We start from the raw sequence: 123,316 nt of genomic DNA, 5'->3' as shown, positions 1-123,316 counted from the left end.
ATGGATTTGAGACATGGTATGGGTAAGGAATTGGCTGGATGGACACAGACAGAGAATTGTAATGGCTCAATATCCAAGTGGAGGGTGGTGACAAGAGGTGTCCCTCAGGGCTCTGTTTTGGGATTGATGCCCTTCAATACCTTTATCAGGGACACAGACAATGAGATCCATGCAACTTTAGCAAGTTTACCAATGACACAAAGCTTAGCAGTTCAGGTGACACAACAGAGGTAAGGGATGCCATTCAGGGGACCTGGACACACTTGGGAAATGGGCCCATGAGTTTCAGCAAGTCTAGGTGCAATGTGATGCTCCTGGGTTGGGACAGTCCCAGACATGAGCCCAGACTGAGGGAAGATGCCATTGACAGCAGCCCTGCAGAGAAGGGCTTGGGGGTTCTCATGGGTGAAAATATGGCCATGACCCGTCAGTGTGCTCTCACAGCCCAGAAGGCCAATGGCATCCTGGGCTGCATCAAAAGCAGCTTGAGGGAGGTGATTCTCCCCCTGTGCTCTGCCCTGGTGAGACCCCACCTGAAGTACTGTGCCCAGGTCAGGGGTCCTCAGCACAGAAAAGACACAGACGTATTAGAGCAGGTCCAGAGGAGGTCAGAAAGATGCTCAGAGGGCTGGGACACCTCCTGTGAAGACAGGCTGAGAGAGTTGGGTTGTTCAGCCTGGAGAAGGGAAGGCTATGGGGAGATCTCATAGTGGCCTTTCAGTACTTAAAGCGGGCTTATAAAAAGAGGAGGGACTTGTTACATGGGCAGATAGGGATAGGAGAAGGGGCAATGGTTTTAAACTAAAAGACGAGATTTAAATTAGATACTAGAAAGAATTTTTTTTACTCTGAGCGGGGTGAGGAACTGGCACAAGTTGCCCAAAGAAGTTGTGTATGCCCCACCCCTGGAAGCCTTCAAAGCCAGGTTGGATGGGACTTTGAGTAACCTGATCTAGTGGAAGGTGTCCTTCCTTGCCTATGGCAATTTATGGTGTGCTGAGGGATTAACAGCAATGCAAAAAATAATCTAAAATGTAGTGTATTTTTTTCAGGAAACTCTTAATCCAAAACTCAGACTGTAACGAATAAGGGTTTAGTTTCAACAATGTGTTTTATGTATGGATGAGAAGCAAACAGGGACCTAAGTAATATTTGCCGAGTAGACAAATCATATGGGAGAAAAGAACCATTTAAGTAGATCCAGCATGGAAAACATTTTGAACATTTTGTCCTGTGCATTTGTGGTGGGTAGGAGTCAGACTAAAAGTGAAAGATGAATATTCATAACATTTTAAATATTGAAAAGCAACTCTGCTTTCAAGTTCTTTGCAGATCTTTTGAGACCCTGGTAAATCTTATTAAAGGAGAAGGAATGTGATGTCTCTTCAACTTTCCCAAGATTAGCAGCACTTTTTGCTAATGTTGGACATGAGTGACAAATGCAAAGAATGTGACAGTTTTATGAAGATTATTGTTTTTTTTAGACCAACATATTTAACTGCTGCACTCCCTCCCCACCACCTGACTTCCCAAATCAATTGTTAGTATTGGAGGTAGTAAGAACCAGCAGCAAAAATTGCCCTCAATTTGTGGCTTCACAGAGTGCTCTTAAACCTTTCTGGTGGAACACATTTTCCTTCCTTCTTTCCGTTATTCCTTTCTACCACAGCCACCTGACACTAAACAGGTTAGTGTTCTCAGAAGTGACAGTGGTGGGAGTTTAGAGTCAACCATGCCTTCGCCCTCTCTGTGTGTGTATATATATATGTATATATGTGTGTATATATATATATATATATATATATATATATATATATATATATAAAATGTCATTATAGGTAGATTTCAGCTAATTCCATTCACAGGCCCTGGCAGCTGAGGGGTAGGCTTGAAAGAGTCCCTTGGTAGATGATTCTGGAGAGAAAAGAGGTCCAGAGCATTGATTTTCAAATACATCCTTCTCTAACCTCAAGCAAAGTCCAACTTGGCCAACAAGTCAAGCCAAGGTGGCAGGAGGCCTGTATAGATAAGTTGGCCTTGACTAACCTCAGATATAAAAAGGTGGAAGCAGGGCTGGATGACCTAGGCGGAATATAGAGATACTCTGAGTTTTTAGAGAGAGTCACAGGAAAATAAAAATCTGAGGATGGGAAGAAAGCAAATATTACTCCCACCTTCAAAGAGGGGTAGAAGGAGGATCAGGTGACCTACAGGTCATCTTTACCTTAATTCTTGATTGGTGTCTTTGTAATGAAACAAATACTCTTGGAAAACATTTTCAAATGTCAAATCTTACAGACAGCAGACCCATTGAACTCCATGTGTGTGACATTACAGGTGAAAGTCTGGTATCAAGGAGTGTATGTTTTCCAGCAGGACTGGTAGTATAACATTACTGTTAGGGTGCTAGGATTTTTTCTGATTCTGCAGATGCCTTTTTCCTACATTAAGGAGATTAAGGAAAAATTAGCTGTATCTCTTGCATTCCCACAAAAGACAACACAGTAGGCAACCCTTTGCCATTGCCCCCTTTCTTACCTTTTATGCTGATGTCTCATTTTGCCTCAGAACAACAGTTTCTGTTCCTTGCAGCTACAAAGAAAGCCTCTGAAGTGTAAGCTCAACATCAAAAGATACAGCACTCCCTGAATATGCAGACAATCTTACTCAATAGATCACTTCTGAGAAGTGCCATTTTAGTGTGTTGTGGAAAAATCAGTTAATCATTTAATTGGTACTCCAATTAAGACAATTTAAGTAATTTGAGCATGGAAGAGGGTTTGTTTCCTCTGCTAGGCTACAAATACATATTTTTAACTTTAGTGCTTAGGAGATGGGAAAGAGGAAATCATAAGATAAGAGTCAACTGAGATTTATGCAGTGCTACACTATAATGAATCCAAAAGAACTGAATTTTGAAGGTTGTAAGGCAAGGAAGGACTTATTTAAAAGTACCTTTTAAAGTTATAAAGCTATAACTCATATTAACAGTAAAAGCACCTGCCCTTTAATAAGGACTTTTTCCCATGGTAGAACACATACTAGAATTGTAGGCCCATTTTGGTGTGGGTAAGGACAACTCTTTTGCCCATCACAGAAAACCAGTGTATGAGAAGACTTTTCACGTGTTTCATCACTTTAGTAATTTCTTCTGCATTGAATGACTAGGTCTCTTATAAAAGTTTGGTATCTTTCGTTTATGACTCTAAAAGTGCATGAAACAGTCCTTTTTATGCTAAGATGCTGCAACTGAATCAACATTTTTCCTGCTCTGCATTCTCCATTTTCACAATGAAAAATGTCGAAATTGTCCTTTCACTTCTGTGGACAATTAATGGCAACAAGACAATTTCTATTTATTGTGAGCTAATCACAATGTCATAAAGAGATGACTAGTTAAAATTATTGCTTTTCTCACTACTCACACATCACACTTGCTGTTAAAGCCTAAGTATTTGTGTCTGAAGTGTAATTGCTTTGTTGACAAATTATAATAATGGCAAAACTTTCAAGACCTTTGAGCATGATACACATATCAATATTGTTGTAATTATTTCAGTGTTGATGAAATCGTGATAATCAATGATAAATGAATAACCACAATGAAATGAGAATCTGTTATGAGTATATAATATTTTGTTAATTTTAGCAGTAGATTTGTGTTATGACAAGAAATATGTCTCAGCTTGATTTCCCTCACTAACTCCCATTGCAGATCTTCTTTTTTTCCACTCAGAGTTTCTACCTGGTTTTATTGACAGGATTTTTGTTTTTAATAGAGATGATTAAACTATTCCCTTTCCACATAGAATTATTACTTCTGACATTTATTTTTTCTATATGTGTCAGCATTTAATTTCTCACTGCAGTAAATATTCCTGAATCCCTTACACCTGCTCAAGCACCAATTACTATATACTTGCATTGAATTCCATTTTTCAGTTACAGTTAACTTTTTTTCATCGTGCTAAGTGTTGTAATCACAGACTAATACTACTGTTCAGAACATTTGTAAGTGTCCTTCATCAGAATTAATTTTGATCCATGGTGAAGGAATCTTATAAGTTCCGAATCTCTGATCAGTAGATGATACATATATTATTCACAATGATTAATGGTTTAATTTGCAAGTTCATTTATTGATTAGAATTTCTAAAATGTAGACCATATGTAGAATCTGAAACAAAAGCCTATCTGCCTAAAGATTTCTTCAGTAGGGCAGTGGGTCATGGCATATCATAATTATGTATCTGCATTAGAAAGAATTACCACTGAGATGATGAAGTCTGCTTCCTGTCTGTTCCTTGAAGAAAACCATAGCATTTGAGTAGGAAATTAAGTGCAGCATTCTATTGCAAACAAACAAGAGGGCTGGAGTGGCACAAGGAAGTAAGCATTTTTGACCTGCTGATATATACGATGATTTAACCTTATGATATATGCGATGCTCCCATTTTTAATAGTCTACACGTTAAATTTCATTTAGAGAAAAGATCCAATCAAACATTATTAAGTACTAATCCTTCACCTTGTGTCTTTTTAGCTCAGACCTTTGCTCGTATTGCAGAGCAAGCCCTCCCAGGTTGAAGGAGCCTGGTGTGGGTGGTATTCCCACCTTTCTGAACTTCAGAGGCTCCCTGTCATGGAGCAGCAGTGACCAGAATAACATCCTGTTCCCTAGGGAAGGCCCTAGGTAACCCACATTTGTTAATGGTGCAGTGACCCAAATGCAGAATGGGATTCTGTTGAAGCAAAACTCCTTGGTACTTGTGTCACCTCTGATTTGCCCTCTTGCCCATATGGTGGTGTCTTTCCTCAGGTAATCCTGTTTAAATTAATGGACCTCTTCAAAAGCATTTTCCTGCCTGGTGGGCTGTGAGGGCAGGTCTGCTCTGCATGAGTTGAATGAGAGTCTCATGCTCTGTATATCCCTGATGCTCACCCTCTCCTGGTACAGCTGCACCAGTGGAAGGTCCATAGTTGTCTGCTATCTGACCAGCTCATTCATAAGCTTAATTGCAGTCCTAAAAGAAGCACAATGGCATGCAGACAGGATGAGGCCAGTGCTCCGTCCTCCCATTGGACTGGTCCATAGCAGGGTCTTGTGGCAGCAAAGAGAATGACTTTCCATAGATGTTGTAACAAGAATTGTTTTCAAACTACCTAATCCGGGATCAATGCCAGCAGTTAAGCCTGAAGGCATTATCTAACCTTCAAGGACCATTATTTTTTATAGTTTGCCATTTTGCATAAAAGCTTTTAAAATATAAAGAAATGTTGGGGCCATAAAATAACCTGGGTATCTGTTGAACAGCCCTTTGACATGGTATCTCAGTGAATTCTCTTACCCCATGCCCCATTCTCTCCCCACCCCCACCAAATGGTTTATTTTAAAGAGTAAGAAGCTATAACACATCTGTTGTGTGGAACAGTACCACAGGGATTAAAAGAAAATGAGATATGCAAAGCATCTAAAAAAATAATTACTTTAATTGAGAAATAATTGGAAGGAGAGAAATTGTTCAAGTAGAATACTTCAGGATAATGACTCACACTATTTTTGTAGCAAATTACAGAAAAAAATCTTGGCAATTTGGCATATTATTTGTATGTATGAATATTTTGAAGGGATTTTAAAATTAAAATCTTAGAAAACATTTGTGTTTCTAATCGAAACTGCCTCCCAGTCTGACTTACCTTTAAAGAATTGATGTTTATAATTTTCTTTTGCACTTCAGAAAATCTGACACCATAAAGGAACATGATTTATTGATACATCTGTTTTAAAAAGCAGTTCAGCAAAAAGCACAACAGACATATTTCTTGCCAAGCTAGAAATATGGTCATTTCAGTAAAGTCTTAGATTAGGGTTAAAAACGTAGATTGCACAAAGCACATCGTATACACAAGCATGAAAACTAAGTTTCTCATTCACAGGGAGCACCTATAATAAAAATAAGTGAGATAAGTCTTCCATAAGAGAGATCACTGGTTCTTTAAAGACAACTTTTGAAGTAATCATCCTTGATATTTAGAAAAATACTGAGAAAACCTGTATAAGTTTTCCATCTCACCTGCTCATGCAACTGTGTAATACTCTTTAAAGAATAAAAATATTTAACAGGCACCTGGATTTCAATAAATGTTTTGTGGGATAGGAGTATGTATTTTCATTTCATGGACTATTTCCCTCATTGTGAGTCAGAAACACAGTCTAGGTAATTGTCATTAGTTAGATAATTGGGGAGTAACTCAAAGTTATCTGACACAGAAAGCATCAGAATGTGAATATCAGTACCTGTACTATTTGTGAATAATTTAAAATTAGTACATAAGTGTTTAGGAAAAGTTACTGCTATTTTCAACAGGCAATATTTTGAGGTGACTCACATCCTAATGCAATCTCTGAATAAAAAGACCCTTGACTTAATATCTTGCCTCAAGCATATGAAGGTGCAGATGTGCAGCTCCAACCTGGGCATGTTTCCCTCTGATAGAGGCCTGCATAAGAAAGAAGTGCAGATTTCTTTAGAATTAATGAAAAAACACTTTTTGTGAGTTTCTCTTCTTCTATACTGTTTTCTTCCCCAAAACATTAATACTTAGATGTGTTTTTTATTTGGAAGCTATCCCATTGAGATTTTGGAAGAGGGGGCTGTAGCAGATTTGACTTCATACGTAATAGGGAGCTCGTGTTGCAGATGGGTTTTAGAAAATCTTCCTCTACTTAAAGTGTCTCCCTTACCTCTCAAGGTGACATGTTCAAGATAAAGGCAGTTGTTATTGTGTTTCAACTCTTTGTAATTCATGCACAAGGCAAGGAGGGTTTTATCAAAAGAAAAATATTTTAGTTGTGTGCTTTTTTTCTCATAGAGAAAGTCAGACAAACAGAGAGGTATTCAACTTGTATTTTTTCAAAGCAAACTCGCTGAACATTTGAGGAAGATTACCTTTTTACAAAACCATTTTGTTCAGATTCCATTTGGTTTAGGGGTTTCTGTTTGCTTTTGTTTTTTTGTAACACAGTTCATCCCACTGAATTTTTCTTTAGTTTAGTTGAAAAGAATTTTTCTTTAGGATCAAACTTTCCCAATTTTTTATACCTTCAAACTTTTCTGAAAATAATTTGCTTAAATTCCATTCATTTTGTGTTTGGGGGGTTGCTTTCTATTAGATTTTGGTGGTGTTTTCCTGGCATGTTTCATTCTAGTGAATTCCTTCTTAGTGAGATTAATTTTTCCTTGTATTCAATACAGCACCTCATGTTTCTTTCTGTAAAAGTATGAGAGCTTACAAGAGCATTTCTGAGTCCCCTATCTCCCCTCAAGCCCAAGGAAGATTAGATTGAATGCACCTCTTATTCCTGAGGCACAGGACTCTGGGGAAGTAACATTTTTGTTTACAGAGACTTCTGCATGCGTCAGAGAGAAGTCAGGCAAAACAACAGGCAAACCTCAACTACATAATACCCTCTGCAGATGGTTTGAAGGTATGAAGGCGTAAGCATTTATAATATATGTAAAGCCATAATCCTTTCCTTAGCTTTCCTGAATCATCTGAGAAATTCTGCCTGGTTCCTGTAGGCTGGCTCAGCCACTGGCTCAGGGAGAGGATATTCAGAGGTTTTTGGAGCTGCAGATGGGTGCAAACAGCAGGTGAGCCTCCTGTTCCTGAAGGGCAGCAAGGGCAGGGGGGGAACTGCCAGCTGCCAGCGTGTTTGCTGTCTCCTCTCTTTCCCTTGCAAACTGACTTAACCTGTGCAGGACAGGATGCAGGGTGGTGTGACCCCTCCTTTTGCAGCAGAAGAGAGGGCTTGAGTAAGATGAAATAGCAACAACTATCCAAAAATCCATGGATTACAGTGAGTTTGTTGGAGACAGTGGGAGAACTTACCAAGACATGAAAGAAAACATGCAGTTGGGTCAAGAAGATCCATATCATTAGATGTTTTTTCCTACAGAAACCAAAATTTGCTCAGAAAGGGCCTAGAGACAATTCAAAACTTTATTAATTCCCAGAAAATCCCACATTAGCACTCTATAATAAAAATGATGGAACACATTTGTTGTGTTAATAGTATAGCCAGGTGCCTTAGAAGCACTTTTGGGAATAAAATTCCCTCTAGATGCATCAGATGGAAGCAATCACTTTACTTGGTATATTTTGGCAAAGTAGCTTGCTGTATTTTTTCCATTGAGAGGCAAGTGAGGTTATTTAAGTATTGGAATAATGTGGGAGAAAATTAGAATTGTAACAAGTATTAAATATCCCTAAAGGAACTTCATGGCTCAATAAACTCACAATATTCTTATAAGGGGTATTTAACTTAAATTTATTTAAGTTATTTTCTACCTCTTCCAACTTGCATGGTGTCTCAAATTATTACTGAAACATTGTGTGGGAGTGTAAAATAATTCTTGCATATTGGACTGATCTCCAGGGAATTCTCTTAAAGCACATCACATTGTAGCTCTTGATAAAGTACAGCTCAGAGCTTTACAATTTTCTTTCCTTCGGTATTTCCATTCCCAGTTCAGTTAGTATGAATTGCATGAAAAATAATTTTATCTTGTTTGCCCTTTACCTTGCCTCACAAGAATTCTTCGCACTTATTTTGCATGCACAACGACCACTTCTGTACTTTCTTGTCTGAGCAGGAAGAGTGAAATGGTCCTATCACTTCCTTCTCTAGAAATAATAGCAAAGAAAGGTCAACCTCAAAGTCTCATTTCCTCAGACACCTCTTCTTAAGTTTGATTTTGAGATTTATGAAGCTTTTGCTAACCCAAGAGGCTCTTTCCTCCAGCATTATAAACCTCTTAGGAGCCCGCAGTGCCCTGCTGCTTGTACTGCAGCCATGGAAGAATAATTGCAGGGGTACTGTGTCACAAACATAATTCCTCAGTTCTGTTACATGTTTGTATTGTTAGTAAATGTACTAATGTGCTGATGTTAGTAAATTTACCTACACTACTTGCTTGAATTTTAGTTGTGTTTTCATTGGCACAATCATTTTATATTTATTGGCAAAATAACATTTCTAGCTCATTGTCTGTAAACAGTTGTTTTGTTGGAATGTTGGGGCTGCTGCACAATATCCAGTCATCACAGCATCTTCAAGATACTATGTTTAAAGCCCAGCTGGTAACTTTGCAATTAATTTTAAGTGAGAATGGTTTGTTTTCCATTAGAGAGGCCTTTACACAGCAACAGGTGGAGTTGGGAGATGACTAAGCATTAGCTAAACCCAGTGCTGGGTACTGTAAACAATAAGGGAGCACAAGCAGATTTTCTTATCCCAGGTGCTTTCATTCAGTGTAGAAAAATGGCTTGAGACATAGATTCATACCCAGGTAGTGACTTTGCTCTTCAAGAGCTGTCTTTTAAAATACTTATTTGTCTACTACAGAATCCAGAAATTTTTTTCCTAAAAGGACTTTTCACACTTAGATGTCATTTTAGTCTTGAAGAACTGCTACTTTAATCTGCTGAATGCTGGATCATCCCTAAGGGATTTCAGGATACCACTTAAAGTCAGCTTTTATAGGTCTTTGATTCTTTATGACTAAGAGAATATTTTGAAGTAGAAAAAATGTCTACAAAGTAGATATACGGAAAAAAATTAAACATTATGCTTAGGCAATTCAGGATGGGGAAAGTAACAAACACATTAATAATTTGCAATATTTAATCACAAGCTACTGTGTTACTCCTTTTGAAAGAATTTTCCTGAAGATATTCTCATTAAAAATTATTGGTTTATGTTAGGATGCAGATTATTTAAGAACTGTGCAAAGGAGTCAGACACATCAGACAGGTAAAATGACGTGAATTCTCTGGAAAGGGCTTTTGAAAGGGTTTTGTATTCAAGGGAGGCTGCTATGTGTTATTAAAAGAAGTGTTGTGGTAGACAAAGTTGTTTGTTTTTTAGTAGGTCTGTATTGGTCTGACTTGCTATGATTTTTATATGGGATTCCAAAAGTTCATTTCATTAACATTTATCACTAATTTATAAATACTTGTTTTATGTAGTATGCCTCTGTTAGTGAAAAATTATAATTATACTCAAACAAATATCAAAGACATAAGGAACATTCTTTCAGTGCGATTTCCTCACAGAAAAGTCTCAGAAATGTTGTAATTTTAGATAGAAGTCTTCTGCAGACAGGAGAAAGTAGGACTTTCTGTGCAAATGGAAGAGTTTGATCTCAGGTGTTTTACAGGAGCCTTTGAAGAGGAACAGTGAGTGGAAAAGACAAAACATCCAGCCAGGCTTGCACCAAGATGGGATTACATATTCTTCAGCAGTTGCAGCAGCTGGAGCTTGCAGGCATTCCAGAGATGGACAGGAAGTCAAACGGTGTCTGTATGAGTGAACTGAGGATATGGGTAACTTCTTTGTGTGTGACACAGGGCTTTAGGGTTTAGCATGTAATTTGGAAAATAGTGTGATTTGGGACCTACCCTCAGTGCTGGCAGCTAGCTAGTGCTGTGAAGGCTTGTGTCCCTCCCTTGCTGTAGCTTGTGGCCTTACCCTATCCCTGCTTGTTTCCAGAGAGTCAGGAGTCCTAGGACAGCCTGTGGCAGAATTCCCACTCTTCCCATTCTGACTGCCGTGGCATCAAAAGTGATGAAACATACCTACTCACAGTATGTGCCTTCATATATACACAGCCTTTTGTTAAAAGAAAAGCTGTCCTATTAATTTGTCTATCATTACATTGGATGAATACGTAAGGAAGAATAAATAATACATGAAATAAGATACATAGCTTTAAAGATCAGTGCATTCAAATTACAATTAAGGGTAAGGTAGAAGACCAAATGCTTTGTGTAGTGTGTCTGGGCTATTGAAACACATACCTCATGCAAACTCAGGAATTTATAGTTAGTCCAATTAAAGTATTAGAAATCTAATTACAATATTATTTTAATCTAACTACAATGATGCTAGCACATACAGTTGAAATTAGCCAATTACAACAATTTCCCATTTAAAATAAAATTGTTGAACACAGATTTCCTAGTCTCTTTTACACACCCCTCTATTTTCCTGGGTCAGTAGATAGATGGAGTTACAATTAAGCAGAATATAATAGGGAAGAATAGCTGTACTGTAGATCCAGCATCTGAGGTGCTTCACTGACATGAAAATGGTGGTTATAGTAGGACTTCCTCCTCATCATTTCTGGTTTCACTTGGTGTGATATTTATGTGTTTGGTAACAAACTTATTTGCTCTTTCTTCAGTGGTCTGAAATTTCCATGTTATCATTGTGTTTTAGTATATATAGTGTTTTCCATGTCTTAGATACTTAACTTTTGCTGCCTTTGTTACCTCTACATCCAGTGCTACCCTGGTCTGCAGTCCTAAGAGTTCTGTTGCCATCCTGCTCTTACATTTTTAAGGCCCATTCTGCATCTTGTCCTTGAATTTTTGGAGACCAATTTCTTCAAAAGTCTTCTTTTTCTTCAAAAGCTGTTCCTTCCCAGTAGTGTAACATTATATTAGCAAATCCAGTCAAGTGCACAGCCTCATTTAAGGGTAACTCAAGGGTTCATGTCACAAAGAGGAATGCTCTCTGTAAGGGCACACCTATTTGCGTACTGATATGTTTTGGTAATTACTTGTTATTAATGCCTATTAGTTATGGCAGTATCACTGCTATGGAAATTGCTTTACCAGAGGAGGAATTTAGTCACTAGAAATGGAGTAGCAATTTAAAAAAGTTTACAGTGTGTTACTTTGCTGTTTATGACTTGTCAGTATGAGTTAGTAGCTTCTAGAGCTAAGGGCAGATTTGAACAGTTGAACTCAAATCCTTAGTGCACTTTGCACGTTGTCAAAACTGTGTAGGATTAACTGTGGAGTAATTCCTTTGGAGTGCATTGCATGTAAAAAATTCATTGGTAGGTAGGACTGGGGTGCTAATTCTAACTCACTGATTCCAGCTTGTTGTTATTATAACCATGATTTAATTCTGGTCAAAAACTTTTGTTGATTCAATCCATTTATGTTTTGCATACTGTGGTAAATACAAAGCAACTGCACTTAATCTCTGCTTTGCTTGGAATTTTTTACAGCTTTTTCAGACTTGGTGAAGACATGGTGTACTTGCAAGTTTGTATGCTTTCTCCAGCTATTTCAGCTGCTCTAATAGAGTATCTTACATTTGTTTCCCTCCAAAAAGACATAAATTGATACAACAGATGTGTTTCTGCTATCCTGCGTGGTAGAGCTGTATGGGGGTAAGGATGAAGAATCTGCATGCAACATAAGGTTCCAGGCCTGCAAGCCCAAGCAATAGTTTGGGAACCCACATAAAAGCAGAAATCTGAAATTTAAAGCAAGACAAAAGTTACTGAAAAGTCACCATTATTTAGAGATATGAGGGCCATAAATGTTTCTGTAGCCAAGGATAAAGGACTAAAATGGAAATTGCTCATGAGTGGAGTGCTGCAATGGATAGCTACATGCTCTTCAGAAGGGACAGGCAAGGAAGGAGAGCTGGTGGGGTACCTTGTATGTTAGGAAATGTTTTAATTTTGTACTATTTCAGTGATGGTAATCACAGAATTGAGTGTTTATGGGAAAGAATAGGGGGAAGGTTAACAATGCAGATGTCCTGGTGGGAATCTGTTATAAACTACCAGGGTGAAGAGGCAGGTGAAGTATTCTGTGAGTGGCTGGTTGATGTTTTATGACTGCTAGCCCTTGTTCTTGTAAGGGACTTTTAACATGCTGGAAGTCTTCTGGAAACTCAACACAGAGGAGAGGAGGCAGCTAGGAGGTTCCTGGAGTGTGTAGAAGGTAATTTCCTGACACAGCTGGTGAACGACCCAACTGGGGCAGGACCCCATTAGACCTGCTGTCTACAGGCAGAGAAGGGCTGGTGGGAGGTGTGGTGGTTGGAGGCTGTATTGGACACAGGGACCATGAAATAAGAGAGTTCTCAATTCTTGGTGAAGTAAGAAAAGTGGTCAGCAAAACCTCTATACTTCCACAGGGTGGTCATTGGCCTGTTCAGGGCTCTGGTTCAGAGTCCCTTGGGAAACAGACATTAACAGCAAAGAGATCCAGGAAGGTGGGACATACTTTGAAAAGGAAATCTTAAAGGTGCAGGAGCAGGCTGTCCCTATGTGCTGAAACACAAACCATTGTGGAAGACTGGCCTGGCTGAACAGAGGGCTTTTGCTGGAACTCAAGGGAAAAAAAGAGGGTTTATGACCTTTGGAAGAAGGGGCAGGCAACCCAGGAAGAGTACAAGGATGTTGCTAGGTCATGTAGAGAGAAAATTAGAAAGATGAAAGCTCAGCTAGAACTCAATCTGGCCACTGCTGTGAAAGATAATAAAAAATGGTTTTATAAATACATTAACAACAAAAGAAGGGAAAATGAATATCTACATTTTTTATTGGATGTGGAGGGCAACACTGTCACAAGGATGAGGAAAAGACATGAGGTACTTAGGTATGCCATCAGCAAGGATGACGTACTTAATGCCTTCTTTACCTCAGTCTTTAACAGAAAGGCCAGTTATCCTCAGGACAACCATCTTTCTCAGTTGGTAGAAAGGGGACAAGGATCTCCTACAACCCAGAAGGAAGTAGTTAGTGACCTGGGCTTCTACTCAGACACAAATCTATGGGGCTGCATGGAATTCACCTGAGGGTACTGAGGGTGCTGGCAATATGATTTTCTCTTACTCTATAGGAAAATTACTGTTAAAAGATACCACCACAATTTACAATGTGGGAGTAGTGCTTGTGTGCATTGAAGTGACTACTTTTTCTGACCCATTCATTCCAGAAGCACTCCAGCAGTGCCTTCATGACTCTGTACTTAGAGCTGAGAGAACAGGACCACTGCAACAGAGTGCTAAGGTATATGTGTTAATAAAGAAATGTGGTAGCTTGAATAGTTTAGGATAATACATACAATTCAATTTTAGATTAGCACTTGGTTACTGAAACAAATTTTCCTGATCTCAGAAGCATCTTTCAATTTGTAGACATTGATATTACTGAGGTAAAGTTGTGCCAGCCTGAAGATAATCTATAACTTTGACTTAAGCACTTTGCTTTCCAAACACACATACCAGTAAACTATACAGATGACTTTTAAAAACTTTACTTTTTTTTTCCTAGATATAGATTACAAAAGTGAAACTGTTTCAGAATAGTGATTTTTTTTTTACCAGACTGCTTCTCAAAGGAAAATTTGACATTATTTCAGGGAGCATTGCACTCTTAAGGGATAAAGCTTATTGTGCTATCTTGAAACACCTCTAAACAACAACAATAATAATAATAATAATAATAATAAAAATAACCAACCATTAACAGATGTAAGGTAAGATGACATTAGGTACATCTAATAACACATCCTGCCATTTTACATTATACAAACTCTATTTAGATGAAATTTAGTATTTGGATTTATTTTCAATAAATTCTTAATCATCAGTGGCTTGAACAGGATTATTAACTCATCTGTCCTCAACAGCTGCAGTGTGTTGGGTCACAAGATGTCACAAGTCTTGAAGAGCTGTACACTTGGGAATAGGCAGTTTATTCTGAGTCCAAACAAGAAATAGGTGCTCCTGGTTAACAAATTCACATGAGGTTCCATCCAGAATACTTACTGCTAGAAAAAGTCTCCATCATCCTGAAAGTGCAAGTTGCTTTCATTCTTAAAGACAATTAGTGTTTAATCACCATAACAAAACTGTTCTGTGGTACCAAATTTGACAGGGGACTACACCACTGCTGCTCAATAGTATCTTGCATTTTCAGTAGGCTCTGGCAATCCCTGTTTTTTGTACAGGTATGAATCACTTTATCTGGGCTTGCTGCTTGGCTGTGACTGTGACCCAAAGCCAAGAGGCAGCAGGAATATGTGTTTTCCATTGGTGCAACATTCGTGACTTGGGTCTGGCCAGGATGGGGTTAAATTTTTGCAGCAGCTGGGAAGGGGCATGGCCAGGGCCAGAAGTGTTTTGATACCACATCACCTTGTTGCCCCAGGGGAAAGGGACTCTCTCTTCCCAGGAGAAGGGGATCCTCCTGCTTGAGTAAACTATGTGGTGGATGGAGTGGTCTGGTATTTGTTTATTGGTGGGAGCTTTCCATGGAAATTGTTTATTTTTCTTATGCCTTTTGTTGTTTTTCTTGTTGCTGTTACTGTTTGCTTTCTCATCTCCTTACTGTTTCCAGTAAATTGTTCTTAGCTCATGATGGGGGTGGGAAGGGAAGCAGTATGTGGATTTAGTGAGAATGCTGAATTGGAGAATACGATTCCTAATAAGCATTCATTTATTACAAGGGGCATATCCTATTTACTTATTAACCCAGTATGTGGGGCTACAACAAAGATGAGAAAAAGAAAAGCCTCCCATTCTTGCCATGATTTCCCAAGTGAGCACAGCTGGACTTCAGGTAATGCTCACAATCAGGCTATAAATGTCAAAACCTGGAGGCAGGACTTTATCAGATGAAAATGTAACAATCTACTGGAAGAAATTTATGGAATAAGCAAAGCCAAGCAAGGTTCATGATGGACACAGGCTCTGCAGAATGACAACACCGAAAAGAACGGCTGCCTTTATATCTTCCTTTCTTTTTTTGTCTTTTCATATGATTTTCCATTCAAACCCTACAATTTTGACTAAGTGGACTTGGTGCAACTAGCTCAGAAATTTAATGAGGTAGTATAAGAAATTATACAAAGTCTCTGATACTACAGTGGCTACTTTGAAAAATGTCTGGGGTGAAAAAGGTTCAAGTTGGAAAAATGGAAGTATGGGTATAGTCCTATAATGAAAATAATCTTTTTGTAGCAGAAACATTGTGATGCAGGAAGAACTGCAAATTCTGCTGTAAATAGGCATCCAGATCCTGGTATTGATCTGGAAGGAAGTAGGAACTGTCATAGAATATTGAGTTGGAAGGGACCCACAAGGATCATCGAGTCCAGCTCCTGGCCATGCAGAGGGCATCCCCAAAAGTGCCATGTGCCTGAGAGAATTGGTCAAACACGTCTTGAACTCTGTCAGGCTGGTGCCTGGACCACTTGCCTGGGGAGCCTGTTGCAGTGCCCAACATCCTCTGGGTGAAGAAGCTTTTCCTGTTAGCTGAGCTAATTTTCCCCTGACTCAGCTTCAGGTCATTCCCTCAGGTCCTGTCACTGTCACCACAGAGAAGAGATCAGTGCCTGCCCCTCCTCTTCTCCTGTGAGGAAGCTGTAGGCCACAATGAGATCTTCCCTCAGTCTCCTCCAGACTGAACAGACCAAGTGACCTCATATGGTTTCCTCTCCAGACCCTTCATCATCCTCATGGCTGTGCTTTGATGTTCTCTAATAGCTTTATATCTTTTTTATATTGTGGTGCCCAAAACTGCATGTTATGATAAAGATATATGGAAGATAGATCATGGAAATTCCTCAGCTCTAGGACAAACTCTGCACAAATGGCAGCTTCTGCTCTACACTTGTCATAAATCTGTGGCACACTGAGACTGGCAACTATTAACTTACTGCAGCCTTTGCAATACTTTCTAAAAAGTAAAAGTGTGTGTCTGGGTGGACAACGTTTTTCCAGGAGCTAATGATAATTCAATGAGAAAAAAAATATTAGCAGTTTAAAATAAATATTTTAAAGTAAAGGAGATATGAAACAAAACAGATGAGAAAATTAAATTACATTTTATTTCATTAATCAGACTAAATTAGAATGATTTTTATAAGACTTAAAATAAATTCATGTGCTTATATAAAGCTGTTTTACATGGTTAATACAGTGTGATCACTGAGGTGAAGCTTCACAAAAACATGCAATGCTTTTAACAGCTATTAGGGAAATCAAAGACTCTGATATACAGAGTGTCATTTGCAACACAGCTGAAGCAGAAGATAATATAAGTATCACCAGTCTTGTCAGTGGTATTATTTTAGGAGATGCTTTCAAGAGAACGGTTGATTTACTCCAGAGAAGGATCATTCTTAAGAATAGTCATCAATAATGCAAACCAAAGCCGCTATTTCATCAGTCTCCAATCAAAAGGGTGAATTGGTATTGATAGTCATAACTGATAACGGCCTTCCTCAGAGCATATGGTAAACCATAGGAAAATTTGTCCACTTTCAAAAATAGTTGATTTCACTGTTATTCACTAAAATTATCTCTGCACAGCAACGTATTTTTGTCATGCTAGAATAATGAATTTTCATCATATGCAAATGCTAGAATATGCAAGTTGGTGATTAAAGACAACCACTGAAAAAAGAGTTTGTCTAGGAGCAGCAGACCTAAGACTAAGGGTCTTCTAGTCCTATTTTCTGGTATTGTTTGAGAGAGAAAATTATTCTTTTTTGGGACAAATTTTAAAAAAATATAAAAATCAAAGCACTTTCATACTGAGGATGCAATGAAATAGTTTTGAAAACATACCATGAAATATGTATTTAAGATATTGGCAGACTTCTACATTATGACACAGTGGGATATGCATATATTCTTTAACCTCCATGATATCCCAGTGCTGTTGAATGTTTATATTTATATATAACATAAATATATATAAATTTATATATAATAATGCTCATGTTGATATTATCCACAAATTTTTTTTGATAATCAACAGTATTTACCTTATACAGTCCAGTGAGGACCTGTCATAATAGACTAGTTTTCCTTCAGTAATTAAACTTGGGAGAAATGCTGATTTTACATGATGTATTCTGACCCACACCTACAAATGTAAATAAATCTATTGACCTGACAACTGAGTTTACACCAAGGTATATTATAGGACAGTTCTATCTGATTCTGTAGTGAATATTCAATAACAAATATAATAATCTGAAGCTCAGCCAGATCTCTGTTTATTTCTCTAGTAAGCACAGGAGATACTTACGGCTGTGATGTGTTGAATTGGTTTATTAAACCAATTTTGTTTCACAAAGTGTAGCATAGTAACCAATAACTGGAAGATGGAAAAAGGATCTTAAGAAAAATGGAGATGCAAAAGGACAAATTAAGTTCAACTTTATAGACTGGAAAAGGAAGCAAAATACAATCTAATATACCAAAAAGAAATCTCTAAATATCTGAGACTTTTGTTAGAATTGAGAGACTAGAGGTCAATTAATAGCAATTGCAGAAGTTCAGCAAGCGACATAATATATTGCAGAGTGCTAATGTTCTGGACAGAATGATTTCACCCTTCCTTTAGATTTTCTATGGGATACTGTTACCAAGAGTTTAAATTGTCATTCTGGAGAAAATGTTTTCCAATTATCAGACAGACCAGCCTTTTTATCTCTTGTGCTTTGCAGATTAAAAAACTTATACTCTAAGGAGGATTGCTCAGGATAGGGTATACTGAAAAGCCACTTTCAACTTTCAACAAAGGCTGAGCCAAGTATCAGCCGAATCTTTTTGAAACTGGAAAAAGTACAGACCACAGTCTTTGCCTGCCCCATTATTTTTCATTTTCACATGTTTTTGTCCTCCTGATCTGGCTGGAACAGTAAGTGCTCACAGAAGTCAGGTAGAACAGCTGCCCTGTTAGCCTCTAACAAAATAAGACCAGACAGATAATCAAATAGTATTCTCCTGAGAGCATCCTATACGATGTGAAATTATTTTTATTCTTAACCATTTGAAGTGAATTTTCATCGTAGCTGGAGACAAGAGGAAGCAGCAAAAAGAAAAGATTTCTTTGCTATGGGATTTCAAAGTTTGGGTGAAGATACATCAAACATACATTGGCACGCTGTTTTGCCATGATTCATGCCAGGGTCCTAGTCCTCTAACAATTCACTGTGGCTTTGGCAAATACTGGAGTGAAATAGAAGCAGATCTTCAGAGACAATCCATTGGTACTGAGAACACAGCAGCCACAGCAAGTGTGGTTTGGAAGGTATTTACTTTAGACTAGCACCAATCTAGTTCCATAGACAGAAGACTCAGTAGTGCTGGAGCACAGTATATTCCAGCAGTCCTGGTAAGCACATCCAGAAAGATGCTGCAATCATCCTCATGTGCCTCATGGCCCACTTTTGAATTGAACTCTTCTCATTTGCATTGAAGTGCCAATGTAAACCATGCAATCCCTATACATTTGTGCCACTGGGATCTACTGGATTGAACTGTGTCACTCCCTTGACAGGGAAAATGGAGCACAGACTAGAGAAGAGTTTGAATAGTGCTCATCTCCTGCACATGACTTTGGGTCTATCCAAGCTGGATTCAACTTCCTAAAGTAACTAGAGTGCACCTTGGTGTGCTAGTCCCCTATAAGACTCCTTGCCTTGTCTGCACATACATGTGCCTCACACTTGGAGTACCCCTCCTCTCACCAGTCACCATGTTCCCTACCAAAGTCAGCTGCCCTCGAGGATGTGTCTTGACAGATGGTAAATCTAGGCTCCTGAGAAATACAGGGTCCTAGTCTCTGTTTACTCGGAAAATGTCTGATAGGTAAGGGAGAAGCAAAGTTAAAATTGTGCTCTTAGGGTGAAGAAGAGTTAGGGACTGTGGACTTCTGCCTTGTGAAACAGGAAAGATCAAAATGTATTTATTTGCTTTTTGCTGGCTCATGTTGAAAATAATTGAAAGTCGAGTGAAAAGCAATAGTGGCAGACCCAGGGGATGTTTGTGGCTTGAAGTTATCTTTCTGTACCTAAGCACTCCAGCCTGGTTACCATAGACCTGTCTACACTTCAATTTGTTTTTCATTTCATCCTCACTTAAATGGAGAGGAAGTGTAACATTCTAAATGTAAAGGAATATCATCTTATATGCTGTAACACTTCCCCTGGATGAAAAGATAGGTGCAGTCTTCTTTCTTCATCAGTTTTTCTCTACTTGAGATTACTTCCCTTGCCTAATTTTTAAGTGCAGCTGAAGATGTGTGTGTGTTAGTAGTCATTTTAATGAGTAATGTGAGTGAGCAGTTAAATCAATATATTGGAGATGAAATCCTAATTAAAATAGTATTTAGTTATGAAAAGTGAGAATTTTATAATTTATTTTCTATTAAGATGTTGATTGTTTCACTGAAAGCAATTATTTTGTGATTCAAATCACAGGATAAAAGCTGCACTGAAGCTACATTTCTGCGTCTTTCTGTTCTCCTCCTGTGGATATCCACCACCCTCAAGCTTAAAGCCCCTTTTAAATAGACCAGTACCAAAATGTTTGCATTAGTTTTCTTTATTTTTGAGATGTTTTTTACATTTATTGTAGCACTGTGCTACTATGCTCTTTAAGATAGCTTTTTTAATTTATATTAAACATTCAGGTAGGATTAACCATGATGATGTATATTTAAAACCACATTTTCTGAACTTCTGTAAGAAGAATAGAACTGTTTTCATTTGGGTTACGGGCTTTAAATACCATGCATGTGACTCTGTTATTATGTTTGTGTTTACTCAAATGCAAGCACACAAATGACATGTGTGTACTTTTTGAAATTGTCCCTGCCCATGACAGGGAGATTGGACTAGATTACCCTTAAAGGTCTTTTCCAACCTAAAGTGTTCTTTGATTCTATAAATCAAAAGTTGTGAGGTGCACACAGGAAATTGTTTTGTGAATACACTATTAAGGTCTACATATGCAATTTTGTGAAAATATTGCTATGTAAACTTATCCTTTTGAAGACATGACTGCAGTGATCCTTGAGCTCTTGCTGTTCTATATGCTTTTTTTTGGAGGACAGAAAACCATAATAATTTGTTCTTCCATCTCCACATGCTGGATAACTTTGCCCTCAGCAGGGTAAGTGCTCCTTGCAGAACCACATGAGAGCCATTGACTTCCCTCAAGCACAGTGAATGAAGATGGGCCATCCACTAAGTCTAGGTTTTCAAAGCTCTTATGAGCTCAAAATGGTATGCAGGCAAACAAATCTGGCATCAATTCTCATATGTTCCTGTCAGGGAAGTAGCTGTATCCAAGAGAAATACAGCAGATGTAGGATGTCAGCTATGCAAAATTAAATATGAGTGTTTTAAAGTTTCTCTGTGGTCCTGAGCAATTGAATTGTGAAGAATCAAAATGTTCTTCAGTACTAAGTGTGAAGCCTCCCAGGTGAAAAATACAGTGATATTTGCTCTTTTTATATTAACGTGGCAGATTTTTTCATCCTCCCTCTATTTGGATTTCAGTTTTAAGCGTGAAAAATCTTTTCTATGTCCTTTTAGATGAATCACAGATTGTAGGTACCTTGTGATTGAATAGGTGGCTTCCAGACTACAAATCAAGAGCTTGTGCTAAGTGCCTTTGCTCCTTTTATAGTGCATGAGATGAGGCATATTACTGTGGAATCCAAATTAATAATTACACTTTTAAGAAATTAAAGAACTGGTGATCTAGCCTGTGTTTTAGAGGCCTTTTACTTTGGATTATCCTATCTTGCACTCCTTAAATATGAAGAGTAGAGAAAATTTTCCAGTGAGCTTGGGCAGCAGCATTTAGGTGCTGAGCTGCTCAAATTAGTGTTCCTCCAGTTTGTGTTGGTACTCCTCTACAGTCCTGGAGAAATTTCAGTTAAGTCTGACTACATGTCTTCTCTGGATTTTCCACTGCTAGGCAGTAGCAGAGCTGACAACTGAGATGTGATTTTACATTTAGGTACTTACAATCTTTACCAAATTCAACCCATGAATTATTTTTCTTTTTTTCATTTGTCAGCATGTTATCACTTCCCATTTTATAATTTATATTCTACACTGTGATGATTTAACTATATATTCACTTTTTTTCTATAGACTTCACCAATCTGAAACTTTCATCTACAAATTTTTGTATTTCTTCTCTCTGAAACTATTAGTGCAGTAAGTAATCAGTTAAATGCAATAATCTCAAGAATAGATCTGTAAGAACTCAACTTTTCAACATGGAAATTTAATTGCTGACAGTAGTCTCAAGCAGTTTCTGAAAGATGGCCTTACTTTCCTACTGGCTCCAGAACTATTCAACTACTTTAACAAATTCCTGATAGACTTAAAATGCTTTTGAAAGACAGTGAATTATGAAGCTCTGTTCTTCTATTGATAGACTCATTAAATATGACTGAAGAAGATAGAGACATGGTTTTTTGCAGAAGCCATTCTGGCTTGTTCCTCCTTAATAATAGCAGTGATTTGAATCCTACAGTTTTGCTTAACTTTGGTCAATTTGATGTTTCTGAAATGATGTCTAGCAGGTCTGAAGTGTTATGATCGACTCCTTTCTTCACCTTGGTGGGTTTTTTTAAAAGATGATCTTCTTACTTCCAGCATCAGAAGGTGTTTTTAACTGGGAATTTAAATACTGTTTTTAGGTTAGCTCTGCCAGTACCAAGCAGAAGAGAAATATCTACAGGCCTTAGAAACTAACTCACTATCTTTTAGTGTATTGTAGTATATTGTAGTATTAGTATATCTAATAGTGTGTTGTCCTGTATCATTATCTCCTTCTTTTGACACCCAGCTAGGCAATTTCCCCAGGTTTTCCTTGATATTCCCTTTTTTATTTTGCAATTTCCATCTATTGCTTCTTTTATTTTTGTTAGGAATACAGACCATCTGAGTTAATTTCTTTTCCTTCATGTTTTCTTCTGAGAAAAAGTAAAAGATGTTTTTGTTATTTTCTGTTCCCTGTTTGCTTTTCAAAACTTTTATACCTGTTTCCCATCTAGTATTTTACTTAATCATGGAATAATTTCTTCTCTAGTTTTTAGAGGGATGGATTTCTATTGTTTACATGAAAGTACAAGAAAAATTCAGATGTGGGACTATCTGAAAGCAGCTTGTCCTGATGTCATCCTTAGTTTCATGTCATTTGAGAAACATCATTGGTGCTGCTTTTTATTTTAAATTTAAAAATAATTTAAATTTTAATTTAATTTTATTTTTTTTAAATAGTACTTCTATGTGCCTTAGTGATCTCAACCCTGAAATCAAATGAAAATTTCTATTTCTCACTATTCATGCTACATGTTATTTTAGCTGTGATCTTCACTCTTTCACTGCTAGCAAGCTGCTGGATCTACACAGGGGTGAAATTAAGATTTTTGAATAGATGCTCCAAACTGCTCATGTAGAAAGAAGATGTCTTGGAATCCTGTAAGTATATTTAAACTTCTTATGTCAAATTTTCACAGTAGTCACTTTAATTGCATATCTTTTAGTGTCAAGGTGGAATTTTATAGACTGGTAAAGAGCTTTAATGATTCCATAAACATCAGAATGCAAAGACATAGGCATGCATTGCATATTTTGCAAAACGCAGTCAGTTTGACAGATCAATTTATAATAAACATAAGTACCATGGCCATTTTCAGGGCAGAGGGACTTCCCAGAGAGAAAGGGACTTGGGGGTGGGCTGTGCTCATTGCCTTGCTGAGGGGGACAGCAATCCTGCTTCTTGGAGCTAGTGCCACCAGCTGCAGCAGAGGAGCTGCTTCTGCACTTTGTAATGAATGCGTGTGCTCTCCTCTGAGCTCATGCCTTTGCCACCACGCTAGGATGCTACCTGCTGTGTTAATCCACCAGTGAAGAGACCTCAGGTCACACAGTAATATGTGCCTTTACTGTCTGCTAGTACCCCCAGGTCTGGCTATTAATTTTCAAGTTGCTGAATTTTCATTTAATGTACTGCAGCTCTCTGAAGCATGGTGAGCTTCTTTAACCATTAAAGCAGTAAACTGTATATATAAAATAATAACCAGATGATGATGATGTGTAAAGAAGACAAAACATTGCCTTTCATAGGAATAACCACTGGATGGGAGATTATTTACATTTCTGTACAGTGACAACTTGACTCGAATGAGGATGATGATGATGGCTGTAAAACGGTTTGCTACTTCCACCGAGAGCTCTGTGCACAGGTTACTCCGTAACTGCCCTATAGAGAGCTGCAAACAAGGGCATCTCCGGGGCCAGGGATTTGGGTTGGTGACAGCCTGAAGCCGAGAGAAGAAATACGCGTTATCTTAGCGCTGGTCCCTCCAGGACGTGCCCAGCGTTGCCCAGGGCCGGTCAAAGGCTGCGAGGGCGGAACTCTGGTCCCCGCCGCTGCCGCGGTGCTTTTGCTGCCTCGGGTTGTGTGTGTGTGTGCGAGTGTGTGTATGGGTGTGTGGGTGTGGGTGTGTGTGTGTGCGGGGTTGCTGGGGGGCATGTCTGGCTACTTTCCCGCCTACGTCTCCCGAGAGAGACCAGGAGGAGGGAGCAGCAGAGAGGAGCCAAGAAGGAAAAAATAAGATAAAACGCCGTACCCTGGCGTTTCGCACGCCCTGGCGCATTTCCCGGCGCAGCACCGCGCATCGGCCGCCTCCCCCCGCCGCCCCCGGGGCGCTCCGCGGCCGCGCAGAGCCGCCTGCAGCCGCCGAGCGTGCGCCGCGCAATTCCCGCGGCTGCCCTTGCGCGTCCGCCTGCCTGCCTCCAGCACGGCTCTGGGGACTGCGGCTGGAGGGGTGTGCTCCCTCTCCGGGGGACGAACGAGGCGATGGCGGATGCCCCCTTCCCCGCGGCTAGGGCCGCCCCCCTCAAAATCTCCATCCTGCCAGACGTAGAGACGCGCAGCGCCCGCGGGTGTCCGCGCACATCCCCCGGCGCTCCTGCTCCCGGCTGCGGGTCTCCGCTCGGCAGGGCGGACCGGCTGCCTCTCGGAGAGTCGCCCTCTGAGTAGCTTCAAAAATAGAAATATTTAAATGCATATGTGCAGCTTTAAACATATATTAAACATTTTATACGTTTCGCCTATTTATATTTATATATGTATATATTTATATTTATATATGTATATATATATAAGGTCTATTTCATTTCCCTCTTTGGAGAAAAACACCAAATCAATGCCACCCTTTCTCCCAGGCATGTTTCCCTTCTAGTAAAGGAGGCTCCACCTCTGCTAGGGATTGATTCGTCCAGCAGTTTTTAGGATAATTTATGAAGCAACCTGATGAGCCTATTGGGCGACTTGCTCCGTCCTTGCAGAGTGGGTTTCTACCTGTTTGGGTGTTTTATTTTATTTTTTTCCCCCCTTCCCCTCCCCTCCCTTTCCCTGCCGTGTGCCGGGGGGTGGTGGGATTGGTAGGGTCGCTATTTCCCAGCCTCTCCAGAGAAAACTCGGGCAAGGGAGAGCGCCTTCAGGCTCATGGATGCATGGGGGGGCCCCGCGCCCCGCTGGATCCGCCGCCGCGGGGCCCGGCTGCTGCTGCTGCTGCTGACCGTGCGGCTGGGGAGCGGGTGAGTACGGCGGGCACCCCGCACTGCCCCCGCCGCCACTCGCTACCTGCGCATCGCTCCCCAGCCTGGGCTGGGCGCTCCGGCCGGGGGCAGGGGCAGGGGCAGGGGCAGGGGCAGGGGGCAGGGGCAGGGGGCAGGGGGCAGGGGCAGGGGGCAGGGGGCAGGGGGCAGGGGAGGCGGCGTGTTGCGCCGCCAAACTTCAACCAAAATAGGTGTCGGTGCTGCCGCTGTGGTCCCCGGGAGCCGGCGCCGGCAAAGTAAAACTTCAGCCGCATCCCACTTGTTCGCTGGGCGGGTTGTTGAGTCCAGGCTCGGCTCGGTGCTGGGAAAGGTCCCCCCCGTGCCGAGGGCGGCCCGGCGCACGGAGCCCCCCGCGCCGTGCCGCCCGTCCCCGGCGGCGGCTGCGGGGAGAGAGAGGGGCAGGAGCACGGCTGGCGCTGCCGCTGTGCCGCTGGTGCTGCGGGGCCCCTCCGCCACAGCGGGACCTGTGCCCGGCCTCCCGCACCGCCCCGGCTCCCGCTCCGGCCCCTGCGGCGCTCGGGCGGGGATCGGGCTCACGAGTGGGATGGAGCAGGGCAGCTGCTCAAATACCAGAAGTTGGAAACGCGCGTTTTAAGGGAGAGCTGGAAAACTGAGCTGCAGACCTCTGAAGAAACAACAGTTTGGTACAGCTGTGTACGTATGTTGTTAGTACCCATAACAACGAAAAGCAATGTGATAATTCAACTCCATTAATAACGCAGAGCTAATGTGCACCATTCCACAGGTTACACTCAGGAAATTCACAAAGCAGCACTTTAGGTATAAATAAAGGGTATTTGACTGTTGCTCAGTGTGTGTTTCTTTTAAATGAAAGATGAAGTTATCATTCTAGAGGATATGAAAATGTAAACTGTAAAGGCTGGCAAAAAAAAAAAAAAGGAAAAATGCTATTAAACAATTTTTAAAGTCTGTCATACTCTTGTCCCCTTCCCCATACTAAATGATGATTTATCTGTCTCTGTGAGGTATGTTCTCGTCACATCTCTCATCTTCAGAAGGCTGCTGTGTTATCCTAGTAGAAACACCACTGATTATACTTTTCTTAACCTGCATCTTTTAAAACCTTGATAAATTATGGAAATATTTTTCAAAGGCATTGATGAAAATGATACCAGTGCAGCTGTGCATCTTCAGAATGTTTCTTAATGATCATAGTGTACCTCAGGTGTGAAAGAAATTATCAAGTGGTTTGAGAGAAAAGAATATACATGCTAATTTATCAGTTCAAAGACTTAGTTACAAAGGAGGAGGACTAGCTAAAAAAACCAATTTATTTTGCTTGCTTTTCAGACTGTGGTTAGGATTATAAAACTAGATGTAGATTATTATGTATGCATCTCATTAACATTACTATTTATAAATAAGTTGATAAGAAGTGAGAAAAAGAGGTAACTTACATTCATTTTTTTGTTCTGTGTTCCAGGACATCTCAGATAAAAGAGAACCTTTGGTATGAATATCCATGTATCTGAATCAACTATTTTCAGCCTTGACTTTTTTTCAGAGGCTACATGGAAAAATGGTTTGAAAGATTTCCATTCCCCCCCCCCCCCCCACCCCTTTTTCTCTCTTTCTTAAAGTGACCTGAAATGGGCATGTGTTGCAGATCATGATTCTCTGGTATGTAGTGCATTGCAATTCATGGGTGTTTGTGGGGAGCTCAGTCTGGTGCTCTTTAACAGACTGCCACAAAGTATGATGGAAATACTATTTTTCTGCTTCTTTGGATGCCTCTATATTTTCAGCCCAAGATTTCCCTTGAAGCTCAAACTAAAACACAGGAGTAATGTTTTTTCTCAAGAATAGACCAGGCTGCACCAACTCTGCCAGTTTTTCTAAAACTGTCTTGCAGGAGCCAGTCTGCCTTTTCAACACATACTTTTAAAAGGATGCAAATTGCATCATTTTTAGTATGCATGTATACACAAAGTACTTTGTGCTGAGTATGAATAAAGTTGCTTCAGCTGTAATGAATGGAGCTAAAGCTTATGCAAGGGCACTGGAGGTTGAGCCCAACCAAGAGTTTATTCTTTTAAGATACTGCCCCAAAAGCTGTTCCATGACATTACACCAAACTTTCCACACCAAAGTGTGGGAACTCTCTCCCATAAAGCAGTTGTTTAGTCCCAGTTCATCATCTTCAGCACTAACAGATCAGAATGGCCAATGCACTTGATTTAATTTCATGGGTTGGTATTTTGAAGGACTACTTTTGTCAATAGCAGATATCTCTTTTGTAGCAGAAATTGGGCTGTGAACCTTTCTACAAGATGTGTGCAGGGAAAGAGTACTTACCCAGCAGTCACTGCAGCCCTAAATGTTTGGCAAACCCATTATTCTTGTTGAATTCAAATAAATAGAAAATTGATAGGCAGAGCATAAGAACTGACAATATAATTAATGTTATTTTCTTAGTTCCAGCTATGGAGGTGCACCATAACAGTAACATTTCTTCTAATTTATACTTCTTTAAATGGTATGTGCTGGTCAGCATGCCTTAAAGCATATTGTAAGCTTAACTTAATTTTGGCCATATCTTCCCTTTTGTTTTGTAATCTGATGTTTTAAAAGCAATTATAAATGCTCTATTGAAATGCAACTGTCAGCAGGTACAAATGCCAACTAGTATTTTCTTTTCAAAGTATCTGTTAGGAAGATATATAATACAGCCTACTTCTCATATAAACTCCCGGATCAGAGTTAAGCCTGTCATAACAATGTTGGTTTCTTAGTGCTTGATAATAGTGATTTACTGTTTCATTTGAATATCTGTGATGTTTATTCATTATTATCCTAACTCTTGTGTGCTTTGCTCATGATGTGACAACAAAGAACTTGTTTTCAGCAGTCCCAGTGGTTTAAGATACAGTTTATTTTATTGAAAGTTTGTTAATATTTTCTTTTGTTGGTATAAAGTTTAAAGAGATATAAATATTAAGAAATACTTATATTCTTTGCACATAATCTTCTTACAGTGATTTCAAGGAAACCTTCAAACTATGTCAGTCTGTTAAATAAAAAAAGCCTCCCAGGAAATTGGAACAAATTTTCATTTACTTTTAACTTTCTGTTTGTTAAATATGTCTGATATTAAAAAATGCACCTTTGGCACAAATTCAAGCCTTTTTGAGCTGGACAGAAAAGGTTACAGGTGAGCACTTGTTGTACTTCTTCAACTTCTTTTTCTAAATACGTTAAGTCTGTCTACAGAGTAGATTACTAGGGGATCAGGGGAATAGGTGATTTTTTTTTGAAGCTCTTGAAGAATTGTGCTAATCAGGGTTGAACAGAAAACCTAGTATGTAGGACCACTTGAATGGACTAGGTAGAAACACTGTTTGAAAGCTTGGTTTGGGCTATCATATATGTAAACTAAGAGTCACGTATGTTGAATTCACAGAAAACCAAAAGTGATCATCTCAAATCCCATTTTTGTAGTACCATTCATGATAGAAGAGAGCAGCACTTCTTGAACTACCTGTATAACTCTTTCTTGCACTGCATCTTAGATTAATCATGTATATGAGTAAAATAATGATATCATAACATACTAGGTAAAGAGCAGCAGAGACAAGTACTAATTATAAATGACTGTAACACACTGACAGGAGCTTTTCAAAGGCTGGTTGATGACAGTGACACTAACTTTTATTTCTTAACAATTTCTCTGAACAGTAATAATTTGTACAGAGTAATTCAGATGCAATTGAATTAATCTGAAGATGACACAGAAGTCCTGATTTTACATTTTTACACGTGCAAACATATTTTAAGACTGAAAATAGTGTGATGAATTCAGTGGCCTACAGGCCTATGTAAAAAATTGATTCTATATGTATATATATATGTATATATATATATATATATATATATATAAACCCAAAATGGTAAGTCATGGAGCAACATTGAACTAATAGAGATAATTACAGAGACTAGGAAGGTCATCAGGAGTTCATCAGAACAGAACTTATTTCAAAGGAGAGGGCAATTTCAGTGATATGGATATGATGGAAATAAATAGTTTCTAAAATATGCTTTAATTGGAGATTTTCCAGTCAGTAGGATCTGTTGAGATAATCTGCTCTTATATAAGGATATATAAGAGGCTAAACAAAACTGGAGAATTTACCCTGGCTTCCCTATCAGGTTTGCTCCTTCAGTTTAACTAATTCCCTGCATACAGACTTGGTGAGTAGGAATCTGATGAAATATTATACAGTATCTCTAGTCTGAGGTTTCTCTGGTTTCCAGTCAGTGGATCTCCTGTTCCCAGTGTAACCTGCTACACCTGGCTCAACCACTGGTTTCCCATGTCCATCTCTTTGAAGGGGAAATGCAGGTCTTCTTTGATACTCTGGTTCTGCAGGGTAGCCTCAAGGTATAGACCAATGGCTGCAGCTGCTCTACAGGAACAGAGTGTGGTCTGCATTCGTCTGCTCTTCAACAGGAAAACCAGTCATCAAAGCTCTTCCTTGCTCTCATTGCCTCTGCCAAGTTTTGCCCCGACAAGAACACAGAGCATCTCAAGTGAATCTTGAAAATTCTTAAAGGAATCATCATTTTGGTCAGAAGACATCCTGGTGCCTTTCCCTTTCCAGCCTAGTCTTTCATGGTATGTTGTAGAAACCTCCTCACTTCTGGGTGACAGGAAGCTCCAGTGCGGTTAAATTCCAAGTAGTTGTAGCAAGATGAATGATCTAGTCCAAAAAATGAAAGTTCTATACAAATGTGTCACAATTGGAGACACTCTATGCAGAGTGGAAATTTCCACAGAATTGGATTTACTCATGCTACAGTCACATGAACTAATCTTCGAAGCACATCCCTGGTATACGTAGTTTAAGACACAACTGGTAGCCTCTTACATTTTCCTCTCACGTAGCAAAAATGAGATATCTACATTTCTTCCAAAGATATTTAATTATTTGCTTAACCAGTTTAAGCCCTTTCTATTTTTTTTTGTCTGAAAAAGAGATTCACACAGAATATTGCTTCACTACTACTTCATACTGCTCAGGTACTCTCTCACAGGATTAGCTCCAATACTGTTCAGGTGTAACACATGTTCTTTTTGCTTTCTGCTTTGGTTGTCAAATCCCTTTCTGTGTCACTACACTAATTTCTGGTAAGGTGTGAATTGCTGATTCTGTGTTTCTAAATTTATATGCAGCAATTTTTCTTTGTTTTTGGGAAGACAGACAGACATAGTGGATAGGAAAAATCTGAGGTAGAATGAGATACATCCCCTTTGGATTAAATGACTTGATGTCTCAAATTGTTAATATTTTCCTTTAATATGGTTTTCTTCTTGTTTAAGGCAGTATAACATGAGGTATGAAGTATTATTATTATTATTATTAGTAATGTAGTAGTATTGTCCAATTTTTCTTTCTGAATAAAGTTCAACTGGATAGAATTTCTATTAGTAAAGTTTTGTAGCATCAAGTGCCCATTTCTTAGGTGGTAAACTGTCAATGTAAGTCATTACATTTTTTCTAATTTCATTGTCCAATGTTAAATTTGTGTGACAGAATAAATTATGCAGATGTTTTTTAAAATAAAGTGTCCTCAGTGTTTTCTCTGGAGGAGAACAGTTGCCATATCATCACCATACAGCAATTGGATATCTACTGTGTTGTGCCAGACATGCTGCAGGTGACCTATCAACCTGTACCTTAGGTTCTTGCTTGGCCAGAGAGGGCCATCCAGCTGATGGCCTGTGGGTTGTGTCCAGCAGGGGACAACTCTGACTACCATAAATTTTAGTTGCCATCTAACAAGAGGTGTAATTCTCCTATTTTAATGATAGGTGTGATGTGTAATACACAATAAGTTACATCACAGAAGACATAATTCTGTGCATAGAGAGAGAGAGAACAAGCTTTTGGTTACATGGTTTAGGTATTTCCATTAGTCCTTACAGAGCATATTTACCTTTTTGTACAATTATTCATTAACTTAACTGACCTTTGGTTTAGTCCATAATTGCCTAATTTTACACTAAAATTTCAGTAGAACCTATTTATTGTATTTCTACTGGGGACATGTTGTCATTGCCTAATTATTGTAGTTGTATGGCTTTTCCTGTAATTTCAAGCCAGATTTACTTATATGCAGAAATACAGTGTGCAATTCAATGCAAGTCTCTGATTCTGTTGCTGCTTCAGTCCGTGCATATTTCTTTGTCCCTTGTGGGAGGAGGATGGTACTTGCTCACATGTCTACTGGAATTTGGGACTATTTCAAATAAGTTTGGTTTTGTGAAGGGTTGCAGTAGATTTCTTGTCACCTGAAGATTTTGAAGCAAATACGTGATGAATTGTGTTAGAATAAATGTTCAAATGGATGTGTTGAAATAGCATCAGCTTAAATGACTGAAAATGACTTTTAAAGGATTGCTCATTTGATATATCCTTTGAGATGCTGGTGATATTTTAAGGTGGAAAATTGACTTTGCAATTTGGTGCATTTTATAGTTAGTGTGGGATGGCATTTAATTAGGTTAACTGCTTTTTTTTGAGGTTATGGTTCTCAGCATTCATTTATCAAAGGTTTGTTTTAAGCCTAGTTTCACTATGGAAAGTGTATCTTTGATCAAAGCACTTAGTCCATCAATAGTGTATCTGTTCATTTTGAACTTGATGGCACTTTACCTTTCATCAGCCAAGTGTAGATAGTGTGTGAATGGTGTGATGATCTGTGGCACATGGATTTATATGTGCCTGTCTTTGTGTCTTTGTGTGATGATCAGTCTGAAACTGCCAGGAGATCTGTTACTGCTAAGGTTAGTACATGTTTCACATACCCAGAGAAGTTATCAATGCTGTGTCCTTCCTTAGCAGTTTGGGGATATTTTGACCTTTATTTAATACGTGTTGTCTCTCTTCAGTTACCTACTTAGGTTCTAGAGTTTGCTTTGGTTATCCTCTTACCTTCTGTTAAAGTCTTCATTTGCTTCCTGCTGTTTGATCTAGATGAACAATGGAATATGGCTGTTTACATTTTAATTATTTGATTGCATGGTACGGCCAAAACCCACACCAGTGAAGAAAATAAGATTGCACCTCAAGTCCCATGTTAATTTCTGAGCCCCTCATTACAAGAAAAGCATTGAGGTGTTGTTGGAGTGTGTCCAAAGAAGGGCAATGGAGCTGGTGAAAGGTATGGAGGTTAAGTCCTAGGAGGAGTGGCTGAGGGAGCTGGGGCTGTTTGGGCTGGAGAAAAGGAGGCTCAGGGGGGCCCACATCACTCTCTACAACTACCTGAAAGGAGGTTGCAAAGGGGGACTTCCTCTTTTCTCAGGCAACTAGAGACCGGACAAGAGGAAATTGCCTCAAACTGTGCTAGGGGAGGTTCAGGCTGGACATTGGGATGAATTTTGTGACAGAATTCTGTAAATTCTGTGAATTTGTTCCCAGAAAGGGTTGTTAAGCATTGGAAGGGGCTGTGCTGGGAGGTGGTAGAGTCACTATCCCTGGTGGTGTTGAAGAAACAACTCTGTGGCACTTAGTGCTATGATCTAGTTGACAAGGTGGTGATCAGTTAAAGTTGGACTTGATGATCTCAGAGATCTTTTCCAAACTAAACAATTCCATGATTCTGTGGAAAGGCATCATACAGCATGTTCTGCAAGTGTGTAATCAGAAGATGAAATAATTGCTGCAAGAAAAGAAAAGTGAGAAGTGTATCCTCTTTCTTCCTTTTTCTGGGGTGGAACAAGAACTGCTCAGAGCATCAGGAATAATGATTTTAACATAATGTTTCTTGAAGACAATTTTTTTTCCATCTTGAAATATTACTTTTTTTACCAAGTTCATATGTTTGCAGACAGGGCTGCTGTTCTGAGGGAGCAGGAGAGCCTGGGGTAATGGGTTGACAGGAACATTATAAAACTTATCAAAGATGAGTGCTAAAGTCCTGCACCTGAATGGAAGGTCTTCCTCAGCAGAACTGGAGCGAGCTGGTTGGGGAGGAGCTGTTCCAAGAGGATGTGGAGTTGCTGCTGGAGAGCATGGCATCTTGGCAGCGAGAGGGCCAGCAGATTCCTGGGCTGTGGGAGCAGGTACACATCCTAAAAGTTGAGGAAAGTGGCTGTCTCCCTCTGCTCAACACTTGTGGAACTGCGTGTAGATACTGCATCCAGTTTGGGGTTTAAACTGGAGGGAGCTCAGGAGTGGGCTACCAAGCTTGTCAAGCAGGAGCCTGGACCTGCCCTAAGGGGCAAGGGCTGATCTAAATGGAGAAAAGATGATTTTGTGTGGGTTCAGCATCAGCCCCCAGCATTTACAGGAAGACAATCCAGAAAACAGAAGTAGGCACTTCCTAGTGGTGCATGGTAAGAGAATGAGAAACAATGGTGATGAATTGCAACAGGGAAATATCAACTAGGAGGATAATTAAACAGCAGAACAAGATGCCCAGTGAAGTTATTGGATGTCTTTCCATGGAATTTTATATACCAGCTGGATTAGGAAAGCACCCTGGTCTAAATTCAGTATTGGCCGTTCTTTGACTAGAAGTAAACTTCTCAAGATCCCTTCTAAATTTTATGTAAAAACTAAAAATTTCTCTGGAAAATTGCAGAAATCAGCTTATACTTTTTGTTTTGTTTTGCTGCTTGTGCAAAGTGCTTGCTCTGTATTGTGTAGAGGGTTGTAGAAACAGGTAGTTTTCTGCCTCAGGTCTACGAAACTGAATATTTCTTCATCACATATAGAGGTAAAAAGATGGTCAGAGTATGATTGCTATACTAATCAAGCTGAATATGTTTGAGAATCCAGCAGCTCTGAAGCGATGTGGAGAATTACCTGTACTTGGCTAGACAGATGTGAGAAAAATTGTCAATTGATTTCTGGACTGCGGCTTGATAGGAGTAGTTATACTGGTCTGGGCATATCATGGATGAACTTTCAAGGGGAGAAGATAAACCTTGTATTATGAGAGAAGACTGACAGATAAAAAATATCTGAGATGCTTTGAGTCTTTATCATAAAGTTTGTGAGAGCTGTAAAATCCATTTGAATTAATAGCATTTGACCAGTGTAATTTCAAACAGTATACAGCATTATGCGAAAATTGACTTGGAGAAGAACAATTTGTGTCTATCTCAGAACAAAATTGTTCTCCTGGAAGATAGCTTTAATAGTATCTGTTGTTCTTATTGTTGAAAATTTACATTTCTATAAATATTCTTTGCAGTCAGATTGTGTCTTTATTAAGTGCTCATAGCTAAATCTGGTTGTACTGTTCAGCAGTTTTGGATTAGTTTTTAGTATATAAGTGTCACAAAGATGTTGAAGACTTTATGAGAAATGTGATAATGCTTTTAAGTGCATGTATTACTGGGATTAAAATTAGTTGGACTGCAGTTGTTGTGTGTTGGAGAAAATGTTTCATATCTTTCAGGGATGTGCTTCAAAGATGTAATGACTCAAAAGATCTTAATCACATGATACTTGTGATATGAATTAAGATATCACAAGGTTAATAGTCTAAGCACTCAAATCCATAGGCAACAAGTTTTGTTACAGGGAGTGAACACCATAGGTACATGTTTTTATTCTGTTACTGCTATGATAATTTTTTTTACTACAAAGCTTATTTATAATGTAAGCTGTGTAGCTTATACTTCTAATCTAATGTTTCTGCATAGGAATTCCTATTATTTTTTCCACGCTTTTCCCTGATAATTAATGTCCAAATTAATCCCTTCACTAAACACTAAGGAAGAAGAAGGGAAAGGAGATGCAGGGCAGGAAATTATAAACAGCCAGACAAATATGAAATAAGACAAAGAGCACAAAGCACTTTGTGTACTCGTTAGAAGAATCAACCTAACAGGAAGTGGTCAGTGTACAGAAAAAAAGATATAGGGAATAAGTAAAACATACTTCAGTGGGAGAGACAAATACATTTTGACACACAAAAAAATATGCCCAAGTCTGGAAAGGCAGAAAGGGTGAGAAATTGATGAGAACATCAGAGATGGAATGGATGGGGGGAAAAGAGATTTTTGTCAAGAGACTGTCTAAACCAGTTTAGGAAGGATAAAGAGGAAGGACTACAACATCAGTGGCTCTATATCCCACAGGACTGAGAGGAGTAAGTAATGCTTTCTGGAGACATCTTTTCAGTAGCTGTATTTTTTTGCTTGCAGTCATGTTTATTTTCCCAGAAATTTTCTGCAACACATAAAGCATATCAGTGAAGATAGTGATGGTGAAATGCAAAAGAGTTCACTTCCACAGAATCATAATGGAACTGATGACTATGAAGTCAGCCATAAAGTCTGAAAGATAAGTCTTGAGAGATGTTTAAAACATTCACTACTGACAGCTATCAGTGATAGTGAGCTTTCAAGGAAGTCTTGAAGAAAAATTAAATTGAGTTTTATTTCAGCAGTCATGACTATGTGGTCCGCTTATTTTTGCTACTTGAGAGTAGTATTTGAATCCATGAAGGAGTCCCAGTAATTTTGCAGCTTCTGAGGATACTACAAATTATCTGATGTCCATGTTTTATCTTAAAAAGATTCAAGAACATATGCAATTATGTAATTTAAATTGCTGACATGAGAGTAATTACTCATTGCTTCCATGTTGAAGTTGCATTTTTCTTCACATTTAAGGAATTTTGCTCTGTTCCAGGCATTTCTTAAACTTATCATCCCTACAGAGTTCAGATTTTCATCTAGACCTGGTCCTATGCCTTTTCTCATTCACATGACACATGACTAAATACTTGCATTTTTTTCTTCTGAACTAGAATCTTCACCAGCCTCTGTACAAATGTCTGACTCTGTGTCAGTGACCATGTTTAGTTTTCAGCAGAGCTTTAGGTCTTTTTTCGTGTGTGGAATTTGGCTAGGTCAGGTGAGCTCTGACCTCTCACTGATGGGGCCATGGAATATACTTTATCACATTCAATCATATAGTGCTTGGTATTCTGGAGCAAGCTAGTGTCTGGTTAGATGATCTGTTGGAAAACTTTGTGGGAACCTTACCTGTCTTGACTGACTTGTTATGAAGGCCAGACTGGTTAAATGCACTATTTTGACAAACCTGTGAAGCACTATTATTGCTAACAAAGTAATCTGTCATATTCACACTTCAAGAAACATTACCATTTTTCTGAAAGCTGAGAGAAATAGTTTGGTTTGTGGTTTGTGGGTTTTTTGTTAAGTTTTTTTAAAATCTTTTTCTTTTTTTTTTTTTTTTTAAGTAATAGAAAATAAAGGTTAAATTGTATTATACTTAGACAAGGGACATATCCTGGGGAGCACAGCCAGTACATAACAGCCAGTAAATAACATTAAAATATCAGTATTATTGTAAATAACACTTAGGACAATTTTCATCATTTAGGTAAGTGTCACTGTGCCCTACCCCTTTGTTGGTAAAACTCCTGAAGCAACTGAAGATCTTCAGGTAAATGACGTAGCACAACTAGCCTTACTGTTTTCATTCACATATGTAAGGCAACAAGGAAAAAAGTGTGTTTATTTTAGCTCTTTCAGCATGGAAACACTCACTTTCCTCCTTTTTTGCTTATGTATTAAATAATCATCAGAGTATTCCTTGTGCAGAAGGATCACTATCTCCAAACAGACAGGGCCACTATGAAGGTTGTCTAAACCTCACGCATACCAAGAGCTTGATTGAGTTGCTTGTGCACAGACCTGAAACTTCAGCAGAGATAACTCAGGTTCCCTGACAAGTCTCTGCTTTTCCAGAGGTCCACAGGTTCCCCATAAATCAACCCATCTTGGAAGACTGGATATCCTTTTGTGTGTTGGATAGGAATAGGAGCCTGGGAATGGACAGCTAAATTGATGCTTAGCTATGTTTAGATATTCTCACTATGCATGTACTTCTGTGTGTTATTACTTTGACAAGCACGATGCAAATAGCAGTCAGAACACTTTCACTATATTAATTTTTCTTCCAGTTAATTGCATAACTTGACAGATGTTAATTGCAACACAAAGCTCACCTAACTGATTTTTCTCATATTTAAAGGAGAACAAAAACCTATGCTGTGAATATCTGAAGTTGCCTGATGTTAAAAAGACTTTCTTAGTCCTTGGTGAAGTCTTCAATTAGTTAAAGAACAGAGAGCATAATGGGGGCACTTTTCACCTAGTTGCTGTTAGCTGTGTACATGCAGTTTACTGTTGAGTTTATGAGGGTAGCTGAAGTGTTACAACAAGCATCTGAAGAAGTGAGGTTTCTTCCTTATTTATAAAATCATCAAGATCAGAATTAACACCTGCATTAATAGATATAAAGCAGCACTGTGCAATGAAACAGAAATGTCTTAATATTTGATGATGTCTTCTTGTTCTAAATCATAATCTCTCCAGACATTCTGAAAAAGACAGTGAGTGAACCTAGCTGGAACAAATATATTTTACAGTAAATGGAGAGATGATCAAGTATTATGTTCTGTATATAGTGAAATAACCTTTATATGAACTTGGAAAGGAAAAGAATTCCTCTTTAATTAAGTTTGCCTTTCTTCTTGGGGTTGTGAAGGAGACGGGAAAGTGCCACCGTTAAAGTGGGAGTGGAGTTAATTGACATTAATCTTCATAGGTTTCTTAGATTTATTTTAATGGCAAAGAAGTAAAAAGGCCCTCAACCCACGGTAACAGTCACTAAATAATTGAATGACATACCTGAATTTAACATTTTATTTTCTGGTTTGGAATGAAGTTTTCTGCTTTCTGTCTTTCCTTCTATCCCATTCCAAACCATGGAGAAAATGCTGGAGATACACAGAAACATGATAAAAGATTAACAGTTTTAACCCATCTTGTTTTCTAAAGTGAATGTTTCTTAATAGAACATGGTCTAGTGAGCTGGATTAGATCACGATAATGCCATCTCAATTGATTGTGCCAACTTTGTACATCTCAAGGGATCTCTATCTTTAAATCAAAAGAATTCAAATCTGTTTAGCATGACAAATATTGGTAATTCAGATTCCTAGAAGTGAATGTGTACACAGTACCTGTCCTGTTGCCTCCACATGACTAGGTGCTCTTTTGAGAGAGCTTTGTGCAACTTCCCCCAAACCAACTGGACTGACAATTCAAGTTGGCAGGTGGTGTGCTCTGCTTCACTGGAGAGTACAAAAGACATTCTATATATTCTGGTCACTTCCTTCTTCCATCCAGCATCATTCTTTCTTATCACAGTCTTGTTGCTGCACATCAGTGGCTGTGGCTTAGGAATCAAATCTGTAGAACTGGGTGCCATTAGCATTTCAGAGATATTATAGTCTTTTTTACACATTTGGTCACCTTGGGCACATTTTAAAGAAGAATTAAAAAGATGGTATTCAGGTAGTGAGATGGGTTAATCTCAGTCAATCGCTTCTGAAAAGGCCAGTAAGATAGGAATAGAGTAAGAATAGCTGTTTTCACCATGTAGAACAGTGATAATTCAGGTCTTCTGCACTTGGTTGCATTATTATCTGATTCATGTTGGTTTGTTTGCCAGTTTAGCAAATGGGTTAGTGAGTCACAAATTCTTGTTGGCCTTGTGTACTAGTATAGAAATCAATTGTGTTTCTTTTCTAGCAGCTGACACTTTTGTCAGTGTACAGTTTCCTAGCTAAAATCAAATAGTTCCGTGTAGATGGTCAGAAATGCACATTTTAAACCAAGACTTGTCAGACACTAAGTAAAGAAATGTTGCCTCTAATGAAACTGTCTTCTTAAATGGATTTATTTACTAGTGTCTGGAAAATTTCTCTGATGTTGGGATGGAATTTTTTGCCTCTCTCCCTGGAATTGCATTAGTAGCTTTCTGTAACCTGCCATTGTATACCTATTTGTAGTTCAGAGTTTTAAAATTGGAGGAGCAGCAGAGGTCCTCCAATAAAATAAGAGAGAAAGTGAAAAAAATAAAAATGAAAATTTTAAATGTGGTTTTTTTGCACTTTTCTTCTTGTTAATTTCAAGATTATTTAAATACAGTAAATAGTAGGAAAGAGCCAAGCGGAGATCCGGTTGCTCAGAGAAGTTGTGCAGCTTCCATTTTTGGTTGTCTGCAATACCCAACCTGATCAAGCCATGAGCAACCTGCTGTGACCTCAGATTAAGCCCTGCTTTGAGCAGGAGGTTGGAGTAGAGAGACTTCTCATGATCTCTTTCCAACAGGATTTGTCCTGTGAATCTGTAAATAAAATTAAGGACTCTTTGAAATGTCAAGATATTCAGACTGTGAGTTGAGGTGCTGTAGTTGTAACTCCTATTTGGTTTAGGTGGTGATAGCATGACCCCTTGTACTTTACATTTTGGCTAAATCTTAGATGTTCTTAATAGCATTGTGGAGAAAAACATTAAAAGCAGAACAAAATAGTGTCACAATCACTTCAAATTCTCTGCAAGTAACTGGGGTGATCCAGATAATCAGGTGTCCTGTGTTTGTAAGGAACTCTGTTAATTTCACTGTACTTTCTACTGTTTATGGGATGGAAGACAAAAAGAAGAAGGTCAGTTTTATGGTGGTTATGTCTCTTTGCTTGGGGAGCTACTTATAAATTAACTTTTAACTCCTCACCATTTTAATGCCTCTGGGAAAAGGCTGGGATTGCCTCTGCACTCTGAGCAACTGTAAACTAATTTATAAAGTAATTAGATGCCAAAAAGTGCAAGCAGGCCATAAATAGATATATTAAAAAAATGCAAAGCTGTGTGGAAACAAAACATGAAAGAGATGGCAATAGGTAGCTCTGAGGGAAAAAGAGTGTACATTTACAAAACTTATCTTCCTAGTTTTAGTGCTCCCATTAGTGGGATCCTGCTAATGGGAAATGTTAAATATTTAATAACTGACATTTCTCTAATGTCTATGTAGTGCAGTAAAGATTAAGTATTTTATGGTGCATTTCAATTTAAAAGAATGAAAGAGCTTTTCAGGCTGTTGCTGACAGGGGAAGCTGTCAGTGAGCCTTGTATTTAGACTGTGTATTACTTTCTGCTATAATAGATTCTTTCAGCCTGTTTGCAGCAAGCTAGGTATGAAAGCTCTGATATCCGAACAGTGCCTTTTGTTCATCCTCTGGGAACCTATTGAGCTGTGGCAAGGTTTCTGTCACACTTCCCAAATTAAGCAGGCATGCCAAAACCACTGAGAGTTTCCACAGCCATGACAGTTTTGATTTTCAGTGAGACTTGCTAGTGTTATCCAAGAGGTGGTGCAAGGCCTTTCTATTACCGACCGGTTTGAGCTATTTCCACAAAGGACTGAAAAAAGAGGCAGTCATGCCTTCTCTTACTCTGTCCTTCTCTGACTTTTTCTGTCCTTTCTTCACGTGTAACATACAGGTGGTCTTCTTTCCTGTAGTAAATTTGCTGAAAATTTCCACTCTTAGTTTTGAGGGCAGCATATGTCTGTGTAATTTAGAAGCCCTTAATAAAGCAGTAACATTTTTAGTTTCAGTGTACAATGAGAATTGGCACAAGGATAGTAATTTAATTCCTTTCTTTTACTGGAATATTGTACTTGTGTTAACATTGGATCTGATTTATAGGGGCTTCATATTTTCTGTAACTGCTAGCCAGTGCCCATTTGTGAAGGTAGGTTGTGTGACTGTTAGTTGCTGCTATCAGTCTCATGCACTTTGCTTGACCTCAGACCCATAGCAGTTCCTTGAAATAAACTGGATGAGTAATATAGATTGCAGTTTTAAGCACTGGAGGAATACTGAAGTCTATACTCATTTGATTGAAATGGAAAGAAAACTACTTTCAGGCATTCTTTGACCATTTGGTGGAAGTGAATTTGCGGATGCAATGCAGGTATTGCAATTTTGTTTAATGATCTAGGGATTAACTACCTATTGCTGCTTATCTAATTAAAAGATATGTAATAAATGAATGTGTAATTATTTTCCTTGTACAATTGTTTCATCTTGATAAAATAGGTAGCTAACCAATGGTCTGGAAATGGTGTACCATTCCTTTCAGTTAACTGTACCATGTATACATAGATACATAACTGACATCTGTCTGCAGCTTCTGCTAATGCTAATGCTTAGTTGTAGCACATGGATGTAATGTTTGCTTTCTTAAATGTGAATGGAGTTGAGTAAGTAGGAAAGTCTTATTTTTTTTACAGCATAAAATAGAGGCTACTAGGAAGGAGATTCTGTTGATGCTCTTTTAAGTAACATACAATAGGTATGCTATTATGAAGAATAAGCATCTCAGAAGTATTAGCAGCATCACTTGAAAGAGAAATGCTTGTAGGGAAAAGCTTTGGAATTACAAGTTTTTTTCTGGAAAAGGCTGATGATAAGATGATGTTTGCTGCTACTTTTATGGGTTTGACTCATGGCTTGAGATTTTCTATATGAGTGATGTGTAAATGCATCTATTGACACTTACACTCCCCACCACTATTAAAAAATGTAGGTAAATATATATATATATTGCAAATAAAGGCCTTCTTCTTTCTTTTGGCACCAGAATGCATCTGCGTTTTCATATACTATTCTAAATAGTTTTCAATATTTTATCTCTTTCCTCTCCAACTCCTGTGTAATTCAGTTTCATCATGTTTTGTGTTTTTCCCAATTTTTTTTGTTTGTGTTTCTTTTTAATCACACAACATAGAGCTGATAAAGCAGATGATGAGGATGATGAAGATCTAATGGTGAATAAAACATGGGTCCTTGCACCAAAGATTCATGGTGGTGATGTAACTCACATACTGGACTCCTTACTTCAAGGATATGACAATAAGCTTCGACCAGATATTGGGGGTAAGTTCATAAAATGATTCAGTGTAATAGAAAATGTGAGCTAGAGATGGTGTGCATTTTGTCAAAGATGGCAGAACTATGCTTATTGCAATATTTAAAACTCAGTATAGCAAGCTAAAAGAGTTAGAAAATGGAGTAATTTTCTAGAGCTAGTAAAAAAATGTTCTATTCAAGATTAGACTTCATGTCCTATTTATAATCTTTTTTTTTCTTATGGAAAGTACTGGTTTTGGGGGACAGAGAGCAATCTGTAATAAATCACTAAAAGGCAATTATAGTTTGCTTTGTTTAACAAAGAACTTCTGTCAGAAAGAATTGTAGCTATAAACCAGCCATGGTCATTTCAAAAATTGATCTTAAGTCTGTAGGACTTCATTAAAGAATTATCCCTAGACATTTTATTCTTACTGTAGGAAATGCATTGTGTCTGTTTTAAGAAAATATAACTCAACTAAATTGTCTTTTTCCCTTAGCTTAGATTTTGGAAGAAATTTCAGGAGTCTAAAAATATAACTTAGGACCCATTTTTTCTAGTGGAATATAGGAAGAAAAACTGCATTGCTATAGATCAAACTTTGCAGCTAGTAGGAAGGCAATTTTGTCTTTCAATGGTAAAGCATTAATTTGCATATAACTATTAAGCGTATATATTTGGAAGAATCTTGTTTTGAAAACATGTAGTACATGAAAACTTGCCAGCTCCTGTCTACCACTTGCATGCAGGATTACATAAAGAAAATATGTTTTCTCTGAGTTTGTTTCCTGAAATGTGAAAGAAGAGGTGGAGGACATAAGTATTTGTGATGTACCTGGTATTCCCTATCAAAGGAATGCCATGTAAGTCTGTAAGCTGCTTATATGTTAAACAAAACAACAATCTAGAGCTCTTTTATTTATGTAGGGGAAGGAAAAGGCTCAGTTTCAAACTGTGCATTTTCCTTTGAAAGCTTCTGACAAATTGTTTTCTTTCCCAAACTTCTTAGTTCTGTTTTATTGATGACTGTTATCTTGGAGATGCTAAAAAGCAATAATTTTCTCCCTGTCATAGAATAATCACATGTGAATCTCACAAAGTTTAGTTTGTCTTTTCTTCATGTTCCTTTAACTGAATTACTAAAAATATTTAGACAGCACAAAAAGTCCTCCAGCATGTTTTTCTTTAAATTCTCAACATGTGACAAATGTATAGCTTACTGTTGGTTTTGCCCCCTGTTTGATGCAACAGACATAAAAGTGATTATGAGGAAATAAATTGTCTCTTCTAGGATTCCTTCTGATGATTAGCTTGTAGGTGGGGATGACAGGAAAGAGAATTCTTTTTCTTTCTTCTTCCCATTTCTTTCTTCTCTCCCCATAAAACTTACAAGTAAGTGGGGAAAATACAGAGGAGGAATTTATTCTGACATGTCAAATGCATTTAGATGGGCATGGAAGAATTTTGATGTAATTTTTACCTTTATTTTTCTGATTATATTCTTAGTCTTGATAGGACAAAAACTGTCATTTTTTTGAGAGTAACTCAATGTACAGCTTTTTGGATTCAAAATATCAGTTCCCAAAAGAAGACACTTAGTTCTACCTTCCCTCACATAAATGTACCCTTTCTCTTCTCAAAAGTTCTGTACCAATCTGACCTTTGCTATCTGGGGCCTGCCTCATTCCACTATACTAGAACATAAAGCTCATGGATAATCAGCCAGAGTAATGAAAAAAAGAAACTTTTCACTTGGTTTTGAGGAGAGCAAATGTTAAGTATGATTCTGCCACAAGGAAGAAATTTTGGACAGCATAGGATGAAATTTCTGACTTCAGGTGAAGGCACTGCATTATGTCCAGTTGTTTGGGAGCTGCAGCAGATATTTGACAGACAGAAAAACAAAATCAGGCTATATTTTATTCATCTTAGTCTGATTCAAATATGTGGATAAAATCTGGTGTCAGATTCCTTTCTTGGAAGTGCATGGCAGTTCTTGGACAACAAGGTTATTGAACTGCAATTTTCATTATCTTTCAAACCATTAGTATCCCACAGAACATTCTTATGATAGGATTACAAAGCTCATTTACAATAGCAACACTTTTTGTTTTGAACTTGGACTTTTTGGCTTTGAATGCCAGAGCAGAATTTTGTTTTCTTCCTGGTGCTGACACAGAATTTCAGCATCTCAGTGTGAGATAAGAGTTTAATTGTTAAATATGCAGTTAGTTGAGGGAGATGCTAAAGGAGAGCCAAATGAAAATTGAAACTTTGGAGGCAACACTGAACTATTATAGGGGAAAACTACTCTGTTATTTTCTGTTTGTCTCATATCCATGAGTTGTAATAATTACTTAACTTCTACCCTTTGCAATGTTCAGTAATCTTACTAGTCTTTAACTCAATTTATGTAGTAGGCTTGAGGTGTGTGGAGTATAAATGTTCTAGCATTCTTCTACTCAGTATGAAGTAATATAGTTATCAGATAAAATCTCCTATCTGTGGTATAAATACCTTTAATTAGAGAAACAACCTCGGAGTGTTGAAATACTGATATAGCAGTATTACTCTCACTGTAACATTACCTTTTGGCTGCATGATTTTATAACCACACTGTTTTAGCTGTATTCCTGCATCAAAGTAGCTATTATTTTTGAACTTTCCTTTTCAAAGGAAAGAATTCTGGCTGCTCATTTTTCAACTCTCTCATCTCAGGGACACTGTTATATTAATATTATCCTATCAATGTATGGATCACTTTTTCCAGGAGTGATGTGTGTGTGGGTGAAACACAACTGCTCTGTCTGAAAATGTAATTAAAGATAGATAACAGTCATCACATATCTACAACTTTAGTTGTAAACTTCAGGTTAAGACAAGTAATCATTGATGAAAATTTTAAGAATGGTGGGAATTTAAGGATAATTGCTCACGGATGTAGAAAAATTGGATACCTAGGGAAATTTGGATAGCTGTTATTGCCCTATAAGCAGGGCATGGGTAAATAATTACATCTCTCAAGTGCACTAATGTGAATAGTCGTGTTCTAAGAGATATAAAGAATACATGGAAAATACAGGACTTTCAAATAGAAGTGCTATTTCTCAAAAAATAAAGGTATCAGAAGGTATTCTGCTGAACAGGTGTTCTTAGTGTAGCAGCAATGAAAATACAATATAGGCAGAAAAGTAATAAGCCCAAACTGAGGCCTAAAGGTTTTTAGATTTTTATATATTTTTTCATATATTTTTAACTTTGCAGAGGACGAATACATAGTTTTAATTTCTAGTACTTCTGACCTCTCACATAGTTTAAGAAACTCTTACTAATACATTCTTGAAATTCTGTTTATTAGTCTGGCAAGGACACTTTGTTTTGCACCATGCATTGTAGACACAACAACATGGAGGGCTAAAAGATCAAGGGTTGGGGGGAGGCTCCAATGGGACAGAACCCCAGGGAATTATCTAGCAAACTGTTCTTCCAATTGGGCAATATTTGTTAGATATACTAGTTAAATAACTTTATAAAAATTGTAGAAATACTGTACCACATGTGCATATCACCATATTGTGCCAACATGAAAGCTTTCCATTAAAGGCTTGCATTTACATTATCATTTTAACATTGTTTGGAAAGGTTTTGAGTTTTATTCCAGGTAGTGAAAAACTAGAAAAATACTAAGGAAAGATAGAGAGAGATGTATTTTGAATTTAAGAATATTTTCCAAGAACAGAAGAAAATCAAAATACAAGAGCAAGATGTAGAAGCATATATTCAGGGAATGCTGAAGGTATTGGATGTGTGCACTGCATATTTAATCATGGAAATAAAAAAAGTGGTGGGGTAGGAGTATCTGCCAAAGATGGATTTCTTTTAAATAGAAGGGTAAAATGTTTGGAGAACGGGGTTCTGCTTTCATCAAAATCACTTTGAAAAAATTCTTCAGAGGCTGACCTGGAAAACTGCTGTAGACACTTGAGGCTGAATTTTCAATATAAGTAGCTGTGTAAGCAATAATCTTAGATAGCTGATTGTGAGAATTGTATTATTCCATTAAAAGCTGTTACAAATTGAAGGACTCTTATTTCTAAATGTGGTAGTCACCTCATTTATTTGCTGAATAACTGCTTTATCGCTATAGGTGATGCTTCTTTAGGCAAGTAATGAGGAGTTATAGAGAACATGCTCAAAGAAAATAAGCCTGGATGAAGTTACAAAAGTGGTCTTAGTTAAAGAGCATAATAAGTACTAATTAAAAACAAAGGTGATGTGACTTAAACCTTCAGTACAAAATGAGGGCATTGTAGTAAACTATGGGGACTGGTTAGTGAATTTAAGTGGACTACCATGCTCCTGATTAATGTATTAAAGAAATGGATTGGAGGAATGAGAATAGCAGTATTAAGAAACAAAATGTGCAATGTTCTGGACTTCTACAATAATGATAATTATTTCTGTCAGGAGATAGGTATTTATAGAATGAGAATAGCTGATAAGAAGAGCTTTTAAGTGTAGAAAGAAGAGCTGAAAAATGAGCCCACAAAAATATAGACTGAAAAACAGGCACTTTGAATGTCAGGGGCAATTACTAAAATAATTTGTCAATGATCGAGGTAGATTTTTATTACTATGATTTGTCTTATGAGGGATAAACAATTTTCAGAATTTTTAGAACTGGAAGAAGTTTAGTCTAGTGAAAAAACGTCAAAGCAGGAAATCAGAAAGTGAGTATATCTCTCTAGACTGGGCTTACCAAACAGGTTCCCTGTGTGCTTCAGCTACATTAGAAGCTGACCTTGTGGTCAGCTGGTCCTTTGTGCTCTTCTTTCTCTCTCCCCCTCCCACTTGAATATGCACTCTGTGTCCTCTCACCTTCTTGCTTTACTCTAGCATGCATCATACTGTCTTTCAGTATAAATATTTCAAGTGTTCAAGCCCTTTCTCCCCTTGTTTAAAACACTGCTGTTCTGCACTTCATGCAGAATGTGTTAAATAGCCTTCTTCCTACTTGTAGTGTTTTCAGGGCTGATACAAAATTTTAAATTAAAGTAAGAAGCAGTTGGGGTAGGAAAATCTCAATTTGTTCTTCTCAAAGTATCAAGAAGGAATTTTCCTCCAGCATTTGTCATTTTCATGAACTCTTATCACTTCTAGTTCAAGAACACAAGAAGTAATAATTAATTAATCTTTCTAATTCAGAAGTACATTTCTTTGTACCATACAGAAGAACTAAGGTAACCCTTCAGTATAACTGGACTTGAGAGGGGAAAAAATGGAGGTGGAGGGGGAAGAATCCTTTGAGCTGTATTTCAAGGTGAGAGATTCTTCATAATGAAGTATTCAACATTACTTGAGGAATAAGGCAAGATATACTTTGATCCATCTCCTTGTGTTCTGGTCTAGCAGTGGGGCTGCTGTTATAAAAAACAGGATTGCAAATTAAAGGAAGAGGACATCTGTTTGCAGAATGTGATGTATGTTAAAAGGATTACATTACATGTATGACAATATACACACATTATAATCTTTTTTCTCACTCTGATGTTTTAGTCTGTGTGTATGAGTTCTTGTGCTGTCTCCCTTCCTTTATGAGCTTTGCAGGAATTGGAAATATTTGCAGCTCAGAATCAAAGAATAACAGAATTACAGAATATTTTGAGTTGGAAAGATCCATAAGGATCATTGCAGGAAGTACTTATTTTTCCCCCAGGATATAAATTGGTTTCCAGAATTTGTTGAAACTTTCTGTGAAGCATGCTGGGGACAGGATGGTGATCAAATGACTCAGTGCTCTATGGTCATACAGAAAATCCTTTGTGCAGCCTCACTAGTGTGTCTTTCTGTCAGACAAATCTGTTAACCAGATTTGGAATCAGGGATAATTTTGTCCCAGGTGAACTTGGCAGGAAAAAGGTATCTTGAGATATTTATAAAATGCATCTTGCCTGTCATTGTAGCGGGCAAGGATGTCAATATTACAGTCTTTCTTTCTGTATGTCTGTTCGAGTTTTCAGAAATTTGAAAAATCTTCTTACTCAAGATTTTAGGTTTGTTGTTAAACACTTGGGCAATCTCTGAAGCTTTGCTGTATAAAAAAATTAAATCTGATTACCTAGGGTCCCTCTCCTATGAAATCAAAAAGTCTTTTTGTTTGTACCTTCCCACTTTTATATCTGCAGATTGAAAGAGATGTTTATTTGATTGTGGCATGTCATAAAAGGACCAGCAGAGCTCTTTTATTATTATCCCTCTTCATTCCATTGGGTACAAGGACATAGGTCCTCATGTGCCCACATTCTGGTTCTCCAGCACAAACTAGAAGAAAATTCTTGGTAAAATTATGAAATAAAAATGCATCCTCTCCTCTTTCATTTGTACTCTTTTTTTTGCTGTATGAACCAGTTAGGAGAAAAAAAAGAACTATCAGAGCCTCCTGTACTTCAGGTGTGCCTTTCATGGACACTGTTCGACTTTGCATCCTTCTATAAATGCACAAAATAGAGAGTATAATCTGTAATGGAATATATTTTTAAAAGTTTTTGGTCTCTTGTCTTCACAGTCAGTTTCCCTGTTTTTCTTAGTTTTCCCTGTTTTTAAATAAAATAAGTTTGTTAATGTTTAGCTTTTAAATTACTTTCATTGAAGAGCTTTCAATTTGGTGTTTTAACCATTGTATTAATCAAACCGATGAAAGAACATTAGTATTCTCTAGGTGTGCTATAGCTTCATGAATTGAAGAAACCTGTGGTGAAAATTTACTTTGTATGTGTTACACATTCTCAGTAGAAATTGATAGAAGACACTTCATATTGATCCCTTGTAGCTGATAAACATATTTGTCCCAGACCTCATGGTTTGTTGCATGAAAAAAATGTTCCAAACTTGTTTTCTGTTTAGGATTGTATTTTTGTGTTGGAATCAGGTTTGGTTTGGTTTGGTTTTATTTGTTTTTCCTTCCTTTACCTTTTTATCTATGTTATATTTAATCAAAAAAAAACAGGTGGAGATTGCATTATGAACTAAAAAGTTCAAGTTGATCATTCTAAAAAGTCATATGCAATAAGGGAGCCAAGTCACATATGATCCTTCACAAAATGAACAAACCAGAGATTTAATTATTATGAATCTAATAAAAGAATACCATATATGATGGTTTTTTAGTTAAATAAATTAAATTGCACCAACAATGTACGGAGTTAATTAAATATGTAATTTTTATGGTTATTGTTTTGTTTAGTGAGAACTACGGTAATTGAAACAGATGTCTATGTTAACAGCATCGGTCCAGTTGACCCAATCAATATGGTAAGTTCTGATTATTGACAGAAAACATCATCTGCATGTTTCTATGGGTTAGTATTATGAAGTAATTCTAATCTCATTGAAATGAGTTTCTTTATTTCTTACTGCGTATTGTTATGCTACTGTATATGATTGTAGTTATTGCAGAGGTACATTTAGTCTCTGAAATTGCTGTAATTTTAAAAATACAGTTTTTCTTTTAAAAAAGTGAGGTCACACTGAGTACATTGTATCAGGTCCTTGTTTTAGTTTGCATTAGACATTTCCATAATCTTTGTGTATACCTTGTTTATCCCTGGCCTGGTTTCCTGGAGCTACTCTTCAGAGCCTAAGAAAAATAACAATTGACAAAGCAGTTGTGAACAAAACTATTTTCAGTGAAGTGATCTATTGTTTGTTTGTTTTTTCTTCAAATTCATAGAAAGCAAAATTTGAAATGAACTCTTTTGTCCTTTTTCCATTTAGTTTTCTGTGTCCTTTTCAGTGTGTGCATGTGTACATGACTGGTTTCTTAGAAGTTAAGAAATGCATCTGACCTTGTTTGTGATACACCTGCTGAGATCTGACCTTTCTGTTTGGTACCAACACTGAAGTAACAGCACTTATGAGGAAATTGAGGGTGTGGTAGTTTCTCACTTCTCTTAGACTGTGTGTTGTATGAAATGGTGGAGGCTTTAGAAAGGCCTTTTGGCATGACTTCTTCCCGGGACTAAGATGGGGACTTTCCCTCAGGTGATTTTGGGTTTATCTCCTCTACTTCCTCCCTACAAATTTGCTGACAGTATTGAATTTGCATGGCAGAGAAGAGTTTTGTTCAGAGGCTGGAGCATGCCAGTGCAGGGGGCTTCTGAGCATTTTCTGACAGTGCGGTAATTCTCAATTGCTATTAAGGATCTTGTGGTTTAGATGTATGGCATCATGTGGGGGTGGAGAACAGTGACTTTCAGTGATTGGAAGCCAAGCAAGAAAAACCAGTGGTGCTTGGATACTATGGAAAAAGATGCAGATCTGTGGAGAAAGATATTCATTCTAGCATAGTGATCTAACCAGCTTAGGGTTGTCATTACCTGGGGCTGTGGCAGGGAAGACCAGGACTCTATGTAATGAAATGTGTGATAGAGCATAAGAGTGACGGAGCAGGGAACATTTTCCAGCTTCCATGTCCAGTGTAAGTGATGTCTTTGATTTTGTCTGTCTCCCTTCTGCAATCTTTCTCTTTTGCTTCTCTCTGTTTAATCCTCTTCTGAAGGAACTCACTGTGGAAGCAAACTGTGATGATGTGTAAGGAAGATCTAGCAAGTGGTAGAGACTTCTTTTCCCAGTAACCTACGTAAGCTCTTCAGCCTGTGGCCAGTATTGCACAGACTGGAACTGAATATGAGAAATGCTTACAGCTTCAGTTTTCTAGTTTTAAAGAGCCAGCACATGGCTGGCTTTGCAGAATAGCCCTGCCCCATCTCCCATGCCCTCCTCTTTCCTCTGCAGCCTCTTGGCAGTCTTCCAGCTGTGGTACAGCTATGGAGCATGATCTCTTGTGTGCACACAGCTTCCTTCTGCTCACTCAGCCCAGGGTCTGGGAGTATCAGCCATGGAACTATTGCATGTCAGTTGTTTAGAGGTGTCTCCACTTCTGCTAGAGCTGTGCTAGAGCTGGGTGGTGATGTCCTTACCATGCTGCTAGTAAAACCCAGTCATAATAGCTTATAGTCCAAGGTAAGGACTGGCATCCTACTGAAAAGGCATATTACTTCACTAGAGAGCGGGATCCTCATAGTTAATAAAGGATGTTTCTCTCCAACTTTCTGATTTCTCTTTAAAGAAAAAGAATGATGAAGCACAGTAAAGGGTAATAAGGTAAATGTTACTAAGATATAGAACTTTAAAAACTATCCTATACTTTTTAAAAATTGACAGAAAACTACTTAGCAATTTAAATTACAGTCTAAAACTACTGTGGCCTTCATGAAAGGGCAATTGCTTCCACTGGGCTTGCACTTCAAGAACATGACTTTTATGAGCATCTAACCTCAGTACACAGATCAAACCTTTGTAAAAATAAGTAAAACCATATACTTGAAAATAATTTGATTAAGGTTTTCAAACAAAAAAGAAAAGTCTTTATTCTGGGAAACAACAATTTCAGCAAAATAAATAATAACAAATTTTTCCCCAGTAAGTTCCTTTTATGTGAGCTGTTGATTTCATTAGGAAGGCGCTTTCCCTGGAGTCAATACTGTTTGAGATTTTTAACCAATAATCCCAAATTTGCTTCCATTTCAAGGGCTGTCCTTAGCCCCTAATTTGATCACTTAATAAAAGAATACATTTTCTGTGATTTCCAGTCCCCACTGGATTACTAAATTGCCACATACATTAATTCACTCTGGCAAATGATGTCCTTTAACTATCAAGTTTGGATACAATATGGCATGACGTAGAGGGTATTTTTTCTGACAGTGACGCTGAAATAGCATATCAAAGGAGTATGTTTGTCTGAAAGCTTTAGACAACACGTACTATGAGAGGAAGCATTTGGTTTTTTAATTATCTATTTTTCTCTTGCTATTTGATAAACTTCCACTTCTGTAATTGAGGTCTATGCATGACAGTCACTGGAGCTTGTTTTTGAAGGCTGTTGTATTTTGGCTTTTACTATTTACCAAGATCTACACAATTTTAGATTTTAGATTCTATATTCTGAATTCACCCCATGATTAAGATATACTTTCCTAGAGCTTGTGATCTCTTCATGCATCTGAATCCTGAGTAAACACTTTAAACAAGTGTCTGGATCAGTAGAGTACTTAGCCTTGTAATATTACATCTAAAGATTTTTGAATCTTAGAGCTAATCTGTGCTAGGCATTGTGCAACAACCATGTAAAATGCAGCTAAGTGCCTTTACATGGCACATTCAGGATTAGCAGGGTATCAAGCCCAGCCAACATGGACTTGTGAAAGTAAAGTCCAGCTTGACCAACCTGATCTCCTCCTATGATAACATGACCAGCTTAGTAGATGAGGGAAGGGCTGTGTTCTATCTAGACTTTGGTTAAGTATTTGACACCCTCTCCCACAGCATCCTCCTGGAAAAACTGGCAGCTCATAGCTTGGATGGGTGGACTCCAGAACGGCTGGCTGGAACCAGAGAGTTGTGCATGGAGCTCAGTTGGCAGCCCAACTAGAGCACTAGAACACTCAGTACTAGGAGTGTTCCCCAGGACTCAATACTGGGACAAGTTCTGTCTTTATTTATGATCTGGATGAGGGAATCAAGTGCACCCTCAGTAAATTTGCAGATGACACTAAGCTGAGTGGGCGTGTTCATCTGCTTGAGGGTAGGAAGGGCCTGCAGAGAGACTTGGACAAACTTGATCAATTGGCCAAGGACAATTGCACAAAGTTTGGTAAGGCAAAGTTCTGGGTCCTGCACTTGGGTTACAGCAGCCCCATGCAGTGTTGCAGGCTGGGGGAAGAGTGGCTTGAGAGCTGTTCAGCAGAAAAGGACTTGGAGGTGCTGGTTGTCAGCAGCTGAACATGAGCCAGGGTGTGTGCCCAAGTGCCATCCTGGCCTGTATCAGCAATAGTGTGGCCAGAAGGACAGTGGTTGACCCCCTGTACTCAGCACTGGTGGGGCTGCAGCTTGGGTGCTTCAGTTCTGGGTCCCTCACTTTCAAAAGGACATTGAGGTGCTGGAGCATGTCCAGCAAACGACAGTGAGGCTTATGGAAGATCTAGGAAACAAGTCTTAGGAAGAACAGCTGAGGGTGCTGGCTTTGTTTACTCTTGAGAGGCTCAGGGGGGAACCTCATCATTGTTAAACTCCCTGAAAGGAGGTTGTAGTGAGGTTCTACAGTGCCTACAGTGGGAGGACAAGAGGAACTGGCATCAAGCTGAGGCAGTTAACATTCAGACTGGATATTGAAAAAAATTTTTCACTGTTTGGATGGTCAAGCATTAGAATAAGTTGCCTGGGGAGGTGGTGGAGTCAGCTTCAGCAGTCACCTGGAGGTGTTTAGGAGGTGTCTGGATCATATGCTCAGTGATGTGGTTTACTGGTTTAGGGGCAACAGTTCTGGGCTGGTCAGACTTGATGATCTTATAGCTCTCTTCCAACCTTGACAATTTGATGATTCCAAGTGCATTTTTATGAGCAAAATCTTGATCCTCAGTAGCTCTGCAGTGGTCTAGGCATTTCTTTACAGAGTTTAGATAAGCAGTGGATATTTAGAACCTATTTTTACTATATGTTGAACACTATAAATAGAATATTAGGCTTTTACTGCTTTTTTCCTTCCAAACTAGGGCCAAGATAAAAAGCAACCATTGTTTGGTGGTGATACAAGTAGTAGAGTCTGATATATGGTCTCAGTGCAAAAATGCATGTTGATCCATGCTGCCTGTTAGTCTCATTAGCTTTCTCAGACCTGTATTCATCCCCCAAACCCTATATATTCATAAATATGCAACGTTTTGTGCTACTGATGCCCCAAGCTGTCCAGGGGAGAACCACATCAGCACCACAGCTTTTGTGGCTTGACAAGGCTGTTCAAGTGCATAAATCAGTTGGCTGGGAGAGGTGTGGCACCCCTCCAGGACATTTCTGCCTTCCTTAACTAAGAGATGACCTTTTCTTGTCATTTATGTTTGATCAAAACTCTTATGACAATAAAATGAGAGGAATTTTTTGAGAAGGAATGCAGGTGCAGCTCCTTAAGTGATAAGAAGCAGAATCGGATCATTCTGTCAAAAATGACGAGCAAAGAGAAAAGTTTATACTTCCCCTGTATTTGATGTACATTTATTCAAGTGTCATGTAGTAAACAGTTAGAAAGAAGCAGACTGTTTCTAGAGAGATGCACAGACATCATGACTGATAGACTAAATACTAAAAGAAAGTTCTCTACCAAACTGTCTATATCTGTCTGTATAAAACTGAATACACATATAAATATATGTTTACAGAAATAAAATTATGTTTTAAAATTTCTTTGCTTTTTAACAAGTTTCTAAATCATGATTTAACACTTTGAAGCACTGTGATATCATTGACATTTAGCGTGTTTGAGTGCTACTAATTTTTATTTCCCTTCCTGTGGATAAGATGATACTCTGTATTCCCTTTTCGTATTTATTATTGGAATTTGCAGTTAGAAGGCCCAGTCTGAAAATTCCACGATGAATTTTTCAGACTACACTTCACTACAGCAGTGCAGTCTCTTTGTTATTTTCCAAAATTTCTCTTCTGTGGATAATTCAGCTTTTGTCACATGATCTTTGCTTATTAACCATTGAAGGCTACTCTGATCACAGGTTGAAGCCATACTTTGAAGCCTGCCACTCATATTTTTAACAGGAGAGCTAAAGCGTTTAGCAAATCAGATCTTCACAGAGTATACAATATGCTACTTTGGTAGGCAGATGGCATGGCCTGGATATTGGTAGGATACAATTTTTCTTGTCATATTGTACTATTTCTGACTTTATGTAGAATGTGCTGCTGGTTGAATTTTAAGTATCCTTTGACTTCTAAATTCCAATTCATTCTCTAGTTGCAGTAACCAGCTGCAGGTTTTTTATTTTATTTTTATTTTTATTTTTTCATGGTATCCAAGTATCAATGGGATCAGTGTCCTAATACAGATTGCTCAACATTATTGCATTTGTGGAGGATTCTTTGTGGCCAGGCATGTCACTGCACTTATTCTACTGGTCACTAAGTTTGTAGTGAGGGTTTGAAGGTCCGTACTCTTACTTTACAATGCAATGAAATTTACACAAAGTACACAAGAATATAAGTAATCATGACCTGAGGATATATTATCTGAATGTACCCTGAGATACAATACTTAAAGATTCACACTCTTTCTGTGCATTATTCTGTAAAACAACACAGTTTAAACTCTGGTTTTGAATTATATTAAAAGTTGTGTTACTCAATGATACTGTATTTAGCAAGGCCCTGTTCCTGCAGATACCTAGTTAGTTTACATGTGTGAACATTGACTTCACATGTCACATTGACTTAAGGATTTAAAAAACACTATAGAAGAAAATCTAAAGTAGGAGTTGTCTAAAGGAAAGAAATTAACTCTCTCTCTCCCCCTGTCTGTTACAGAGCTGTGTGTCTAAATGAGCACAGTTCCACACAAGAAATCTAAACATAATAAATCAGTGCTATGCAAATGCTGCAATAAAGGTAGCATTTCAGGACTGGGTGAGCACTGCTTGTCATGGTTTGTGAAATGCACCTGAAGCTTATCCTGGACGTTAGAATTGCTTTCATTTTTGAAGATTGTTTTGAGGAGAACCACTGTCTCTATGAGCTTTATGCAGACTGACTGATAGGAAGATTGTGAGGCAAGCCCATATTTGGCCCATATTTGAGAATTTATGAGGTTTCCTAAAGGTTATGCGGATTCAGTGTGCAAGCAATGGAAATTTTTGAAAGTCAAGTTTATGCACTTTGTGCAAATTGGCTTAATTCTCTTTCAAATGGCAGGAATTCTGTGATCAAATTGTTCCTAAAACAGGAAAAAAGTACCAATGGGTCTTTGAATAGTATTATGTTCCTTATTGTACAGTATCTTCTTTGAAAGAAGTTAGAATTACATTTTGTTTCCCAATGTACACTTTTATTTCAATTAGGGAAGATAGATTCCAATCATTGTGGTGCCTGTCAGCACTGCAAGAGATCATGGTTAATTGGCTTACTCAGATGACTGTTTGAGATTGATGGACAGTGTTCATGTACAACAGCTGAGTAAATATTTTTTCAGTAGCCTTGAGCATTGTGGTTTTTATTATGGAATATACTTAAAAGTCAAACCCCATATTTCTGCTGTATTTCTTGTTACCATCTCTCGAAACTGAGTAATACTTCACTAGTACAGCTTCATGATTGTTCTCTTTTTTTATTCCCCAAAAATATTAGCTTTAATTGATTAATCTGGTTCTTGCACTTTCATTGCTGCTATTGGAAAATAGCTCTAAGCTTGTCTTGTTCAGAGAGATTTGGCCAAATACGTGCAATATTCTGCCCATACTGGGACATCAATTCCTTTGTTGTTCCTTTGCAGTTCCTTTGTTGGTCCCAATTCCTGTGAACAATTTGAAGGGAATGGTGAAGGGTGAGGGAAAATGCAGTTACTGTACAAGTGACAAATGTTGCTGTAGCCTTCTGAAACCAAAGCAGAGAACAGACATCTTTGCAGTCCCGACTTTAAACAGCATTCAGTATTTTTTTAATGTTTTCAGCTGCAGTTTACCAATTGTCCCTTAATAGGTATTAAGCCAGGAGAGGTACTAGAGGTTCCACACAAGTCACTAGGAAAATTTATGCTCTTTGCTGTATAGGATGGTCTTATTTCCATGTGTGATATAATATCAGTGCTATTATGTAAGGCTGCAGCCTTTTTGTGCTGTGATTGGTTCTTAAATTTTAGATTAGTTCATGCTTTAGGAAATACTGGTTTTGTATTGTACCATTGCATCACTTTAGCCACAGTTGGCATGGCTGCAGTAATGATAATAACCAATATAGTAATAGTACTACTACTACAAGTACTGTTTATTTTTACTTCAGTCCCCTGATTTCAGTAGAGTGTGCCAGCATACTGATCAGAAATCCTATTTGTTTTGTCTCAGATTCATAGCATTCACAACCAGAGCAATAATCAAACTGCCTCTGAAGCACCTGAGATTTCAGATGCATGTGCTCTGTATTTGCACAGGGCTAATTCTTTAATTTGTTAAAGAAATGGCAGGAGTGCTGAGCTGTGGACATGAATAGGGCTAGACAACAATTCTGAAAAAGCTTCCTTTTTATCTGTGGTCAGTCTGTCAGTGTGTTGTGGTAGTCTCTTAGTTTCTTGTGTTGCTAACAATTGATCTATTCAAGTATTGATGTGAATGTATTTCTTAAAGCTTTTCCTTTATTGCTTCTGCACAGTATGTCTTCCGTGGCCACATTCTCTTCTCCTGTGCTCGGTTCCTTCTTGGAAGTTTCATGCACAAAATTACTTTTCTGTGTCAGTTGCCTGCTATTCTGTGTGTCCTTTTGTCCAGATTTGACAATTGAATTTCTAAATTCTGTCTTGTCTCACTCATATGTGTTCACAGTTGTTTTGTTAGCTCTATATGGCAGAATCACAGCTTTGAAGCTTACAACTTTTCACCTCTTACACACTCTCAGTTGCTGTGAATAATCATGATTCTATGCCATTGAGGACTGAAATCCAAAAATTTTCTATGATGTGATGGATCTTAGAACCAGGAGTAGGGTCTCAGTTTTAGTCTTGCAAATTCTAAACACAAAGGGATTTAGTATTTCTTTATTTTTTAATCCATCACATTAAAACTCTTGTCCGAATTCCCATTGTTACGTTAATTTATGTCTGTAACCTTTCCAGTTGCCGTTTGGCTCCACTCATATTATCTAGAGATGTCCTGTAGATAGAATTTTCCACTTTTTCTACTGACTTATCTCTTGCTCAAGTTCTTCTTTTGTCTTCTCTTTCATTGGATCTCACACATAAACTGTTCCCTTTCACTTTCAAGGTACTTCAAAACCTGTCCTCAGCGATTTTTAGTTGTTGTTTTTTTTTTCCTCAAGAGGCCATTTCCTGCCTCAGATCTTGCTGGTTTCTGCTCCCATACTTTCAACTTTTTATATCAGTTTCTCCCAAGATGCCCTTTATGCTTGAAGGAAACTTTCTACAAATGTCTGCAAAGCCACTTCATTGTTTTTCTGTTTCTGTTTAAACTTACTTTTCCTTTCACTCATTTACCATTTTTTTCCCCTCTGTGAAGGTTACAAAATATCACAAAGAATTAAGCTGGTGTTGTGCTAAAGTTGCTATCTGTAATTATGCCCCTGTTGGCTTTCCAAATCTTTCTTTTTATGTTAAATTCAAGCCATAAGCTCTTCGCAGAGGTTATGTATCCTCTATAAGTAATTTTGAGTGACTGCATAGTTCAGTTGGGATCTGAGATGATCTAAACCAAGACTAACAGTAATGTAAGTATTACATAGCACTTCATTGAGAAGGTAAAGGTATTGACTAGTATTAAAGCTAACCCAATCAACACTTTTCTCTCTCATCTCACCCCAAAGCTGCACAGACTACTTGTCTGTTCTGAGGTATAGTTTATCATTACTTCCTGTGCCCTAATATCCTGTCCAAATACTTTGTCTTCTTCATCTGTGTTGTGTCCCTTGTGTCTGCAGCTAAGAGAAGATCCATTTAATTTTTTGTCTGTACCTCTTATCTCTGTGTCAGCTATAAGATAAATATTTTGAAGAACATTACACACCTGTTCTTTGTTATTAATTCTTTATCTGTCTGTCTATATGGACATAACGTCGTGCTTCATACTTGTTGAATAATTCTGCTGGCCTGGATTTGAGCTGGGTTTTTGAGAAGAGAGGCAGAGGGTGGCTTTGACTGTTGCAATAGCTTGTAACAGCTTGTTGCAATAGAGGTTGACCTCAGCAATGGCTCTTACCACAGAGGTTTCATGGCCACCTCCGCCACTGTGCACCAACAAAATGTGCTGTAATTCACTGGCCCCTACAAGCACCGCTGTCAGGGTCTGTGCTGACACTGCAAAAACTCATTCTCTCTTATAAGCCAGGCAGCCACAGCTGAGATTTTCTCCTCCTGGCAGATTCTACAAGAATTTCACTTTGCTGAGAGGGGAACAGTCTGGAAAGCCTTGTCCTGCAGCAGCACCTCCAAGCTGTTTACCAAGAGAGTAACCCCACCCCTGGAAAGAGTGTTGCCTTGCTCCCTTGGCAGTAGGGGTGGCTGCACTGACCATGTAGCTGCTAAGAAATGGAATATGCTTTTGCTAATAAGTGAATGCAAATTCACTGCCTGTTTATCTTGGCTTCCATTTTATTGTGGCTTTGCACTATTTTAAATTTTGCCGAGTCTTTCACATCTGGGTGCTTATTTAGACCACCATGGAGAATGCCTGTTTAAAACACTTTTTCTTGGGCTATTTTGAAGTGTGACATTCACCAGCATACAGTACATGCTGACTGAGATGTTTCCTTTTTGAATAACAGTAGTGTCTCTATTGTAGAGGTTTATCCCCACAACAGGTTATGCTCTTGAGACCAGTAAGTAAGAGACTCCTTTTAAGAAGGTCTTGATGGCTGTACATGCTCTTATATATTCTATATCTTGTACAGTATAGCAGATGATTGATGTTTGGAGCTGATTTCTGCCTCATCAACCAGAAAACCAAATAGGTATGCTATATTTCATGGAGGATGATGTATTTTACAGGAGTTGCAGAGTAGAAACCAGACAAGCCTGCTTGCCATCAGTGCTGGGATTTTGAACCATGTACATTAAAGACCAAAGAGTAACTGTGTAGTTAGTCTTGCTTTGAGAACAGTTGCACCATACTGAACAGCAAAGTATTACCTTCACTAATCATGGGAAGCTATAAAACTGTGTATGCTTGAGTAATGTATGGCTTTGTTGTTAAAGTTGCCTGTGAGTCCAATTTTGGCTAGAGTGTCTCTAATTACAGGAAGGTAAATGTAGCTGCTTAATTTAGAAAGTACAGTCAATGGAGCTGATAAATCACTACTGACAATCTCTAAGCCAAATACTTAATCCATTTATTCGTGGGTTTTTGATATATATGCATTTACATGTTTGGTGGTTGGTTTGTCTTTATTTCTGTAGGGTTTTTTTGTTTGCTTGGGTTTTTTGTTTCAGGCTTTTGGGATTTTTTTGGTTGCTGCTGTTGTGGGGTTTTGTTTTACTCTGAGTTCTCTTCTCTAGTTCTTTCTAGAGTTTAATGTTTGTCCATGAGAGCTACTGGCTGAAATATTCAATTTTCTATTGAAAAGTAAATCAAAATTTTTATATAATTTTTACCATGAGAATTTATATAGATTATGTATAATCTTATCTGCTTATGTATAACTTGCCTGCTTTCTCTCCTTGTGCTCTCTTCAAATGACCAAAATCTAAGCTGATGAAACAAAAGCATAGATTTTGTTGAAGTGCTTCAGTTACTCTTCTAGCTAGTCTTTTTGCTGTTGGCAAGATTTTAATGATAGTTTGTAATCTACTAAACATTGAAATAAGTCTTGCCTTTTATTCATATTGTTGTTTGCATCTGCCAATTTGCATGTTCAAAATAAGGACTAGATTAGCACAGATGCCAAATTATGGTGTGAAGAGTGAGATTTTTTTTCTGAATTGTGACTATGTTGTACTCCCTCACCTTCTGTAGATATGATTTTTATATTTCCACTTACCCTGTGCGTATGTTCTCATAGCATCCTCCAGTGTGATTATCTGTACAATTATAGCAATCTGACTGATTAAAAAACTCTGGAAGCAGACACTATGCACTTCTGTTCACTGCATTTCCTGCAGCCCTCAGCTCCTTCGTGGCTGCAGTATCATTAATGGAATATTACAGGTATGTATCAGAAGCACTGTGGTTTGTTGGATCTATTAGGTTTTACCCTAAGGTCAGTAAGTTCAGATTGCTTTACAGAGTAAACTAAAATGGTTTACTAAACCAAGAAATTTTACTTTTGCTTTGGTCTCAGTCATGTGGATTAAGTTCTGAAACCATCGTTGACCCTGAAGCAGCTCAAAAAATCTCTTTAAAGGGCTTTTAAAGTAACCTACCAGGGAGAGTAGCCACATTTTCAACATTTTGTTAAGAGAGGTTATACATCAAGGATAGGTTAAGTATTTTAATAAATTACTTTATAACCCCTTATTGATGTCCAAAGAAATTTGGGTGAGGGAAAAGGTAAAGGTTACGAGTGTTTATTGGCAGCACCCTGGGAAGATGAAGATAAATTGGCCAATGCTCGATGCTTTATTTTGTGCTTACCTCTTAGGAAAGTGTGTGGTTACTGATTTTGTCTATTACATTTTTTGTTTTTAAAATCTTTTCATCAGAATACTGAATTGATATTTGGTTTTAAATCATATCTCTTACTGTGGAAACATAGACTAGTGAAATGCTTTTTTTAGTTTCCCCTTCTTAATTTTTTTCCTGAAAAATTCCCTGCCTCACTGACATCCAATTCCAGTTTAAGGAATTAGAATGCTGAATACAATGATAAAATAACTGAAAAAAGTGAAGTCATGTCAGCTTGTTAGCTGAACTGCTTTCAGGGGCTCCATATGAAACAGATTTCAGAATGTGCCATTACAGGAACCTTGAGGTGCCCTTCACACAAAATTTTGAATCTGGAAGAACAGCTGGGGTGAGTTTCTGAACAAAGATGAAATGATAGGAATATGTTTTTATTAATTTTTCTATGAAATTCACTGGTCATTAGCTGCATTGTAGGTCTGTAGTTTGCATCAATTTTTTTAGTGCTGAGTTTGGTTTTGGGACTCTTCCTTGATTTTCTGTCTGGCCTCATGAAACTAGGCCACTTTCTCCTGTTCTCAAACAAAATGTGTTGCATTTAATGTAATCTAGCCAACAATTCAGCTACTTGTTACTTGCCTTCTCCACAATTTTTTTATTGTGGAATATCAAGTCAGTTGTTGGACTGTCAGGAAAAAATATCCAAGAATTCTTTTTTTCCCTTTGTTAGATTTTTTCCTGTCCTTATTGATATTATATTGGAATTTGTGCCATGCAGTTTATAATGAGAAAGAGTTTTGTTAGGTATCTGCCTCTCTCTCTTTCACAGCTTTCCAGTAAAAAAAAAAAAAAAAGAGCAATCCACTGACCTATTTTCAAGTCTGACTGCAATTGAACTGTTCATGACAATAAAACAAAATGACAGACAATGAAACAAATGACAAAATTTCATGACAAAATATTGAGGATTCTATTTAACCCCCTTCAGTTGCTGTTCCTGCTTTGTTTGAATATTTTTATTAAATATATATATATGATATTATATTATATATTAATATTTTTATTTATATATTAAATGACTTTCACTCACTTTCACTCAGGCTATGAATCTGTTTGTCAGTAGTCACAATTTGTGCCATGCCTGGCCCTTTAATGGTAATCTCTGATTAGTCACACTGTTCCCACCCTTTGGAATTTGTTAAGATCTTTTAGAGAGGAAAGAGATGCAGGAGGATTGAAGTTATCTGTAAATAATTGGGCAGGTGGGCACTTCATGCCAGCTGTGAAAAAAAAGTGCTCAGCAATAAAATCAAATGCCAAATGTGAGCCAATATGTGCCATTGTTCTTGAACCCTGTGAGGCTAAATATGAATAACCATGCATTCTGCTGTGGCTGTGACTAACGCAGCCATAGATGGATTCACTTTATTCTACGTGGCTATTTTGTCATTAGTTTAATTTGAAAGAGAGAGTAGTAAACCAATTTTTATGGTTGCACAGTGGCATTAAATGGTGAGTTTCATGAAAGACTTGTAGAAGTGATAGGAGTGTTAATGTTAAATTTTCTAAGGAAATAAGGAAAGCAAAATAGTTGACTAGAAATATTTGTTGCACTAAAAGAATATTATAAGTAATCTTATAAATATATGAATTTTGTTGCTGTTGTGCTTGCTTCCACAGTCTCTGAAAAAACGAATGAGCTTTCATTCATCTTGTTTTAGAAATAAAATACTCTCAGAAAAGACAATATGGTGATTTTTCTACCAAATTTTTAACAAATTTTAGGGACCCAGATTTCCCCTTCTTAAAAGGAAGTAGAAAATATTTTGAACTAAAAATGTGGTCCCAAGTAAGATGCATTTTGTGAAGGATATGTGGCACCTCAGGATGTATTATAGACCCTCAAAGACAGAGAGGTCTCAGGGAGGCATAGGATAAATAGATATGCTGAAGAAATAGGCAGTAGTGTCACCAAGGCTGGTGGTAGAAATGGAATAAGTGTTCTTGGGTGAAGTCAGAGCACCGTCTCTGAGTCCCTGCTGAAGAGCAGGGTGAGCTGCTGCTGCTGCCACTCACCATGAGGCTGCAAGCCCATGTCTTTCAGGTGGGATGAATGGTAGGATTATGCCTGTAGCTGGCTGATTCCTGAGGGAGAGGGAGAGAGATATGTCTGAGTGCAGAGGTGTGAGCTTATATATGGAGGACAGCTCTCTTCAGGTGTGTTACAAGAGGCTAGAACTTGGATCCTATTTGATATTCAGCAAGCCACTTGGAAACAAGCAGTTACTAATTTTCTGATGTTAAATTGGATTAATAATTAAATTATTGGATACTGAACAGTTATAAATGTACCATGAAATGTTCTTGAGGGTTTTTTTGTGTTTTGTTTTTTTTGTCCAAAAGTTTTCTAAACAGGACCTCTAATATATGCCATGCTGCTTTCATCTGGGATAGAACTAAGTTTCTCCTTAGTAGCTGGCACACTGCTGCTGTTTGGATTTAACAGGATACAAACTTACATATTTAATACTGAAAGGTAAAAGAATACAAGCATCTGAGTGTGCTGAGGCCATTCACTTGTTTTTTGTGTTCAAAATAATCTTCCTTTTTTATTCTAATTCATTAGGGTGGTTGGTATTCTATGACAAGCTGTGTTTTCTTGCTTGTGTGGATTTGCCTATAATATCTTCTCAAACCAGGCCTTGCTACTGTGAAGTAGCTGCTTGGAGTTGAACCTTCAAACTCAATCTTCACTTTTTGTACATTTTATCATGTCTGTTGATTTTGCTCACTTCTTTATTTTTCTTCCTATTCGTACTGTAAAGGCAATGCATAAATCTTTGTTCATTCTCTTCCATTAAAGCCCATTAAAACACTTCTCTGGTGAATTGCCTTGGGCTCTCCTTTATGCTACAGAAAGGCAAGTTTCATTTTCAGTTGTAATCACTACAAGTGACCACAGAAAGCTGAATTTTAAGATTAAACAGTTCCAAGGTTTTCACAGGTATCTGGAATTCTGTTTACAGAAAAAAAAATAAAATAAAAATCAAGGACTTGTTTTGACCTGCAGAATCTTTCTCTGATGGCAGTGACTCTCAAGAAATATGCAGAGTTTTAGAACAAAGTCATCTTAAAAATGCGTTTTTTGTAGTCTTTTTGTTCTCCCTGTCTCTCCACTGTTTGCCTCATGCATTAGTTGTTCAAAACATTTGAAAAACACTGAGTTACCACAGTTCAGGTGATAATTCATCTGCCATAAATCACAGAGCAAGAGGAAGCCTCCCTCTAGTGTATCTGTTTCCTGAACTTGCACTTTCCCATCTGGAGAGGTGAGAAAATTAGGAGAGATTAAGATAGTCCCAGAATATCTGCCTTGTAGTTCTCAAGGATGAAATGCCAAATTTCTCAAACTTTGCTGAGAGATGGGTGGTATCAGTTGCTGAAATTAGTGAAGAATCTGTAACTTTTGCAGTTGGCTGCTGTGGTTGCTTAAAAGGAAAATGAACAACAAAAAAAAATCCAGTCCAATCAATGAAGCCTTCAGCTTTTATTTAAAAACAGAATGGATTGACTACATGATGCATTTTTATTGATCAAGTAAACTAGGACTAACCCCTTTGGCTCAAGCAAGAGTGTGAACACTGTCTCTTCCTCACTTTTGCCTGTCCATTCAACAGCTGAGAGGTGAACAACCAGCACTGAGTGTTTCAGTCTGGTCTCCAGCTCTTTCCCTGCAGGGGAGCTGCTGAGTTTCTCATGGAAGCCCTCATGGTGCAGCTGTACAGGAAAGATCACGTCTGCCATCGGGTGGTGAGGCCAATGCCATTAAGGTCGGAGTATGGTCTGACAACATGGACAGCTGCTGCTTTACCTCTTTGTCTGAAGGGCAGAAATAACCGGCTGGATTCTTCAAAAATCAGAATTCTTTTATGCATCTGTATTGCTTATCTCTCTCAAGTTCTATTGTGTCAAGAATTATTTCATAAATAGGGGTTTCCTTTTATTTATTTATTTTGTTTTTCACCTTTCTTTTCTGGCCACAAGTCTACAGACGAATTTGATTTCTATTACAGAAGGAGCTTCCTTGAGGCTTTAATAAGTAAAGTGGAATTTCTTTAGGGAAATTTCCCTCCTGTCTGTGATTATGTATACTTTTGTGTGTATGTTGGTAGGTGTACAAGGCAGATGGTAAGAGATAGTTCTGCAAACTGTCATGTTTAATTTCCACATATTCATGAATTCTTCATAATCTGAAATTTCTTAAAAAATGTTAAATTGTGTGTTGAAAGGTGTGGGTGAAAACATAGAAAGCTTGCTTTATTTGATTCTTGAAAGATGTAGAGTATCTCCCTTAACAAACAAATAGTCTAACCCTGAAGTAATAAGGTTGCCCTTAAATTTCTGTCCAGGGCGCCCCGAGGTGATTGCGCTGTGCGGGAGCCTCCAGGTTTCACTGCCATCGTGTATCTTCTTCCTGAAGTACTCGGTGGGTGTCAGGGGAGAGGAGGTGGGGACAGAAGGCTCTGTGCATCTTCTGCCTCTCTTTCTGGGATCTGCTGTGCAAATGGTAACACCAAAGAAAATAGAGGAAGTAGCTTCAGATTTATATATGAGTCAAAAAACAGTTGGCTTGCAGACTTTGGTAAATGTAAACATAGATATGGTTGTTTCTCTGTTTTTAGGAATACACTATAGATATAATTTTTGCCCAGACTTGGTATGACAGTCGTCTAAAATTTAACAGCTCAATGAAGGTGCTTATGCTTAATAGCAATATGGTTGGAAAAATTTGGATTCCAGACACTTTCTTCCGGAACTCAAGGAAATCTGATGCTCACTGGATTACAACTCCAAATCGTTTGCTTCGAATCTGGAGTGATGGAAGAGTATTGTACACTCTAAGGTGGGTTTTTATTATTTGGGTAGAAAAAAGACCAAAATCCTGTTATGACCAGTAATATGAAAATAATGAATACAAATCAAATTCCTGATGTCTCTTTTGTTATAGACCACAGGAATTTTCAAGGAGTTGATTAAAAAAGAAAATAAAAAAGATAATTTGATCATGAATAAGATGAAATTCCTAGTATTGAAATATAATGCAGAGATGATTGCCTAAGGACAACTGAAGGGGATGGCAAATTTTCATCTCATTTAGGTACAGGCAAGATTTAGAAAGGGGTGTTAAATAGTATATAGCATCATGGTGGTCTCTCATTAATATACCCAGATAAATTAGTTTTGGTCTAAATACTTCATAATCTAATTTCCACCAAATAATATTCTGTAAGTAAAATATTAAATTCTTCAAATAATAAAAATTATAAGAAGTTTGATTAAAGCTAAGGCCCCAGTCCTGCATGTACTTCACAATGTATTTAGGCTTGCAAGCTATTAAAATCGACCGAGCTGTTCATCCAAAATAGGCATAAGTAAACATGTTGGTGATAATTCTACTTGGCAAATGGGAGACGCCTGTGCTGCTTTTAAGCTTAAGGCTATCTGTACTGATTTTTGAGTCACTTTTCAAATAGTTCTTGAAAGCCTGTAGTCTACAGAAAGTATTTTAGGGTCGTCTCTGTCATATTTTTTAAATATACCAGAAAGATCTTTTGGTATATATTTGATATATATTTTGGTAAATATTTGGTATTGAGCTGATCAAGAAGTAGTCTATGCAGAGGTTGTCATAAATATGATTTTACTCTTAAGAGCTTATTTATTTATCTATTTAAAACAAAAAGTGGCAATTTAATTGCTTTCTTCTCAATCATTTATTCTGTGTTCATATGCAGTCTATGTTATATGAACAATTTATAAATTTCTCCTGTATCGAATATAAGAATTAGAATGCTTTACAAGGATTCTCTTCACTGAATTTTTTCTTAGTATGCATCATTTGAGAGCATATAGACATCTCTGAAGAGCGCTTTTTAAATGGTTTATTATGCCAGTTGTTTATAAAAACCTCTAGAGACCCCCTTCTGTTGACATGCCAAGTTGTTTTTTTTCTTATTCTAATTAGCAATTGTAGAGTTGTACTTGGACTTTACCCTTCCATCGTCCATTCATTTTCAATGCAAAATTTCTTCTAAAGAGATTCAAAGTAACAGAAGGAAATAAATATGAGCAAAAAAAATCCCGTGAGCCCTCACAGAGCAATAGGTTAGAATTACTGAGTCAGAATATGAGAAATAAAGTGCAATGAGCTGGTAACAGAACAGCAGAACAGGCTTTCACCCAGCGCTGCAACGTGCAAACATCTGTATGGGCGAGGATAAGGCCTGAATTTAACCTAAGGGAAAATAACATGGAGAGGTTCATATCTTGCTTATTGATGGAACAATAATGTGATCTGACAGTGCTCCAGGTTTGTGCATTCCTCTGTATCACCACTCTTGTTGGTAATTCAGGGGGCAGACATGGTGGAAATTTTCAACAGCCTTACTGAATCTCCTCTGAGGGTAGCCCATGGTCTGTCCATTGCACCATCACTGATTTCAGATCTACTTGTGGTGCTTTTAGCACAAGGCACAGCTTGTTTTCTTTTTCTTTGAGTGGTTAACTATCCAAAAATTGAAAGTGGAAAGTAAAGGCAATAAATGTATAAATCATAGTTGACAAATTTGTAAAGCATCTCCATAGTGATGCAAGTATTCTGCTTAAAAGTGTGGGGACTCTTCCTTCCTCTCTCCCACTGTGTATGCTAAGAAATACACTTTTCCTTATAAACCTTTGGTCAGGTTGTAGCGGCAGTTTGTGTAGCATAAACACTTTGTTCAGAGACTTTTGATCTGAGACTATCTGACAGCATGTCTGAGAGTCTTTTCCCGTCCCTTCTTGTCTAATATAGAAGTACTGTACACAGTCAAGTATGTGAACATTCTGGCAATTCTTAAAGTTGATTTTAGAAGACATTCTGACTTTCTAACAGTGTTGCCAAGAAAGGAGGAGGTATTTTAAATGCAAAGAAGGCAGTTTGGACTCTAGCTCCTTACTTGGCTTACTAGTGAAAGGTAGCAGAATCAGGTTTTGCACTTACTGCTTGGAAGTCCTGTGGAAATTTGTGATAGCATTTTTAAAAGCAGGAAGTGATTTAGTTCAGACAATTATGAGTCTTAAACCAGTTTTAAAATGTTTATAAATTGAGAATTGTTGAATGCCTTAGACATTAAATAAGTAGAAACATTGCCTGCTTTTTTCCAACCAAATACTGTCTTCACCAGAACTGCTTCCATGAGTATAGAGCAAGTCCAATGTCCCCAACAATTTTTATCTTATGTAAAGCCACAAGATATGATGCCAAATGCAATTTGACTTGATTAATGTGTTCTACAAAAACTTCCTTTATGTGCCATCATAAGCTCCTCTCCTTCCCCTCTCTTCAGACCCTACTTTTTATCCCCTATTTCTTGTAGAGCTGAGACGTGCCCCCAAATCAATTGAAATCTTTGAAATGGCTTGAAATACCAATTGAAACAACACAGATCCTCAAGTTGCATGAAATAATATTTCTTGTTTTGTTCTTTGGTGTTAATGCTGGATGGTGTTTTACTGATACACAGGAGGCTATTCATAATATCCATTAATTGGCAAAATTTATTTCTGTGAGTGGTCTTTACTCTGTAGTTTAAAGTGTCTGAATTCTTGAGTATAACCTATTTTCTTCTCTTTTTTTTTTTTTTTTTTTCCTTTCCTTTTCTAATTAGGTTGACAATTAATGCTGAATGTTATCTTCAGCTTCATAATTTTCCTATGGATGAACACTCCTGTCCTCTGGAGTTTTCAAGCTGTACGTGGTAAAACACTTTTTTGTCCTCTTTACATTCAGGCTTTAAATTTACTTAAATTTTGGCATCAGGAGAGCAAATGTTTATTTTTTAAAGCCTTGCAGTGAAAGAAAGAGCTGACCATTCATGTTTTGACTAGATTTATTGCATTATTTAACACACTAATGAAGAAGTAGAATCACATACATTTTTTCCTACTTTAGAATAGTCTTATTGCTTAGGAGTCTAATACAATGCCTATTCCAGTTAATGGAAATGCATTGTCCTGGATAAACTTTGTTTTCTTATGCCTGCAAGACTTGACAGCTTTGAATTAGTTCCATATGGTATACTTAAAAGGAAAATTACTATATGTCTTCTTTAGCCTGCTTCTGTAAATGCTGAATCAGTATAAGAAGTCCTTTTCCTTTCAGTGGGACTTTGTATGAGCAAAACCACAACCTTCAAGCTCTGTTTTTTTTGATGCACACTATGTTTAGAAAGAAGTAAAAAATCCTAGGGAGCTGTGCTATTGTAATCATGGAATCTTTAAGGTTGGAGAAAAACCAGGATCATCAAGTCCAGCCTATGACTGAACACCAGTTTCCCAACTAAACCACAGCATGAAGTGCCACGTCCAGTTCTTGAGCATCTCTAGGCATGGTGACTCCACCATCTCCCTGGGCAGCCCGTTCCAATGCTTCACAACCTTTCAGTGATGAAATTCTTCCTGGTACTGAGCCTGAACCTCCCCTGATGCAGACATGAGGCCATGTCCTCTCATCCTGTTGCTGGCTGCATGGGGGAAGAGGCCAACTCCCATCTTGTTACAGCCTCATTTCAGGAGGTCTTCCCTAAACCATCAAATTATGTACTAATAAGTGTCTGTACTTTTAAGCTCTTTCTGATCATTTAATGATAATGTAATGACACTTATGTTTTAATAGTGATGATTCTGAGCCAGTTTTTTTACTGGAGTTCAAGAATACCATGTAGATACCTTCTAAACATTTGTATTTATGTGGTTTTTGATTGATCTTGCATTTACCTAGGCTTAAAATCGAGGCCATATATTTTCTGGTTAAATTTTAAATGTGTCAGAAAGACTATTTATTGATGGTCTAAGATCCACTTTATTTATACCTCTGGTTTAGTTTATAAGTAACTTCAGAGATCAGAAAACATGCTTTGGTACATTCTGTGGCTGAATGTTTGATTTATTTTGTTTTATTCTAGATGGATATCCCAGAAATGAAATTGAATACAAATGGAAGAAAACCTCTGTTGAAGTGGCAGATCCAAAATACTGGAGATTGTATCAGTTTGCATTTGTAGGTCTACGAAACACAACTGAAATTTCTCATACCTTGTCTGGTAAGGCAAAGTGTTGAGTTTTATTTTATGCAATATCTATTTAGATCAAGACTAACAGATGAAGATACAACCGAAAACCATACTAGATGTCAAATAAATATTTTTATTCTTTTTTTTTAATTTTTAGGTGATTATATTATTATGACAATATTCTTTGATCTCAGCAGACGTATGGGATATTTTACTATTCAGACATACATTCCTTGTATACTCACAGTTGTTCTTTCATGGGTGTCATTTTGGATCAATAAGGATGCAGTTCCTGCAAGGACTTCTCTGGGTAAGAATGTCTTTTCTTATCCTTGAAGAATCTGGTACACCCAAAGAATACAAATGGTGCAGCAGGGAGTAAGTTAACCACAGTTTATTCCCCTTCAGATTATGATCATTCTCTCTCTTGAGCTGCATCATTGGGAGTAGGAGAGTCCTGCTGTAGCTGCATGGCAGAGTTTAAGGAAGCAATACTGAGCATGGAGATCCTGAACCAAGTCTTGTGGGTCTGCTGTTGCTCTCATAAATACATTTTATCTTCGTTATGTATTTTTTTTATCATCTCCACGGACTGTCATGTGGCAATTATTAGTCTGACACTTAGCATCATGGAACAAATGAAGTCATTAGTAGCAAAAATGGTGAAAATCTGGTTTAGTTTTTTTTTGTTGGGTTTTTGTGTTGTTGGTATTGGCTTTTTGGTTGGTTTTTGTTTGGTTGTGTTTGGGGTTTTTTTGTTTGTTTTTAACAGAATGATTCAATTATTTTTGACCCAGGATAGGACAGAAAATTTGCAACCAAAGTTGCACTTCAAGCAGTTTAGCCCATAATTCACAAAACCATTTGCTTTCACTATAGACAGTACTGAAGTGTGTTGCAAGTTCTAATACAAAGATAATTCTGTGTTAGTGTCATCTTGGCTGACCTATTTAGCATGGTGTCAGTCTGCTGAGTTTGATGTTTAAGATTCATGTGCTGCCTTGGAGAAAAGTTGCAGTTCCCACATAAACCCTGATAAATGGGTTCACAGAGTGCACAGGACACAGCTTTGAGCTTAGCAGGGACAGATGCTCACAGTAGAACTAGTGACAGCAGCCTGATCTGTTTTGGGGGAAAGCTCAAGAGCTGAGAGTTGTGTCTTAGAAAATTAGACATGTGAGTTCATTTTCCTCATCAGTTATGGATGATAACTGTGAACACACTATTCCCACCCTACAAGATCATTTACTACCAGAAGCATGAGTCTACACTTTGATTCCCTGCCTTTCCCACTGAAACTGGACCATCAGCAAGCCTGCCACATTAATGAGTCAAGAGAGATAGTAAGCAAAAATGAGCATGGCTCAATAGCCTGATGTAAAGGTAAGGGAAGAAAATCTAAGTCTTGGATCCCAACTTTATATTATTTGAAAGTGTTGAAAAATTTAGTGAAGAGAGTCTAAGTCTTGAATAAATAAGTAAAAATTACTTTTGATAGTTTTAGAGCTTGATGCAGAAATCTCACCAGATTTCTTTGACTGACTGATCATTGAGCATCACTGTGGATTCTGACTAGTTACAATGCAATAGTTATAACAGGAAAAAAGTGTTCTGTTAGTATCCTTCTAGCTCTTTGTCCAGTTTTTTCTTTTTACAAAGTACTTTTTATATGCCATGAACCTAGAACTCTTACGTCATGTTTAAGCTAAAGTTTTCAAGCTCTCACTTCAGCAGTACTAGCCTTCATCTACTCCAGATGAAATACAAATATTTGTAATATCTTATTTACAGCTCCCTGCAGGTAACTTTGAACTCCTTTCTTGTAAACACACAAAAGTCATCACTTGACAGATTGTAGGATGACTTTTCTTGCATGCAAATGTTCTGGAGAATGAGAAAGAGAGTACCTGTCAAATGGACACAATTTTATGGAAAGAGAAATTAATACAAGAAAGCCAAAACTAAGCAAGGTTTGTTATGGCAGATAGCTGTTTTGCTGTTGAAGGTTTGCTCCCTCTGACAGCCCCATATGCCTTTCACATAGCAGGAATTTTTCCAAGGCTGGAAAAATTTGTGTCTCTTTTTGTCCTCTCTGAAAGGAAGTTGATACAGGGAATGGAGGGTGGCACTTCCCACCCGGAGGGTGTGTAGGGTCTGCTACACTGAGAAGGCTGGACTTTTTTCTCTCATATGTATTGGAAGATCCTGGAAGATTGTGGTTTCCCAGAGCAAAAGTTTTGAGGTGATTGCAGATATTTAAATATTTAGAAATACAGAGAAATGCCAAATCTATCTTTAAAAGTATCTGGTGGGAGTGAAGAACTTTTGAGGAAGTCTGTGGTTATATGTTTGCCCTTTTAGGCATGTAGTTTCATTGGGAAATCTCTTGGAAAAACAATAGTGCCTTCCTGCTGCAGAAACAGTCCATATCAACCAGTGATTCCATGTTTTGATTTATGAGCCATAGACAGCTTTAGCCTAGTGCAGTGCTTTTTTTGTTTGGTTGCTTGTTTTTGGGATTTTTTTTTTCTTTGTTTTTGTCTGTTTTGTTTTTAATAATCTTGTGCATATAGATGACAAATTATTTGTATGTTCAAGTACTGCATCCAAAAAGAAAGGTCACACCTTAATTTTGGACTAATATGTAAAAGGCTTTGCATCTCCCTGAAACATCAAATATAAGAAGAAAATGTTAACGCCTCATAAATGCTAAACTAATGAAGGGTGATACAGTTGAGATTTTGAACACATAGCTATTAAGGCCAGTTTGTTCTTTTAATTAGCTTGTATGTAATTGAATCAAGGGAAACATTTTCTATTACTTAAGACAGTGTTGAAAGCATAGCTGGTAACTTAGAGAATGAGACCAGAAAGCTGTGAATGACACCAAATTTAATTTTCTATGTCTTTTTCAGAAGCAGAAAACTGGAAATATTATTCAAGTTTGCTGTGTTTACCAAAAGTTTGAAATCATTGATAAATAATGCACCTTTTAGTTCTGAATGCATCCTTTTCAACATTTTAATCTTTTGATCTAAGGGACTTGTGCTTATAAAATTTGTGTGCTTATTTGTACCTGTTTTTCTACTATATTTATGTGCACATTGTATGTCAGATTTATAAAATTCCACAAAATTAGTGTCATTGTTTATTTGGTGTGTGTTGCAAATAGAAGGGATTTAAAGGGTAGGTGAAATGTGCTGCTTTCTCTATGATCCCATGGAGGCTGCTGCATCCATAAGGGTGGATTCTTGCTCTAGCAGCAGTGCACGTGGATGTAATCAGTGGTGAACCCACTGACCCCTCCTGTGGGTCAGTTCTTATCAGTGAATTAAGGGCTAATATGACTTTTTTCTGTGACAATATGATTGATTACCCATGCATTTCCCTCTTTCTGTCTTTTTTTCTTTCTTTCTTTCTTTCTTTCTTTCTCAAACAGGGATCACAACTGTGCTGACCATGACAACGCTGAGTACAATTGCTAGGAAGTCACTCCCAAAGGTTTCCTATGTGACAGCAATGGACCTTTTTGTTTCTGTTTGCTTTATTTTTGTGTTTGCTGCCTTGATGGAATATGGCACCTTACATTACTTTACCAGCAACAGAAAAGGGGACAAAGGAAAAGAAAAGAAGGCAAAATCTAAGCCATCAGTAAGTTTAGTCAAACAAGGAAAAAAAAGAAATGCAGAGTGGTTTTATTGTAGCATTCATTTTGAAAGACTGCTTCTTAGGTAGAAAAGTTATTTTTAGTTTAAAGATAATTAACACTGATATTTATTTTTTTCATTTTTTTGCAGTTGGGGGCTTATACTAATTGTGTAAATGCAACTAGTGAGCAAAGGGTTTAGATGATTTCATATATGTGAATGGGGACACATGAGCCTAAGGTGGAGAGTGGTTTGATATAATATTCCACGCCCTTGCTGCTTCTAGAACTGCCCATGAAGTGTGTGCCCACAGAGATGGTTTTGTAGGGGCACAGTGCTTCTGAAAACAGCACCTGGCAGAGAGCCACAGCTAGAACTGTAGCAGTAAAGATGATGTGAATGGAAAGAAGGTTGAGGATTTCTTTGGATCTGCATCACCTAATTAAGTCTTGCAAAGCTTCGCAAAGGAAAAAAAATTGCTTATTATTCGCCAGGATTCTGAATCCCACTACAGAAATTCTATCTTAACTCTTTTCTAAATTGGCTTCCATGTTCCCTTCTGGTTAAATAAACCTTCTGCTTTTACAAGTTGATGTTCTTATGGTAAACCTCCACACATCTCAGGTTCAAGTATTATTCAGTTTTAAGAGGCTTTCTTTTTGTGTAGTAAGAATACTGTAATTTCCAAAGAAATTATTGTTGGAAGTCACTGCAAATATTTAAAGGTAAATTTAAAGTAATAAAACATTAGAGAGAATAAGAAAAAGGAAAATGTTATAAAGTCCCTTTACAAATCATCTCATCAAAGGAAGCAGGAGCATACCTGAACCATAATACCAGTTGCCTTTTCTAGATGAAGGCTGAATACCAGCTCTGTATGAGGTGAAGCAGAAATTGATATGAAATTACAGAATTTCAGATATGGAGTGTGGAAATCGTGTTATGAACCATATCCATTCTGCAACTCTTGTCAGCAAGAACTGGTGCCCCCATTCTAAGCAGCACTGCTGTGGGCCTCACTCTTATGTGAGGCTGCTGGGGCTTGATGCCAGAGAAATGAGATCCCTTAGGATTCACTTGGTGAGCTGGTCCAAGGGGATCAGCTGTGTATTTAGGACAAGGCTAGTGGTGAAGTGTTAATTCTTCCCTGTGCTGCCTTGGTCAGACATCACTCTGATCCTCAGGGAATCCTCAGGGATCCCTGAGGATCAGGGAATCACAGTCAGGAAAACTGGAAAATGGAAACCTCAAACCTGCCTCCTGTTGGAGTGGTAGAAACAAATGTGGGCACAACAGAAGGGGCGGGATGCAGGCTTTGGCAAGGGCCACAGCTGAGTTATGAGGGTAGAAGGTAACACAGGATGTGGGGCTGTCGCATGCCAGCACGGCAGATTCAATTTCAGGTTGCTGCTGCAACGAGGTCTCAGCAACACTTGATGAACAGGGAGCTGAGTAGGTCTACTCTTGGCACAGCACAGAGAATGCAAAGATATCGGCAAGTACTGCTTTATTCAAACCAGGCAGATATTAAAGACCAGCTGCTGACAAATCAAAAGACACTGAAGTAGTTTGCAAGTATGCTCTATTGAATGAAATAATGACACTTTGCAGAATCTGTTCACACCTCACCCATGTGTGCAATAATCTGCCAAGTGCTTTGAGATTTTCAGTGCATGTGAAAATTTTAAATGTAGAATAATGATGAGATAGAAACTATGCGACTTACGGAATAAATAGCTGGAATTTGCGCTAAGATTAAAATTGGCAATATAATACTAAAAATGCTGTTCAGTTGTGTTTTTCTGGGTTCTTAAATGATGCTTTATATTTTTAAGAAGTTGAACAAAGAAATCTTTTTGCACAAAATTCTTTATACATGTTATGGCTATAAGACCATACAAAAATAAGAGATTATGCTAAAAAAAAAGGGAGAATTAATATATACTTTAATATAATATAATATAATATTATAATTTATATAATTTTTATATTATATATTATATATACATATATGTATAATTTAATATACTTAGATGCAAGGATTCTAATTTAATATGAGTTTTTCTGGTAATGTTTTATAAAAAGCTGTGACTTTTCTTGTTCCAAATAAATAGAGAAGGTATCTAATTAGTTAATGGGAAGTTATACCATTACAAATCCTTTCATTTTTTTTTTTTTTCCTTTTCTTTTTCCCCTGTTATTTTTGTCTAAGTCTTCTATTAATTCTTTTAGTCTTGCAGTTATGGGTATGAAACTCAAAAAAACAGTTTAATTTTAGAAGTCCGTTTAATTCCTTCTGAAAACTCATTTACAAGTGATTTTTTCCTTGTGAATCTTGGCTTGCATAGATCTGCTATTTCTACTGCAAAATGCAATAAATGGTTACTATTCCAGGAACTGATGCCAATAAACCACAATAAATGATCTTGTGAAAAAAATTGTGAGATTGTACAAATGATTACAGCAGTTTTATCTTAGAAAATATGTGCTGGCATCATTCAAGAAAGGTAGTATGAATTGGCTTATGCAAATCCGCTTTAGTAAGGATAATGAGTTTGGGCAGGAAAGATTAAACTTAATTAGTTGTGGATCTTGTTCTGATCATCAATTCACCTGAAATGAATGTATCACCTGTGCCATGATCCCCACAGACAATGGCTTTCTTTTGTACTTGTATTAGTGTTATTGCAGAATAATTGGGGTTTGATCCTATCAGAGTGTATTATAAATGATACCACAATACATGGAATTTTATCTACAGTTTCAGTAGGCATATCCATAAAAAAAACCAGCATGTACTTCTATATCTACATGTTGTGGGTGTTTCGTTGTTTTGGTTTGGTTTTTTTTTGTTTGTTTGTTTGTTTTTTCAGTTTCTGCCAATTTATATATAGACATTTTCTTGTGAGGTGTTGGTCTTTTTTCCTCTTTTCCCTCACATTGCCTCTTACACACATTTATATATTTCCTGTAGGTAGTTAAGCCTACAGGATGACTGTGTCTGCCTCTCTCAAGCCACCTCTTCAGACTTGTAATTCAGTAGCCACCTCCAGTCTGTGCTGGTGATGTGAACAGTGGAAAGCAGTACTGTAATTTTTGATTCTCCCATGGTGTCTCTGTGTTGAGGATTCCTGTTTTAACCCACTAGTAGAAACAACTCATGCCATAAATCTTACATAGGCAGCAAAACCAACAGTGAGAAAATGTTTGTAAAACTAGAGTAGGTGTGAATCAGAAATAGGAATCTTTCTCTGTTTATCTTCAGCAGAATAAAGATTTTTTTTCTTAAGTTCAAAAAATTTGAACTTATTTTTCATGTTTTATAAAAATAAGCCCTCTTTGCAATGCCTCAAATTAGGACAGAAGCATGCAACTCCTGTTTCTTGGTATTGTCAGTATTTTATCATAGCTGAAAATAATAATGAGGTCTGTTAGGATGATAATTAGCTCCCTAGGTCATCATGTATAATAAATTTTGAAACAGCAGTGTGTGTGAAACTTTCTCTGGTAAAGACTGCTTAAATAAAGCTATTCGAAAACATGGTGGATACTGAACTGCATTAACACCATCCCTTGGGATATTGTGTAAACTGCCCCTGAAGTGAAAGAATGTCACCTTAACAATGTATAGAGGTCTGTGTACTGGCCAAAGTAATTCCCAGGAAGAGGGACAAAAGTGGTTTAAAGCATAACAAGAAGTTAAATGATGGCTTGCCACTTTCCATATTTTTTTCATATGTTTTCATTTTCTATCATGCATAATTGGTTAAGAGAACTTAAATATCCAGTTAGATTTTCTCACTGCTTCCTTTCCTGCTGGTTTATGCCCTTACATGACAAAATATGAAGAAGAGAGAGACCACATATAAGAGTATAGTAAATGTAACCCTTCTCTTTGGTCTGAAGATTTTAGAAGAGATGCCAAATGTGGGTTGAGGTGGGGTAAGTTGAAAGGGAATTGTAGAATAGTTTAAAACAGCCATGAGATTTAGAAAGAGAAGATAAAGGAAGATGAAAAAAAGAGAGTATATTTTGAAACAATTAGAAAAACAAGGCTGATGTGTATAAAACTGTGGAGAAAAAAAGAAATAAAAGGGGGAAATGTGGGTTGTGTTAGTGTAAGTAAAAAGAAGATGGAAAGGGAAAAGTTACAAGTAAGGGAATAGCAAACACTATATGTACTAGGCAATAAGCTACCCAGATTTTTTCAATGAGAATTATATTACACTCTGTTTTTATCAGATACAAGAAGGTTTTTATACCCACAGAAAGTGAAAGTAAGAATTAAGAGCTGAATTAATCAGTGACTTGAGTGACATTCTCCTAGGGAGTCATGTCTTGGATTTTAAAGGGGGTCTTATATTGTTTAGGGGTCTAACATCTGAGGGTTAGATGGTGTAGCCTGGCCTTACATGTCTCAGTCTGTTAAACTTCACCAGTGATACTGTGCTAAACCCATTTGGTTTTCTATTTTTGTGAAAATGTAGCTTCCAGAAACACATCCAGTCTCCTTCTAAAGACTCCAAAAGATGGGAGGACCATCATTCCTTTGTTAGTGATGATTATAGCCTGCTTGTGGACTTGGTTGTGACCCAGTTGTTAAGAAGTGACTGACTTCAAAATGTTTGTCTGTGTTGTGTAGATGGGATCAGCTAACCCTGTCTGTGTAACTAATTAGCTACTATTCCCAAATCCCAGCACAACCCAATTTTCACTGTGGCAGGTGAAAGTCGTTCATGATCTTTTGCCTTCATGTGCTAATTACATACAGCAGTTCATAATTTTCTAAGCTCCCCAAACTGTTTTCTTTAATATAAGAATTTCTGTATTTTGTACTGAAGCTGATTATATTGCTAGGGAAAGCCTATGGAATTATTTAATGTGAGGATAAAACCACACAAAACTATATTTCCCTTTTTTTTTTTTCCTTAAGAAACCATCTGCAATTGCTGTTCGACCTGGATCAACACTAATTCCAATTAATAGCATTAATCATCTTCCTGAACGTGATGATGATTATGGATATGAGTGCCTAGAAGGAAAAGACTGTGCTAGTTTCTTTTGTTGTTTTGAAGACTGCCGCACAGGATCTTGGCGACAAGGAAGAATACACATCCGTATAGCAAAAATTGACTCCTATTCTCGAATCTTCTTTCCAACTGCCTTTGCATTGTTCAATCTTGTTTACTGGATTGGCTATCTTTATCTGTAAATTTCAGAGGTTTGACAAACTCAGAAAAGAAAAATACTAATTGAATAGTTATTAATACGTTTAACTGAGCAAAGATTAGAGCTGGTCCAAAATGACTCAATTTGTTTGTATGCTTTAAAAATTTGAAACAATGAGAGGAAATATGGTGATGTAGTCTCCCTCTTGTGATCAATTGTAGAACTGATACTGGTATTTTGAAGAGGTATTGTACTGGTATTTTAAAATAGATATCCCTAAGATTTGTCTTTCCTGAACACACATACATTTTTTCCCAGCTCTAAGAAAATGCAGAATCACAGGCTATGCTACTTAACTGGACCATCCTACCTAAGCTTTCAATTTTAATCCTAAATGATAATGCAGAAGGATTTTGTAGCATCTCTTACACCTTTACAAAGAAAGCCTTAATTAAATGGGATTAGTTACTCTCATCCATTTCATCCATAAGGTGATGATTTTATTAATCCCTAAATTTAAAAAGTTGAAATGGAACATTTCTCTTTTCAATCAGCCATTTGTTCTCTCCAATATGTTAAAAAGTGTGATTAGATGATAATTAATCAATTCAGATTTATACAGAATGCAGATACTAGAGCAGCAAGGAATGGATATAGCAAAATACCGAAGGATAATTCTGAGCTTGTCTTATCCTGACCATGGATACAGACTTTTGGCTTTCAATCTTAGATTACATTTATATCTGTTCTCCATTTCCTGTTACTTCACTGTTGTGAGTTCCCCGAAGTTGTCCAAGAGATCTACAACTTTCAGAAATTCTTATCCAGCTGCCATTGCTTGCTCATTCCATGGAAAACAGACTGGTGTTGGCCAAGGTTCTGGCCATTAAGCATAACGACCTTCACATACTCAGTGTTGGAGAAAAAGTCATAACCCTACGTTTGGAAGAATTTGTATCAACAGAAGTTGGAAGGCCTGTAACAGTGCTATGGTCATTGTACTCAAAATCACTGTGCGAAATCCCCAGTCCTAAGAGCGCAGTGTGTGATCTGGTCCACTTTGCATACAGCCTGGTTTTGTACATTTGGTTTGCTACTGCACAATGCTGCTCAGTCAGCCAAACCCAAGTGGTATTAATATATTGAATGTGTGCCATGGATTGCTGGGTAATTGCCTTCTTGAAATTTGTTTGTTTCTAATGGAAAAGATTTGTTATGGAGGGGGAATTAAAAGAATCCTTATGCATTGTAGAACCTTCTCCAAGATGGGCTACATCGCCCCAAAACCATAGGACCAGTTCTCCATCCTTTTTGTGGTGAGAGCTTTGGTAGAAATCCTTCAGTAATACTTTTTCTGGACTGACTTTTTGGTGTTGACTATTGCTGGCTGACAGCATTTGATATTTCATTTCTATTTCTAAATCCATAGTCTTCATTATGGAAAAGTGCAGTCTTTCCTCCTTTCTCCAAAAGAAACTGGTCTCAAGTGAGCTTGCAAAAATTGCTGTAAAATTAAGATATGCATTAAGTAAAAGTCAGCATTACACAGAAGACCTTACAGATCTTTAAAGAGGATTTAATGGGATTAGCATTTGGCTGTAGGTAAGGATGTTCAGTACTAAAGATAAAGACATGATTAATAGCTAAGAATAGAAAATGTTACATGAAGGGCTCCCCGCTCCCCCCAATATTTCTGCTCTGAATTTCTCATAAAGGATTACTGTATTTATAGTCTAGTTGGTAACAGGCATAGTAATATATGATATACAACACACATTTCAGAGGAAATGTTACTCCAGTGTTCAGCCCCAAAGTTTAATAGAGAATGTGAGATAATGTGCAGTTGTACTACAAGGAAGTGCGACAGAAGATCCAATTTTAATGTAAACTTTATTTCAGTGTTTAGCTGATGAAATATAGGAGTGGTTGAGAGAAAGCCCAGATGACGAGGATGGCTGGCATTATTTGTGGTACGACCTCTCTGAGTACCAAGCTCTTCTGACTGTTGGACTGAGCATAGAAGTGCAGTGTCATTGACAACAGTGATCTGCTATAATTTATTGGTTTTTTGGAGTCTCATTTTCACAAAATCTTCAGTCCAAAAGAAACATGTCAGTTTTAATTCCATAATGTAGGTTGATGCTTTTTGACAGCATGTTGAACACATTCCTCTGTAGGAGGGATGAAGGTAGCTTCAGCAGTATGTTGGATATGTACTTGAAGAGCAGAAAAAAATATGATATGTGCTTGAAAATCTTGCTCTGTGATGCAAGGCCCAGATTTAGTGTGTTCCTGAGCTTCATTAATTCACCTTTAAACAAAGGAAACTTGACACTTCACAAGAGGAAATACCAATTTCACAGCCTGCTCTTCTCTGGCTCATCTAGTTAGCTTTTTCTGTTCTTGTGGTTGTCAGTTGCCAATCAGCCTCCAGTGAGTGAATTGGAGAACAGAAAACAGAAAACATTCAGAACTGGCAAGGAAGTCTTTTATCTCTGTTATCTATGGAACGATGTAATGGAGTATTAAAAATATTGGATATTATGATTATTTGGCTTATGGATACACTTGCTTCTGTCTGTTGACAAACTTTTCTGGGTACTTCGTTTCTGATGAAATAATTTTAGTTTCTCATAGCACTGTGAGTGCAAATAGGAATGAGGATGCAATGAACTGTAACATGACGTGTAATAAATATGTTATTTTAGTCCCATGTATTTTCTTTCTAGTCTGCATGTAAACACTTGATTTCAAGAAATCAAAGTGATACTTTAAAAAAATAGCAAGAAACAGACAGTATAATTAATTGGAGTTAGATGCTGCAATCACTTTTAAAACTTCCCTGGATAAAAAGTTTGTTTATTCTTAGTTGGGATGACATTTTTTGGGAGTCATATTTTTCTGACCATCACTGGACAAGCACACACTTAAACATATTCCTAACTAGTACTGTTATTAGACCAGAATTCAGAAAAGAGAGTGCTTATGTACTGTCATAAAGAGTGATGCTATCATGAATTGATGCCATTAACACATGCTTAATTTGCACTAATTTCAATAATGAGCGTTCAGTAGCTCAAATAATTGAACATTAAGGATGTGAGCCAGAGCCTTTTCAATAAGAGATTTTCTTATTGAAAGAGAGGGACATAAGAGGAGAAATTGCTGTAAAGACAGAGAGTGGAAAAATTCTAGGAAAACTGTTTTATACTGCACCTATCTTTGGCATCTCTTGAAATGTATTTTTCAAAAAAGAGACTTTTCCTTGATATTTCTGTATTAGTGTTTACCACTTGTCTGTTTTAGTAGTGAGTACAGATCAGTGTGTTATTTTTTGGTAAGGTTCTGTCTATGATTGTACCTCACTGATCTTCAGTGCATGTCTTTTGTGTCTGAATGAATCTGTTTTATGTAGTGGCAGTGCAACCAAAGCATGAACTCTGGGTAACGTATTTTGTATTCACACATTGATGTGCTTCAAAGACTTTAACCTTATCCATTTTTCTGTCATTCAGAGATATAGGATTGTGTAAGACTTTGAAGGAGAATCACCTCCAACAGTATTTTTATAATTTCCAGTTCTTTATTTGGTATGGTAGTAAAACATTTGTTTAAAATTGGTATATGAACTGTGCTTTGTAATTTGTGAACACCTTGCAATTGAAAGTGAACAGGAGGAGTCTGGATTTAAATATCTATCTGCCTAAAGTAAGATATGTTTCATTTAATTGTATCGGTTGTAACTTCCGTCTACTGTTTCCAAATAGATGAGAACTAGTGCAAATACATTTTTCTGTAAGTATAATTATTTTTTCAGAATTCATTGCAATTTCTCTCACTTATGCCTTCAATTTGATCTTTCCTGTTTATAAAATATTATTGTATTTTTTAGTCATTATAATAGATACAGAAGATAGAAACTAATGTAGAATTCCACAGCTGAAAAATACAAAGCCAGGAATCAGAAAGAATTACTGTGCTTCTGCTCCTGAAAAAGCTCAGCGGATGTCTACATGCCTCATGAATGTGCTGGAGGGAGAGACTGACTCACAGGGAGAGGTAGAATAGTCTCCAGACTGTAGAAAAGGCTTTTGCATTGGTTCATGCCTTGGATTTGCTACACAAGTGGTTCAAATGGAGGAAAGGAATAGATCTATCCTCTCTGTTTCAGTGATCTCTTGTTTCTGCTTCATTTCTGTCAGCAGCAGCAGTTCTAATGCTCTGTTGCCAGATGAAACAAAACCTGAAAAATATCTTTATTTTACTCTTCGTTAGTATTTCACACAGATGGGTGGGATCATCTGACTGAGCACGCAAGATTATGACCAAGTTTTTCTCCTAGACAGGTGGTGGGAGTTTGCAGCTGGAGGATGAAGGATGGCTTCTTGTGATGGGCATTTTTCATTCAGTTAAGAATCTGCACTGAAAACTGGTGGGAGGAAAGGAAACAATGGTATGAGGGAAAGATTGATGGTGGCAGTGATCCCAGAATCAAGTTACATGGATCTGAGTGACTTATACTTAGTTCATAGGTTTCTCACTGGTATTTGTGATAATGCCTTGATTTCCCTGTAACATAATTAGATATTTTCAATGTTTTAAACAAAAAGGAAATTGTCTATTTCCTATACATTAACTACAGACTGAATGTGCAATAGAGAGTTATCTTGAGTGAACATTCTGGTGAAATGTCAGACAGAAAACAGAGATCAGATTGAATGAGAAAAAGATTTTTTTTAATCTACATTTATTATTAGAGATAAAATAATTTTTAAAATTACTGAGTATTAATAAGTGCAGTAGGCACTGGAAAAGGCCTAGTACCCAGTCTAAACTGCTGTTAGTCCCCTCAAGGGCTAAAATATTTGGGAATAGAAACCTGACTCAGACTGGACTCGGTTATCATCCCCTATTTCCATCAGAAAGTGAGAAAGATGAATTGTGATTTTGCCAGACATGAACTAGGGTAGCTGGGGTGCTCCAGGGAGGTTGGTTCCTGGTTAAAAGGAAGGGCCATTTCTGCCTGAGACTGTAATTTGAAACATTCTTTCGTCAAAAGGTGGATCTGTGCTGTGGCTTCCACGAAAAAGCATCCCTGCATTTAATATTCATCTTTGCACAAGAGCAGTTTCAAAGAATTGACTGCCCTGCCACGGGGCACCGAGGTATTCCCTGTGTGGTGTGGAAGAGTTTTGGTGGCACTCTGGGCAACATGTTTAAATCCTGTCACAGGGATCAGTCACAGTTGTGTTTTGGATGTTGTGGTGCTAGTGAAAAGGCAGTAAATAAACTTTTGATTTTACTTACTAGTAAAGCTCACTGAGAAAGCCAGAGGGGTAGTGAAAGCTTTGGTGGAAATCTCAGATGGGCCTTGGAGACAGGAAATTGGCTAAAACTGAAGCAGACTATATAATAAAGCCCTTTTTACCACAGATGGGCCCTGTTCACTAGTAATATATTGATTCTGGAAAAAATTCTGAAAGCCTCATGGTATTCTAAAGGAAAAAAAACCCCCTGTAAAATTCTTATTCCCCTTCCCAGTGACAAATCTTGCTTTGTCTGCAGATTTTGCTTATGGTACATCAACCTCACTTAAGCTGTGTGAGGAGAGCCATGGGGGATGTAAGACAAAAGACCTGTAAAATGTTCTACCCTGTTCTTAGTTTCTTTTCTTAGTCAAGAAAAGAGGTTCAAAAAGGTAGGCGTATGGCACGTGTAAATGAGGACAATTTTTATACTGACAACAGGGCCTGAGTCCCACTGACAGGATCAAGAGGGATGAGACTCTGCTCGCAGTAATAAGGCTTTTCTTTTTTAATTCTTTGTAGTAGCTACTTTTCCATACATCACTGCAGGCCTACCTGAGATTAAAAATATTTTTCAGGTTGGAAGTAATTATTTTGTGTGTTTCTGGCTTCATGCAATGTCTTTATCATCAAGGTTTGAGCCTTAAATTAAATTAAAATTAAAATTAAATTAAAAAGGAAAGGTTTCATCTTGAAGTTTCCTTGTCCAGGCATTGCAGGTGGACATGTCTTCTGCCAAAAAATGGAAAAGTGATTTTCAGTTGATCCTGCTGAGGAGACAGACTGGCTCCCTAGGGTGGCATTAGGATTCCTATGTTGTTTAGACCTGAGAATGTTGAAGGCTGTTAAAAGCAATGACAAGTACTGCCTCCACAGAGGATGTATTACTTTTGGCAATTTGATATTTAAAAACAAATTCCAAAACTGTTACCCTGTGTGGAAAATGAGGATGAGTCATCAATTTACTACAGATATATATTTCCCCTTGAAGTGTTTTTCTTCCTTAGGAAGATGTTATAAAGGAGTTTTTTGGCTTGTGAAATGCTCAGATGAGAGGTGATGGTCACTTTAAACAGTAAAGTTATGTTAGTCCATCTGCCCAATGATGGCCTAAGAGCAGTAGAAATGAAAGCACTTGCCCTATAGTTCAGATTTTCCAAGATAAATGTGGAAATTTGCATATTCATAGGCCCAGTATTAATATACCATCTGTGTTCATACTTCAGTCACTGATAAAAATCTTAATGGTTTGTGTATCTTCACAGTATCTTTTGTATTTCCTGCTGTTGTTCACTACAAACACTTGGACTCTTTGTCTGAACATGAAGAGTTGTGTTATGATACCTCTAATTACTGTTTAAATTGCTATAGAATATACTTCAGAATCTGGTAATCGCATGGTGATTCCTTTATTTTAAAAATAAAATATTTTTTGTTTAATTTACTTAAGTAAATAATACTGCTATAATTTATATTTTCCTACATTGAAGTTTTGTAGACAATTGCAATATATGGTCTAAACCATAAATTTACAGAAATATCTTTATAAAATAACACTTGTTGATTTATGATGTGTCTCAGAATTTATTATATTGAGGGTTCAGTATTCAAATGCACACTTAATCCAAATGTCTGTCTTGGCATCTGTAGTTCACATAATGTTTCAGTTACTCAGACTTGGCACCTTACTAGTACATCCTTGTTTTTTATTAATTGTTAAAAAAAAATGATGATATTTTTACCTACTATGCATTTAATTTGATTGAATTTTGGCAATGGACAATGTTGCAATATTATGCATCAGTGATCCTTTTAAAGTTATTTATTAATGCCCTTGTGGATAACTTACTGTAAGAAATATGGAACATAAGATAAATGTTGTAACTCTCTGTGCTGCTTCTAAAGTTCATGATACTGAAGCAAATTTATTCTTCCATTTCAGTTTTCCTTCCAAAAACATCCTCAGATGTGTTACTATTATTAATATTAATATTATTCTGATATTTACAATTCTACTTAGTTATTTGGTACTTTTCCAAAAGTCTTGGAATGTATTCATCCATTATTATATTCAATTACCTGGAAACATCAAGGTATCCCCACAGTCTTTTAATGTGATTAAACCATGACTTCAGCATCTCGTAAAATACCATAATCTTTTGTGTGCAATGCCAAAACTAAAGCATTTTCAGGTATTAAATTGAGTTTTACTTGCCTGAAAAAGTCTGTCTGTAGGGTTATAATGAAACACTGATATCATCATATTTATATTTGACAACGTTATTAATGAGCATGGCTGAACCTGAAGGCTTTAGAGACGATAAACAGATGATGCTCTTGGCTAAATTCCATGTACAGCTACAACTTTATGGATGTTATAGAAATTATAATGGCAATGGCAACAACATATATATAAATCTATATGTAGACTGGTAAGCAAGATATGAGAACTTATACATCTGTTTCTGATTATCATTTTAACAAGATTCCTTCTGCCAATAAAACTTATGTTCTAAATGTGACCAAAAAGGTCCTTAAAAAACCCACTTAGATTTGTACATTTAGAATGTAGGAGTGGTTCAGAAGCTTAAAGTAATTATGGCTGTGTCTGATGGGTCTTGTGGATTAATTTTCAATTTTACTCCTTTTTACTGAAGAAGAAAGAGAGAAGAGATAGGCAATGATATCACTAAAGGAAAATATGGAAATACCATCTATGTGAATAGTAGATTTTCATACATATATGTAGGTACATCTGTATTTGCAGCATAGATGGAAATGCTCACCATTTTCAGAACTGTTGGTATCATAGTAAAAGATTGACTCAGAGTTTTGCATTTTTTAGTATACTCTTAGTTTTGAATGCCTCATTTTCTGATGTGCAGTTTAAGACATGAAAGAAAAACAAAAATCAGATTTTCATAAGTTTAGCCCTTTTTAAAAATTATCCCTTGAGCATTAAGTGTCAAGTATGTAAAAAAAGTAACTAGGCATCTCTGAGTGTTTTAAATAAGATTGCTATAGAATGGTGCAGAAAGTTAAATTATGGCTCAAGGCTAGAATTTTGTAGCCTTTGGGGGAATTTTCCTTTTTTCTTTTTTTTTTTTTTTAAATTTTCTTGACATCTGTGGAGATGTGAAAGCAAAGAGAGGGATTTCATCCTATGGTTGATTGGTTTTGTTTTGTTTTCAGCAGCATAGCTCATGCAGGATAGCATATCAGCTGCTAAAAGCTGATTTTGTTGAAGTGCAAACGAGACTTTGAGACTGCTAACAGGAATACTAGTAACAGGCTCAGGAAGGAGATGTGGCCCTCATTATCAAAAGGGACTTGGCGTCACAAAGCTTTGGAAACAGAAATTCTGAAGTGAGATTATGAGAAAGAGTTGAATTATAAGGACCTCTAGAGAAAAAAATCTCAGAAACCTTTTGCCAGAAGACTAACAGTGGTTAGAAGGATAGGTTTTACAGTTCATAACTCTACTGTGAATGTTAACATCTATTGAATTTTCATATAAATGTTGCACTAGTCCTTGTGCATTGAAAGGAAATGTGCTTGCACCCTGGTGCATGGTTCATACAGATGTTACTAAAATGTAATCTGTAATCTTCTAAATGTAAAACTCTGAAAGCCATAGTCTTAAAAAAAAATAAATTTACACCCCACCATTAAATAACATGTGTTCTGTGCAAAATGAATAGATTAGATGTTTGTGCGCTGATGTCTCTTAAATTGATAAGAATCAATTCAACACTGAATTTTGTAAAGCAGTTGTAATGCATTGTTTTTACTGTATCTGCTGTGAAGTTGATTAGTTACACTGTGAAAAAATAAATAGTGCCTGGCTACTTACTTTCTTATGCTATTTATTTTCTATATGCCATACATTCTTTTCTCTGACAATGTCTTTCTCTGAGTCTGTCTTTTCTTGACAATGGCCATTCTGGTGGAAATAGTTTTATAAACTGCTCTGATATATATCAATTCCTTTATTTTCTTTAATTTTTTTCTTTCCCCTCCTTCCTTTCCCCTCCTTTTTCCTTCCTTTGATAATAATGTAAAAACAATACCAGTAATGCCATAACAAAAATAAAGCTCTGGACCTAAAATTCCACTTTCATGAGCCATTTTTTTTGGGACCAGTTTTATAACTAATGAGTATGTCCTGCTTGAAACTTCCAAGAGGAGTGGTCCTACTCTCCCACACAACCCTTTCACTTTCTCCAGCACTGGTGGCTAATACCATTCCAGAATCCCTCATGGCCGTGATGTGTGGCTCCCTCTTCTTTGTTCTGTCATTTTAGGAGAAGTTGTAATACTCTATTAGATGTGCTTCAGGTCAAGGAGCAGGGTTCATGCTGAAGCAAATATCCAGGGGAAAATCACTCCTTATTTTCCTCAAATCCATTTTGTTCTCTGACCTGACTGTCCTGCCAGAGGACCTGCCTGTAAGTGTTATCTTCCTCATGTAGTCAGTCCCAGAAAATACTTTTAACACATTCTAAACTGGCTGTGGAAAGGTGATGAAAGAGGAATTCAGTCAATGTAAAAACTCTGGGAAGAGGGTCAAAGATTTTTCAAGTCTCTGGAAAATGCCACAGATTTCTGCAGCCTCTTACATATCCTTTTCATATTAAATTTAGGATTCCCTACATTTCCTTTAGCATTTTATGTTCTTTTTTCCCTGGTAACTACCTCCAATATCATGTCTTGACCATTGTTATTTAAATTATTAATATCTTTTTCTTTAAGATTGTTGATGTCCTGTCCAATGTACATACAGTGAAAAGAACTGTGGTATTTCATAACAACAAACTTCTGAGTGCAAAATATTTTGAATGGCTTTTTAGGTTAAAAGAATCAAACCTCTAGCTTCTAACCACAGTACTGTTGATGAATGAAGGAATTAGGCAAAGCCATTACGTACAGACTTCAAAGCAAAATCTGTCATCTGTATTTTTAAGGTAAATATTTTTCAGTATTATTGAGGTGAATTTCAGCTAGAGGTGCCTGTAAGGAGCTAAAATGACTTAATTTCTCATGGAAAAACCAAAGTTTATTATTTCCTACCAAACTGAGATTACTATGACTTGGGGTGACACAAGCCTTGCTGACTGAAGCTACTACAAGTCAGTGCAGAGCCAGAAAAATAAAGTCAATTTTAAGAGTTCCCAACTACTTCATCTTATTAAATTCTAAAATAGCCTTTAAATATGAAAGAATTAGCAAACAAATGTCATAATAAATACATATTTCTCAGCAATATCCAATTTTATTATTTGCTAATAATATCTGCAGTAGAAATTAGATGTCTTCTAAAGTGTATATTAGGAACTCAAAGTGTGTAAATGAAACCTGTGGGTATTGAAAAGTCCTAGTCAAAAGAAATGACTGCTGCTTTTCAAAGTAGTAGGTAAAGCTGCCTCTGCATTCCCTCACATGCCCTAAGGTCCTAAACAGTGTCTTTTTGTGAGGGAGTAACCCAGCCTGCATGCCCTGAGATTGCCAGCAGAGCTTCTCTTAAGGGTAAAGGTAACATCTGTGGTGCTCTCGCTTCTCTTTTGGGAAGGGGACTGTGAGCATTGAAGTCATTCCACACAGGCCAGCGAGCAGGCAGAATATGGTAACAGTTTTCAGACCTGACCAGATAATGTTAGGCACATACTGGCAACTGAACGTTTCATGATGAGTGCCAGTTCCACATGGATTGTGTCAGGTCAGGCACTACTCTTCTGTTTTCTCATGTGTTCCATCCCCTGAGAAACACTTCAGGTTTCTTCATCCCTTCTCCTTGTTTGGAGCTTTGGCTACCATCTTCTCATAATTTTCCTCAGTAAATCTGGTTCTCAGTTGTTTTCCTTGCATTATAAATCACTGGTGTTTTCTAAACTCCCACTGTACTGTCCATCCTTTTACCATTTTCTTCACCTTTGTTTTCTGTTATTGCTGGGTTAATTCACACATTCACAGCGAGAATTGTGGAGGGTGAGAGATGACCACTGTGAAAGTGATGCTGGCATAAGAAATGAGACATTTCTTCACACCACCAGCAGTCAGATAATGCAGTATATCAGCTTCCTGCTTGAAGAACACCTCAGAGACTTTTGTCTGGCATAAGTCATCTGATAAGAAATAGAAAATAAGAAGTAGATCTTCACATTCGCCATCCTAAGGATGTCATAAGACAAAAAGGACCAAACATGCTTAAGAATGATTTTTTTTAGGTTGTTTATTACATGGTCCTACTGTTGAGGTCAGTGTCAGCAGCAGAGCCTTCAAAGGTGGTTGGGTTCCTGAGTGCTGGGGATTTCTTAGGACATGTTTGGGTGGATAACCTATCAAAAGTTCAGACACTTTTGTAAGCTTCCTGCCAGCAGTACCTAAAGAAAAGGGAGCACCACTACCTCAGCAGTGACCTTATTTCCCTGCTCCTAACTCTTATTTTCTATAGAGATCCCTACAAGAAGCCCTAGGGGCTGGGCTCAGAGCATAAATCAAAGGTTAGATATGAGCCTTAAAAGTTAGAATTCAAAGTTGTCTGTTTCCTATACTCACACTGAATCTGCAAGACTCAAATATTTTCTGTTTTATTTGAGATAAATAAGTTGGTGTGTCTCAGTTTAAATCTATAAGCTGTCAATAAAGCTAATTATAAAGCTGTTAAAATTAACACTGACTTAATGAGTGTAAAGTACTCAGTTTTTTTGTAAAGGATTTGTCAGAAAACTAGAATAAATTATGTTTTTGAACTTAAATTTGGAGAAAGATGCAACCCCTTAGTCAGAAGTATACTGATTAAGCAGATGGGTGATATTTCTGTGCCTGGAACTTTCCTAAGGTAAGTAAATCAGTAATTAATGAAGAAAAATCCTCAGAATTTTTCAGTCAGGGTTCCCCTCAGGAAGTAATGAGCAGCACAGCTATCTGACTAGTAAATTCTGAATCTGAAAACTCTTTGGAAAGAGGTGTGAAACTAAGAACTCTGATATCTTTCTGTTATTAATGATAATACACAAGAGCAATTTTATCCTGCTTATCTGTTGCCTGTTTTGGGTCTGTTGCTGATAACAAAGCATGCTATCTTAATAATGGGCTTATTTGTAGCTTGTCCTATAGGCAGCATTGGAAGACTCTAAACCCTTCATGTTGCAGTAAATTAAGCTGTAGTCACAAGTAGAGCTCATCACTGCCTGAGGTTTGAATGAGTGGGAAAAAAAAAGTCCTGTCAGCCAATAAATAAAGTTAATAGCAAAGTTTAGTTGCTGTAGTGAGATTGCTGATCTAATTTTATTTAAAAGTTGACAGGACTAGAGTCTCTGTGTAAGACAGCATTGCTCCTCTGCAATCAATAGAACTGATTTACAGCTGCAGCTGCAGGACCAAAATTATTTTATAAATAAGAGCTGTGTGTTCTGATGTGACTGAGAAGTATAACCAGTGTTTTGCATCAAAGCATTTGGTTTGGAATTACAGCCTTCTCAGGACATAGTAAAGTCACAGTGAGATCACATGGTCATCATTAAGACTCATCGGTGAGCATCCAGCACTGTTCCCATCAAAACTACTTATTCCATGCAGTCAGTTGCACTGAGTACATACATTTGTGGCTTTAAAACAGAGTCATCTCTGCTGAGAAATTATTTTGATTCTCTATATTTGGAATTTCTACAGTAACATGCAAAACGGCTTTGAAATATAATTTACTAAAATATTTTCACCATGTAGCATTTGTTAGGCTAGAGATTTTTTGCTGCCTTCTGATAACTCAGAATGCTTTAAAATTCTAACATAATTATTTAACTAAATGGGAAAATCCTGTTAGAGACAACCTTCACATTTCCCAGCAGCAACAATGAAGATAAATGTGAGTGTGTTATCGCCACAGCATTCCAAAAAACACATTAAGGGAAGTGATACATCAAAGCTGACGTGTCCTACAGACTGCTGGGGATTAGTGGTCAATAACTGGGCAGCAGGGCCAGAAGAGTGCAGGCAGCCATGACTGGTGCCCTCGCTGTCAGAAGCAGTGCCCTGTAACAAAGGCAGCAGTTAGAAACTTGCAAAAACTTGGAAGCTGTGCAGATGCTAGAAGTTGTGTTCCTGGACCGTTGCCATGTATGGCCACGGGTCCCACCTCAAGCTCATGTGCTGTCACGTCCCTTAAAGGAGGACCCCTGTGAGAAGAAGGTGACTTTGGGACTTTGGGCACCCACAGAGGCTTCCCCTACCCCTTCCTTCCTGTGCCCCTTCCTGAGCAAATCACTGTTCTCTACTGCATATAACTGAGTGATGCCTCAGCCCTTTGGGCAAAGCTGTCAGATCTTCCTGGAACCCTGGAATGAGAGGCTTCTGTGCATGTGTGTGAGTGTGTGTGCACATGTTTTGGGTCATTGTTCTTGTCCATGTGGTAACAATATTCCTGATGGGTACACCAAGCCTCTGACCTGTTAAATTACGTTGCAGTGTCTCTGTTGGTGACCCACTCTGTGTTTCTTAGTTTTGGGCATTTGCTTTAATTGCACATTTTATTTTTTTCCCAGGTTGTTTATATGTGCTTTAGTGACAGCTCTGCATTTCAGTTTGCTTCAGTCTGAAGCCTTTGAGTTTTCTCCTCTCAAGGAGCAAACCTCTTAATATCTCCGTTTAGCACAGATCCAGTACCGACCTATTGCTGCCTTAGGAAACAGGGCAGGAGCCACTTTGCAAGAACTTGATGAAGAACATTGGTGTAATTTCCACTTATTGCAAAGTCCCAGTGCTTAAAAAGAGCTTAATGAAAAGAGGAAGAACAGTTTCTTGAATGGATAAATGGTAACAGGATAACGGACAATGGTTTTAAACTGAAAGAGGGCAGATTTAGATTAAATGTTAGGATTAAATTCTTTATTCAGAGGGTGATGAGGTACTGGAATAGGCTCCTCAGGGAGGTTGTGGATGCCCCATGGAAGGGGCAAAACCAGCTGGCTGGGGCCCTGAGCAGCCTGGTCGGGTTAGAGTTCCTGCCTGTAGCAGAAGGCTGAAACCTCTCTGATCACTGAGAGGGATCTTTAAGGTCCTTCCACCCTTAACTGTCCTATGATTCTGGGATTTAATTGCAGTGGAGAGAACCTGCAACAGAAATATCCTTAGCTAACTCCTTCAGGTTAGAGGATATGTTTGCTAATGCTGAATGCATATTTGCCCAATGACTCTGTAGTAAAGATATGTTTATTCTGTTACAAGCACTGTTTAGAAATATATTATACTACTGTGTTTTGAAAGCACAGGTTCTTTATTCATGATATAGTTCCCTTTTTCTAAACAACTATTGATGTTAAAAAATACTTAAACAACTAGATGTTATACAGTAATTATTGACTTTCAAAGTGATGCAAGTTATTGACATTCCACTATTGTAAAATAGCCTACATGGCTAAAATGCATCATTTAAGGGATTAAGGGCATCTACTACAACTCAATTTCTGATACCTTGTAAAAATTTTTTAAAAGGTTGTGACATTTTTGCATTATTTTTAATAGATTTTTTCCTCCATTGGTTGATATTTTGACTTTGTAAATGTTTTTCTTACCTTCAGTCCATTATTCCTGCAGGGTCTAGCATCTGGTGATACCATTGCTTCCCATCTCTCACTTATATTAGAGTTTTTAGTGATTTTGTTCTTTTTTGTCTTCTCTTCCTCTCCCTAATACTACTTTTCCCTTTGGGAAACTCAGGTGCAGCTGCTGAACTAGTACTCGAAAAACTCTATTAACCTTGCATATTTCATTTTGAGCTATCAGCCAGGTAGGTAAAACAGCTCAACATTTCAGACACACAAATAAAGTTCAAAGATAGATAAACAAGCAGGGCTGGACCAAGAATTTAAAGCCTACTATTAAAATCAAATTTAAATCTTGGAATTCTTGTTTTATAACAAAAAAGGCACCTGCACACTCTCATTTGATCCTTGCTTCTCAGAGGGACAAAATGGATGAGTTCAAAATAAATGGAGTGGTTAGAAGAACTGATGTGAGTTCCTCGTGAGCCATTGGCATTTTTAGGAGTGCTATGCCATGCTCTGCTGAGATGTGCCTTCCTGTCATGATCTCTAGTAAAGCTGTGCTAATACTTCTTCCCCAGAGCTGGGTGTAGTTGCATCCTGACTCAGTTCTGTGATCAGAGAGAGAAGGGAGACTGGGACAGGATCCAAATAAACTCTTCATATCTGGTGATTTCTGTGGGCAGGAGGCCCAGGTGGACCGCTGACCTGGTCCCAGGGGTCCAGACCAAGGCTGGTGGTGTGCTGCAGGCATATCTGCCCCGTGGTGCATACACAGCCTCAGTGGTAACTGCTCTGCTTAGTGTGAGTCTTCCCAGCATCTCTGCTTTATGCAGCAGGGAAAGAAGAAGCTTTAACACTCAACAGGCAGATTTCCCTGTATTGCCCCAATCTCTCCTGTGAGAAAGGCAGTGATGCTGTCTACTTCAAGACTAATGGCTCACAGGCAGGAAGAAAAGTATTATCTTTCTTCCCCCACACCGACCACACAGTCCATAGCGGCTTTTTCTCAGGGCTAGTTGGTGCGGTACTTCAGAATGAAACCAGAAATTAGTATCTGAGAGAATATCTATAGCCTTGCTTGGTGAAAAACTTGTAATGTTAATTTGGCAGAATACCTCCCGGCCAGTTCTATCAGAGAACACAAAATCATGTATTTTACCTTTCTCTAAGGCAAGCTGTATTTTTACTTATGAGTTTGCCTCAGTTTTACCAACACTGCTGTTTCTTCTCTTAGTGTTTTATCTTGCTTGTCACCATTTCACTTTCAGACCGCTGCTTTTAAAATACCAATCAGGCAGGTTCACAACTGTACATTTTAAATGTATTACAGCAGAAGAGTAAATGAAAATTTCTGTATTTGAAACCTTTTCCACCCTTAGAGGCTCTGGACCTCATGGAGAAGGCAGAAAGCTTGCACCAAACAGGGATTAACCTTTATTTGCTTTGCATTTCACTTTTTGTGTTCTCAATTAAAAATATTCCCTTTGAAGGCTTTCCCTCATGAAACAGATTATTGCTTGCCTGAAAAATAATAATTAGCTGATAATTTAGCCTGGAAATAAATAGACCACTAGTTCATAATTCATAATACAGCAGGGAAATTATAGTTGCCTGCGAGGTAATCCAAAACTGCATTCTAATAGCCATTATCCCCTTTGGGAAAAAATGTATGAAGGCCATGTTTTACCTGGAGACACCTTCATTGGGAGGTGGAAGCAAGGAGGGTTCCTCCTGGCTCCTTTTATCTACCCAGACAAAGCTTTCCAGGAACAGTCTCTTCACAGCTTCTTTCTACAGGGGAATTTCCTAGAAAGAGGAAGTGATAGAAGGCAGGAAGATTGAGATCCAAGCACTGGAGGAGATAAACAAAACTATAAATGTCAGAGGAAGACATTATACCTTTCAGTGCACCCTCAGACGATGTGCCACCCAGAGTGATGGTGAGTAAAGTTAAATCCAGTTGGCAGTGGCTTACTAGTGGTGCTCCTCAGGGCTCTGCAGGGGGATCTGACAGGCTGGATTGATGTGTAAGGACAATGGTATGAGGCTCAAGAAGGCCAGTGCCAGGTCTTACACTTGGTTTACAACCACAAGCAGCACTACAGGCTGTGGGAAGAGTGGCTGGAAAGCTGCCTAGCAGAAGAACCTGGGGGTGCTGGTGACAGCAGCTGATCATGAGCCAGCAGTGCCCAGGTGGCCAAGAAGGCCAGTGGCATCCTGGCCTGTGTCAGCAATAGTGTGGCCAGCAGGAGCAGGGCAGGGATTCTGTACTCAGCACTGGTGAGGCCACACCTCAAATCCTGTGTCCAGTTCTGGGCCTGTCAGTACAAAAAAGACACCGAGGTGTTGGATTGTATCCAGAGAAGGGCAACAAGGCTGGTGAAGGGATTGGAGCACAAGCCTTGTGAAGAGAGCTGAGGGAACTAGGGGTGTTTACCCTGGAGAAAGGGAGGCTTGGGGAGAACCATATCACTTCCTACAACTCCCTGAAAGGAAATTGTAGCCAATCTGGAGGGCAGTCAATTCTTCCAGATAACAAGTAAGAGGACAAGATGAAATGGTCTCAGGTTGCACCAGGAGAGGTTTAGATTGGATATTAGGAAAAACTTCTTGATAGAAATGTTTTTCAAGTATTTAAATAATGTGTAGAAGTGACACTTGAGGACATGGTTTAATGGTGAATGTAGTGGATTGATCTTGGCTGGATGAAATGCCTTCTACCTCTGTGGGGAACTAAGCTTACCCAAAATTACCAATTTTTTTTGGAGCTGCGCTTACAGACACTGATTTAGCCAAAGCTTGGTGCAAAAACATCGTAGAACTAATTAGAAAGAGCAATCCATTCTGTATGACCTGAATGAAACCATCAGCTGGGTAAAGTCTATGGCTTGAACAAAAGAAAAAAAATAATGGAGTCAGGAAGAACTATTTTGGACCTTAAAGAGTTTACTTTGAACTTAAATTCAATTGCAATCTCTTTATAGGCACTAGATGATTTTTTAAAAAAATTCTGCAGTTTACAAACAGAAAAATAAAGGTATGGAAATAAAACATAATTATTAAGGAAGACTTCCTTTAGAATTGAAACTGTGCTATTTGGATAATCTTGTGTACAATCCCGCTGAGGATTACCAAACTGGTTTACTTTGAGTCTTGATCCTATTATAGATTGTTTCAACCTTTGGAAGTGAAAAGAAGTTAATTAAACAGAGACCTGTTAGTCTCAAAAAATCTCAACTGGGAAAGAATCTCAATTGCTTTTGAGGCTTCTCTTTGGCAAGATAGTATATGAAATTCTACTGAAAATGCCTTAAAAATTAATTTTTTAGTTCCAATGGTAGATGACTTGTTTGTCAAGTAGGTTACAGCTGCTTGGGACTGCCTCTACATAGTAGACAGGACAGCTGAGTCATACTTTTGCTGAATTACCTCCAGCCAGCAAAAGATGTTTCTAAGTCAGAGTGCCATCCAGAGGGAATTTGGTATGTGTTCTATCTTTTCTCGGGCTGTGCTAGAATAAGAGTCTTGCTCTTTCTGAGGTGGAAAGAAGAACATGCTGTACTTTGAGAAACAGGAACTTAAGAGAATTGCTACAATCTCATTATGGAGACATCTGAATTTAGCAGATTGTTCCCATATTTCTGTTAGGAGTTTTTATGAGACTGAAGCCGGACACTAAGCAAAGCACAGAAATTTAGGCATTGTGACATTTACACAAATGAATCAAGCTCTGAGGATATAGTTTTGGAAAATGATGGCTCTTGCTGTTGCAGCATGGCCAGCCTTTGTTATTGATCTGCAGAACAGCCTTCCTGACATGCTATTTCTGTCACTTGTATAGTGGAAATTCTAGTAGCTCCTTTGAAATGTTTTGGGGTTTTTTTGTTGTGCTGAACTATCTGGTTATTCTAAGACAACAGGTAAAATGACCCCTCTGTTTCTAGTGCTTCTGGAAAAAACGGTTGTGTCTGTGGTGGGTTAGCTTTGACCAGCAGTGAAACTTCCACACAGCTGCTTTTTCAGTCTCCCCTCCTCAGCCAGCAGAGCAGAAAGAAAAATAGGAAGGAAAAATAGGAAGAAAATAGGAAGGAAAGGGGCCCAGATCCCTTGCCAGTTACCATCACAAACAAAACCTAGTAGACCTGGGGAAAATGAATTTATTGCAAATAAAAATAGATGTCAAATTATTGATTTGGGTAGGAGGAAATGAAACAACAAACATTAGACTCATACCTGTCCTTCCCTCTTTTCCAGGCTCTCCCTCACTCTGTCATCCAGAGTCCTTTCCTCTCCCACCAGGTGGTGCAGGAGTGTGGGGCATGGGTGGTTACCTCAGAACGTGGTTCCTCTCTGTTGCTCCTTCCCCTTTCTGTTTTTCCTCTGCTCTGGCTTTATCTCTTCTAGGGCTGCAGTTCTTCAGGGGTATCTACTTAACCAGGAGCACCTTCTCCTTCTCTTCAGGTCGTGGTGTTCTCACTGCTGTGTTTCACTCTTATCTATCCTCCTCCACTGCCTATGTGGTGTTTTCTGCTTTTTTAAAAATACATTTTCACAGAAATGCCACCAGCTTGTCTTGTGGGCTCAACTGTGTCCTGTGGTGGGTCTATTGAACTAATTTCTCCCTTCCCTTCCCTTCCCTTCCCTTCCCTTCCCTTCCCTTCCCTTCCCTTCCCTTCCCTTCCCTTCCCTTCCCTTCCCTTCCCTTCCCTTCCCTTCCCTTCCCTTCCCTTCCCTTCCCTTCCCTTCCCTTCCCTTCCCTTCCCTTCCCTTCCCTTCCCTTCCCTTCCCTTCCCTTCCCTTCCCTTCCCTTCCCTTCCCTTCCCTTCCCTTCCCTTCCCTTCCCTTCCCTTCCCTTCCCTTCCCTTCCCTTCCCTTCCCTTCCCTTCCCTTCCCTTCCCTTCCCTTCCCTTCCCTTCCTTCCTTCCCTTCCCTTCCCTTCCCTTCCCTTCCCTTCCCTTCCCTTCCCTTCCCTTCCCTTCCCTTCCCTTCCCTTCCCTTCCCTTCCCTTCCCTTCCCTTCCCTTCCCTTCCCTTCCCTTCCCTTCCCTTCCCTTCCCTTCCCTTCCCTTCCCTTCCCTTCCCTTCCCTTCCCTTCCCTTCCCTTCCCTTCCCTTCCCTTCCCTTCCCTTCCCTTCATTTTGTACTGTGAAACAGTCATGACTGTACTGAGAAGATCATTCTCCCTCTTGAAGTCCCCCAGAACCTAAGGATGGTTGTAGAAACGATCCATTCCTCATCATAGGAGGTTAAAAATCAATTATTTATTTTAAACAATGACAGTTACAGTCTGAAAATGTAGTTTTTAATCACATTATAGATAATTTTCACTGAGTCTCAGTGATTTAAACCACTTATTTAAATCAGTGATGAACTGCAAATTCTGCAAGTATAATTTACAGTTTAGAGGTAAATTCTGAGAGTCAGTGAGCTGCAATCCTGTGACCAATTTATATATGCTTTTCATACTATTAGATCATTATAACTGCTTGAACGATGTGAAAAACAACCATTAATATGAATCTACTGCTAGCAAAACTTTGCAATGAAGTCTGGTAACTAACTAAATTTTCTTTTGGCAAAAAGAATTTAATTTATACCACCTAAATAGTTTTTTCAGACCACATTGTTTTGATTTCTCCCTGTAGATGCACAGTACTTATCCTGCTTTATCTGAGAATAACATCTTTTATGAGACTGAATTTACTGTTTCGAAGTCCTAGGCCCCTTTATAATATTTGCTAGTATTATTAAAACATAAATGCAAAATTGTTGCTGTTCAGAGTACACCAGCAGGGAAAGGCCAGGCTGTTGATCAGTCTGATGCAGAGATATACTGACAGCAGAATATTTATTTACCATTTCTAATTCCTAGTCTGCCCCAAAAAGTGCCATTTGTTTTTAGCAATGATTCAAGCTGACATTTGCATCACATTGCATTGCATTAAGCAGCGTTATGGTCTGGAAAAATACTAAACTATGTAGGTAGAGCGCACAATTTAAAACAGCAGCTCCAAAAGAAAGACGAGGCTAAGGAAAGGCCCTTGAGGTTTAGCACGGCTGTTGGAGGAAGGTTGAATGGAATTTAGTCTATAAGGACCGAAAGACACCATTTCAGAAAGATAAGTGTTCTCATCAACTCAACCAGAGCCCAGAGCTACTTTCTGAGGCGCTCAAGTTGATTAAATCTGTCTGAGTCTTTTACATGCATGCAAAATGGTTATTTTCTGAAATCCTTGCTAATGCAGTTATAAAAATGGTCACAGATATACCAGCACCTTTTTTTTCGAAGTTTGTTGTACCTTCTTTAAGCCATAAATCAGACCAAACCCAAAAATACTACCTGCTGAACTCCCATCTGACCTCTAACCAGATTTCCATATTCAGCTTTGCATTAGTCTCAGCAATCTAGTAGAAGGTGAAAATCTCTTTTCCCTTCAATGCCTTGTTCCTTTCTTTCTATGGAAGCTTGCCATCTTCCAGCTGGCTTTATACTGAGCAGGTCTTGTTTTTATTATTTGCCCCTGTGTTTACCCTTGGAATAATATTTAAGAAGCTCTAGCATGAGCTGTAGGGACCTCAAAGTAGTGCTGTGTACCAGGTAAAGTTACTCAATGGTAAAAATGTGCTTAGATGCTCAGAAATGTGTAAGTTTAGTGAGGTTTTGTAGGAAAAAAAGATCCAACTCGGCTCAATGAGCAGAAGTTCAGAAATTCACCAACAATTTAAGCATTGGCTAAATCTGCTCGTTCAGAGCTCGTTATTTAGGGTTATGTCAGATGGGCAAGAACAACACATACACGTATCAAAACTCGTGTGGCAAACATGATAGGCTTTCTACCTCTTGTACATCTCCAGTTGATGACCATACTGCAGAAATGGGTGAGCTGAAGGCAGTGTGTTTTGCCTTTCTAGCGACTACTGTCACCATCTCTGAGCATCATGACCACTAGATCTTTGTCAACCTCATTCTGAAGATGACCTGACCAAAATAAGTCAGAGTGGTATCTCTACAGCTGAATTTTGCAATGGAAGATTTGAATGTGAAACAGAGATCCCTTCCTCTCATTTCTCCTTTTCTTTCCCCAGACACATTTATTTTCTGTCTCCATCTCCATTTGCATTCTGCTGACTGGCAGACTGAGTTTATTTTATAAAAATGCTTTACTTTTCTGATTGAAGAGGTGGCAAAAAACCCCTATCTTTCATTGGCACAAGTTTGCCAGTTCTTGGCAAGGCTTACAGGATCAGGGACCAGACATTACAAAGGATTAAAATTCCTAAAGCAGGATTCATGCAGACATTTAGTGATGAAATCCAAAATTGTGACCTCAAACTGTATCTCCTTAATCTTGAAGCTGTCTGAAATGACTAAGACAATTTCTGTCAGTACAAAATCTATTCTTGGACTGATGATATATGTGTGCAGCTCCACAAATTCTGTTCCCAGATATATTTTCAAAAAACCAGAATGTCAGAGGACCACAGTATTTCAGCACAGCAGAAAGGTACTTGTTCTCATTTTCACCTCCGGTTCTGTTGCTCTGACCTGTACATGAAATGCCATCAGATAATACTGCCTACTTCTGTTTAGGAAAGGAGCATCAGGGGAGACTTGATGATACTGGAGAGTCCTAAAACTATATTTCTTTTTCAGGAGGCTTAATTTATGTTGATTTGAGAGTCCTAGAGATAAAAGGTAACAAGAGTAGAGTAAGGACTCTGAAAAATAGTGATGAAAGTGTTCTGTTCAGCCGTTTTAAGTGCTGTGGGCCAGGTCAGCATACTGGGCTTGAAACCTAGTCTGTTCTTAACTTCTTTTACTTTTCAGTTTTCTCTGCCACTCCCATAGTGCCCACAACTCAGCTGTAGACTTGGAACTGCAAAGTATATCTTGAAAATTCTTCTGCAATAACTTTCATTTTGGAATATAGTTATCTGAATTTGTTGGCATGGTGAAGTTCATTTAGACTGTTTAGAAGATAGTTTTTCTGACTGAGATAAAAAAGATGAATTTAGGTCCCATCAACTGTGAATTCCCTTTACCTATCACAAGTTTAGGAGGGCAAAACTACTCTCAGTCTCTGATTATGCAAGAAACATCTTTGCTGCAATTGAACTGCAAAGACCAATTGGTTCCACAGAGATTCATTTGTGTCTATGTACCAGCATACAGATAAAGACAACTGATAGAAAAAAGACAAGTGGTGCTATTTAAGTGCATATTTCTCTGTGCTTATTTTCAATTACTAAAAATAATAATTAGAAGATTGTAACTGCTGGAATGACAATGGTATTGTTATTTAATACTTCCAGTGGTCTTGCACCAGTAAATTTCCTTTCATGTCAATTAGGTACCATGGAAAAAAGGGAGAATAATGTTTAACAATGCAATTCAAGTATAAAATAAAAAATATGTTCTTAGACATTGTCAACTCAAGTTAAAACCTGACTGAAAAAGGAAAAACTATGCTTATTTGGAAAATGACAGCAGGTAATAATGAATTATCATAAAAGAAGAGACTGCAGTTAAAACTTGAACCTTGATTTAAAATTTTCTGACAAATTATTTTGATCCAGTTCATGGTTAATGGTAAAGTGCTAAGGAAAACTTGTAAAACACCCTATTAATTAGAAAATGTGGAAAAGCAGTAAAGTTTTAAATGTTGTATTAAAGTTCAAATGAAAGGAAAATGATTGTTGCGTGTTCTGGAGGGTGCAGAGGGCTGTGGTTATTTTAGTGGGGTTTCTTTTGTTTTCTTTTCTTTTTACTAGACCAATGTTTTCTGCAAAGAAGCTCACACTTTGAGCAAATTTCGTCATATGTGAAAGCATTTTCTCACCAATAGAATCAGTGTTTCAGCCTTCTGGTAAAATGATCACCACTTGGACATTGATGGTGTTAAATTCACCATTCTCTCATTGGCATTTGAGTAATGCCAACTCTTCACTGAATCTGATGATGGGGGACCAGACTGTCCAAAACTGATTGGAGATTTAGCCAGCTGGCTCCATCCTGTAGTGGATAATGGGATTGGTCATTCCTCCCTGTATCTATCAGCACTTCTATTTGGAATGTCTTCATCAGATAAGTATGGAACTTTTACACTATATTTTTCAGTTCTTCTTAATAAGTACTTTTATATTGGTGCCTATTTAGAACTTCTCCTCTGTAGTTTGTGTATGTGTAACAAAGTGACAAGGCACATGAAGGAAAGAAAGAATAAGAAGTCCTGTAAAATTGTGTATGCTCCATTGGTGGCTGTACAATAAAGGAATAAAGCAGTAAGAATTTTTTTTATTTTTATTTTTACTATCTACTATTTGGTATTAAAATATGTGTTCTAAATTTACTTTAAAATGGGAGCAGAGCTTTTTCATTTTAGAAAGGCAAATTGTTTGTCTGCAAAACAGACAAAAGTTTCTAAGTTTCTAAATTCAATACCTTAATTTCTTTGCTCCATGACATTTGCAAAGAGCAAGTGGTAGACATGGTCATAAGCTCTAATAATTCATCATAGTTGAAATTATATTATTTAACACTTCAGCACTAAGAAATCTAGTAAAAAAAAAAGAAAAAACCTTCAGTGCTTCTCAGAATGAGCAAAATGCATTTGGTATGTGGCAAGTATTATGCTATGGTACTTACACTTTGAAATTGAATCAGCTCTTATTCTCCTGCAGAATCTTACTTGAAATTCAGATGCTTAGAAAGATGGTCTGTAGAAACAGAGTAGCACAGATTTGTGCCTGTCATTCTGCACTTGTGCCACAAGTAATTGTTACTGGGCAGCTGAGTTAGCAGTAGAATAAAACCACAGTTTTCAGAAAGAGTTCTAGGTAGGACGCCTTTGAAGCTCTATCCATATTACTGAAAGAACAGTGAAACTTAAAGCTCTCCTTAGATGCTATTAAGAGCATTTTTTAAACTAAATTTTAATCTTTGATGTTGTTTCAGTTTACTATTGACCATGAAATTACTGATGCATTGCTCAAAGGAAGTGCTGTGTCTTGGGGTGGAGGGGTAAAAGGCATGTTGTTTAGGTTCTTTGTAAGAGCAGTGGCCAGGTTCTGTACTCTCAGTGTGTAGCCTCCCAGATGTGAAGATGGCACTGGTTTTCTTTGTTCCTTTTCAGATTTTATCTATGGCCGTCAGCTGAGATGGGCAGATTGTGCATGCTGGGTGGCATATATTATCCTGCATCATGTGTACCTCAGACTCGCTAGAAAAATGGCCTAGAACACATAAAAGACCAACTCATAGATGAATGACAGCTGGCTAAAACTGAACTCAGATGAATTTGGATTTGTTTTGAATTCGTGCCCTAGTTTTGTTTTCTACTTGGATTCTTCATCAATACTAAACTTTCCCCTGTAGATACTAGAGTAATGCTCAGTTCTTCCTGTTCTTATTAGGGAACTGACAGAACGAGAGGACACAGTCTTAAGCTGTGCCAAGGGATATTAGGAAAAAGTTTTTACAGAAAGAGTGGTAAAGTATTGTAATGGTCTGCCCAGAGAGGTGGTGGAGTCACATCCCTGGATGTGTTTAAAAAATGACTAGATGTGGCACTCAGTGCCATGGTTTAGCTGAGGTGTTAGACTCGATGATCTTGAAGATCTCCTCCAAACTAGTCGTTGTGTGTGTGTGATTCTCTGTGTGAGAGCAATCATGTTTATACATGAAAGTATCATCAAGTTTCATGTTTATACATGAAACTGCTGCTGGTTGGAGTGCAACAATAAGCTGTGTCTGAAGTCATGTGTGCTTACAAAATTCTAGTGCAGAGCACCGGGATGAATATTCACAGAAACAAAAGACTTAGACTATTTTTTTACAATACTTCCTCTATTTCTCATCTATTGACAAAACATTTTCTGAATCATAAAGGTCAGTATCAAATCTAGGCTGCTTACAGTGGATGGAGTCTTCTCAGAAGTGATGGAATAGAAAGGAAACAGACATAACTTTATGATGCAAACTGTCCTTTACTTTGCCTTGGCAGCTCCAGTTCGTTAAAACAATGTTTTAATTGTGATCTATTTGAGTCAATAAGCCTTGGTACCAGTAAAACACAGTATTCATCTATTCCCCTCAGCAGTACTGCAATGTTTATTTATGACCAATCAGACTGCTCTGCAAAAGGTATATTCATGCCAATTACATGCTGCCCATTGCATGAAATGCCTAATTAAAGTTTCCTGTATTAATATTAGCCTGATTGAAGTTAGCTTGCTAGCAGACACAAAGTCAGAGGCATGCCAAGACCTATGTAAGTCCCAGAAAGTGTCTGAAACATATTTTTCCCTAACTCGGTTTGGATTAAGCCACTCTGTAAGCCACAAATTCAAAAAAAGGTAGGTCTGAAATCATTCATATGTAGAAAATAAAACTTTAAACTACATTTAGATAGCACAGCATAACCTCTTGCTTTCTTTGATTTTGTTGCTAGTTCTCCTAGGTGTGCCCATAATTTAAGAATTTCATGTTTCTTTGCTTATATTGTGACTTGGCTGATAGAAAAGCATTTGGCAATTTGCATTCAGTTACACAACAATTATGATCAATATAAGCAAAAGGAGTGACCCTGTGCAAGTGAGACTGATTGTTGTTGTGCACTCTAGAATTGGAGAACATTTGTGAAGGTGAGCTAGTCCAGATACATATCATTATGGTGGCAATAAGTGAAACATTGAGAATTTTTTTTTACTTTTCTGGATTTTATAAGGGATAAAGAGGTATTTTTTTAAAAGTTCTTATTGTTTTAGATTTAAATATTGCACCTTTAAATATAGCTTATATAGCTAGAGATATCATTCATCCTGATAAGGCCAGAAGAACATGAATCAAAATAATTTGCCTTTGTTAAAGTGAGCACATCCCATTGATTGTGCACCAACAATTATGTAATACAAGAAGGGACAATTAAACTCAGTAGATTTAAACTATTTTTTTATATTGGACTATATTATGTGGTTTGTGAGAAGAACATGACACATTTAGTATAGTAATAACAATTTTCCAACTCACAAGTCATTTAAATGGAGATAGATCTAATAATAGTCAGCGAAAGTGGCTTTCCTAAAGCTCATACTCCATTTCAGTTTCACTGCCTGGAGCTTATGAGGGATGACATTTCAACATCCTCTTTCATGGCCTTTTCAGGAATGAAACAGCATCTCATTGAGATAACTAGAATATGCTGCAAAGAGTAGATAATGGTCATTTCTGGGCGGCTGCAGGTATGAAGAAGATGTTCTCATATTTTCTATGCTTCTTGTTGAGGAGTTGAAAATAGTGAAACTTGGCTTTTCTTCACATTTCATTACCACCCTGACAAACAGGCACACCTGTCATCACCATGTGCAAACATTATAGACAACTTTTTAATGCTTTCATTAATATCTTGTAAATACAGGAGAGGAAAAAGCAAAAAATAAGCATGAAGATAGCTGAAGGAACTCAAAAAAACCTGAAAACCGCTCTTGGAGCCAGATGTTCATTGCCCTTTATCATGAGGTCTTGAATAGCAATTCTCCTAGGTTATTTGCATGACATTGCTTGGATCACAAAGTAAGGAAAAGAACAGGAGTGATGTTTTCATGGTTCTGTTTTCAGCAGGAGAGGGTTAATGTTTTGCAATACATGTGAAAGGGCGTGGCCAGGATCCTGATATTATTGGATGCAATCTCACATCGTTGCCAGGGTGGGGAGCAGGGACTCTCACTTCAGGGGATAAGGACATTCCTTCAGGTGGAGAAGACCATGGGAGAGATTCCCCTGATTTACCCCTTTAAGTTGAAAAAGGGAGTTGAAACACTACAGCTGAAGAGAGCAATTTTGCACCTAACAGCCAAAGACTGGAACTGGGCTTGCAAAAATGGGTATTTGTTTATTTTGGGGGGATTTTTGTATAAATCTTTTCTTTGTCTTATACATTTTGTTATTAATAATTTTGCTGTTGCTGTTCATTTTCTTATCTCATTGCTGTTTCAAATAAATTGCTCTTCTCTGAACCCATGATCTTTGCCTTTTGTGTACCCTGTTGAAGGGGGTAAGGGAGGTGAGTGAAGGTTATAGTGTGAGCACTAAACTGGAGAATAACATTACAAAACCATGGCCCTTGGTCATTGAAAATCAATAGAAATTTGAAGTAGGAAATAAACAAAATTGAACTTCCAAGGAATGGCCATCAGTATTCTAAAGCATCAAAGTTAAAAATGTGTTTAGACCTACCTGACTTGTGAGCAGTGTGGTAATTGTTTGCAGTATGTTAATTTTAAAAGGGAAACAGAACCAGGATTCATTTTTTTATGTAGCACAAAAATGGGCCATGGAGGAATTGTTTCCAACTGCTTGAGACTCAAAAAGGAAGGGAACTTTCCAATAATAAACTGGATATCTTCTTATCTTTTTATAGGCAGGAACCAAGAATTTCTGAATTCTTGCTCCTTGTTACCTGCAGAAACACCAAACTCTGTTGTTTCAGGTTATTGTAGCAAGGACATAGATTTCACTATGAACAAAATATAAACCACTTTTTCATCCTTATCCTCTCCCTTCACAAATCTATGTCTGTATATATCTAAGCATTATGCATTCACAAGATGTCTTTAGATGTTGTCTTGAAAAGAAAAGAAATCATAGATAAGTCAAAACCTCTTTATAAAAGCAAATGCAAATTTTTCTCCCTAATACTTTGGAAGTGTTCTTCTCTTGTTGAAAGAAACAAGGCTGGTGAATACAAAATGACCCTTCTTTTATTAACCTCTGTAAGGGGGATTTGAAACCTAAGAAAAAAATATTTCATTCAGTTTCTTCATGTTAGAGCTAATCTTCACAGAGATATAGTTTACTTTTTACTTCTGAGGTAGAAGCTGTATACTTCCTTGGAAAAAGAATAATTATTGCAGTCACTTAACAGTGTCCACTTACCCCATGTTAGGAATTCAGATTTTTCTCAAGCAATATTTTTCTCACAAGCAATCATGGCAGGAGTTACTACAGGTGAAAATATATACTGGGTTTTTTATTCTTTATGAAGGGGAAACCAATGGTAATATTACCTGCTTTACTAGAAAATGGCTCACTCTTTCTTTAACTTTCAGAAAGTTAAATCACCCAATCTGATTGCAATAATTTCATCATGATAGATTCAGCACTCAAATTTCATTAGACTATGCATTATGTATTGTCTAGAACACTTTAAAAATTAAATGTGCAGAGAATGTGTTTTTTTAAAATAAATGTGTCTATACACATATTATATCAAGAAGTCAAACAAGAATGAAAATTATAAAATTGCTTTCCTTCATGAGTTGAAACAAAATGCATTAGTGTTTTTCCCTTTCAGATATTTTTTCTATTTTATTTTTGTTGTGTGAAAACACCCTCTGTGCTGAAGGTTGATACACCTTATTTACTCCTTTAAATTGAAAATGTGAGCTGAAATCCTATAGTGGAGGACGATAGATTTGTACTTAACAACAAATGATTGGAATTGAGCTTCAAAAAAAAATTTCCATGCATTTTTTCCTAAGTCTGTAATCGTTAAAAAACACAAATGATTGCAAAACCCAGATAGCCAAGCATCCACTGTAGTGATATTTTTGTCTACAGATTTTCACAAGCTACCATAGTAGCAGAAATATTTTTGGCTTTAATAGCAGCTGTAGGTCTTAGTATCAGGCAGAACAGGTACCAGTTCAGTTCCAAGAAATTTTGGGGTTAAAAGATACCACTGGACAACATAATGAATATAGTAGAAAAGGTAGGTTTTGTCAGGCTATGTCTCCATTAACAAGTAGTTTAGATTGACAGAAGTGGTCAGAGAAGCATTTGTCCCTGATGACCTGTCAGCCATATTCTGATCATCTTGGAGGTGATATAAAACAGCTCTTGTCTCATATGCTCTTGAACTCTATTTTCCAGTTTGGTTTTATACAAAAGAAGAGCACTGAAGCCACTTTCGTATCTCTCTACAATGCTCATCAAGGTGCAGCATGTGGTAGTAAGCATGAGGTTCAATTCCAAAGTGCAGTCCTCAAATTCTCCAAAATGCTTATAGAGATGCATATTGTTTCATCTTTTAGTGTGTGCTGACTAGATCTTGTTAATGATACTCTGTAAAACTGGGACATGTGGATGTTAATTTACCATAAAAAAAATCTGCTAATCCTTTCATAATTTTATGAGAAGGCAAAGAAAACCCCAGAAAATTACAGGTACAATTTTTCTCTATAAAAGGTTAATTTATTGTGTAACTGCCAAAGATATAAAATAAAGTGCTTTGAAACCTATCCTAATATTTTGAAGATTTAATGAACTTATCACTGGCAATCAAAGAGAATCTACAGTCTAATGCTCCAGTAAACCACACTATTTGTGAATCTGTTTGTGAAAATTCCTACTAAACTCATATTTAAGTGTTGAAATAGTGAACTGTGTTATTTCTGAATGAGAGACTTACAGCATAATCCACACTATTTGTTCATCTGAGATCTTATTGAATGTGAACAGAATTGATGGTGCTGAATTTTTCTAATCAGAAATTAAGCCTAGCTGCACCCAACCCCTTTGATCTCTGAGGACTAGCTGGAAAACAAGTGGGTTTATTTTCTGCCAAATTTCTGTACCCTAAACAAAACCATATGCTGAATTATCTGGACTCTTAGGATTGTCATAAAACTGTAAAAGGTCTTCTACAGATAAGACATACATGTTTCTGAGTCTGATTTTTGATCCTTTCTCCTCCTACTAGAAAGTCCCCAAAAACTTGTCTTTTGTTGACAAATGTTGTTCAAGTGTCTTGAATTTTCTACTTTACTCTAGGCAAAGTAGCACACCTTCTAAAGCCATAGGCAAATGCCAAAAGCTGATTTTTAGATGTGGGATTCTGATTAAAAAAAATTCTGCAAAGGAAAGCCTTCTGATTTCTTGGAAAAAGCTGCATCATTCCAAGTTAAATACAAACCTTGGACTTGGCATGCTACCGTCAGTGCCAGTCCCACTCACTATGGTGCCTCCAGAGACCTTGTCTATACCCAGAAAGATCAGCTGGCAATTAAAAGCAAGCAAACAAAACTGCCTAAACCAAGAGTACACTTTTCATACTCAGAGTATGAAAAATTTTTTACATAACTTTAGCTGAAAACTGTTTTACACTTCATTTTTTCACAGAGGCTGTCTTGGCAAGTAGACTCCAAGTAAAAGGTATGTTAAAGAATTATGTTCTCAACACAAAACCAAAGGTATATGGTGTTGTATCTTCAAAACAAAGATGGTTTTCTTGTTCAAAAGTTAGCAAAACACTCCCAAAAATAATAAATAAAAGCTTCTTAAATATTTGTATGGATTCTTGGTGCAACGTTACAATTTAAGTGGCAATATTAGTATACATTTTTTCTCTTGTTTTCTACTGACTGTATTGGAAACAAGACTACCAGATATACTAAAAATAAAGCATAATGTTGTTTTGATGAACTAGGTGTTTCTTCAAAAGAAAACTTTTTTTTTTTTATTTCCAGTTTATGTTAAATTCCAGCAAGCTGGCTAAGCTGGCTGATTTCCTTTGGGTGATGTGGAAATTGCAAGGTTTACCATAACTTTGGAGTAAGACTGATATCATTAGGGACTGCAACATCTCTCCTATGAGGAGAGGCTGAGGGAGCATGCTCATCCATGATAGAGTGGTTGGAACTAGAATATATTTAATGTACCTTCCAGCTCTAGACTGTCTATGATTCTCTGGTTCTATGACTCTATGATGTGTAAGAGCTGGAACTAACCAAGGGCACAGTCAACATGCAGGGTTTGTTTGCTGCCCCCATGTCTCCAACTGTGATGTAGTAGAACTTGCTACACGCTCAAGCAGAAACTGCTGCCTGTGGCTTAAGAACAGGTCACCAGAATGCCGACATGGATATGCAGCACTCTCTGAAGAGTGTAGTAAGAGCTCGTTTTGCTCTTACTACATCAGGGCACTTACAAGCATGAACAATTGCCTACTTTCTCTAGTTGCCTTCTTGCCTGGAATAATCATCCTTTGTGGCTTGATTGCTTTGGTCTGCATTGTGCTTTTCGGCACCACACCTGCTCGTGGACAAAGGAAGACTGTCAAGAAGTTCAGGGAACCAGGAAAGATTGAATGTGATATCTGTAATGTAGTTGCCAACCCAGATGTGCCTCCAGAAGACATTGAATTTGCTATAGGTGATTATCTAGTCAAGGTGGAGAAGGGGATCAGTCCTGACTCCAATGTGGTGAGTAGCAGGATTTTTATCATTATTATTATTATTATTACTATTTCATCTTCACCATCATAATGATAGATTTTCTTTTATTTGGTTGTTGCTGTTCCAAGCTCAGTTAAAGTGGAATTTAGCTCTATTTTTAATCCATCTTGATATGTAGGACAAACAAGGGGATCCCTTTACAGAAAGTAGTGGAAATTAATAATATTAATATGTTGTTTCTTAAACTATGAGCTGATATCAAGAAGTAGTTAATGATGTCATATATTCTTTATAGATTAAGCTATTGCAAATATTTCATCAGCTTTGATTTCAAAATTGGTATTTGTATGTCTCTGAATATGAAGGCAGGCCTGACAAGTCAATTTGTGTGTTTAAAGATAATACATTTATAGCAGATTAAAATACTCAGTGCTAGTCTCTTGTATTTCCATGTGTGTGTATACATATATATACACCTACAAATTTATAACTTATATATATATATATGTTAGAATGTTACCTTTTTATATATAGAATTTAATATTTATTTTAGTGCTTGAGAAGACAGGTTCATCTACTCCTTCTAAGCACCCTTCTATAAACTTGCCATATCTTTCATCCTTCTATTGGAGTTGTTCTCTATTCATTAATAGTTTATGGCTGGAAAAAAAAAAGATGGTGATGTTTGTATTGTCAATATTTTGTCCAAATTTGTATTGTCAACATATGTATGAATGTTAAAAAAAAAAAAAAAAAAAAAGGTACTGTTTATGTTTATGGAAAAATATACAGCTTTTTTAGTGCAAATTCATTTGGACTTCATCCATCTTGCACCATAGGTTGTATCATCTGGTTCCTTCTTGCTCAGAGTTCCATATAATGGAAAGAATGCAAATCTGGAAATATTTACATATACACTCACATGTATATATGCACAGACATCTACATCTAAATACATGCACATGTACATATACATACACACACCCACACACACACATATATATATATATATATATAGTAGATTCTGGGATCTAGCAGTGCTGGCCAATTTTTAAACATCACCTTCATTCTAAGGACACAGGTGCAGGCAATTCCCAAATGCTGGAAGTCAAGCAGACGAGGCAGAAAGCATTACTTATGGCACAGAAGCCATTGCTTCATACTGGGTTCCAGAGATGGTGGTTGCATGCCATGTTCATGTAATGAAGCTGTCTTATCTTAATGATTTTACAGTGTGTAAACTTTGAATAGCTATCATTTGTAGGTACTGATGTTTTCTATAATGATGCTCTGTAAAAGATAATGATGAAGTTAAATCTTTTCACTTTTAGAACCATTTGTGGTAATGCAAGTCCTTTAGACAAACAATAGAAGTACTGTTTCTGGTCCATTTGAAACTACTGAGTACATTATGAAAATGAACAGGAGAAAGTTAATCAGCAACAGTAGATGGTAACTTTGCAAAAGAATGTGGCTTTTCTGTGTTTATATTGCACAGAACTCTGTAGATAAAAGAAGGGGAAAATAGCCTGGCATAATGAAAGTGGGAATAGCTTGTTTACTGGTACACCCTACCTAAATATTTTTCCTGGAAACTGCAGACCCTGCTAGAGCTCTTTCTGGTCTTTATGGCTTTTTCGTATGTGCAAAACCAGATATGACAGAAATCCAGTTGAGGATTGGATTTTTAGATGCTAGCACAGTATTAATTAAAGTAGGTAGAATAACTTTGAGGCAGTGATCAATCTGACATATTTTAACCAAAAATAATTGAGGTGAGGAATATAACTGATGTTACCTGTACTTACCAGGCATTTGTCCACCCTTCTAGAAATGAATGCTATTATTTCCTTTTGATTAGAACTGTAAATATGACTATGTTTTGAGAATCAGTATTGAATTTCAGTAAGACAGGTAAATGCTCTTCTGGGCCATTACTATCAGAATACTGAAATGAACCTGATTCTTATTAGGACTTTAGATTTAATTAACTTAAGTTCATTTCTTTTCACTTATAAAGTGCCTGGAGATGTTTCCAAAAGAGCAGTTTGTGCCTGGCAGCAATGTACGGCAAGTACAACTGGTGACTGATGCCCAAGAAGACAGAAGTTCAGATGAGCAAAGTTATGTTTTGACTTTCCAGTACTTGCAGAACTCTTTACAGATCTTCCTGGAGAGAATTGCTGGCACTTCCCAGAAAAGAGGTGATGTGACATCCACCACCATCAGTAAGAACAGAAAGTCCAAGTAGGCAGCAAAAGTCAAGCCAAGAAGGCAGCAAAAGTGAAGTTAAAAAGAGAGAATGTACCCTGTTTTCAACTTGGCAACTTGCCCTTCTACAACTTGCAGTGCAAAGAACCTTCTCTCCTTTGTCACCTAAGAACTAAGCTTGCGAGTGTGCTTCTCACTGCTTCATTAAAAATTCACTGTGGTTAACACTCATACTACATGTTTGGGTTTATTTATAGCTTTTTATGTTTAAACGTGATACACTAACATTGTTGGTATAATTGAAAACCAAATTAATTGTTTTAACTTCAGTGCAGAGGAAGCAATGGGGAAGTAAATGTTTTTATTTTACATTTCCTTTTGAGAATTAGAAATACTGATTAAAAAAATCTTTTCTTAGTGTTAGCAAATCTAAATGTCCTATTAATTGATGCCTGGACAAAAACTCCCAGTCTTGTTAAAATGGAGAAATGTAAGTAACAGGTGTCCTAGTAGAATAGCTGACGCTTATTTTTAAACTTACACTTACTGTTCTGACATAAAGTTGACATGCACCTGTTATTATCGACTTGGATACATGACTGCTGTGTCCTTTGTTTCATTTTTGTAGACTTCGTCTGTTTTTTCACCCTAGATATTTTGTCATGATAATATATGTGTATATATATATATATATAACGTATATTGTCCTTAAAAATTAATGAACTTATGGGGTTATATCTGCCTTGTAAGTAGTCACCAGTTAGGTTCTGCAGACCTCCGTTTTATGACGAATGCTCCTCAACCTCTTCATAAATTAGTTGGATTCAGGACCCAAAAATATATGAAGTAAATTGGCCAATGATAATAAATTAGGAGGAGCTGTTGACTCCCTTTAGAGCAGAGAGGCCCTGCAGAGAGATTTTGACAAATGAGAAGGCTGGGAATTCACCAGCATGTGGGGAATGAGATGGTGGAGAGAAGCACTGCAGGAAGGGACCTGGGGTCCATGGCAAGGTGACCATGGTTCAGCAGTGCCCTGGCAGTCAGGAGGGCCAACCCTGTCCTGGGGGACATCAGATACAGCATAGCCAGCTGGGCAAGGGAGGGGATTGTCCTGCTCTGCTCTGAGCTGGGGCAGCCTCACCTCAAGTGCTGGGGGCAGTTTTGGGTGCCACAATATAAAATAGTCAAAGTGTTATTAGGGAACATCCATAGGAGGGCAACAAAGATAGTGAAGAGTGTGAAGGGGAAGCCATATGAGGAGTGACTGAGGTCACTTGGATTTTTCAATCTGGAGAAGAGGAGACTGAGGGTTAACTTTACAACTTCCTCATTAGGGGAAGCGAAGGCACTGATTTCTTTTGTCTGGTGACCAGGATCCCTCAGGATCTGAGGGAACAACATGAAGCTGAGTCAGGGGACATTTAGGTTGGATATGAAGAATAAGGCTCTTCACCCAAAGTGTGAAGTTTTTTCAGTTGAACACTGGAACAGACTCCCCAGTGAAGAGATCAAAGCACCAAGCCTGCCAGACTTAAGCATTTGGCTAATGTTCTCAGGCACATGGTGTGACTCTTGGGGTCGTCCTTTGCGGGGCCAGGATTTGAATTGTGATGGTTCTTTTGAGTTCCTTCCAACTCAGGATATTCTATGAGTCTATGATTCACGTAAGATACACATATGTTAGCTGTGGGGTTTTTCCACTGCAGAAGGATTACATTTTTTGGTGACAGATAGAGGTTCAAGGAATGTATGAATGCTGTTTGCTGTGGACTGGTACTATCTTTTTTTCTGTTACCAGGACCAGAAAAATTTTTGTAAAACTACATTTTTGTGTATCTTAAAAAAGGTGATTTGTTTCTTTAAGTTGGTTTTGTCTTTTGTTGACCTTTTAAGTATCACTGAAGAATTTTCACATAATTTAAAAGACTCTTGTATTAACGCTCAGATTCCAACCTCTGTGAAAAGAAAAATTCATGCCAGGAAAATGAAAGGCTTCTTGATTAAAAATCTCATTTTAAAAATAAATGCCTTCTCAGATGTGTGGGAAATATGCTATTACACTTCTTTTTGTTTTCAGTAATCCCTGGGAAAATACTAGTTCAGATTGATCACTAGGTTATTTAAGCTTCTGAGCTATTAAAATAGTGTAGAACAGATACTGCTCTGAAATTATATTCACATTTGTTTCGTTTTAAATTTAAAACTTTTTCAAATATTAAGACTCAATACTGAATTGCTGAATGAATTAATAGGAAAATAAGGAATGATTTTTTTTCCTCCGGAAACATTTTGGAACTCAGTGAAGATCATGTATGCAAAAGTTTAAACAAGTATTTAAAACCATTAAAATCAGTACACACCATTTTTCAGTCTCAGAGAGATGTTAAGTGAGGAATTTCACATTACATTTTTTTCTTTTTTTATGTTTTATCCAACCTATCAAGCCTTCTTAGATCTGCAGTGACTACATTGTCAACACTTCACCACCTCACTTTCCTGTAGCTGGAGAAATACTGCAATGAATGTCTTCCCCCCAATGCCCCAACCTACCCAGTCTCAGTCATTCATTCTCCTCCAGCAACCTTTAGATTCCTTACAGGTGTCTTGGTATCTCATTATCTTTTTTGTATTTCTTTCTTTTACAATTCTTACTCTTTGCCAGAAACTGTCAAGGAAAATGAAGTGTCCCATCACAGAATCTTAAAATTTTGTAAAGACCTCTAAGACCATTTAGTCCAACCATTAACCTCATGCTGTCAGGTCCCCCACTTTACCATGTTCCTAAGCCCCACATTATTAGTGTCATGACAGTTATGCACTTGCTATGCTGCAAAAGCTCAAAATTTGTTTAGATTTTTTTTGGGTTGGCTGGTGGTTCGTTTGCTTGTTTTAGTTTGTGGTATTTTGACTTTTTTTTCCCTAAGATATCTTAGGTATGCAAAAGTTTTGAAACTTTCTGATCTGCACACAGACTTCAGTACAACACTTGTCTCAGAAGTATAGAATATAGTAGGTATAACACCTTCTAAAATCTTTTTATGTGAAGAAATGAATTCCATGCTGACTCCATAATTGCTTTTGTAAACTTGAAAGTATTTTTGAGGGGAGGTGGGTGGAAATGTGAAGAGATGAGAGGTGGCTGTCAGTGCTAGCAGTGAATGATCAAAAACTCTTCCCTGCCGAAAGATAAGCAAGAGGTGATAACAGTCTCCTCCAGTGTGCTGACACACTAACCTGATTTGCTTGTGACTGACACTGCAGCAACAGAAAATTAATCACAGATTGCTGAATATCTTGCTTATTCATCAGGATGTGGTATGCAGAGATAGCCATTTTGGACTGTTCACTGCTTATGAATAATATCTTTGAAAAAAATTAGTAACTTACTTTTAACTCAATACTAGTATAACTAGCCAGTATTGAAAACCTTAATGATAATTGTTGGTTAACCACATTTGGAAATGGCCCCAGAGAAAATGAAAGCTAGTACTTAAAAACTCTTCTTTCAAGAACAAAGATTGCACCCTTTTTAAAGCAACCTACTTTACTCTGGTAATGTGTCAATGTTTCCCTCAGGGACTTCATGCTTCACTTTGCTTTCCTTCTCATTCATTCAATAAATGCAGAGATGAACATATAATTATGCATATATTATATATATTTATAAATATATAATTATGTATGTCATAAAAAACCTTTTCATAAGAATCTGAAAATACCTTGATGTGGGTAGTTGTTATAATTTTATTGAAGTTATGCCTCCCTTTCTGATTATGAGAGATAATGATTTTTGTTATGATAGATTAAAATATTGAAGAGGTTAATCTAATGAAAAAGAAAAGTTATTTAATAAAATAATAATTGAAATCTAGATGAATTCTGATGTGTTAAATAAAAGACAACTAATTCATAATGTCTAAGACCTAGACACTAGTAATAGAAAGAGAAAGCACTGAATAAAAACTAACCTGTGGTAAGAGAGCAAAACTGGGTCTATTGCTTTACCAGCTTCTCAGAACTGGCACATCCCAATTTAACTTAATTTACTATATCTGATCTACAGAAAAAGATTCCTAATCGTATGTGTACTTAATTAGAATCAAATAGTTTCAGAGAGGTTTTCAGCTTTGCAAGTTTGTAGGACTCAGACTTTTCCTCCTATCACAGAATATCAAACCTTAGCTCTGATTTGGCTCATATAAAATGCAGAAACTGCCCTCTTTCCCCTTTGTCCCTTACTTACTGTCCTCGAGCTTGATAGCTGAAACTTTGCCAGGATACTAACAATCTGTGCAGCCCTAAAAGGAATAGCAAGATGATTTCCAGCCTAAATGGCAAGTTTCACCAGGTCAAAGCCATTATTAAGGCTGTTAGCACTTGCAAGCTTTGATTTCCCTACAAGGTGTGTGTATCATTATTTTACAGAGGACTTTCTTATCTTTCTCTGATTAATATTTTGTCTAATTCTCAAAGAGTTTAAAACTTCAGAAAAGGACTTTTAAATTTTTTTTGTTATTGCTTTTGTCTTTAATAATTTTAATATCACTAGTTGAGATTCTTTTTAGTGTTAGAGAAAAACAGAAACAACCTAGGTAAATTTTTGACTTTGACCTTTATCATTTTTTTTTAAGGCTTAAAGGTGCCACGGAAAGGTACATGCTATGTTGACTCCCTTGAAGGCAGGGATGCCCTGCAGAGAATATCCTGTGCAGTTGGATTCAATGATCCTTGTGGGTCCCTTCCAACTCAGCACATTTGATCATTCTGTGATTAACCCCTGGTACAGTGCATCATCTCTTCTATTAGACAGCTGAAGGATGACTCAGAAATTACACCGTCATGATTTGTATTTGGGCAGTTAAAGCATGTTAGTAAGGTCACTTCATAAACTTTTTCTCATACTTTATCTACATTTCTGCTCAATTCATGACATATCACATAATTTTACTCTTTCAGGGACAAATAGTTTCACATGAATACATCTGAATTCATTTTTTAATGTGTTTCCTGTCAAATGAGTTGAAAAAAAATGTAGAATCTCCTTGTATAATCTCTGGAATTTGTAAATCTCTAATGGATATTAAAGACACTAAAGAACTTTGATAATGCAGGAACTATACGGATTTTACTGCTACCACTTTTTCTTCCTCCTACTTATTTTTATTCCATTTCACTATATCTTTCTGTCGTGGTTTTAAACCAATAACTAAGAAAATTACTTATTTCTTGCTGTGAGATATGGATTAGAAAAAGAGCAAAACAAGCATAAAACTTAAAAGGAAAAAAAAAAGTTTATTGACAAACTACAATAATAAGAACACCAGAATAAACTTCCAGAAAAACCTTTTCATCCCCTGTCTACCTACTATTCCCTTGTTCACATGACAAAAGAGACAAAAACTTTGGAACTTTGATGGTTAAAACAGTCCCAATTCTTGCTACAGTCTTTTCACCAGTCTTTGTAGAGAAACAGAAGTTTCTTCCTGTTAATTTATGGAGTTTTTCACAAGAAAAACTTTTTGTTATAGTTTTCCATTGCTCTAATGTTAGCTGCCCAGAGCTGCTGTTATTAGAGCCCACTCCTCCCATTTTCACATCCCAAGTGTGTATGGGCCATGAGTCTAGGGATGGGATTTTTAAGGCTAAGTTATTCAAAGGCAAAAAGTCTTCTTCATCTGTTTCTGTGAGCTTCACTAGAAAACACTTTTCTCATTGCCTCTCAAGGCTTCAAATCTTCCAGCACTTCACTGTGCCATAATTACTCTACTTTTTTACTCAAAATTTACACTTTGAACACTCTATTCTTCCCTATATACTGTCATGAATTAAAGGGGTGTTTTCAAGACCTTATTGTCCATTTCCATAGGTTTAACAGAAAGATATTTCAGCTTAATTAAAGCATCTTCTTAATTCTCTACCTTTTCTGAAGCTTCTTTTCTTTCCTGTCACTGGTAGTTTATAAAGTCTCTTTTCATGTTGATCACTCTCTTTTTCTCTGTCTGGATAAAAAGATTAATCCGCAAGTCTCGTCTGGGAAATGAAAGAGTTAAAATCTTGCCCAGGCTGTTGTAGGTAGTTCTGTGGCCTCGGCCGGTGCAGGAGCTGGAGCCGTCTGCGATGGAAAGTTCCTCATGGCTGCTCTGGAGAGTGCAGTCGCCGCGCCCAGCCCGCTGCAGGTCTAGAGCCTCTCTCTTTCTTCACTCAGCAGTTTCTAGTGAATTTAGTTACAGCAGAAAACCTGCAGCCGAGCCAGAGATCGGCTCGGCCCGGCCCGGCCGGAGCCCGGAGAAAACTTTCCGCAGGGCCCACATCCCCCGGCCGGGAGACGCTGGGCCCAGCCCAGTCCCCGCCCGGCCGCATGGCCTGGGCAGGGAACGGGAGGCCTGGAGCTCTGCCACCCTTCCCAGCCAGGAAACAAAGAGAACCAAGAGAGCTCTGGTTTTACACTTTAAGGTAGGGTTCACAAGTTGATCCCACTTTTCAATGGCCTAAACTGCTGTCAATTCTCAGCAATGTCCGATAATTGGTCAGGAGAAAAGACGCCAGGCAGTTCCCAGCAACTTAAACTTTCTTAAAGGTAAAGTAACTCCATGACACTTTCCTAAATCCCAGAAGGTAAGGGGGTAGAAGATGCAACCTTCAGCATGCATGTCTGAAACATTCAACCATTCAGCTTTTCTCCCACCATGGCTCTTCTGGATTAAATTTTGAGTGAGTTTGTTTTCTTAGCTCTATTAGCTCACTTTATTCTAGAGTGATTTGATAGATCTACACCTGGGGCAGGAACCCGGTACCCTTCAGGATTCCAGGACTTCCTGGGTATCACAAAGGCAGGACTGGATATTAGCATACAATAAAGTAATATCACATAGAAATTTTATTGTTGTGGTGCTCCTAACAGAGATTTTCACTTAAAAGTTTGTCTCAGCAACTATGCCCAAAAAACCTTTGAGATGTAGAAAACCTGAAATTTTGAATAGGGCATTGTTCCTAGGTTTTGGTAGCAGACTCACTTATGTGCTGAGAGCACTGACAGGGATTAAAGAAAATAAGTATTCCAGTTAGTTTGTTCATTCTGGGGAGAAACATTCAGAGTAGTAAACTGTAATTTCATTTTGAAACTTGACTATCTAAAGCTGAGGTCTGAATTTTTGTTTGTGATAATTAATGTTGGTAAATTGCACAGTAATTCAGATTTCACAGTTATTTACACCTTGGGTAAAGATCAAATCATGTTGTTCTTAGACAAAACCTGCAATAAAATAACTTTATAATTTTTCAATTTTAACAAAACCTATAAGGGATTGCAATAAAAGTTGCAATAGAATATAAAGAATAACTACAAGTTTCCTACTGCTACTTGAATTTGTTGAATGTAATTATTCTTTGTTTGAAAAAAAGAAAAAGGGATGCAAAACACACCACAGCTCTCCCCATGGATATGCTTTTGGCCAGAGCCTTTTCTTTTTCAGTTATATGTCAGTCTGCCTCAGGGTTTGAGTAACAATGACTTACAGGACTTTGCAAGGTGAAAAGGAGATTCTTTTACTTATTGAACCTAATGGGAACTTTTTGCTAGTTAGAGAATTTTTTAAAAATATTTTTCCATCTGGAAAGTTCTAATTGTTTCTGTCCACAACTCAAACCTGTCTGAAAGACATAATTAAGCAGTAAGGTACCACTGTGTAGCTTTATGATTCTGTACAATGGTATTTTTAAATGATAGTTCAAACTAATACCGGAGTTATTTTTATTCAAATGTCTTCCTTCCGTGTGTCACACTATTATAAGTAACACTGATATTCAAGCATAGTGCATAGTATTTAAAAGAGGGATAAATCATTATAAATACTCAGTTTTTTAAAAAGGGTTGCTCTGTGCTCTCTGTGCTCTCTGTGCTACTGGGAGTGTATTTTCAAGTACATGGCTGTGCAGTGACCCACACATTCTTGCACGTGGGTTACCAGTCAGAGAAAATTATCTTTACATTGCAGTTGGGGAAACTGAGCTAAAAATCACTGTGACACAATGAATATGGAAAGCAGAATTTAATTTTGAATGCCATTCTAAACTTTGTTACATTCACATTAAAAAACAAACATAAAAAAAGAGAAAATAACCCCCCAAAACCACCAGGAGCTGTCCTCATCCAAGCAGGACTGACTGCGGACACGGTCAGCAACCATGGGAAACAATTGAAAGCAGGCAATTTAATAGGATACTGGAAGAGCTGTGCTCAGAAATAAAACTGGTTTTGGGCTGCACTTTCATCTGGCTTGATTTTGAACATATTTTTGAGAGAAAGGAAGCATTTTTTTAAGCTTGGCAGCTTTCATGGAACTCACCTGTGGCTACTGACTGATCTGAGCAGGATAATAATTTGTAGACATGGTACATCATTAGGAATGACAGTGAGTCAGTGTGTAAGCTCTGGTTTCTGGCCACTTAACATTTGAGGCAGAATTGTTATGCCTCCCTGAAAACAAAATTTATCACCTTTTTTTTTTTTCCCCATAAAATAAGTGCAAGAAAACAGTACATTGTTAGGAAGAAGACAGTTCAGAACTTAGAATTTTTAAACTCATAGAACTGAGTGATAAAGGCAAGTTAAATTAAGCAGAAAATGCTGCTGATAATTTGGGCCATATAGACTTGATAAAATTAATAAAGTTGAAATAATCTGAAAGCCTTTAATTTCTGAGCAGGAGCTTTATTTTCCCTATGAGAAGCCGTCATTTCCTTTAAATGTAATTAATCTTATCAGGTCACTTTTGGTTGCAGCTCAGTTACACCACTAACATTAACTTGTGAACATCTGGAACAATTATTCCTTCTTCTTGGCTGATCAGTGGGTAGTACAAACCGAAGGGAGGTGTTACTAAATTCACCAAGCAGTATTGATTATATACTCTACATATGATTCCAGAAGCATGTGGGAGGATGTCATTGCCATAGTGCTCTACTGCAATCAGCAAACAGATTTCATTGTTGGCAAGGAAATCAGCTGGAAATTTGGAACCTGCTAGACTGTAAGAAGGCTCTTAGTAATCTAAAGTGAAATCTTGGTATTAATTTAATTAAAATATTTTTTTCCATTCTTCTAATCCAAGGTATTCCTTTATCTTAGATGATGTGCATTGTTCTGAGCATCTGCCTCTCCCACACTCCTCCCTTTACAAAAAGACCATGAAAAAGCTAGAAAAAGTTCAGGGAGGGGCAAAAAAAATGAGAGAATGATCAAATATATGGAATTCTTTTCTACAGGGAATAGCTTGGAAAAGTAGAACCCCTTGCTTAGAAAAGAAATAGTGTAAGAAACTAAGTAATGACCTGTGAAAACATACACATCATGGCAAAGATGCAGCTCAAAATTTCTCCTGGTAAAAGAGCAAAGAGACAGATGAAACTGTCGAAAGTCTTATGCAAAAGGAACTGCAGGAGGTTATTCTGTCCATGATAGGTAGGTGAGCTGCAGAGCTCCATGACATGACATGGTGAATGTTAAAATTTTACATGAGTGCAAAAAGCCATTAGGCAAATCAATGAAATCCAAAAAGACTATAAAATTCAATCATATATTTTTTCACAGAGGAAGTACCTAAGCTGAAAATATTGGAGTCTTAGAGAGAGTTCTGGGAAAGCATTGCTGCCCACTTTGTTGGTCCTAGTATTTTCCCTCAACATCTGCTCTTGACCACCATGTCGGATAAGAAATATTATGCAGAAGGACTTTGCTTGGATTCAGACAGTAATTCCCATTTCAAAATATTAAGCCTGTTGCAAGAAGTATTTTTGGGATTAGAAAACTATAAAAAATACTAGTCATAGAATATCCTGAATTGTAAGGTCCCAAAACAATCATCAAAGTCCAACTCCTGGTCCTGCACA

At 37.6% G+C, this 123,316-nt stretch overlaps 1 protein-coding gene across 1 annotated transcript; it reads left to right on the top strand.

Annotated features, from left to right (window-relative positions):
* Window positions 1-25,123: 25,123 nt before the first annotated feature.
* GABRG1 (gamma-aminobutyric acid type A receptor subunit gamma1) lies at window positions 25,124-79,178 on the top strand. Its single transcript, XM_005517738.2, has 9 exons — window positions 25,124-25,245; window positions 41,912-42,060; window positions 49,278-49,345; window positions 65,889-66,109; window positions 68,916-68,998; window positions 70,212-70,349; window positions 70,477-70,629; window positions 73,759-73,970; window positions 78,900-79,178. The coding sequence occupies exons 1-9, from the start codon at window positions 25,154-25,156 to the stop codon at window positions 79,176-79,178; spliced, it is 1,395 nt and encodes a 464-aa protein (XP_005517795.1). The 5' UTR covers window positions 25,124-25,153.
* Window positions 79,179-123,316: the final 44,138 nt, after the last annotated feature.

This window comes from Pseudopodoces humilis, chromosome 6 (assembly GCF_049639895.1).
Source record: "Pseudopodoces humilis isolate 2021_Gansu_Grassland_sample_001 chromosome 6, ASM4963989v1, whole genome shotgun sequence".
Classification (NCBI taxonomy): Eukaryota; Metazoa; Chordata; class Aves; order Passeriformes; family Paridae; genus Pseudopodoces; species Pseudopodoces humilis.
Note: the sequence above shows the minus strand (reverse complement) of the source record. Positions and strands in the feature narration are given on the sequence as shown.

Coding starts and splice junctions, on each gene's coding strand:
- GABRG1 (XM_005517738.2), top strand. CDS start 25,154: ATGGATGCATGGGGGGGCCCCGCGCCCCGCTGGATCCGCCGCCGCGGG. Junction 68,999..70,211: donor TCCTCTGGAGTTTTCAAGCT/GTACGTGGTAAA, acceptor GTTTTATTCTAG/ATGGATATCCCAGAAATGAA. Junction 73,971..78,899: donor AGGCAAAATCTAAGCCATCA/GTAAGTTTAGTC, acceptor TTTTTCCTTAAG/AAACCATCTGCAATTGCTGT.